At 42.3% G+C, this 144,179-nt stretch overlaps 1 protein-coding gene across 1 annotated transcript; it reads left to right on the top strand.

The window, feature by feature from the left end:
- Window positions 1-42,699: 42,699 nt before the first annotated feature.
- STAC (SH3 and cysteine rich domain) lies at window positions 42,700-143,372 on the top strand (the record flags this gene model as incomplete). Its single annotated transcript, XM_079712136.1, is given in 14 exon segments — window positions 42,700-42,810; window positions 71,223-71,285; window positions 71,287-71,331; window positions 71,333-71,380; window positions 78,555-78,831; window positions 103,392-103,492; window positions 105,017-105,098; window positions 106,182-106,297; window positions 109,480-109,558; window positions 117,717-117,781; window positions 119,124-119,212; window positions 135,089-135,140; window positions 135,235-135,372; window positions 143,274-143,372. Coding segments are annotated over 14 exon segments (1,365 nt in total).
- Between the last annotated feature and the right edge of the window lie 807 nt (window positions 143,373-144,179).

Here is a 144,179-nt window from a genome sequence, read left to right as displayed (position 1 = left end):
ATGTATCACTTGAAAATCACTTAAACTTTATAAGCCTCGGTTTTCATTACTAAACTAGTGAAACACCTACCTCAGCAAAGCATGTACATGAATTAAATAAGATGCCATATGGGGAAGCTTTTTTGTAAATAATGAAATATTACACAAATACAATGTGTTATTATCATTAATTCAGTTCTTTGGACATGAAATATGAGAAATGTTTCCCAACCACAGGCAACCCTTGTCACTCAGTCATTCATAAAACCCACTCCTTTTTTTCTCTTTTTTTTCTTTAATCATCAAGTCCACTCCAAAACACTATCCAAACAGCAAAATAATTGAATCCCGTTAAAGGCCTTTTTCTCTTATACTCATTTTACATGAGTCTCTATTCAGTCTTGACATTTTAAATGATTGCCCTAAAAATTAATTCTATAAAATCCACAAGTCTTATTTGAGACTGCTTTAAATTAAATATATACATAAGCCTGGTATTGTTCCAACAAATTGATAAACACATTACCTGTGCATAACCAACTGTGTTCTAGAAGTTTAGCGCATCTAATTTTTTATTCTTGTTGCTCATCACCTGTTTTTTTTCCTACTATTGCTATCATGTTCTATATCTCCTCTACCTATTCTAAAACACTGCTATTTCACTACTGTGTGTTGAATTAAGATTGAATATTCAGCATGAGAAAAATCCTTCTCTAGATTCAAGGAGTTTAATGATCAGAGTACTGTCAAGCACTGTGTGTGTGTGTGTGTCTGTGTGTGTGTGTGTGTGTGTATATACTATGGCCTGCAAACCAAACCAAATCCTATCTTCCTCCTGTTTTTGTACAGTCCAGGAGTTAAGAATAGTTTTTATATTTTTTAATGGTTGAGCGGGGGAAAACAGTCCAGGAGTTAAGAATAGTTTTTATATTTTTTAATGGTTGAGAGGGGGAAAAAGAAATATACTGTGAAAATTATATGAAATTCAGATTTCAGTGTCATTAAGTTTCACTGGAATACAGCCACACCTATTTGTTTACATATTGTCTGCAGTAAGCCTGCTTTCACACTATAAGAGCAGAGTTGAGTAGTTGGGACAAGAGACAGTAAGCTTCACAAAACCTAAAACGTTTACTCTTTGGTCCTTTATTTTAAAAAAGTGTGCTTGCTTCTGCCTTATGCTCCGTCTTTTCATACAGTGGGTTTTGCCTGAGAAAATATAGGTACTCTACTGAGCAGACACCTGGGGACAGATTTGGGGGAATAAGCTTGATTAGCTTTTTAACTTTACTTAACCTATAAAAGAAGGCAATATGGTTTAGTAGAAATCTCAGGGCTTTGGACCTGGGTGTGAACCTGGCCACTGGGTTTCTTAGCTGTCTGTCCTTGGATACACCATTTGAACATTCTCAATCTCAGTTTCCTTCTCTATAAAATCAGACTCATATGAATTTAGTCTGGTACCTACCACTAAGCAGTCTTCTGAAAAGCGTCTGTTTCCCTCTCAGAGTCCTAGCAAGGGCTATGAGGAATGCATTACAAATGCACTCCAACAATTTGTTTTGCAATCTAGACCACAAAACAACTGAAAAGTAAGGAGCAGAGCAGCCCCCAGCCTGCTTCCTGCAGCTTATTCACAGCACTTTTCAGGTCTACCTGACTGGAAAATAATGTATTTCAGAAAGATCATTTAGTTTAGTCTTTCCTTCTTATAAATGATTACCTGGCTACATGAGCTTCTCACTGGAAATGTGCTTCAGGGGGCACACTTCCAGTGGGCTGGGGGACTTCAGCCTCACCTTGCATTCTAGGATTCTCTCAGTGGTGTCATGTTCTTGAATAGTTGTTAGTTGTTCTTATTGTGAGGAGGAGTGAAGTTAGGAACAACCTATATCATTATGTTGGTGACATCAGTTCTGGGATTCTCGATTGACAGGTTTTTTCCTCTAGCACTTTGAATACATCATTCCACTGCCTTCTGGTATCCATTATTTCTGCTGAGAAGTCAGATGTTAATCTTACTGGGTTCCCTTGTTAATAACGAATCATTTTTCTCCTGATGCTTTTCCAGATTTTCTCGTCAATTTTGGCTTTTAGCATTTTTGCTGTGATGTGTCTATTTGCGTCTCTTTGAAAATTTATTCTACTCGAAGTTTACTGAGCTTCCTAGATGTGTAAGTTAGTGTTTTTCCATTCATTTAGGATGTTTTCATCCCCATTATTTCATCACTATTTTTTCTACTGTTTTCACTTCTCTGTTTCTGGTACTCTCATCATACACATATTGGCACATTTAATGCACCAGTGTTTCTCTGAGGCTCTGTTCATTTTTCTTTATGAATTTTTTCTCTTTCTTCTTCAGATTACATAATCTCCATCGGTCTATCTTCAAGGCTGCTAATTGTTTCTTCTGCCAGTTCAAATCTATTGTTAAGTCCCTCAAATGAATTTTTATTTCATTTATTCTACTTTTCAATTCAAGAAATTCCACTTTTCCCTTTAATATGATTTCTATCTCATTACTGATATTTCCTATTTGATGGAACATTATTGTCATACCTTCCTTTACTTCTTTAATCATTGTTTTCTTTAGTTCTTTAACATTTTTATAATGGCTCCTTTGAAGTCTTTTTATATTTTATCTGACGTCTGGTCTCTTTTAGAAGCAGTTTCCATTGCCTGCATATTATGGTGTATGGGTCATACTTCCCTATTTCTTTGCATTCCTCACAAATTTTTTGCTGGAAACTTGATATTTTAGATAAAATATTATAACAAGTGGCTGGATATAGGTACTCCCCTTCTTAGACTTATTATTTGATTTTTTATTTGTCTAGTGACTGGCTGGATTATTTTATTGAAGTCTGTCCCCTCATCTTGCAGTGTTAAGCCTCTGATATTGTCCTTAGTGGGATGCAGAATTGGGTATGCCCACAGTCACCCTGGAATAAGAGTGGTCTGGTGAGGGGTCTCTTTGACTGTCTCTTTCCCTGACATACTCATGAATTTCATGTATGCCAAACACATTCCCATCCAGGGCATTACACCTTTGCTTCTCCCTCTTCCTGAAAGATTCTTCCTCCACAAATTGCCATGGCTTACTTTCTCATTTCATTCAGGTCTTGGGTCAAATGTTATTTCCAAATAAAACCTTCCCTGGAACATCTGTATAGAATAGCAGTCCCTCTTTTGTTGCCTCCTTGTTTTATTTTTTCCCACAATACTTATACTGACTGGCATGATAACATGATTTTTTTTTATCTCGTACCCTAGAATGTAAGATTCACAAAACATGAGCTGAGCTTTGCCTCCTCCATTCACAGTTATATCAATTCTAGAGCCTAAAACAGTTCTTGGCACATTGTAGGCACTCACCAAATATTTGTTATTAAATTATTGAAAAAATATAAATGAATGCTATCTCCCTATACTAGACGTTAAAAGTAGGGGAAGTATACTCTAGGAAGAAGACCAAGACAAAGAAAATTTTGGATGCAGAGACACCAAAGGCTTCCCACTTCTTCTTTCTTGGACTTGCTCCTCTGTCTGTCTGAAGAAGTCACTCCTTATTCCTTTGCTTTAATATTTCACAAATTTCAAGCAGCAAGTCAAGTCAGTAGAGAGGAGGAACTGGTACAGGAGGAGAAAGTAATTTGACCATGTTTCATTTTCACAAGCACACTCATTCTCAGGGGAAATGTTACATGTATGTTTCTGAAAAATGCTTGCATATAGCTCTGTGCAACAGGTCACTTCTCTGGTTCAAATCCTTTGAAGATTCCCCTTTTTCCCCCAGAAGAAAACCCCAGATCCTTAATATGATTAAAATGTCCTATAGGATCTGGCCTCAGTCTTCCTCTCTAAGTGTGTTTCAGGCTACCTGATTCCCAACTTGACTGGACTCCCTTCCATTCCCTAGATGCTTTCTCAGCACCCTTATAGACTTGGTCCTGCACCCTGCTAACTTTCCCCTTCAGGCATGGCCTAACTAACCTTAATTCACATTTCAGGTCTCAACTCAAATGTTACTTCCACCAGGGCTCTTCTGACTTTAGACTAAATAGTCCCCTGTATTATTTAGGGTAAACCTAGCTGCTATAACAAATAGACATCAGCACAGAAATGGCTCAAACCCAGTAGAATTACATGTCTCACTCATGTAGCCATCCAAGGCAGGATAATTCAAGTACACAGGCTGATGTGGTTGTCAACTTCTTCAATGCATGGCTTCCAAGATCACTGTGATGATCTCCATCCCAGGCAGCTGGATCAGGGTAAGAGCACAGAGGAGCATATATGGGAGGCTTTATGAGCCAGACCCCAAATTGGCACACATCACATCTTCTCACATTCCGTTGTCAGTCCTAGGACCATGCCTAACTGCAAGGGAGATGGGGAAATATAGTCCAGCTGCATTCCCAGGAAGAAGAGGAGAATTTGGATTTTGGCAAGAGGTAGCAGATTCTGCCACAGGGCTCCCTTCTCCTCCCCCTCCATTATATATTCCTATAGCACCTGACTTTTCACTGTCACAAAGCTCAAGACATGCTATATGTGAGACTTACAAAGTCCATAAAGGCAGGGACTGGGTCTGCCTATTTCCCCTCTATATCCCTTACAAGCCTTGGCACTTAGTGGGCTCTCAGTAAATATTATATTGAACTATGTGAAATTGTTGCTTTGTTTGTCATAAAGTGGCTAATATCCACAATTTCGAAGAATCGCCTTTAAGGCACCCCTTTTTTTAAAAAAATTAATTTTTATTGGAGTATAGTTGCTTTACAATGTTGTGTTAGTTTCTACTGTACAGCAGAGTGAATCAGCTATACGTATACATATATCCCCTCTTTTTTGGATTTCCTTCCCATTTAGGTCACCACAGAGCACTGAGTAGAATTCTCTGAGCTATACAGTAGGTTCTCATTAGTTATCTATTTTATAGATATAAAACATATATAGGTATATGTGTCAATCCCAGTCTCCCAATTCATTCCACCCCATCTTTCCCCGCTTGGTGTCCATACATTTTTTCTCTATGTCTGTGTCTCTATTTCTGTTTTGCAAATAAGATCATCTATACCATTTTTCTAGATTACACATATGTGTTAATATACGATTATTTGTTTTTCTCTTTCTGACTTACTTCACTTTGTATGACAGTCTCTAGGTCCATCCATATGTCTACAAATGACCCAATTTCATTCCTTCTCTATGGCTGAGTAATATTCCATTTATATATGTACCACATCTTCTTTATCCAGTCCTCTGTTGATGGACATTTAGGTTGCTTCCATCCTGGCTATTGTAAATAGTGCTGCAATGATCATTGGGGTGCCTGTGTCTTTTATTTTTTATTTTTTATTTTTTTGCAGTACGCGGGCCTCTCACTGTTGTGGCCTCTCCCATTGTGGAGCACAGGCTCTGGATGCGCAGGCTCAGCGGCCATGGCTCACGGGCCTAGCTGCTCTGTGGCATGTGGGATCTTCCCGGACCAGGGCACGAACCTATGTCCCCTGCATCGGCAGGCGGACTCTCAATCACTGCGCCACCAGGGAAGCCCGCATGTGCCTTTTTGAATTATGGTTTTCTCTGGGTATATGCCCAGTAGTGATATTACTGGGTCATATGGTAGTTCTATTTTTAGTTTCTTAAGGAACCTCCATACTGTTCTCCATAGTGGCTGTATCAATTTACATTCCCACCAACAGTGCAAGAGAGTTCTCTTTTCTCCACACCCTCTCCAGCGTTTATTGTCTGTAGATTTTTTAATGATGGCCATTCTGACTGGTGTGAGATGACATCTCATTGTAGTTTTAATTTGCATTTCTCCAATAATTAGTGATGTTGAACATCTTTTCATGTGTTTGTTGGCCATCTGTATGTTTTCTTTGGAGTTAAGGCACACCTTTTACAGATGGGCTATTCAGCAGAGCATTTCCCATGGGTTAGTGGAATGCTATTACACAGGACTCGAAGGTTTTAAAGCTTGCTTCTTTCCACTTATGCCTTGTTAGGTAATTCCAATTTCTTGCCAGGGAAACACTTGCAGAACAATGTGTTTTACAGACTAACTGTGAGGTCATGCAGCCTTTGGAAATTTGGTGGAGGTGGGGAGACACGCAGAGACCTCCACTTGGGTTGAGGAGAAGACTTTGTCATGCATGCTAATGAATGACAGACCTTCAGTTCTTTCCTAATTAAGAAAATATTGGTTCAGCATCTACTGTGTACCAGGCACTGGGTCCAGAGCCAAGGACACAAAGATGATTACTTCCTTGAAAGAGCTTGTACACTTGCAAGGGGTTCACAGTCAGCTTGTTTTGGAAATATCCCTTAGGCACTTTTCAGAAGAATGAGCAGGACAAGAGAAGAAACCATCTGGGAGTTGATTTTAATAGTCCAGGCAAGAGATGGTGTCCTAAATTGTTTTCCTTCACAGATTTTTCTTTGTTTAACTTTTAGGGGGACAGAGGGTGGGAGTAGAGGTGGTCACAGGAAGGGTGAAGGGGCTGGAGAAGCACAACTATTCAAAGACAGCATTGTCCTTCACCTGCTAGCGAGGAAAGCTGCTGAGGTACAGAAAGGGGCAGCTGCCATGCCGATCACATCCCGGCATGGTATGCTGTGCTTAGACAGCGCTTCAGCTGAGAAGCTCCCCACCACTTTCCAATCCCTTAAAATAAAGACTTCTGCCCCTGAAATTGAGCAGAATCGGGATCACAACCATGTCAGAAACTGAGGCTGTGCAGCCTTTCCTGGCATCCTTAATCCTTAGGCTCTACCTTACTCCTTCCAAGTGTGGTGCGGAGAAAGGGGATGGAAAGCCCACTCCAGGGTGTGTGCGTTCCATCATTTGTCAAGCAGGAACAGTCTTCTTGCTGGTCTTTGTTGCTCTCAGGCTCTGAGCTAAAAATAGACTTTCCAAAGAAAGCTCCCTTTAGGTGGTCCTACCAAGGCAATTTACATTATCATCTCCCAGCTTCAAGACTAATTTGGAACAGTCCTGCACTTGATGTGCTCCATTTTTTTTTCAGGGGTGGCTGCTTTTTCACAACAGACTTCAAGGAAGTACTCACCCCAGTGATCTCAAATCTTGAGGCTGGAATTAGGATGGAGGTGAGGGTGGGGCTAGGACAGTTTAGATGTCATGTAAACTCCAGTTGGATTCCCTGCACCGGGCTCTCAGACTCTTCTGCCCACTTTTTGTCCTACGTTAAAGTTAAAAATATCTGCCCCCATGATCATGCCCCTCTGCCTTTCGACTAAACCCCGCAACTCTGGGGGGTCGCAATTCTCTTTTAATGTGCATGGGGTGATGAGTCAGCTGCAGATTGTTCTGCCATTGTCACTGTTGAGGAGGCTGAAAGAGCATCACGTCAGGGCACAAAGCTCCTCGAGGCCGTCCTCAAACTGAATGCATGTCCTACCCTGGTCATTCTAAGTGATGTCAAGGAACCTGAGCTTGAAACCTGTTTTCCTGGCTGCCTACATGGTTGTGGGGACAGGTGGCAGTATGTGTGAGTACCTGAGTCCTTGGAGGTAAAGAAAAAGATGTCAGTGTAGATCCCAGCAGAGTGACCCATTTCTGTGGCATGACTCTATTCACAGGTCTGACTTCTCTTACCAAAGGGTGTGTGTATAATCAGTCACATTATAAAAAGAGCTTTCAAAGACAATTTTATTATTTAGTCATTTTGACAACTACGGGGGATGACTTAAATTGTAAAGATGAGGAAATGAAAACTCAGGAGAGTTTATTGTGTTGTCCGAGTTCAAACTGGCCCACATTTCAAACATCAGAGTACGGAAAATAAAATTGATAATAATTTTGGTGACACTCAGCATCTATTTGGTAATATGTCTCCCCATTCAGAAACAAGATACCTCTCACCACTTATTAAAATCTCTAGTTTTGTACTCTATTTACTCCTTCAGCAGTTACAGACTAAGTGCCTAGTGTGTGCATCAGGCATGTAGTAGTTTTGTTGTTATTGTTGTGTTTTATTTCATTTACTATATGTAAGTTCTGCATAATTTTATGAACTCTGTTTCTTAATATTTTTTAAAAGTATTCTTACCATTTGAATGGGGCCTCATTTGCTTTATATTTCTCATTTATTACATGCAGAGAGAAAACCTGTTGCCATTTACACTTTAATTTTCTAACTAACCACTCAGTTGAACTCTCTAATAAGTTTTGGGAGGGGTTGTTTGGTTTTTTGGTTTGGTTTTGTTTTATTTTCAATATTTTTTATTGAAGTATAATTGATTTACAATGTTGTGTTAATTACTGCTATACAGCAAAGTGATTCAGGTATATATATATATACACACACATCTTTTTTTTATATTCTTTTCCATTATGGTTTATCACAGTATATTGAATATACTTCCTTATGCTATACAGTAGGACCTTGTTGTTTATCCATTCTATATATAAAAGCTTACATCTGCTAACCCCAACCTGCCATTCCATCCCTCCCCCAACCCCCTCCCACTTGGCAACCACCAGTCTGTTCTCTATGTCCATGATTCTGTTTCTGTTTCATAGATAGGTTCATTTGTGTCATATTTTAGATTCCACATATAAGTGATATCACATGGTATTTGTCTTTTTCTTTATGACTTACTTCACCTTAGTATGATAGTCTCTGGGTCCATCCATGTTGCTGCAAATGGCATTATTTTGTTCTTTTTTATGGCAGAGTAGTATTCCATTGTGTATATGTACCACATCTTCTTTATCCATTCGTCTGTCAATGGGCATTTAGGTTGCTTCCATGACTTGGCTATTGTAAATAGTGCTGCAGTGAACATTGGGGTGCATGTGTCTTTTTGAATTATGGTTTTCTCAGGTTATATACCCACTAGTGGGATTGCTGAGTCATATGGTAATTCTATTTTTAGTTTTTTAAGGAACCTCCATACTGTTCTCCATAGTGGTTGTATCAATTTACATTCCCACCAACAGTGCAAGAGGGTTCCCTTTTCTCCACACCCTCTCCAGCATTTGTTGTTCGTAGATTTTCTGATGATGCCCATTCTAACCAGTGTGAGGTGATACCTCATTGTAGTTTTGATTTGCATTTCTCTAATAATTAATGATGTTGAGCATCTTTTCATGTGCCTCTTGGACATTCTGTATGTCTGCTTTGGAGAAATGTCTATTTAGGTCTTCTGCGCATTTTTTGATTGGGTTGTTTCGTTGTTGTTGTTGTTGTCAGGTTGTATGAGTTCTTTGTATATTTTGGAAAGTAAGCTCTTGTCGGTCACATCATTTGCAAATATTTTCTCCCATTCTGTAGGTTGTCTTTTCATTTTGTTTATGGTTTCCTTTGCTGTGCAGAAGTTTGTAAGTTTGATTAGGTCCCATTTGTTTATTTTTTTTTCTTTCTATTGCCTTGGGAGACTGACTTAAGAAAACATTGGTATAATTTATGTCAGAGAATGTTTTGCCTATGATCTCTTCTAGGAGTTTTATGGTATCATGTCTTAGGTTTAAGCCTATAAGCTATTTTGAGTTTATTTTTGTGTATGGTGAAGGGTGTGTTCTAACTTCATTGATTTACACATGCTGTCCAACTTTCCCAACACCATTTTTTTATTGTAGTTGATTTACAATGTTGTGTTAGTTTCTGGTGTACAGCATAGTGATTCAGTTACACACACACACACACACATATATGTATTCTTTTTCATAGTCTTTTCCATTCTGGTTTATTAAAGGCTGTTGAATATAGGTCCCTGTGCTATACAGTAGGACCTTGTTTATCTTCTAATGAGTTTTAATAGTCTTTAAGTTAGTTCCTTGTGCTTTTTGGGTTGACAACTATGCTATCTGAATATAACAATACTAATAATTTAATTTTTTTCTACTTCTCTCCCTCTTACACCCTTCTCCTTTTCTCTGTCCTAATGACCTTCCTTAATTGGTCTGTCTCATATTGCTAGAAAGAAAATGCTCTATGTTGGAATGGAAGTTGTTGAGGTTCAGAGAAAAATTCAAAGTTCCCATAACTCAGTGGCTTTCAGGAGTTGAGGGGAGGCAGAAAACTCACTGTAGCCAGATTCTGAAGAGGGTGAGCTTAGAGGGCGGGAGAGCTGGAGGCAGTAGGTCATCTGTGCAAGGTGCTGAGGGACCAGAGGAAAATGAGGCCCTCAGCTGTTGCTGCTCCCTCGAACCAGAGAACATCCATCCCTTATGCAGACCAACTCCAGGAACAACCACATGCAGGATTGCCCAGCATCTCACTGCACAGAAGACAGACCCCTTGCCCAGCACCATGCAGACCACTTGTCCAGATGCCCACATCAGTTGCCTTATCTCACGTGTTTCTTGGGGTTGACCCACAAGATTAAGAACAGCTCTCATTTGGAGCAAGACATGACACTGAGGCATGATGGGTAGGCATGAGAGCTCTGGAGCCCATCTAAATGGGCACAAATCCTGGTCCTACCACTTGTTCTGCCTATGAAACCACTTGGGAAAATTACCTTTCTGTGCCTAACTTTTTAGCTGTAAAATGGTGTTAATATTTGTGCCTGCCTCACAGGGTTTTAGGGAGGACTATATTCGTAAATATATGTAAAGTGCTGAGAACAACGCCTGGCTTATATTATGGGCCCAGTAAATCTTGGCTAGAACAGTGCCTGGAAGGTGAGCCTCATGAGAACTAGGGTTCTGGCACGCTCTGGTGGTAAATCTTTGGAAAAGATGCTTAAAATTTCCTATTAACCTTTATAAGCCTCATTTCCCTAATCTGAAAAGCTACCTTCTTCATTGAACTGTTAGGAGAATGACTTAAGAAAATGCACATAAAACAGCTGAAGTGGTGATGAATCAAAGTTGGTTTCCCTCCCATTCAGTGTCTTTATTAGATTAGAAGTTCCATGAGGATGGAGACGCACCCTCTGGCTAAACACATCAGGGACTCCAATAGATCCAAAGTGAAAGCAAGGTATTGGACTAAATAAGAAATTGTAGGATTAAATTCCATTTATCTTTCACTCTGCAACAGAATCAATTTTTTGCAAGTACCTGGACTTTGGTCTTTTCGGTGCTCCTTCAGTAAGATAATTTAAGGAGGATTAATTTACAAAGAGACTATTTACAAACCAATAATGAGATCTGAGGTGATCTCAAGGATAGCACAGTAACACAGGGCTAGGAACACCAGTAGAGCTGTCTCTGTCCCTCTGCCTACAGAATCAAGGGGAAGAACTGGTACCTGGAGACTGGAAGGAGAGTCCCATAAAAAAGGTCTCTTTACAAGGAGCAGTGGGCTTCAGTCAAGGAACAAAGCCAGCCCAAGGTGACTCACACAAAGTGAGGCAGGAAAGTAAATATTCTGGACTCCCTCCCTACATCCCTTCGGTCCTACTGAAGTCCCCCAGTGGTGGAACTCAGCCAGAAACCAGAGGGGATGAAAGTAGGGTTGCCAGATTTAACAAATTAAAAGTGCAGGGCACACAGATAAATTCCAGTTTCAGATTAACAACAAATGACTTTTTAATATATCTCAAATACTTAACAGGACAGACTAAAATTTTATTTTGTTATTTATCTGAAATTCAAATGTTAACTCTGCATCCTATATTTATCTAGCAATCCTAGATCATTGATGAATTCCATATAGGGCAGCCTCCCTGAGCAGAGAGTAGGATGGAAAGTGCAAGAGACAGGGGGACAGTGGACTTTGAGAAGGAAATGCAAGATAGACTGACACACCCATTAACTCACCTCTTTTGCCCCAGTCCACCCAGGATTTTCTCTTGTGTAGAAAAGTTTGAAACTCTAACATAGGGAATACATGGGAGCACAAAAAACTGCCATATCATCATTGGGTAATGTCAATTAGGACATAGCCCTCTCTGAAACCAGACTCCAGAACTGTGAGATATAAATGTCTGTTGTTTCAAAGCTACCCAGCTGTGGTATTTTGTTACAACAGCACAAACAGACTAAGATACTCTCATTTTCCTTCTCCATTAACTGGTCTTAGGAAACTCCCCAGAAAGCCATAGCAGTAGGTTGAGGGAGAGACAGTGAAGGTGCTGACAGTGCTCTGTTTTTAAGCTGGATCATTTGTACATGAGTGTTTGTAATTAATATTTTTGTTTATAATTGCCATCTATGGCATATATCTTGTTTGCATTTAGTAAGGAAGGAAAGGAAGGAGGGAAGGGAAGGGAAGGAAGGAAGGAAGGAGGGAGGGAGGGAAGGAACAGAGGGAGGAAAGGAAGGAAGGAAAGGGAAGGAGGGAATGAAGGAAAAGTAAGGAAAGGGAAGGAAGGAAAGGGAAGGAAAAGTGAAGGAGGGGAGGACCTAAAAAATATACCCAAGAAAATAAAATATGACCAGTTAATTAAGCAGGTGGTTGTTTTCTGTATACTAGTTCATAAGGAAAAACTGAATTACTCTTTGATATCAATTCTTTTTTTATTTAATGAATTTATTTATTTATTTATTTATTTATTTTTGGCTGCACTGTGTCTTCGTTGCTGCGCATGGGCTTTCTCTAGTTGCGGCAAGCAGGGGCTACTCTTCGTTGCTGTGCACAAGCTTCGCTTTGCAGTGGCTTCTCGTAGTGGAGCAAGGGCTCTAGGCATGCAGGCTTCAGTAGTTATGGCGCACCAGCTTCAGTAGTTGTGGCCCGTGGGTTCAGTAGTTGTGGCTCGCGGGCTTAGTTGCTCTGCGGCATGTGGGATCTTCCCAAGCCAGGGCTCAAACCCGGGTCCCCTCCACTGTGCCACCAGGGAAGTCCTCTTGATATCAATTCTGAGATCAATGTTTTAGTCACTCACTAAATCTCAATTTCCTGAATTTTAAAACGGAATTCATGAAATTCATAGAACCTGGATTGCAGAACTCGGGGCAAGTTTGGAAACAAAGAATATAGAGAAACTAACACATGTTTGGAGCATAAAATAATTGCTAACTCTCTTAGCAATATTAAGAGAGTTCTTACCTAGCAATGTGTCATTTTAACATATTATATTCTATTGCTAGAACACAGTTGTACCACATGTATCTTTTTCAAATTAATAAGGTCAAAAAGTCTGATGAATTTAATAGGACAAGCTCTCTTGATCTCATGGTTCTTGCAAACAAAAAATAAATTCTAAAAGATAAATTTATGATCCCTAAGGATCATAAAGTAGGAATTACAAGACTAAATACTTGTCAGAATTTTAGTTTCAGTTTTAGAAGTTATGTCTCATTTTTGAATTTATGCTATTTTACGTATCTTCCTCTGTGCATTTGTCATTGTGTCTATAATTTTAGCAATGCTAATATTTCACACAGAAAGAGTCTAAAGAACTTCAGTAGCACTTTAATGTAGTTATATTAATAGGAAAATGGGCACACGGGATACTCCCATGGGAATGTATTTGTAATGACACTTATGGAATTTTTAAAAATTTCCACTAGACAGTTAACAAAGTAGGTAGTTGTGGGTGGGTGAATACCTCAAGAAACAAGAATAGACTCATAGTGCAGGAAGGATGCAAGTAAAATAGTAAAGAACATCTCACCAAATTTCCTGATTTGACCAAAAGGAAACTGGGATGCACGTCAGTGAATAGATTTGCCATGTATTTCCTCCATGCCATGGCAGTTATCTTTAGCTTTATGTTAATAGCTATCGCAACTCTTAAGTCTCTGTCTAGAACCTTTTAAACAAGAGTGAAAAATGCTGATTAGTGAGGTTTTAATAATGCCAAAGGAAAAGACTGTACGTGGGAAGAACTCTTGACCCGGTGATACTTGGACTTAGTGCGTCCCAGAAAAAAGAAATGTACTTATAGAAATGAATGACACCAATAGAAAGAGCATTCATCTTTAAAGTGAAAGGTAGGCCATTCCTGCTGACATGCTTGGTTTTCCTGCTCTTGGTTTAATCACTGGGTTCAGACTTGTCTGGAAGCTTTGGGACAATAAATGCTATCATAGGTGCCTACAGGTTACATCAACTGATCCTGCCAAGATAAGAGGCTGTCTCCAAGATGTGTGGCCAAGGCAAGCTTTAAAAGTATCCAAGTGAAAAAATGAAACAGAAAATTACATGGCAGCACGTGTGCACACAGGGAATGTATGCCGTGAAGGATCTAGATAGAACCCAGCAGTTGGGGTTTTCTGGAAGGGGGTGGTAAATTGGAAAGAAGACTGGAGTAGTAACTAGAGGATCTGGATTTTTAGACTCATTTCAATGTTTCACTGGATTTGTGAGATTCACTAAGACACTTGGGGGAGACAAAGGGAAGATGGCGGAGGAGTAAGACGCGGAGATCGCCTTTCTCCCCACAGATACATCGGAAATTCATCTACACGTGGAACAACTCCAACGGGGCACCTACTGAACGCTGACAGAAGACCTCAGACCCCCCAAAAGGCAAGAAACTCCCCACATACCTGGGTAGGTCAAAAGAAAAAAAAGAATAAACAGAGACAATAGGATATGGACGGGACCTGCACCAGTGGGAGGGAGCCGTGAAGGAGGGAAGGTTTCTACACACTACAAGCCCCTTCGCGGGCGGAGACTGCAGGTGGCGGAGGGGGAAAGCTTCGGAGTAGCGGAGGAGAGCACAGCAACAGGGGTGCGGAGGGCAAAGCGGAGAGATTCTGGCGCAGAGGATCGGTGCCCTCAGGCACACACCAGCCCGAGAGGCTTGTCTGCTCGGCCGCCGGGGCGGGCGGGGCTGGGAGCTGAGGCTCGGGTATCGGCTTTCGGTCGGAGCGCAGGGAGAGGACTGGGGCTGGCGGCAGGAAGAGAGCCTGAAGGAGTTGGTGCACCACGGCTAGCCCGGAGGGAGTCCGGGGAAAGGGTCTGGAGCTACCGGAGAGGCAAGAGACTTTTTTCCCTTTTGTTGCCTGGTGCGCGAGGAGAGGGCATTAAGAGCGCTGCTTGGGGAGGCGCCGGAGACAGGTGCGAGCCGCGGGTAGGGCGCGGACCTCGGAGACGGGCGTGGGACGCTGGGGCGGCTGCCGCCGCCGCCGCCACCGGCCGCCGCCGCCGGCCGCCGCCGCGGGGCCTGTGTGCGAGCGCTGGTCACTGTCCGCCCCGCCTTCCGGGGGGCCTGTGCACCCCGCCACTGCCGGGGTCCCGGGACCCGGGGACGGCTTTCCCGGGAGGGCGCACGGAGCGCCACGGGCTGCTGCAACGTCATGCCGGCCTCTGCCGCCACAGGCCCGCCCCACACTGTGCGCCCCTCCCTCCCCTCTGCCTGAGTGAGCCAGAGCTCCCGAATCAGCGGCTCCTTTAAACCCGTCCTGTCTGAGCGAAGAACGGACGCCCTCCGGCGACCTACGCGCAGAGGCGGGTCCAGGTCCAGGGCTGAGACCCGGGAGTTGTGAGAGCAGAGACAGGGAAATCTCTCTGTGCAGCCTCGGAGGCAGCGGATTAAAGCTCCACGGTCCATTTGATGTGCCCTGCGTCTGTGGAGTGCATGAATGGACAGCGAATCATCCCAAATTGAGGAAGTGGACTTTGAGGACAAGATTTAAGACTTTCCCCCCTTTTTCCTCTTTTTACAACGAATTATCCCAAATTAAGGAGGTGGACTTAGCAAGATTTCAGACTTCTCGCCCTTTTCCTCTTTTTACAACGAAGTATCCCAAATTGAGGAGGTGGACTTGGAGAGCAAGATTTTTGATTTTTCCCCCTGCTCTCTTTTTGTGAATGTGTATGTGTAATCTTCTGTGTAAGATTCTCTCTGTATACCTTTGCTTCCACCATATGTCCCAGGGTTCTATCGGTCCGTGTTTTTTTTCAATAATTACTTTTTAATTTTAATAACGCTACTATATTTCATACTTTATTCTATTTTACTTTACCTGCTCTTTCTTTTTTCCCTACCTTCCCTTCCTCCCTCCCTCCGCTCCTCCTTTCCTTCTTTCTTTTTCTTTCCTCCCTCCCTCCCTCCCACCCTTCTTCTTTCCACTTTCTTTTTCTTTCCTTCCTCCCTCCCTCCCTCCTGTCTTTCTTTCTTTCTTTCCTTCCTCCCTCCCTCCCTCCCTTCTTCCATTCACTCTTCCTTTTGCTTTCATTCCTCCCTCCCTTCCTCCTTTCTTTCCTTCTTTCTTTCCATCCTTCCTCCCTCCCTCCCTCCTTTCTTTCTTTCTTCCTTCCTTCCTTTCTTCCCTTCATCCTTTCTTTCCCTCTCTCTTTCTTCTACTAATTCTTTCTTTCTACTTTTTCTCACTGTTATTCTGAGCCGGGTGGATGAAAGGCTCTTGGTGCTGCAGCCAGGAGTCAGTGCTGTGCCTCTGAAGTGGGAGAGCCAACTTCAGGACACGGGTCCACAAGAGACCTCCCAGCTCCACATAATATCAAGCAGCGAAAATCTCCCAGGGATCTCCATCTCAACACCAGCACCCAGCTTCAGTCAACGACCAGCAAGCTACAGTGCTGGTCACCCTATGCCAAGCAACTAGCAAGGCAGGAACACAACCCCACCCATTAGCAGAGAGGCTACCTAAAAACATAATAAGGCCACAGGCACCCCAAAACACACCACCGGACATGGACCTGTCCACCAGAAAGGCAAGATCGAGCCTCGGCCACCAGAACACAGGCATTAGTCCCCCCCACCAGGAAGCCTACACAACCTACTGAAACAACCTTAGCCACGGGGGACAGACACCAAAAACAACGGGAACTACGAATCTGCAGCCTGCAAAAAGGAGACCCCAAACACAGTAACATAAGCAAAATGAGAAAGCAGAAAAACACACAGCAGGTGAAGGAGCAAGATAAAAACCTACCAGACCTAACAAATGAAGAGGTAATAGGCAGTCTACCTGAAAAAGAATTCAGAATAATGATAGTAAAGCTGATCCAAGATTCTATTTCCAAGATACAAAATCTTGGAAATAGAATAGACAATATGCAAGAAACAGTTAACAAGGACCTAGAAGAACTAAAGATGAATCAAGCATCGATTAAAAACACAATAAATGAAATGAAAAATGCTCTAGATGGGATCAATAGCAGAATAACTGAGGCAGAAGAACGGATAAGTGAGGTGGAAGATAAAATAGTGGAAATAACTAATGCAGAGCAAAATAAAGAAAAAAGAATGAAAAGAACAGAGGACAGTCTCAGAGACCTCTGGGACAACATTAAACGCACCAACATTCGAATTATAGGGGTTCCAGAAGAAGAAGAGAAAAAGAAAGGGACTGAGAAAATATTTGAAGAGATTATAGTTGAAAACTTCCCTAATATGGGAAAGGAAATAGTTAATCAAGTCCAGGAGGCACAGAGAGTCCCATACAGAATAAATCCAAGGAGAAATACGCCAAGACACATATTAATCAAACTGTCAAAAATTAAACACAAAGAAATCATATTAAAAGCAGCAAGGCAAAAACAACAAATAACACACAAGGGAATCCCCATCAGGTTAACAGCTGATCTCTCAGCAGAAACTCTACAAGCCAGAAGGGAGTGGCAGGACATAATTAAAGTGATGAAGGAGAGAAACCTGCAACCAAGATTACTCTACCCAGCAAGGATCTCATTCAGATTTGATGGAGAAATTAAAACGTTTACAGACAAGCAAAAGGTGAGAGAGTTCAGCACCACCAAACCAGCTTTACAACAAATGCTAAAGGAACTTCTCTAGGCAAGAAACACAACAGAAGGAATATACCTACAATAACGAACCCAAAGCAATTAAGGAAATGGGAATAGGAACATACATATCAATAATTACCTTAAATGTAAATGGACTAAATGCTCCCACCAAAAGACACAGAGTGGCTGAATGGATACAAAAACAAGACCCATATATATGCTGTCTACAAGAGACCCACTTCAGACCTAGAGACACATACAGATTGAAAGTAAGGGGATGGAAAAAGATATTCCATGCAAATGGAAATCAAAAGAAAGCTGGAGTAGCAATTCTTACATCAGACAAAATAGACTTTAAAATAAAGACTATTAGAAGAGACAAAGAAGGACACTACATAACGATAAAGGGATCGATCCAAGAAGAAGATATAACAATTGTAAATATTTATGCACCCAACATAGGAGCACCTCAATACATAAGGCAAATACTAACAGCCATAAAAGGGGAAATCGACAGTAACACAATCATAGTAGGGGACTTTAACACCCCACTTTCACCAATGGACAGATCATCCAAAATGAAAATAAATAAGGAAACACAAGTTTTAAATGATACATTAAACAAGATGGACTTAATTGATATTTATAGAAATTCCATCCAAAAACAACAGAATACACATTTTTCTCAAGTGCTCATGGAACATTCTCCAGGATAGATCATATCTTGGGTCACAAATCAAGCCTTGGTAAATTTAAGAAAACTGAAATTGTATCAAGTATCTTTTCCGACCACAATGCTATGAGACTAGACATCAATTACAGGAAAAGATCTGTAAAAAATACAAACACATGGAGGCTAAACAATACACTACTCAATAATGAAGTGATCACTGAAGAAATCAAAGAGGAAATTAAAAAATACCTAGAAACAAATGACAATGGAGACACGACGACCCAAAACCTATGGGACGCAGCAAAAGCAGTTCTAAGGGGGAAGTTTATAGCAATACAATCCCACCTTAAGAAACAGGAAACATTTCGAGTAAACAACCTGACCCTGCACCTAAAGCAATTAGAGAAAGAAGAACAAAAAACCCCCAAAGTTAGCAGAAGGAAAGAAATCATAAAGATCAGATCAGAAATAAATGAAAAAGAAATGAAGGAAACGATAGCAAAGATCAACCAAACTAAAAGCTGGTTCTTTGAGAAGATAAACAAAATTGACAAACCATTAGCCAGACTCATCAAGAAAAGAAGGGAGAAGACTCAAATCAATAGAATTAGAAATGAAAAAGGAGAAGTAACAACTGACACTGCAGAAATACAAAAGATCATGAGAGATTACTATAAGCAACTCTATGCCAGTAAAATGGACAACCTGGAAGAAATGGACAAATTCTTAGAAATGCACAACCTACCAAGACTGACTCAGGAAGAAATAGAAAATATGAATAGACCAATCACAAGCACTGAAATTGAAACTGTGATTAAAAATCTTCCAACAAACAAAAGCCCAGGGCCAGATGGCTTCACAGGCGAATTCTATCAAACATTTAGAGAAGAGCTAACACCCATCCTTCTCAAACTCTTCCAAACAATATCAGAGGAAGGAACACTCCCAAACTCATTCTACAAGGCCACCATCACCTTGATACCAAAACCAGGCAAGGATGTCACAAAGAAAGAAAACTACAGGCCAATATCACTGATGAACATAGATGCAAAAATCCTCAACAAAATACTAGCAAACAGAATCCAACAGCACATTAAAAGGATCATACACCATGATCAAGTGGGGTTTATCCCAGGAATGCAAGGATTCTTCAATATACGCAAATCAATCAATGTGATACACCATATTAACAAGTTGAAGGAGAAAAACCATATGATCATCTCAATAGATGCAGAGAAAGCTTTTGACAAAATTCAACACCCATTTATGATAAAAACTCTGCAGAAAGTAGGCATAGAGGGAACTTTCCTCAACATAATAAAGGCCATATATGACAAACCCACAGCCAACATTGTCCTCAATGGTTGAAAAACTGAAACCATTTCCACTAAGATCAGGAACAAGACAAGGCTGTCCACTCTCACCACTCTTATTCAACATAGTTTTGGAAGTTTTAGCCACAGCAATCAGAAAAGAAAAGGAAATAAAAGGAATCCAAATTGGAAAAGAAGAAGTAAAGCTGTCACTGTTTGCAGATGACATGATACTATACATAGAGAATCCTAAAGATGCTACCGAAAAACTACTAGAGCTAATCAATGAATTTGGTAAAGTAGCAGGATACAAAATTAATGTACAGAAATCTCTGGCATTCCTGTACACTAATGATGAAAAATCTGAAAATGAAATCAAGAAAACACTCCCATTTACCATTGCAACAAAAAGAATAAAATATCTAGGAATAAACCTACCTAAGGAGACAAAAGACCTGTATGCAGAAAATTATAAGACGCTGATGAAAGAAATTAAAGATGATACAAATAGATGGAGAGATATACCATGCTCCTGGATTGGAAGAATCAACATTGTGAAAATGACTCTACTACCCAAAGCAATCTACAGATTTAATGCAATCCCTATCAAACTACCACTGGCATTTTTCACAGAACTAGAACAAAAAATTTCAAAATTTGTTTGGAAAAACAAAAGACCCCGAATAGCCAAAGCAATCTTGAGAACGAAAAACGGAGCTGGAGGAATCAGGCTCCCAAACTTCAGACTATACTACAAAGCTACAGTAATTAAGACAGTATGGTACTGGCATAAAAACAGAAAGATAGATCAGTGGATCAGGATAGAAAGCCCAGAGATAAACCCACGCACATATGGCCAACTTATCTTTGATAAAGGAGGCAGGAATGTACAGTGGAGAAAGGACAGCCTCTTCAATAAGTGGTGCTGGGAAAACTGGACAGGGACATGTAAAAGTTTGAGACTAGATCATTCCCTAACACCATACACAAAAATAAGCTCAAAATGGATTAAAGACCTAAATGTAAGGCCAGAAACTATCAAACTCTTAGAGGAAAACATAGGTAGAACACCCTATGACATAAATCACAGCAAGATCCTTTTGGACCCACCTCCTAGAGAAATGGAACTAAAAACAAAGATAAACAAATGGGACCTAATGAAACTTCAAAGCTTTTGCACAGCAAAGGAAACCATAAACAAGACCAAAAGACAACCCTCAGAATGGGAGAAAATATTTGCAAATGAAGCAACTGACAAAGGATTAATCTCCAAAATTTATAAACAGCTCATGCAGCTCAATAGCAAAAAAACAAACAACCCAATCCAAAAATGGGCAGAAGACTTAAATAGGCATTTCTCCAAAGAAGATATACAGATTGCCAACAAACACATGAAAGAATGCTCAACATCATTAATCATTAGAGAAATGCAAATCAAAACTACAATGAGATATCATCTCACACCAGTCAGAATGGCCATCATCAAGAAATCTAGAAACAATAAATGCTGGAGAGGGTGTGGAGAAAAGGGAACACTCTTGCACTGCTGGTGGGAATGTGAATTGGTACAGCCACTATGGAGAACAGTATGGAGGTTCCTTAAAAAACTACAAATAGAACTACCATATGACCCAGCAATCCCACTACTAGGCATATACCCTGAGAAAACCATAATTCAAAAAGAGACATGTACCAAAATGTTCATTGCAGCTCTATTCACAATAGCCCGGAGCTGGAAACAACCTAAGTGTCCATCATCGGATGAATGGATAAAGAAGATGTGGCACATATATACAATGGAATATTACTCAGCCATAAAAAGAAACGAAACTGAGCTATTTGTAATGAGGTGGATAGACCTAGAGTCTGTCATACAGAGTGAAGTAAGTCAGAAAGAGAAAGACAAATACCGTATGCTAACACATATATATGGAATTAAAAAAAAAAATGTCATGAAGAACCTAGGGGTAAAACGGGAATAAAGACACAGACCTACTTGAGAATGGACTTGAGGATATGGGGAAGGGGAAGGGTAAGCTGTGACAAAGCGAAAGAGAGGCATGGACATATATACACTACCAAACGTAAGGTAGATAGATAGAGGGAAGCAGCCGCAGAACACAGGGAGATCAGCTCGGTGCTTTGTGACCGCCTGGAGGGGTGGGATGGGGAGGATGGGAGGGAGGGAGATGCATGAGGGAAGGGATGTGGGAACAGATATATATGTATGACTGATTCACTTTGTTATAAAGCAGAAACTAAAAAAAAAAAAAAAAAAAGACACTGGGCTTCCCTGAGAGTCAAATAGGGATAATAATGATTAGAATAGGGTTGGTACAGGGTAAGCACTTAAAAGTGTTATTTATAGTAATTCATTACATTATTATAATCTTCCAAGATTACTGTGTTAAATAAAAATTCATATATGAAAAATTGCAAAGCATTATCTAAACATAAAGAACTATGTAACTTACTGTGGATGACAGCACTGGTATTCTATCTAGCTATTGTTACTTGAACCTTTAAAATTCAGACCACTGAAGTGTATTTCAGGGTATAACACTAGTGAAAAAAAAATTAAATGCACCAAAGTACTTTCCTTCACAATGACTGAAACTAACAGAAAAACTACCTATATGTATGGATAAGGACTGAACAAGGACATGGAAAAATGAAAATAATTGGATTTGCTAATGGTAGTGGAAATTTGGGTTCTATTTTTTTTTTTTTTTTTTTTTTTTTGCGTTACGTGGGCCTCTCACTGTTGTGGCCTCTCCCGTTGCGGAGCACAGGCTCCAGACGCGCCGGCTCAGCGGCCATGGCTCACGGGCCCAGCCGCTCCGCGGCATGTGGGATCTTCCCAGACCGGGGCACGAACGCGTGTCCCCTGCATCGGCAGGCGGACTCCCAACCACTGCGCCACCAGGGAAGCCCTTGGGTTCTATTTTTTATTTTTATGTATTTTAATCTGTTCTTTTTTTTTTTTTTTTTTTTTTATTGACTTTGTGCCCTTGGCAGTTAAAGCGTAGAGTCCTAACCACTGGACCGCAAGGAATTCCTTTTAATCTGTTCTTTAAATTTAAATATCTTTAACTCAAAAATGATAAAATACAGAAAGTTAAGCTAAAAACTGAGATATACTCGGGAACTCCAGTGTACTGTATAATACTAATAATGGTAGTAACTACTAGTCCATTTTTTTAAACACTTTATTTTCTTTGTTGTACAAATCACAATGATGGAATTGTCTCTCTCTCTCTCTCTCTCTCTCTCTCTCTCTTTGGCTGCAAGGCGCAGCATGTGGGATCTTAGTTCCCTGACCCAGGGATCCAGTCCACGCCCCCTGCAGTGGAAGTGTGGAGTCTTAACCACTGCACTGCCAGGAAACTCCCCACTAGTAGTCCATTTTATTGAGTACTTCCCCTGGCTAGGCACAGGGCTGTGTGCTCTATATGCATAATCTGTCTCAACTTCCCATCAATACTATAAGCCACAGGATACACAGGAGAAAACTGAAGCTCACAGATTAGTAGTTTGCCAAGGTCTCCCAGCTGGCAAGTGTCAAGTACAGAAGTGCTGTGTAACAGTCAGAGTAAATATTGATTCATTTAATCTGGGGAACATGGATAAGTCAGCATTCTACCAGCTTTTTGGTGGTAGTGGAAACACTAAAGAAAAAGTTAAAGAATAAGCTGCCAATCTGAGTATTTTTCTCTTACACCTCTTTCACTCCTGCATCTAGTGTGAATTGCACCAACTTCCCATTCCTTTGTGCTTGCCTGTATGCCCCCCTCTGTGTGCATATAGAGTGTGCAAGGAACATTCAAACAGCAAAGTACAGATGAGGAGTAAGGCCCAGCGTGACGTGAAGTTCAAGGAGTTTGGGGGGAGAAAAGAAATGAAATGGCCACAGAGGCATCCTGGAGTTACATCAGCTACTGAAAAGAAGGAAATCACAAGAAAAGCAATGGTTCTAAATCTAGCCATGGGCCCTCCAGGTAGTATTTCACAATGGCACCGGTAAATTTCCAAGAAAGGAGGGGGCTTCTGAGCACCTGTTTCTCTTGGAGTGCTGAAAGTGGCCTTCTTAAAAAGCTCAGACAAGCTGGAGAACCTCACCTACACCTCATCCTTGACATTCCTAAACTGGATGTGAAATTGGTTCCAAATTCCTTTCTTGCTCTGTGCATCTAATTTTTTAAAAATTAATATTACTGATATTATAGGGGAAACCTAAAATAACAAAGCAGTGGAGAACTTTTTTTAAATTGGGGGATCAAAAATAAAAGGTTTATCATTGCTGTTTTTCTAAGGACTTGAGGATGTTTAACTGAAGATGATAGCAGTAAACATTGCTAACTATTTGATGACATTGTCAGCTGCGACTGAAGCAGATGATTAGAAACAGGTAAATTATCGTAACTTTCTTTGGCAAGTTGTTTTTGAGCACAAATTCTGTACCAAAGTCTGGGTCAAGCATCAGGGCTATAGATAATACTTAGACATGATCCCTGCCTAGTCTAGAGAGTAAACACCGTATTATGATAAATGCTTCATTATAATATGATAAATGCTCTAGTGGATGGATGCACAGAACAGTGGTACAGAGAGAGAACTAATGCTTGTCAGGGGTTGGAGGATAGCAGGGGCTTATAAAATAAGAGAAGGCACATTCCCTTCAAAAAGTGGGACAGTCTTCTTGAAAACTATGAAGGGATCCGTTTTTGAGAGGCACTTTAGGATCATTATTAGGGACATGGGTTTTGAAATCTGGACAAAGCCTGGCTCTGTCACTTACTGACTAATGGATTTCAAAGCAGCCAAAATCCTTCCACTCCCCTTCACAATGTGACTTTGCAGCTACTGCAGTCAAGAGAGAGTCTGTTTCTTTACTCCTTGCATTTGGCTCTGCCAGGTCATTTGCTTTGTGAAACAAGCAGAAGCTTGAGCATTGGGGCCGTCCTCTCTTTGGGTTCCTGGGACCACCATGTGCATGGCCCAATAGCCTATTGTTGGATCAGAGACTATGAGACGCGGTGGTGCCCTTGAACCTGCGTATGAGCCCAGCAAGACTAGCGGTAGGACCTCCCAGCTAAGCCCACCCCAGTTGCTTGCCCACAGACTTCTGAGATGAATAAATGATAGCTGTTGGTTACAGAATAAGTTTATTATAGAATAAAAACTAACTGGTACACTCAGTGGCTCTGGATAATTTATTTCACCTTTGAAACTTGGGTCTCCTCATCTATAATATGGAAATCGTAATAATAATTATCACCTAGGTTGCTGAGAGTATTAAATACGATAATGCATATAAAGCACTTATATAAATAGTAACTAGATAGTGACTAGTGGTATGATTATATGCTTATACCTAGAATTTAATTTTTCCAGAGGTCCAGAGGTCCAGAGTGGCCCTATGGGTGCTGCATGCTCAGTAACTACTAAAGCCATAAAATTTGGGACACATTTTAAAAATAAACAATGGTGATATTTTGTTTGTCTGATTTTTTGGTTTATTTGGGTGTTTCTTACATCCGTTAATAGATTCTTAAATGCTATTTGGTGAAAGGCTGTGGTTTTGTGGGGGGGGTTCCCCTTAAATTCAACTTTGTCTTCTTATTTTTAACCATTGCCTCTGCACAACAAAGTCTGAGCAGCTGAATTTTCTGTTTTCTGTGACTTCTGTGGTACATAACATCTTCCTGATTCATCTCCCATGGGGGGAAGCATGGGGAATATAATACTCAACTACATCACAGGAAGGATATGTGGGTTTGCTAATGGCCTCCTGAAAAAGTTAAGTGCAAAGTGGTTTGATTCTTTCCACTTCTCTGTCTTAAACATCAAGTTCAACAGAATTAATTTCCTAAAAATTAAAATTCTGTCCTAATGGAACACAATTAGGAAAATATGTGAACGTTTACTTTTCAATTATGTGTATTTAATTTCTTTTAAGTAACTTCAAATAACATCCAACAGCCATGAGCGTTCATATTCCAATGGAAGTCAGAAATTGATATCAATTTAAACTAGCTGTAATTATACTGTACAATACTTACATTTTGAAATTTTTACTTTTTTTGAATTAGTTATAAGCTAATATTTCACACCTTTGAACTGAGCTCCACCTGACTCGGTGCCCTCCTCAACTGCAATAATCCTGAAATGCAAAACTGTGTTCAAGGTAACAGGTTCCCCCTTTATGACAGAACTAGCAAAAGAATCTTCAGTAATGCCTTTCCAAATGGCTGTTTCCTGATAGACAACAGCATTATCGTATCTTCAGTCTGAGTTCCATCTGAACCTAAAAGATAATGTTTTTAAGAACATGCATTAGGGCTCCAAAACCCAAATTGAGGGAGCTTTTCAATAAGAGCAGTGTTTGTGGCATCAGTTCCTCCAATTTGTTTGAACTAATTGATACCATAGGCCCTAATTATAGGTGCCTATAAATGAAAGATAAGGTGCTTAAGTCACAAGAATATATCTGAATTTCCCACTTGTATTTTGAATCCTGGCAGGGTGCTCAATTTGAAGGCAGTATAACATACAAAAGCATGACTCTGTAACCAGAATGCCTTCACTTAATTGCTTTGTGCTCTTGGGCAAGATGTGTCACCTCTCTGAGCCACAGGGCCCTCATCTGCAAAGTGTAAATAATATTATTACCTCTCACACATAGGCGAGATAATGCACATAAAAGCACTTAAAACAGTGGTGGCCCATCAAAGCACTCAGTACATGCTTGTTGCTCTTGGATGGTTCAACATCCTTGCTGAATGTTTCTTGTGATTTAAATGCCATAGCTTAGGTTACTATTTATGGATAGGCCACAATAGTCAATGTAGTCGGACCCTCATCTAAGACAGAGGTTGGCAATACTGAGTGATCTCATGTCAGGTTGCCTGGGACCAAACACTATTATGTGATGCTTTATATAGTCTGGGACTGTGTGATGTGGAATCAATTGGAAGTAAGTCCAAGGAAGAAAGGAGGAGATGAGGCGAGATGCAGCCTGGATTTGAATACAATTGCCAGGGACATGTGTTAACTCAGGTGCCTCAACACATCTGCAAATGCAAAATGGCAAGGGTCTTCTGTCTATATCAATGTGTAGAACTGCTTCCTTTGCAGGGGTCAACCCCACATCTGATTAGCAGGAAGTGGAAGTGACTTACAATGGAAGAAACATTGAAAATGTGAAAATTAGAGTGTGATGGTGAAATGCAAATAAAGCCACAGTGATCAAATTTTAAAATAATGCAGTATCCATGTTAGGGAAAACAACTGGAACCCTTCATTCATGCTTACGCATTTGCATTCAAAGTCCTAGACAAGAATATTCAAAGCAGCACTATTTTCATGATAGGCAAAAAATGAAAACAATCTAACCATCAACAGATGATGAATTAAATCAATTATGGCAGATTCATACAATCGAATTCATACAATGAAAGAGAATACATTCAACAGCATTGGTCTTCATCCATTTAAACTGATTTTTACATATTTTACTTTTAATCTAGTTAAAAATCAAACTGTGTTTCCTGAAATAAGTTAGAAAGAGAAAATATGCTACAGTGCAAAGTTTTATGCAATTTAGAACACTCAAACACAAATTAACTGCACATATTTTTCTAGTATGCGTACGTATATAAGATATATACTTTAAAAACATTATAGTGGGTGTCACTGAAGGAAGGGAATTTTGAGTGAGAATTGGGTTATATTGGGACAGTGACTAAAACAAACTCAGTGAGAAAGGAGAATTGCAAAAATTGATGGTGACAATTACAGGTCCCTTCACTACCCCCAAAGTAATAATAATAAAATAAAGAGCCACAGAAAATATAAGCAGAGAAGTATACGCATCTTAACATGTCTAGAATGACCTTCTTCTTTTTTCTTTTTAGACATCTTTATTGAAGTATAATTGCTTTACAATGGCGTGTTAGTTTCTGTTGTATAACAAAGTGAATCAGCTATATGTATACATATATCCCCATATCCGATCCCTTTTGCATCTCCCTCCCACCATCCCTATCCCACCCCTCTAGTCTGGTCACAAAGTACCCAGCTGATCTCCCTGTGCTATGCGGCTGCTTCCCACTAGCTATCGGTTTGACATTTGGTAGTGTATATATGTGCATGCCACTCTCTCACTTCGTCCCAACTTACCCTTCCCCCTCCCCGTGACCTCAAGTCCATTCTGTACGTCTGCGAATTTATTCCTGTCCTGCCCCTAGGTTCCTCAGAACCACTATTTTTTTTTTTTTTTTAGATTCCATATATATGTGTTAGCATACAGTATTTGTTCTTCTCTTTCTGGTTTACTTCACTCTGTATGACAGACTCTAAGTCCATCCACCTCACTACAAATAACTAATTTCATTTTTTTTTATGGCTGAGTAATATTCCATTGTATATATGTGCCACATCTTCTTTATCCATTCATCTGTCAATGGACACTTAGGTTGCTTCCATGTCCTGGCTATTGTAGATAGAGCTGCAGTGAACATTGTGGTATGTGACTCTTTGAATTATGGTTTTCTCAAGGTATATGCTCAGTAGTGGGATTGCTGGGTCATATGTTAGTTCCATTTTTAGATTTTTAAGGAAGCTCCATACTGTTCTCCATAGTGGCTGTATCAATGTATATTCCCACCAGCAGTGCAAGAGGGTTCCATTTTCTCCACACCCTGTCCAGCATTTATTGTTTCTAGATTTTTTGATGATAGCCATTCTGACTTCTATGAGGTGATATCTCATTGTAGTTTTAATTTGCATTTCTCTAATGTTTAGTGATGTTGAGCATTCTTTCATTTGTTTGTTGGCAATCTGTATATCTTCTTTGGAGAAACGTCTGTTTATGTCTTCTGCCCATTTTTGGATTGGGTTGTTTGTTTTTTTGCTATTGAGCTGCATGAGCTGCTTGTAAATTTTGGAGATTAATCCTTTGTCATTAGCTTCATTTGCAAATATTTTCTCCCATTCTGAGGGTTGTCTTTTTGTCTTGTTTATGGTTTCCTTTGCTGTGCAAAAGCTTTTACATTTCATTAGGTCCCATTTGTTTATTTTTGTTTTTATTTCCATTTCTCTAGGAGGTGGGTCCCAAAGGATCTTGCTGTGATTTATGTCATAGAGTGTTCTGCCTATGTTTTCCTCTAAGAGTTTTATAGTGTATGAACTTACATTTAGGTCTTTAATCCATTTTGAGTGTATTTTTCTATATGGTTTTAGGGAATCTTCTAATTTCATTCTTTTACCTGTAGCTGTCCAGTTTTCCCAGCACCACTTATTGAAGAGGCTGTCTTTTCTCCATTGTATATTCTTGCCTCCTTTATCAAAAATAAGGTGACCATATGTGCGTGGGTTTATCTCTGGACTTTCTATCCTGTTCCATTGATCTGTATTTCTGTTTTTGTGCCAGTACCATACTGTCTTGATTACTATAGCTTTGTAGTATAGTCTGCAGTCTGGGAGCCTGATTCCTCCAGCTCCATTTTGCTTTCTCAACATTGCTTTGGCTATTCGGGGTCTTTTGTGTTTCCATACAAACTGTGAAATTTTTTGTTCTAGTTCTGTGAAGACCGCCATTGGTAGTTTGATAGGGATTGCATTGAATCTGTAGATTGCTGTGGTAGTATAGTCATTTTCACAATGTTGATTCTCACAATCAAAGAGCATGGTATATCTCTCCATCTGTTTGTATCATCTTTAATTTCTTTCATCAGTGTCTTATAATTTTCTGCATACAGGTCTTTTGTCACCTTAGGTAGGTTTATTCCTAGGTATTTTATTCTTTTTGTTGCAGTGGTAAATGGGAGTGTTTCCTTAATTTCTCTTTCACATTTTTCATCATTAGTGTGTAGGAATGCAAGAGATATTTTGTGCATTAAGTTTGTATCCTGCTACTTTACCAAATTCATTGATTAGCTCTAGTAGTTTTCTGGTAGAGTCTTTAGGATTCTCTGTGTATGGTATCATGTCATCTGCAAACAGTGACAGTTTTACTTCTTCTCTTCTGATGTGGATTCCTTTTATTTTTTTTTCTTCTCTGATTGCTGTGGCTAAAACTTCCAAAACTATGTTGAATAATAGTGGTGAGAGTGGACAACCTTGTCTTCTTCCTGATCTTAGTGGAAATGGTTTCAGTTTTTCACCATTGAGAACGATGTTGGCTGTGGGTTTGTATTATTATGTTGAAGTAAGTTCCCTCTCTGCCTACTTTCTGGAGGGTTTTTATCATGAATGGGTGTTGAATTTTGTCAAAAGCTTTTTATGCATCTATTGAGATGATCATATGGTTTTTCCCCTTCAATTTGTTAATATGGTGTATCACATTGATGGATTCGCATATATTGAAGAATCCTTGCATTTCTGGGATAAACCCCAGTTGATCATGGTGTATGATCCTTTTGATATGCTGTTGGATTCTGTTTGCTAGTATTTTGTTGAGGATTTTTGCATCTATGTTCATCAGTGATATTGGCCTGTAGTTTTCTTTCTTTGTGACATCTTTGCCTGGTTTTGGTATCAGGGTGATGGTGGCCTCGTAGAATGAATTTGGGAGTGTTCTTCCCTCTGCTTAATTTTGGAAGAGTTTGAGAAGGATAGGTGTTAGCTCTTCCCTAAATGTTTGATAGAATTTACCTGTGAAGCCATCTGGTCCTGGGCTTTTGTTTGTTGGAAGATTTTCCATCACAGTCTCAATTTCGGTGCTTGTGATTGATTGGTCTGTTTATATTTTCTATTTCTTCCTGGTTCAGTCTTGAATGGTTGTGCTTTTCTAAGAATTTTTCCATTTCTTCCAGGTTTTCCATTTCATTGGTATAGAATTGCTTGTAATCTCTCATGATCCTTTGTATTTCTGCAGTGTCACTTGTTACTTCTCCTTTTTCAATTCTAATTCTATTGATTTGAGTCTTCTCCCTTTTTTTCTTGGTGAATCTGGCTAATGGTTTATCAATTTTGTTTATCTTCTCAAAGAACCAGCTTTTAGTTTTGTTGATCCTTGCTATTGCTTCCTTCTTTTCTTTCTCATTTATTTCTGATCTGATCTTTATGATTTCTTTCCATGTGTTAACTCTGGGATTTTTTTGTTCTTCTTTCTGTAATTGTTTTAGGTGTAAGGTTAGGTTGTTTATTTGAGATGCTTCTTGTTTCTTGAGGTAGGATTGTATTGCTATAAAATTCCCTCTTAGAACTGCTTTTGCTGCATCCCATAGGTTTTGGGTCGTCATGTTTTCATTATCATTTGTTTCTAGGTATTTTTTGATTTCCTCTTTGATTTCTGCAGTGATCTCTTGGTTATTTAGTAGCATATTGTTTAGGCTCCATGTGTTTGTGTTTTTTACTTTTTTTTTTCCTGTAACTGATATCTAGTTTCATAGTGTTGTAGTTGGGAAAGATACGTCATATGAATTCAATTTTCTTAAACATACGAAGGCTTTATTTGTGACCCAAGATATGATCTATCCTGGAGAATGTTCCATGAGCACTTGAGAAGAAAGTGTATTCTGTTGTTTTTGGATGGAATGTCCTATAAATATCAATATAGTCCATCTTGTTTAATGTATCATTTAAAGCTTGTGTTTCCTTATTTATTTTCATTTTGGATGATCTGTCCATTGGTGAAAGTGGGATGTTAAAGTCCCCTACTGTGATTGTGTTACTGTCCATTTCCCCTTTTATGGCTGTTAGCATTTGCCTTATGTATTGTGGTGCTCCTATGTTGGGTGCATAAATATTTACAATTGTTATATCTTCTTGTTGGATTGATTCCTTGATCATTATGTAGTGTCCTTCTTTGTCTTTTGTAAAAGTCTTTATTTTAAAGTCTATTTTGTCTGATATGAGAATTGCTACTCCAGCTTTCTTTTGATTTCCATTTGTATGGAATATCTTTTTCCATCCCCTCACTTTCATTCTGTATGTGTCCCTAGGTCTGAAATGGGTCTCTTGCAGACAGCATATATACAGGTCTTGTTTTTGTATCCATTCAGCCAGTCTATGTCTTTTGGTTGCAGTATTTAATCCGTTTCCATTTAAGGTAATTATCAATATGTATGTTCCTGTTACCAGTTTCTTAATTGTTTTGGGTTTGTTATTGTAGTTCTTTTCCTTCTCTTGTGTTTCTTGCCTAGAGAATTTCCTTTAGCATTTGTTCTAAAGCTGATTTGGTGGTGCTGAATTCTCTTAGCTTTTGCTTGTCTGTAAAGGTTTTGAATTCTCTGTCGAATCTGAATGATATCCTTGCTGGGTAGAGTAATCTTGGTTGTAGGTTTTTCCCTTTCGTCACTTTAAATATGTCCTGCCACCCCCTTCTGGCTTGTAGAGTTTCTGCTGAAAGATCAGCTGTTACCCTTATGGGGATTCCCTTGTATGTTATTTGTTGTTCTTCCCTTGCTGCTTTCAATAATTTTTCTTTGTATTTAATTTTTGATAGTTTGATTAATATGTGTGTTGGCCTGTTTCTCCTTGGATTTATCCTGTATGGGACTCTCTGTGCTTCCTAGACTTGATTGACTACTTCCTTTCCCATATTAGGGAAGTTTTCAACTATAATCTCTTCAAATATTTTCTCAGTCCCTTTCTTTTCCTGTTCTTCTTCTGGGACCCCAAAATTCGAATGTTGGTGCATTTAATGTTGTCCCAGAGGTCTCTAAGACTTTCCTCGATTCTTTTCATTCCTTTTTCTTTATTCTGCTCTGCAGTAGTTATTTGCACTATTTTATCTTCCAGATCACTTATCTGTTCTTCTGCCTCCGTTATTCTGCTATTGATTCCTTCTAGAGAATTTTTAATTTCATGTATTGTGTTGTTCATGATTGTTTGTTTCCTCTTTAGTTCTTCTAGATCCTTGTTAAACATTTCTTTTATTTTCTCCATTCTATTTCCAAGATTTTGGATCATCTTTACTATCATTACTCTGAATTCTTTTTCAAGTAGACTGCCTATTTCCTCTTCATTTGTTAGGTCTGGTGGGTTTTTACCTTGCTCCTTCATCTGCTGTGTGTTTCTCTGTCTTCTCATATTGCTTACCTTACTGTGTTTGGGGTCTCCTTTTTGCAGGCTGCAGGTTCGTAGTTCCTGGGGTTTTTTTGATGTCTGCCCCCAGTGGGTAAGGTTGGTTCAGTGGGTTGTGTAGGCTTCCTGGTGGAGGGTACTAGTACCTATGTTCTGGAGGATGAGGCTGGATCTTGTCTTTCTGGTGGGCTGGACCGCATCCGGTGGTGTGTTTTGGGGGTCTGTGACCTTATTATGATTTTAGGCAGGTTCCCTGCTAATGGGTGAGGTTGTGTTCCTGTCTTGCTAATTGTTTGGCATAGGGTGTCCAGCACTGTAGCTTGCTGGTCGTTGAGTGGAACTGGGTCTTAGCATTGAGATGGAGATCTCTCGGAGAGCTTTCGCCATTTGATATTACATGGGGTTGGGAGGTATCTGGTGGACCGTTGTCCTGAACTCGGCTCTCCCACCTCAGAGGCACAGGCCTGACACCCGGCTGGAGCACCAAGACCCTGTCAGCCACATGGCTTTGGAGTATTTAGGTAGAATAGCAAGAAGTCTTCATCCTGGTGTATCAGGCAGTGGGTGTCCACGTCATCTCTAGAATGACCTTCTTCTGCTCCTTTTGGAAAACTGCCACTTTACCTTCCAATATTAATTTTTCTTTCCTTTGGTGAATCTTCCCCCTTGCTTCTCAGTGGAATTAGCTCTTTCTTCCCCTGGTTCCTATGGCCTGCTCTTCATACACAGGATTACTCTTTGTCCCAGTTCTGCCTTCTTTTTGAAGCTGGATTTTTCTTTGGGTCAGGGAATATGCTGGAACTAATAAAGTGCCTGGTACATAGCAGGTCTCAACAACTGTCGATAAATAAATCAGTGAATGAATTAAAGACTTCATTTATTTAGACATCTCTACTTATTTTGTAATGGTCTCAAATATCTTAAGCTGAATAATAACTCCTTACCCCCATGACCACGTAAGAGGTAGAAGCAAGAAGACATGGTGACTTACTAGATAAGGGGGTTAAAGAAAAGCAAGTGGTAAAATAGGGCAGATCTTATTTAAAATCTGGGTGTTTATCTCATTGCATACAGTAGCAGGTCTAACTGCATTCTAAGGAACTCAGTGATTCCACACAGTAGAGTTACTAGCCAGCCTGGGCTTCCTTAATGTCCTCAGCCATTACTTGGTAGACTTAGGTGTTTTAGCAGCTTGCATTTAGAGGAGGAAACGGGAGTAAGATGCAAACAACAACTACCTGCAAAGGTTTGTTGAATAACAGCTCCATTGATACCGTCTCTCACTGTACCCTGCACCAAATAAGTTATCATTATTAACTGAGGAGGCAAAATTCCCGTTTTTCTGGCCAACTCTGCAAGAATAAAGACAGATGAGGGACTTCCCTGGTGGCGCAGTGGTTAAGAATCCACCTGCCGATGCAGGGGACACGGGTTCGAGCCCTGGTCCGGGAAGATCCCACATGCCGTGGAGCAACTAAGCCCGAGTGCCACAACTACTGAGCCTGCGCTCTAGAGCCAGGGAGCCACAACTACTGAAGCCCGCATGCTCTAACTACTGAAGCCTGCATGCCTAGAGCCCGTGCTCCACAACAAGAGAAGCCCCAGCTCGCTGCAACTAGAGAAAGCTCACATACAGCAACGAAGACCCAAAGCAGCCAAGAACAAATAAATAAATAATTTGAAAAAAGAAAAAAAGACAGATGAAACATAGGTATGTTTCCTAAGTCCAGGCTCTATGGGTAAGTTTGCCTTGGCTATGGAGGGAAGAAAATGGTGTTTAAGTCTTAAGGCCTGAGTCATCTTTTCCAGGCCAATTGTCAAGTGCCTGATGGATGGCTCAGGGTTGCCAAGTGAGTTATCAGAGGAACACAGAGGGTTACAGAAGGCAGAAGGACAAAGCAGTAATATAACCCCTCCCTGGAAAACATTGTAAAGAGAATTTTTGAGATTCATTTGTCCCCAGCATGAGTCTACAAGCTTTTAGAACATTGTTCAAAATAAGTGCAAAGCTTTATGGATAAACAGCAGGAGCTATTAGGTGTTTATGCTGGCATTCCTGTTCTGTGTTTTGAACATCAGTCTTACTGCTTACTTCTAGGGGTGTCATTTAAGATACATCATGATTAATAGATGCTCAACATCACTAATCATTAGAGAAATGCAAATCAAAACCACAATGAGGTATCACCTCACACCGGTCAGAATGGCCATCGTCAAAAGACCTAGAAACAATAAATGCTGGAGAGGGTGTGGAGAAAAGGGAACCCTCGTGCACTGTTGGTGGGAATGTAAGTTGATAACAGCTTCTGTGGAGAACAGTATGGATGGTATGAACAGTATCCTTAAAAAACTAAAAATAGAATTACCATATGACCCAGAAATCTGACTACTGGGCATATACCCTGAGAAAACCATAATTCAAAAAGACACATGCACCCCAATGATCACTGCAGCACTCTTTAGAATAGCCAGGACATGGATGCAACCTACGTGTCCATCAACAGATGAATGGGTAAAGAAGATGTGGCACATATATACAATGGAGTATTACTCAGACATAAAAAGGAACAAAACTGAATTATTTGTAATGAGGTGGATGGACCTAGAGTCCGTCAAACAGAATGAAGTAAATCAGAAAGAGAAAAGCAAATACCTATGCTAACGCACATATATGGAATCTAAAAAAAAAGGTACAGATGAGCCTAGCGGCAGGGCAGGAATAAGGACGCAGACATAGAGAACGGACTGGAGGACACGGGGGAGAAGGGGAAGCTGGGATGAAGTGAGAGAGTGGCACCGATGTATATACACTACCAAATGTAAAATAGATAACTAGTGGGAAGCAGCTGCATGGCACAGGGAGATCAGCTCGATGCTTTGTGACCACGTAGAGGGGTGGGGTAGGGAGGGTGGGAGTGAGGCTCAAGAGGGAGGAGATATGGGGATATATGTATACATATAGCTGATTCACTATGTTATACAGCAGAAACTAACACGACATTTTAAAGCAATTATACTCTAATAAACATGGAAAAATATATATATATACCAATATATGCATGTGCTTCTAGAAGGAGGCTTACCAAAATGCTAATAGTTATTACCAGTAGGTGGTGGAAGGTTCTTACTTTCTTCACTGTTCTTTTTGAATACTGCCTGAATAATGATAAAGCTATTGTTTTGGAAATGAACAGAAAACCTAACTCAAAGCTAATATATTTGACCAAAATCATATGACTAATAATAATATCAAAACCAGGCATTTAATCCTCTAATACTTACAGAAATCCATTGAAATAGGGCTTATTATACCATTTTGGACTCAAGGAAGCCAAGGCTGAGAGAGATCAAACCAATTGTCTAAGATCTCATTGCTTGTGAGCAGAGGAGCTGGGATGTTTGGAATTCAAGTTCATGGCCCTTCCACTCAATGTAGAATAAAGATTAAAGTCGCTCTCTTCTCACTGAGATAATAACCAACTAGAAGCAGCCCACGCATGCTGTCTTTAGGGGAAAAGGCAGATCTTAACCAGAAAGCAGCTACGTGAGGCGTGGACCTTGTGCGCTTTTCTAGGCATCTCCAGTGGGAGACGATTCCAGTGCAGCCAAACAGTGCTCTCCAAATATTATCTACTATTCATGTTGCTGTTATTCTTGTTGATTGGTACTTAGAAAAAACAAGGTGAGGATGCTTCAGCTAATCTCATTCACCTTGACAATATGAGTCTCCAAATTTAATGATTCACTTTGTCGCTGAGGAGAGACCAGTCCAGAGTTGCCGTGAGGACTGCAGGCAGGCATTAACAGTTGCTCACAGTAGGGGTTGTTGTTGTGGTTGTTATTGTCTTGTTAGCTGTAAGACTTTGGACAAAGCCCTTGATTTCTCTGGGCTTGAAGGCAGGTCGGGTGCATCAAACAAGGTAGCCAGAGGGTAAGGATTAATGCTGGGATTCCTGGCCCTCCTTTACAGGCTGAATGCCTAGTTTGTCTTGACTTCTTGGCTCTTCCTTTCAAAGTGTAGATATGGTTATTATTTACTCTTAAGATAAAAGAATGGAGTGGGCAATGCTTCATTCTTTGAGGACTCTCCCCGTGCCTTTCATTATGCCTCTGGCTCTCAAATTGCATCATTCCTTCCCTTTAAGGCCTGTGGCCTCTTCATCAGATCTGGGTTCTGCCAATGTTTGGGGTTCAGCAGAGCAGAGCCAAAACTTGGCCCAGAAGCAGGATATATCTGAGTTCAAATCCCATGCTCACTGTGGAACCTAGGATAATTATTTTTATCTTGCTAAGGTTTTGTAGAGATTAAATGAAATAACATATAGAGAATGTCTATAACATAGTAGAAGCCCAATATATGTTAGCCATTGTTGTTATCAACAATCTAATTGCCAAACCCTATGCCCTTTTCATATGTCTCATTACCCATGATGACTCGGATGCATCAGACATGGAGAACCACTCCTTTATTGAGACCCTCTCTCCTTTACCCTTGTCAGTTCTCCACCCCCTGGACATTCTAATGATCCTCCCTTTTCCCTTTTCCTTGTTGTTCTTTTTTGTACCCTTCATAGTTATGGCTGTTTTAGTCAAGTAGTCTTGATAGTATGTTTTTATTAAATGGCTCTAGAAGAAGCCAAAGTCCATAGAATGAAAGTCCAGTCTTTTTATCCAGACTTGGAGAGAGCAATGGGAGAAGGCTGAAAGCATCATATACTCTTCTGCTCACCAGTGTTACTGCAAAAGGCAGTTCCATATAGTCAGGAGGAGGGTTTGGGTCTCTTTACAGACGAATGAATGAGTAAATAAACCAGGAGAGGGAGCATCAAGTTCAAGTTTGTGAAGATACATTTCTGCACACCTCACACTTCTGCTGGCTTGATATTTAACCAGTAACCAGAGTGAAATGGACCATGAAGGGAAGCTACAAAAATCACAGGGTCCTGCCCCAGTCCCGAGACTTAGGATAATTATTTGCAACTTGAATTTCCCAGCCTCCGATAGAAATGAAGTCATCTTGACACCCATGGCTGAAATGTCACCACAGCTTCTAATGCAAGACCTCCAGTCTTCTGTGAGGTCTCACCCCAGCATCACTGGGAGTCCTAAAGGGACATCTCACATGGAGCCATGAAAAAGTGCACTTCTGCTCAGGGATGTCAGCGCTTTATCAGGTGACCTCTGGGAATCACCATCCACTAACTCCAGTACACGGAGACCATCAGTCCTCTCCACTGTCCTCTGGGCATCACTGCCAATATATCAATGTCCCCTTAATACCAGATCAGGGCCGGCTTTCATGACAGCGTGGGATGACTCTCATCACTCCAGGACTTGGAATCAGGCATGGTCGCCTAGGTCCCAAGGTGTCAATGCCTGTGACCCAAGCCTCAAGGCATCCTACACAAATATAGTGCCATCCCCTTCTGCCAGCAGCCCTCTCCCCACAGACTGAGACAAAGCAGTGTTCTGTCCCCCTGCACTCCCATCCCCAGAGACAAGCTGTGGACCTAACATCCTTTGTGTAGACCCCTTACCTCCCCAAACCAATGAACTCCCCATTCACAGACAGCGTGACTCTCAGTTTAAGGTCCTCTCTTAAGCCAATAAAGACAAAATCCTCAATATCTAGGAGTTTGTTTGATTTTAAATCATACTGTTTTCTAGAAGCATCCAGGGTCTTTCTCCATTCAGAGTGTGCAGGGCACATGGAGTAACTAATGCCTAGGGCATGTCAGAGCTCGGAGGCTAAGAAAGCAGTCTCCTTTCATCAGCAGCTAGAGGCAGAGGAAACAAGATGAGCATGGAATGGTCCTGCCCTAGTGGAGCTCAGAGCCCATAGGAGAACAGGCCACTTCGTCATTTATTACTCAGGGAAGGATGGCATGAGAACACGGCATTGGTTTGGAAACCTAAATCAGACTAAAGGAGTCAAGGAAGGAGACTTCAAGAGTACTAAATGTTTGGAGATGTGTTTTTAAGAACAAAAGAAGTTAGCTAAATAACAAAACATGAGATGGAAAGGGATTTATGTGAAAGCAACACACGAGGAAAGGCTTGATTAGTTTTGGCAGCTACAGGTAATTCCACAATTTCCTAGGAAAGGTAGCTATTATTTATCAGACCAAGGATTTCTGTTACTAGGATGGGGGTGCAGTGAGGAGGAAGGATGTACTAGCTCCTTTAACATTTTCCTCAAGGGGACCATGTTTAAACTTACGTTATTGGAGAATGACTAGGGTTAATCAAAGCTAAGCATTTACTAAAATGAAAGATGACATCTTACAGCTGCTCTTCAATTCTTAAAAAAAAAAAATCCAGAGATGAAATATGTCTTGTTATAAGCCACAATGTGCTTGCCCACCAAGACTGTAATTTTCCATGGACCCTGGGGGCTTTACTTCCTCAGGAAACCCCTCTCCGGTCCCACACTAGTTCAGACCCTGCATCTGTACACACTCATTAGTCCTGTACTGTTCCTTATCACAGTTCATGAAAAATGCGTGTGTGTGCGCACACACACGTGTGTGTGATTTAATTAATCTATATCTTTCACCAGTTTCAAAGTTCCAGGAGAACAGTCTTTTTCTTTTAACTTTTTATTTTATATTGGAGTATAGCTAATTAACAATGTTATAGTTTCAAGTGCACAGCAAAGCCCCTCAGCTGTACATATACATGTATCCGTGCTCCCCCAGACTCCCCTCCCATCCAGGCTGCCACATAACTCCAGGAGAACAGTCTTAATCTCTGTTTTCTCTCTGCAGTATCATTAGTTTCTAGCACAATGTCTGGTACAAAATACATGCTTGATAAAGATGTGTTGATTCCGGGACTTGCCTGGTGGTGCAGTGGTTAAGAATCTGCCTGCCAGTGCAGGGGACACGGGTTCGAGCCCTGCTCCGGGAAGATCCCACATGCCGTGGAGCAGCTAAGCCCGAGTGCCACAACTACTGAGCCTGTGCTCTAGAGCCCTCAAGCCACAACTACAGAGCCCGCATGCCACAACTACTGAAGCCTGCAGCACCTAGAACCCGTGCTGCACAACAAAGAGAAACCACCTCAGTGAGAAGCCATGCACCGCAACGAAGAGTAGCCCCCGCTCGCCGCAACTAGAGAAAGCCCGCGCGCAGCAACGAAGACCCAATGCAGACAAAAGTAAAAAAATTAAAAAAAAAAAAAAGATGTGTTGATTCTGCTGCTCCTGCCATTGTGTGCTGTTACTGTTGTGACTTTGGCTGTTACAATTTCGTCTCTATTGAGCAAACAAGAATTGTGTTTTGAGGAGGAAAAAGCTGTAGTCATCAGGTTAGCCAGTATGGCCTGCTCGTATGAGAGGCTAAGGGTCACGGGGGTATTTAGAGCACTCAGAGCCAAGGGCCAAGTAAGAGGCTGTCACTTAGAACAGAAGCTTTCAACTGATGTCCAGGATGGAAAGAGTAATAGGTTTGTTTTTTCCAAAGGACATGAGCTAGGGCAAGCATGCAGGACCAAATACATAATTCACAGGGTACAGTGCAAAATGAAAATGCAGGGCCTCTTGCTCAAAAAGTATCAAGAATTTCAAGATGGTGACAGAAGAGCATTAACCCAAGTGCAGGGCCCTGTGTGACTGCACAGGCTGCATACGCATTGTAATAGAGAAGGAAAATCTGATTCCATATTACATCTGTTCCTTTTCACTTCAACCTTTGTGTTCTGTTGTCTGCACTTAGTCATGCTGGCTCTGCACCTTTTGTAAAAGAATGTTGTCTATAGCCTGAAATATACAGCATAGCCTATTCTCTGACCTTTAAGAGTCCTTCCACATAGCGATAAAAAGTTGCAAAACAGAATAACAGTTGCCTTGTTAGAGGTTTACAGGAACATCCTGACCTATGTGGATAGCTGGAAGAACAAAGAATTCTTAACCAAGAAGTTCACAACAACTAACCACGCCCTTCCTTCATCTTGCCTTTAAAAGTGTTTTGCTGGGCTTCCCTGGTGGCGCAGTGGTTGAGAGGCCGCCTGCCGATGTAGGGGACACGGGTTTGTGCCCCAGTCCAGGAAGATCCCACATGCCGCAGAGCGGCTGGGCCCGTGAGCCATGGCCGCTGAGCCTGCACGTCCGGAGCCTGTGCTCCACAACGGGAGAGGCCACAGCAGTGAGAGGCCCACGTACCGCAAAAAAAATAATAATAATAATAAATAAATAAAAGCGCTTTGCTGAAACCCTTGGAGGAGTTTGGAGGTTTGGGGCACGAACCACCTGTTTCCTTGCATGGCCCTTTAATAAACCTTTCTCTGCTCCAAACTCCGATTTTTCAGTTTGTTTGGCTTTACTGTGCATTGGGCACAAGAACTAGCATTTGCTAACACCGTGAAGCTGACCTTGCAAACATTTATAGCTATTAAATAAAATCTGAACATAAGTCTGTAGTTTCCTGTTGGAAAATTAAGGAGTTTTGTATTGGGGGGGGAGCCTTTTAAATATCCAGATGTAGGACTTCCCTGGTGGCCCGGTGGTTAAGAATCAGCCTGCCAATGCAGGGGATATGGGTTCGAGCCGTGGTCCGGGAAGATCCCACATGCCATGGAGCAACTAAGCCCGTGCGCCACAACTACTGAGCCTGCACTCTAGAGCCTGCAAGCCACAACAGCTGAGCCCGCATGCCACAACTACGGAAGCCCGTGCGCCTAGAGCCCGTGCTTCGCAGCAAGAGAAGCCCCCTCTCACCACAACTAGAGAAAGCCCATGCACAGCAACGAAGACCCAATGCAGCCAAAAATAAATAAAATAAATTTATTTTTTAAAAATCCAGGGCTTCCCTGGTGGCGCAGTGGTTGAGAGTCTGCCTGCGGATGCAGGGGACACGGGTTCGTGCCCCGGTCTGGGAAGATCCCACATGCCGCGGAGTGGCTGGGCCCGTGAGCCATGGCCGCTGGGCCTGCGCGTCCGGAGCCTGTGCTCCGCAACGGGAGAGGCCACAACAGCGAGAGGCCCGCATACCGCAAAAAAAAAAAAAAAAAAAAAAAAAATCCAGATGTATTTCCGTTCCCTGCACACTGAAGTTTTTCTTCAAAAGATACTGGATTCTTCTGCCCCTTTATCCCATGGGGCCATCTCTCTGTTTCCGAAAGACCTACTAAGGCGTAGGTACTGGTTTGCCCCTCTGTAAACAGCCCTGACATCCTTGCTATACTGCAACACCCATTTGCTCCTCAGCTATGAAGATTTGGCCTAGATTTAAGGCTCCACAGTCCAAAAAGCATGGATTTTGACGCCAAAATGGGTTCAGATCCCAACTCCACCATTTACAGTTTAGCGACTTGGAGCAAATTACTGAGCCTCCTGGTTTTCTCATCTGTAAGTGCGACTGATAATACCTAGCCTAATAAGGTGGCTCTGAGGATTAAATACGGTAAAAAGTGTGACGGCTTAGCACATAAATGCACAACAAAACTAGGACACATCCACATTTTGCAGTATCCCCCTGCTTTAGTCCAAAACTGAACCGAGGAAAAGAGGAGCGCCCTCAGGCCAGGGAACTCCAGGTCTGCTTCCTCCGTCACTGAACCCTATAAATAACTTGGCTAAGTCACCGGCTCCCTGAGAGTCGATGTTTCTCAGGGTGCAGGAGGGAGTTGCTGCAGGTGGTCTCTCCGGCTGGATCATTCATTCGGGCGTTTGGTGTGAATTTTCCGTCTACTTCCTAAAACATCTCCCCGACCGTGCTGCGCGCGCCCAGCCTCCCCGGAGGGCCTCCCGAGGGCGCTGCCCACTTCTGCCCCGCTGCTCCCCGAGGGGGCCCGCGCAGCCCCGCCCCGAAGCCACCTCCCGCCCCTCTTCTCCGGGGGACAGGCCAGCCCGAGACCAGTCACGACTGTGCGGCCCCCCGCGAGGTGGCCGCGGGCGCGGTGGGGCGGCGCGCTTTCCCCCTGCCCGTGGGGGTGCCGGGGAGGTGGGCAGGGCCGGGGCGGGGGCGGGGGCGAGGCCGGAGGAGGGCGCGTCGGCGCCTCGGCGAGGATGGGAGTCCCCGGCCTCCGGAGCTGAGCAAGCCGGCCCGCGGCGGGGAGGGCGCGCCGCAGGGAGGCTAGCCTCGCTCTTCCTCCGGGAGCCCAACACCTTTCCCGCGCCGCCAAGATGATCCCCCCGAGCGGCGCCCGCGAGGACGGCGTGGATGGGTTGCCCAAGGAGACGGCGAACGCCGAACAACCTCCCTCTCCTGCATCCACCGGCAGCCAGGAATCCAAGGTACCGCGCACGCTTGCCCCGAGAGGATACAAACTCACTCTCCTTCTCTCCTCTGTCCACCTTTGTTTCCTCCCTACTGGCGCTGGCGCCAGAGTCTGAGACGCGTCCCCAGTTCCTTTCAAGGACTGTACCTCCCTTGAGAGTTGAATGTACGGCAGGACTCGCTGATAGCGATGCTGGACACATGCCTAGAGACCCAGCTTTCTTGCCCACACAACCCGGGGGCTTTGCGCAGGGCTTCCACCCTGCGAGCACCCGCAGTTCAGTTGACTCCGGGTTCAGATAGCTCTCGGGTGGTGGTGGCGTGGTGGTTCTGTGCTTTGAACCTGCATGTACCCAAAGCGCGTGTAACTATTAGGTGGCTTCTGAAGGCTGAGGGACAAACAGCCCAGGGATACTCCTCCAGATAAGCTGGGGCACTTGCGGACCAGCAGAGGTTTGCCTGTATCCCAAAGGTCTGAGACCCTTTGCTTAACAGGGCTTATCCTTAACCTCAGATACAGCTCATTTCAGAAAAGCTAGGGAAATGACGCGTTCTCGGGAAAGTTGATGTTCCTCTTGTGGAAGTTAATCCTCGGACTTAGACACTTGCTTTCATGAGAGTTACACTGACATACACAAAACCAACCCCGCAGCACTTCTGTCGCTGGTACACTTCCTCTGAAACTCTCGTGGGTGCCAGGCACATGTTTGGAAATCTTGGAAGAGGATAAAGTAAAATGCGGCTGCTAGCTGTGCGATGCCAAATGGCATCTCAACCGGGAGTGAAAACCATAAGATGGAGTTTGTAGTTATATGGATCTTTTAAGGGCAGGACTCCTGGCTCTTTATCCAGATCTCCCTTTGTGTTCCCTGGATGTCTTTGGAATGTGGGGCAGTTCCTGTGTAGGAATGAAGGGAAGGGGGATGCCAGTCTGGAGGGCAGGTCAGATGGGGCAAAGAAGAGTCCCATCCTTATCTCCCTTCACACACATCCCTGGAAGCCATTGACAAATCAGCAGGATCAAAAGCACAGCTAAGTGGCTCTCAGTTTAAGTGATGCTGCCCACTGTGGGTACCCCAGCCTTCAAAAGTTAACCATCAGAGATGCTAATCCAAGACAAAGAGCTTTGCATTATCTTTATTTTATTTTTTTGATAAATATCTGACCTGAAATATGTGTGTCAACTTTTCTAAAACGCAGTTGGAAATGCGGGGAAAACCCCACCTTCCAGAATCATTGTGAGGCATAGTAAGTACAGTGTAAGGACTGTACATCCCAGTACAGTGTAAGGACTCGATCCATGTTTACCCTTTTCCTTCCTGAGATAAGAGATGGGATCCATCTCACCATAAATGATTCACTCCAAATCCATCTCACAGCCCATACACATGGACCGTTACCCCTTCGACCAGAAGTTTCTGGCTGTCTCATCATTGTCCATCATTCACCTAAGTGATATGGGGTAGTGGCCACTTCAAAGGTGATCTAGAATACTGTAAATGAATGCAGCTAAACTCAAGAGTGAAACTAGTATTCAACTTTTTGAATTGGGCCTGTTGCTCTGCAGTAGGTATGTTCTGGAAAGCGCTTCGGATTTGCTTATACAGAAGCACAGTTCAAACACACTGTATGGGCTTGCTATTTATAGATACCCTAATGTAAATTCTTTGGCAAAGCAAAACCTACGTATGTAATACCCGTCATTATCCACCAACTTATCTGGTTTATGGTTTTGGATCTGCACACGTCAATTTTTCTCAAAGTGTATTTATACATTCCTAAATTTGCTGTCATGGCTTAGGTGTTCTTAATCAGTGGAGATGGACTGTGGGGGGCCCATGAACCCCAAGAAATTGAATGCAAAATGTTGTGCCTGAAGGTGAAACTGGGGGGGGCATAGTGTTTTTGATACTCTCCAAGGGACCCATGCTTCTCAGAAAGGCTAAACTGCTGATGTGGAGGGGGTATGGTAAGGGAACATTAGGATGGCATGAAACAGGAGTAGAGGTAGGCTCTATTTATTCTGCACCAGCAGTGCCACACTTGAAAGCTTATTGGTGTTAACAAGGATCCTCCACCCTGAGGATGAGCGTTTGGTAGGAGAATGTGGACATGTAGTCATACCATCTTACTCTCCTCTGAAGTGGTTTGTTTGTCAAAATACCGTGTGGGACAGAATGGTTCAGCCCCTCTGGACAGTAAACTTTCTCAAGAAAGACTTTTAAAATCAGTTTTTTCTTTTATTGTATTAAAGCCTAGTTTACTTATAGTACTGTATGAGTTTCAGGTGTACAGCCTAGCGATTCAATGTCTTTGTAGATTAGTCATCATGCAAAGTTATTATAATATTATTAACTACATTCCCTGTGCTGTACATTGCATCCCTGTGACTTACTTATTTTATAGCTAGTAGTTTGTACCTCTGAATCCCCTTCACCTCATTCACTCATTCCCCCCACCTCCCTCCCCTCTGGCAATCACTAGTTTATTCTCTGTATCTGTGAGTCCGTTTCTGTTTGGTTATATATGTTGATTTGTTTTGATTGTTAGGTTTCACTACACATTTTTAAAATAACTTTTTTCTCTCATGATAAGAGTAACAAATACTCTGTGGAAATTTGAAAAGTCCTGAAAAAAAGTTTTAAAAATTCCCCACTGATCCAGTCCAGAAACAACTACTGATATCTTGATTGTGTATTTGCCTCTTTTCATTTATTTTTATATTTACACAGTTGAGAGAATAATGGTGAGCATCTACTGAGTGCTTGGTCTGTCAGGCACAACTTGACCCTTCATAATAACCCTGTGAGGGAGATTCTGCTATTATTTCTGTTTTATGGATAGGGAAGCGGAAACTCAGAAAGGTTAGGTGACTCCCCCACGATTGTATAGTTAGTTGAGTGACACAGCAAGGACAGGGACCCAGGCAGCATGGCTCTGGAGGGCAAGTTATCAACCACCTGCAGCCGTCTCTCATGCCTGTGTACTGTTTTACATCCTATACTGTTTCACCTAACATCCTAACCAAGTATTTTATATGCTACTAAAAGCCATTTGCAACCATATTTTGGTCTTCTCATCTTAAGAAATCTTTGAAAATAAATTGAGCCACATTATCATGTGAAATGATTAAAGCCCAGTTCTTATACAGCTTCTTTGCATTTGATTTTGCTACTCTTTCCCTAAAAGTATATTTACGGAAGTGATTAAATGGAATATCACAGAACCATCTGGAAAACCGGGCCACAGCAAACCCTTTGGTCTAGAGGGTCCGTTAGAGAAGAATGATAATGATTCAATGCCCTGAGCACGTAAAATGTTTCCGGAAGTCCATTTCTGCAGATTCTTTGGAATGCTAAATCATAGAATATTACAATTGGAAACACTGGAGATGATCTATTCGGGGTATTTGTAAAATTATGGATAATTTTTATTGTGTAAATTTATTTTATTATGGAAAATTTCAACACAGAGAAAATACTATAAAGAACCATCATGTACCTAATCACCTGGCTTCACCAATTATCAATTCATGGACGATCTTGCTTCATCTGTTACCCCCAGCACTACCCCCACCCCTCCCCATGCACACTGGATCATTTTAAAGCAAGTTCCAGGCATCAAAGCATTTCATTCGTAAATATTTCCAGATGCATCTCTAAAGAATAAGGGCTCTTTTTGTAAACATGACTACAATCCCATTATCACATACTCCAGGTGTTTTAAATCAAGGGTCAGTGTATTCTTTGGAGGTCCACAAATTGTCTTTGGAATATCTGTGAACAACCAGAACTTTCAAAATTGCTCGTGTACATGTATATGTGCGTTGTCTGGGGAAAGGATCCATAGTTTATACCAGCTCAATAAAGTGTTTATAGCCTTCAAAGCTTATTTAAATATCCCCTCCCTTTTTTTTCTCTGTTGAGTAAATCAAGGCCCAGAGAGAGGTAGTGACTGGCCTAAGATCACACAGGTAGTTACTGCCAATAGTCTAAGAAGGTCCCCGTCTTGGACCTTGGATACCCCAGCACAATTTCCTCAGAGTAAATTCCGGTAAGCACAAGTCATAATCTAGTTTATGTGGTTTTGTTTTTCATAAAATTAGTCAAGTTGAAAGAGTTTGAAAGCCAGTAATGAACCTCACCCCTGTATCTTTCCACTAACTATCCCAGAAAGACAACAATCTAATTTTTTTTCTAAGTGCTTGACAGAGACCATTGAATACTAAGAAAAATTTCATGTTTCAGCATCCCTTATTGCAATGAATGTCTTTTCTCCTACTATTGACAACATAGAAATCTTACTAAGGTGTCACATGAAGTTTTGTATGGATGCCCTTTGCCATCACTTATATGACACAAAGTCACATTTTGATGATATGAAGGGATTGTAGGTTTTGAGGTCAAATAAACCAGAGGTCAAATCTCTTCTTATCAGTTGCCATCTTTGTGTCCATGGACAAGCTGCCTAACCTCTCTGAGCCTCGGCTTCCTAAAATCTAGAATGGGGATGCTATTCCCCAAATGGCATGGCTTTTTGTAAAGCCTGAGAATAGGTAAAACACCCAATGTGTTGAAAGCATTTGTAAGCATAAAGCGTTGTTTACTTTCTCTTCCTGCTTCAAATTAGATCATTCTGTCACTGACCAATCACAAATGTCATCATTGGAAGAATTTCAATAATCAAAAATGACGTTCCAATAGTATAACTGAGTTTTCCTCCCTTTGCACTTTCAGTTATACTGTTGACTGCAGTGAGATTTCATCTTAGCTATGTTGCATCCCCAAGAAGATTAGCCATAGACTCACCAGCATGTGACTTTGATTTTGAAAGGTTGATGTAAGCCACCTAGGGCACCACTGGAGCCATGGACCAAGGTGTCCCCTCATTCGTGGATGGTTCTCTCTGAATCTGGACCACCTTCTAAGCTATCGAGAAGCAATTCATAACCATGAAGATGTGCCCTGCATCTCCCGGAAAGGTTTCAGTGTCCATCAATCAGCAACTATTTATTGACTGCGTACTTTGTGGCCAGCTCACCCATTACATATATATGAAGCTATTATTGATAAGGAATTTAACTTCTACTCAGGGGAGAAGAAAGAAAATGGAACCTTGGCCTTGCATTCAAATCCCCTGGAGAGTCCAGACCATAGGCTAGACCTATTAAATTGAAATCTGTGAGTGAAGGTCCCATCAATCAGCATTTTTATAAAGCTTCCTTAGTGATTTCATTGTACAGCCAAGTTTGAGAAACACTGGTCTAGACTAAAAGAATTACAGAATGTCAAAGAAAGCAAGATATTTTCCCTTCCAGCCAAGATACTTGGAATCATTTGTATTTACTTTCTCTTCTTCTTCACTTCCCATTTATACTTCAGTCCAAAGAAATGGTTCTGGCAAAAGTAACCTGCTGTTGCCTCCACATTGCCAAAGACTCTAAGCATTGCTCAGATACAGCTGGATTTATAAGGTTGACTATGTCCTTATTATTTTCATGATTATAAAAGTAATAAGCACTAAATGTAGAAAACTGGAAAGCACAGAATATGTAAAAATTCATTTATCACACAATGACCTAGACATAAGGATTGCTAGGTTTTTTTGCTGTATTTCTTTCAGGTTTCCTTTAACACACACACACACACACACACACACACGCTTGAAACAAAATTGAAATAATGTATACATAAATGCACATTGTGTTTTTTCTTCTACCTAATGTTGTACAGAAACAGTTTTCTTGTATTCTTAGATAAATATTAAATAAAGATGGTATATGTCATTGTACCGTATCTATTTCGTCAGTCTCTTCTGATGGTACATTTAGATTCTTTCTCAGCTTTCAAGCTTTAAAAAAATATCAATATTTAAACGGGCTTTCTGATACATCAACATTTGAACATTTTTCTGATTCGTTTCATGGGAATTAAAATTGCTAGGTCTGGATATAAACACTTCGAAGGTCTTTTATTCTCACTGACACCGTGCTCTCTAGAAAGATCTATCATAGCTTTTTTTTTTAGAATTTTTATTTTTATTATTTATTTTATTTTTATTTATTGACTGTGTTGGGTCTTCATTGCTGCACATGGGCTTTCTCTAGCTGTGGCAAGTGGGGGGCTACTCTTCATTGCAGTGTGTGGGCTTCTCATTGTGGTGGCTTCTCTTGTTGCGGAGCATGGGCTCTAGGCATGCGGGCTTCAGTAGTTGTGGCTCACGGTCTCTAGAGCGCAGGCTCAGTAGTTGTGGTGCACGGGCTTAGTTGCTCCACGGCATGTGGGATCTTCCCGGACCAGGGCTCGAACCCACATCCCCTGCATTGGAAGGCGGATTCTTAACCACTGCGCCACCAGGGAAGCCCTATCATAGCTTTTTTTCTTGTAAACTTTGAAGTATAACATCATACCAAAAAGTGCACACAAGATTACAGATCAATGAATTTTCAAAAAATAAATTATTAATCAGTATGTAACCAAAACAAAAATCAAGAAATAGAATGTTATCAGCACCCCAGAATCTCCCTCATACCCTTTTCTGTCACTGCCTTCCCAAAGGTAAATAATATTTTGACTTCTAACAACATAAATTAACCTTCCTTTATATAAATGGAATCATACAGTGTGTACTCTTTTATGCTTGGCTTCTTTCACTTAGCATTATGTTTTGAGATTCATTTATACCATTGCATGTAGCAATACTTTTCATTTTCATTGCTATATAGAATTCCACTGTGTGAATGGACCACTATTTAACCACTCTATTGATGGTGGACATTTGGATTGTTTCTTGGTTTTGGCTGCTAGAATTTATACGCCTTTGATCATCCTTATACATATTCCTTGTGGCACCTCTGTTGGGTGTATACCTAGGAGCAACATTGCTGGGCTGTAGGGTATACATAAGTTCAGTGTTAGTAGATATTGTCAACTTTCCAAAGCATCTGTACCAATTCATAATCCCACCAACAATGTATAAGAGTTCCATCTGATCCTCATCCCACCAACATTTGGTATTGTCTATATTTCTCAGTTCAGCCATTCTCACAGGTGATTACTGGTATTGTGCCATGGTTTTAACTTGTATGTCCCCAGTGACTAATGAATTAAGCAGTTTTTTTTGTTTTGTTTTGTTTTAGCCATGCCTCATGTGGGATCTTAGTTCCCTGACCAGGGATCAAACCCTTCTCCCCTGCATTGGGAGGGCAGAGTCTTAACTACTGGACTGCCAGGGAAGTCCCGAATTAAGCAGTTTTTATGCTTTGGGGCATTTCAATGTCTTCTTGTGAAGTAGTTATTCAAATCTTTTGTCTATTTTCCTATTAGCTTTTATGTCATTTTTTAAAATTTATATGAATTCTTTACATATTCTAGATCCAAGTACTTTTAAAGATAAATGTGTTGCAGATATCTTCTTCTATCCTGTGGCTTTTCTTTTCTTAACAGAAATTCTTATTGAATGTAGTCAAATTATTAATTTTCTCACTTATGGTTGTTAGTGCTTTTTGTGTTCTCCTTATGAAGAAATCTTTGCCTACCCCAAAGGCATGAAAGTATTCTCCTAGAATATCTCCTAGTATTTCTTAGAAATGTTATTGCTTAGCCTTTCACACATAAGTCTATAATCCATTTGAAATTGCTGTGGGTGTGAGGTAGGGGTCAAGATTCATTATGGCACTGCACTGCCACCTTTGCCATAAATTGGATGGCTATATTTTTGATTTATGTAGAGGTTGATGCTCTGCCCCATTGGTCTGTTTGTCTGTCCTTGTACCAGCACAGCACTGTCTTAAATATAATGGCTTTATTAAAAAGTTTTGATATCTGGCAGAATAAGACTTGTGGCTTTGCCTTGCTTTTTCAAAACTGTTTTGGTTATTTTGGGCCCTTGACATTTCCATTATGCATTTTAGAATCAGCTAATCAGTTTCCACAAAAACACCTGCTAGGATTTTGACTGGGGTTGCATTAAATCTACAAAGCCATTTGGAGAGAATGGACATCCTCATACTATTAGTTCTTCCAGTAATAGAGTCCACTGTACAGAGATTGCTTCCACCAAGTGCCCAAGGCATCGTTACCTGAGAACCTAATTCTTTGTTACTTTTTTTCAGTTTGGGGATTCTCAGACCAAGTTGTGTTGTATAAATTTAAGCCCCAAATCTATGTGAAGGCAGATCTGTGACTATGAATTCCCAAGGAAATATTTGTTTGTTTATTGTCCACCTTATGTCTATACTAAGATTTTCTTTCTCATCAACCTGAATTGGTGAGAAATTTGTTTCTTGTTCATTCTTTCTTTTCAGATCTCCACTATATGTAGGCAGTAAAATTCAATCTCCCTAGGATTTTTTTTTGAGTTAAAATACACATAACATAAAATTTACCTTCTTACTAATTTTTAAATGGTTACATTTTAAATGTAGTTTTCTGTAGCATTAAATATATTCATATTGTTGTATAACCATCACCATCTTTAGAACTTTTTCATCTTCCCAAACTGAAGTTCTGTACCCATTAAACAGTTATTCCCCATCTCCTACTTTTTCCAGCTCCTGGCAACCACTGCTATTCTACTTTCTGATTCTATGAATTTGACTAACTCTAGGTACCTCATATATGATGAATCATTTAATGTTTGTCCCTTTGTAAGTGGCTTATCTCACTTAACATAAATCTTCCAGGTCCATCCATGTTGTGGTATAAGTCAGACTTTCCTTCTTTTTTTAAGGCTGGACAATATTCCATTGTATGTATATACCACATTTCTTTATCGATTCATCCATAAATGGACTATTGTGAATAATGCTGCTATGAACTTGGGTGTACAAATATCTGTTCAAGTCCCTGCTTTCATTTCTTTTAGGTATATAGCCAGAAGTGAGGTTGCTGGATTATATGGTAATTCTATCTTTAATCTTTTGAGGATTCACCACACTGTTTTTCACAATGGCTGTACCATTTTAGATTCCCACCACGAATGAACAGGATTCCAATTTCTCTACATCCTCACCAACACTAGTTATTTTCTGGTTTGTTTTTTTTTTATCCTAATGGGAGTGAGATGCTATCTCATTGTGGCTTTTGCTTGCATTTCCCTGCTGATTAGAGTTGTTGAGCATCATTTCATGTGCTTATTGGTCATTTGTATATCTTCTTTGGAGAAATGTCCATTCAAGGCCTTTGCCTGTTTTTTCTTTCTTGTTAGTTATTGTTATTTTTAGATTTATAGCCTTTTATCAGCAAATTTTTTTTTTTTTTTTTTTTTTTGCGGTACATGGGCCTCTCACTGTTGTGGCCTCTCCCGTTGTGAAGCACAGGCTCCGGACGCGCAGGTTCAGCGGCCATGGCTCAAGGGCCTAGCCGCTCCGCAGCATGTGGGATCTTCCTGGAGTGGGGCATGAACCCGTGTCCCCTGCATCGGCAGGCAGACTCTCAACCACTGCGCCACCAAGGAAGCCCTATCAGCAAATTTGAAGGGCAAAGATGTATTGAAATTTTTTATTGTTTTATTACATTTATTCACTAGAAAGTGTTATTTTTATTTTAAATTTTTTTTTCTTTTTTCTTTTGTGAATTATATATTCATCTATTTTAATAGAGCATTTATTTCCTATTGATTTTTTTAAAATTCTTTATAAATATTAAAGCCACAATCTTTCATATATGTTGCTAATGTTTTCCCAGATTCAAATTTGTTTTTCAATTTTATTACATTTTCAACATGGAAGATTATTTTTTTATGTTGTTAAATGTCTCAAATTTATTTAGCTATGGCTTCTTTTTCCCTTTATATTTAGAAAGGTCTTCCCCACCCTGGGAGCAAATAAATATTAATCTGTGTGTTTCTCTAGCTCCTTATTATATACTTTTTACTTTTATCACTTTAATCCATCTGGAATTTATGTCGTTATGTGGTAAGGAAGAACTTTAATTTTTTCTGAATGAAAAAACCACTTGTTGAACAATTCATTTTTACGCTGATTTGAAATGTTGGATCTATGATGTAATAAATGGTAATATGTACTAGGTTGTCTTTTACAGTCATCTGTTATATTCTAATGATTTTGCATTTATTACTGTACACTACTTTGACATTACAGTTATAATGTTTTAATTACTGTAGCTTTATAATAGACTGATAACTGATAATACAGGTACCTTCCTGGGAATTTATTTATTTAACTGCACTCACCGTTTTGATTTCACATCAAGTTATAAATATAATATTTTGAGAAGAATTGCATGAAACTTTTAAGATCATTTCAGCAAAATCTTTACATATAGTGGGATTTCTCATCCAGCAACATAGTATATATCTTTAGTTATTGAAACGTCTTTTATGCCACTCATAAACGCTTAGTAATTTTCTTCAAATACTTTTTGCCCAATCCTCTGTTAGCTATTTCCTGAATATTTTATACTAGTTTTATATTAATTTTGTAATCTAAGGTCTTTTAGATTCCATTTCTTATTCATTAATAAAGAAGTACAGTGTTGCTTACTGATTCATTGTGGGCTCTGGAGTCAAAAGCAGCTGTGTTCAAATCCCAATGTATGTCTTTGGGATGCCACTTAATGAGTTTCCCTGTCCTTCACTTTCCTGAGCCTCACTGTTCTTTCTGTAAAATGAGCATACTAATGGTCTTTTGCAGCACTGTCATTAGGGTTAGGTTAATGAGTGTATCCTAAGTGCCTAACACAGTGCGTGGCACATAGTGAGTCAATGTTAGCTATTATTAGTAGATTATCATAGTATCTACAAAAATAATTTTGCCTCTCTAACTATAATTAACTCTTTTGGGGGTTAGGGGAGTGGGGTAGGTAGGGACGGAATATTATTGCCGTAGATATCCCAAAATACAGTAAGTATCAGTGGAGGTATTGGGCTAGTACCTAACTTTAAGTGCTACCTAAGTTTTGCTGTAAGTGTACATTGAGTATAGGTGTATATTGTACAGTGTTGGTACTAAGGGGTACTGTTAGATCTCTTGTATCTCAAGTTACTCTGCAAGCCACTTAAAATTTACACATTCAGCCTGAGAAACATCAGGTGGTACTTTGCAAATTTAAGACAAATCCATTTCCAACTAAATCATTTCCTAAGTCCTCCTTCTACACAAATTCCAGACTTCCCACTCTGTTTGCAATTAAACTGAGACAGTGTTTCTTATGAAATTTGGGTAATGTTCTTAGCTTACTAAGAATTTCCACCAGGAATGGATGTGGAATTGTTTCAAATGACTTTTTGGCAAGTATCAAAGTGATCATGTGATTTTTTTTTTTTTTTTGTCCTTTGGCCTCTTTATGTGATGGATTATATTAATAGATAGCCTAAATTAAACTCTTCTTACATTCCTGGAAAAGGTCCCACTTGACCATGGGGATTTTCTTTTAATAAACTGCTAGGTTTTCATTGCCAGTACTTTATTATTTTTACATCTATATACATAAGAAAGATTGTTCTCTGTCATTTTGTGTCCTTGGTCAGATATTATTTTTAAGGATATGCCAAGTTTAAAAAAATTATTTGGGAAGATATACATGGATGTTTTTGTTTGTTTCTTTTTGGTTTTTGTTCTGTGAACAGTTTGTAGAACCCAGATCTCCACTTTGAATGTTTGAAAAAATGGGACAATATCTAAAACTGGCACCTATTTTAAAATAAAATTTGAAAACATTTTTGTATTTTTTATTCTATTCTCTTTTCCTAAACTGACATGAATCAGGTTTGTTAACTTGTATTTTGCCTGAAAATTATTCCTTTCATTTAAATCTTCATAATATCTCTGGATGAGTTATTATAGGACAGCCCTGGGACCTTCCTTCAATCTTATCTCATCCTCACTCTTTCTAGCAGGCTTCCTGTGTGTTCTTATCTTGTGAAATCCCTTTTTTTGTACTCCTCTGTGTTTATATACCAGTGGTCCCTTAGATCTGGATTTGGAATCAGGAAAGTTAAATACCAGTGCTCACGTTTCCACCTTTATCTAGAGAGGTGCTGTGCTCCCTCTTTACTCCCTCCTTAAATCTCATTTTCTCCTTTGATTCCCTTTCTACTGCTGTAACAGTTCCTCTCCAGTCCTATTGGCTGTCACATTCTCCTCCACCCATCATTCAAGGGTTGGTCTTCCCCAGCATTCTATTCTCAGCCCTCAGCCCTTCTCACTCTTCATAATCTCTCTGGGTCTTTCTGGGACATCTTACCTATTCTTTTTATTTCATCCACCAGCTGATAACACCCAAATCTGAAGCCAACCCAGCCATCACTCTTCTGAGCTCCAGACCAATATATCCCACTGCCTTTTGGGCAACCTGTCTTGATGCCCTCCATATATTTTAAATTCAACCTACCCTCAACTAAACTCATCATTCTCAACTCGGATGCAAGCTCAGTTCTTGTGTGTTCTTCTTCTTGTGTTCTCATCCAGAGATGAGCATCATCCAAGGAGTCAGCCAAGCCAGAAAACCAGAACTCATCCTCAGTGACCCCCAGGGGGCCTGAATAGAGAGGTTTTTGGAAGCAGGTGGACAGGAGACAAAATGGCTGTCAGCCTTCAGAGGGTGCTTCATTTATCTGAAAATGAAACTTGGACCTGTTATCTGTTCCTAATGACCCCCATAGCTGAAGTGTCAGTCAGCATGTTCTCCTCAAGTCTGGGAGCAAGTGTGACCCCAGCATGAAGGACTGAGGTCAGGCACAAGAGAAAGAGTAAACAGGGGGGATCCAGAACACCCTGGGCTCCCAGGAATGCCACTGCTACCTTGCCCTCCAAACTGACATGAGAGAGAGAGAAGTGAAAAGAGGTCCTAGAGTGCTCTGTGCCCCGGGAAGACCCCCACATTCCCTCTCTTCATCTCCAGCACTCTCAGTTTTATCAGAACAAGGTAACTTGCAAACCTTGGAAAAGATTCCCATGATACCCCTTTCCCTGGCATGTCAATCACCAGAAGAGCACAAGGCTGCAGAGCTCCCTTCCTTTCTCACAGTTTAATCTCCATACAGGTCTGCGTATCTACTCGTCAACTCTGTCTGCCACCCCTCCCCAGTGGTCGGTACTCTCTACTCTACCCTCTGGAATTTACTCTTCAGTAAATCCTCTCTCTCCTCAACGTCTCTGATGTGTCCTTCACTTCTGACTCTGATGCCCAGCCATTCCCCTGCAGCCTCTCAAACGGTGGCTCTTTTCTCCCTCATCAGGCTCGGTAGTGGAGGAGGCTGCCTCACTACTGCTTCCAGACTCTGATCTCTCCTCCTCTAAAACGTATAGCTTTAAAATCCACACACTCAGTCTCTTCTACCCACTGCTAAAATCAGCAGTCACCTGCCAACCCGAGTAGGTCTCTCCGTTCTCCAGGCTCACTCTCACTCATTTCAACCCTACCCCTGTCATAAACATCAGTGATTTTTCATATACTGCAGAGGACTCTTCCAAATATCCTGACTTCATAAGTCCTTAAACTTTTCTCCTAAGATCTTGTCTCCACTCTCTCCCACATTGCCACCCACTTCTGTGACCATTCCCAAGACTTTGCACAATGATTGCACCATCTTTCCAATTGTAAAAAAGTACAGAGAAAACTTTTCAGGCAAGGATGCTCAGGAAAGGAGTCATTCTGGAGGGTCAACCCTTCCAGATAAAAGAGAACATGTCCTTTTATGTTCCAGGCATTTCCCTATTGAGAATTTTGCTTGCAAGGTTCACATCTCCGTACTTTCAAAAGCAGAATATGCCCCATGGAATTTCATTCACATATAATAGAGCTGCAAATGCTTTGTAAATTTCAAAGCAATTATATTGCTTTTGTAACTTCCTTTTCCTAATTATTCAGGATCACCATTTTAAACGCTAGTTATTGAACTTTTCGCGTGCAGTTTTCCTCTTGCACTAATGAACTCCATACTGCTGTGCCTTCCTGCTTCTTGTGTCTGACTCTAACATTTTTCATACTCTTCCTACACAAAGACCATCCTCTCTCTGCAGGCTACTTTGAGTCGTCTAACATGCTTCTTTTCGTTTGCTTTTGTATTGGAAAATAAATCATCACACTAGTTGGAATTTCATGTTCCTTAAGAGGAAACAGAAACTGAACTCAGTGGACTATCAGGGAAGTAAATAGAGGATTTTTGGGTTTCAGTGTTTTGACTTTACTTAGTGACTTTACATAGCAATTGGTTCATCAGAACTTTTTGCTTACATTTTCTGGTTCTTAGCTGCATTTTCCATAATCCGTTGCTGAGTTCCTGATAGGTTTGATATTTCTTAATTCTTGTTTAAAGGACAAGTTGATTAAGCTCAAGTTTCTGGTATCCATTTTTTTTCATTAATCCATTTGTACTGGATCCTCCATGTGTTGATCAGTTTGCTGGTGATCATCCCCAATGGATCTGACCTTCCAGTTAACATTTGAAAAGATAAATTCCAAAATAGAAGTTTTCATTATTGTCAATTTCTATGGAGTGATTTTTTTCTAATTGCTATACCAGACTCTATCTCTTCTCCTCAGGTATATAGCCTGGAAGTACAGTAACATTATCAAAATAAATGTTCCATGAATATGTTGCGTGAGAGAAAAAAAAAGAGCAAAAGGAAAAAAATCCAACTTACAAAATTAAAGCATGTGGTTTATGGTTCTTCAGATGAATGAAAGAGAGAACACGATGTACAATCAGGAGGCTTCATGTCAGACCACAACTCAGACCACAACTCAGCCCACTGAAGCGTCTCAAATGTGCAGATTCTTAATCACTGAATGGTCTCTTTTCCAGAAGGAGTAACTTCAGTCTGGTTCTGATAACCCAAGGGCTCTAGAATTTCATGAATTTTATGAACTTGTCTGAGAAAGCAGTGGTTTTATAGGTGATTTGTTTGTTAGTCCTTGTGGTTAGAATTATTTTGGCAAAGTTCCATTTATAGGCTGCCTATAGGGTGACTTTGGCAGACAGCAGGAAGTAAAAAACTTGATACTCTAATTTGTAATAAATCATGGGGTTGAAGATGGGAGATATTTTAAGCTTGTATATCAGGAGCCAAGAGCAATATGCCAAGCCATCTAGCTTCATGGCAGGACCCTTTCTGGTTCTTAATTGGACCTTCCCTTGTAAGTTTGTCCACAACCTGGTTGGACAGCTGCACAGAGAGCCTGAATCTCATTCTTAGAGCCCATGCCCTTGGTTCCCAGGCTCTGGACAGCAGCTGTGGGGTAGACAGAGGCCCAAGGGGAGAGCAACAGCTTTGACCTCATTCTCAGTGGTCAGAATCATCAAATCATATAGGTCCAACTTTGAGGAAGCCTATTTCCAACATGTAAAGTTGCTGTAGCTGCAGAAGGTACTGAGGTATTTTTTTTTTCCCCTTCTCCTCACCTTAAGTTGATATATCTAAAAGAAAAGCATGAGGTTCAGAAGCATGTAATTTATGGAGGGTGTACTCTCAGGAGAAACCTACAAGGAGGAAGGAAAGCAGGAAAGGACAGGAGATGGGGCTGATCAAGAATGTAGTCTCAGGTGGTCTTGGCCCAATCCACAGCGGGGCTCTGGGGCACAGACAGCCCCACAGGGTTGTGTCGGCCTTAAGGCAGTAGGGCAGGACTGCTTTACTCTGTATCAATCAGTCTTTGACCCCAGGGGTCGGCGGAGGGGAAGGGAGACATTGCACAGTCTCCCAGGGGAGACAGTTTCCATTAGCTGAGGGCAATTCTGGGAAGAAAGAATGATCTGCAAACCTAGACATCTGGGAGGTGGGTGCAAGGGCCCCAGTGGAGAGGATCTGGGCAGGACACCAACAGCACCCACTACCTCGGGGTTCTACCTGCACTGCTTCAGCCAGAGCAGTCATTCCCCTTTTCCATGCTCTACAGTTAGGAATTTTGCTAATTTTTTAGTCAGAAAAAGAGCGCTACATTTGAAAAAAGTTTGATAGACACCCACCGTATGAAAGCATGTTAAGAGCTGTAGGCTATGGGAACTGGCTGCTTACCCCCTAACGCGCCACTGCATCATACCTGCATCATACAGCAGAAGGAGGGTGAACGGGGGGTCTGGGGGGAGAGGTGGTGGCCACGGCTGTTACCCAGTCTAAGCTTCTACTGCTCACCCCATGACAGGCCAATAAACCGAGAGACAAGGCGGGTGTGCTTGGTGGGTACCCTCATCCTTGTGGAACCCATCCTCTTAATTTATTGCTGTGGCTGTAATTACATACAGATGTTCTCTTGACTCAAGACAGTCTGCGTGTATGTAAGGGCTCAGGCCATAGCCTCTGTCACCCCACAAATGGCCAGAGTGAACTCAGCTGGCGAGGAGGGAAGCGCCAGGACCACGCTGGGTTGGCCCAGCCTCTCTCCTCCTCCCATAGCCCCTGCCTCCTTCCCCAGCTGTGGACTTGGATAAAGAAGGCAAAGGAGGTCTTCATATGGTTAAGAATAACTTTGCTCAAACCTACAAACAACTTTTGGGGTTCATTTTGAAACAACCGGGAAATCAAACCTCTAAAAAGGTTGCTGTCCCTCCATTTGGAAGTCATGTTGGCTTGTGAAAAGCAGTCTCTATCCCCTCTGGAAATAAAGGAACAGATGGCCAACCGAAGGTTCAGGAAGGAGGCAGGGACACCTCCCAGCTGTGCGTCTCCTTGGCAGGGGTTTCACGTTCGAGGACATACTCTAGTCCGTGCACAGCATGAGCCTGCCTTTTCCAGCCTATTCCTAGAAGTTTTATTATCCTCCAAACATGCTCATTCCTTTAAAAGTCATTAACAGAAAGGCAGGAAGTTGCTTCACTTCCAAAACCTTGCAGAGAACTACCTTAAAGACCTGGATAGAAAATAGTAAGTGTGTCAAATCAGAGCTATAGTTACAAGTGCTGCAGGTAACCCAAGGAGCCCTGTGCCAGCTGCTTTGGGAACTTGGATAGAAATGACTCTGGGAGAGCTGAAGCCACAGACAGCTGGCCGTAAGATTCCGTAGCTGCTGCCTTCACGCATGTGGGAATCTGCTTCGTCCCTGTCTACTGGGAAGACAAATACAGATTCTTCTGTGTATTGTGTCACAGCAAGCAAAGCCAGCTGCATAATTTACAGATCTAGTGCAAAATGACAATAAGAGCTCCCTGATCAAACATTATTAAGAATTTCGACAGCAACAGCAGAGAATTAAACCAAACCCAGGGCTCTTCTCAGTGCAGGGCTTTGAGTGACCGTACACAGGTGGTGACCCCATGAAGCTGGCCCTGCAGTGCGATCCCCACTACAGGGTTTGGCAGAGCCAGGGAAGGGGAAGGGAGAGGGGACGGACATTTCCCTAGGCCTTGCTGTGCAAAGTGATCCGTGTACATCATTCCATTTCTTCCTCATTTTACTGATGAGGAAACCACAAAGGTCAAGGCTAAGGAAAGCAAAGTGACTTCCCCTGGGGCATGTGACTGATACGAGTCTACACTGAAATTTGTACCCAGTTCTGGCTCTAAGTTCCCGTTGGTTGTTTGCTGGCTGGTTTGCTGCTTCTTTGGTTTACCTTTTCCACATCTACATTCCAAAAGCAGTAACGGCTTGTAGGGAAAGCACTATATCCGTTTTCAAATTTTATTCCCTTATGAGGCTAAAGAAAGGGTAAATATTCAAAAACTATTTTTAGTGAATAAAAGGATTAATACGTTCTCCGGGTCCTGGTTCAGTAGCAACAACAACAACAACAATAATAGTGGAAACACAGGAAGAGAGGATGAAGGAAAGGAGATGGATGGAGGGGGAGGGGAAGAGTGAATATGAAAAGAGGAGAAAGAGGGCAGAGGAAGGACTGATCACTACATACCACTCTCCAGGCCTTATTTTATTTAACCTGCACAGAGCCTTCCCAAACAGCTCTTGTTTTTATGCCCACTTTACAGATGAGAAGCCAGAAGCTTACAACCATTGGTTAACTCTCCTGAGCCTCCCCACTCTGTGCGTAGCTGAGGCTGGGTGCCGAAGGCTGCTCGCTCTCGCTCTTCTGTAAGGAAAGCTATGCAGGTTGTGTCCCGTGTCGGGCTGAGTCGCACCGTCCATCCAGTGGTAGGTATAGTGTTCCCCTCCAGTGAGGCACAGCGAAATCACTGTAGTGCAGATAGTAAGAGCAGGTGCCATGTACTGAGTCCCTGTCACCCAGGTACTTTGAATCCAGTTTCTAATCCTTACAACAGTCCATTTGTGGTAGGTTAATATTTGATCCAAACAACGGGTGAGCAAACTGAGGCTGAGGTGGTAACTCGTCCAGGTGAATGGTCAGCCTTACTTTAAAGGTCGTTAAAGACTCGTCATTCAAATCTAGACCAGGGGTAGGTATTTAATTGCCTTTCCTCACAAAATCCCATTGGTATAACAGATAAAGTAGGTTAAAAGATTATGTCAATGATGATGGTAAAACAAGAAATGATACCATCAGCAGGCCAGAATTTGTGAGGAAATTGTGGAAGATATGAAGTAGAGAGCATTGAAGTAATGGAGAAAGCAGATGAGAGAAAACTTGTCCAAAGCAGATTCTGGAGTTATTAGTTATAGCCATGAGAGCAGATGTTCCCAGCAGAGCTCAGGAGATCCCCCCACCAAGCTGAGACTTAGCACATGCAAAGAGCAAGGGTGGTCTCGGCAGTTACCCACCCAGAGGCTCTGTCATTCCTCCTCATTCCCCAAGGATGCAAAGAGCTAGAAGTATAGGCTCCTGCTGGAGGCTAACACCTCTGGACTTCTGTCTAAACAACCTAAAGCATTAGCCTAGGAAGTCACCCAGAATGGATTCAGGGGCCAGACAGAGGAGAAGAGCCCAAGATAACTCCTGACTTCAAAAACCGTAACTCCAAGACAGAAGGCAGCTCTACCCAGGAATAAAATATATGAAAGCATTCAAATCTCAAAGTGAAACCCTCCATACGTTGGGATTTGTGGGAGCCTCCATCCTGCCTTTTTGATCCCCACCCAGATATCCTAAAGCAGAGGCTGCCTGTCAGCCTTCCCAACTCAGATGGATCCAGGGAGTGATGTACTCAGAGCCTTATCTGCAGAGGAAGTTGATCCCAGCTACCTGTGTGATGAAGCTAGTTTTTCACCCATAAATAAGAACAGACAACAAAAGCATAGGTAAGAAGGACCAGAGCGCACAACTAAATAAACTAACCGAGAGAAATGAGAGATAACACAAGGATTATGACTAAAGTAACTTTTTTTATTGAAGTATAGTTGATTTATAATGTTTTAATTTCTTCTGCATAGCAAGATGATTCAGTTACACATATATATACATTTTTTATATATTCTTTACCATTATGATTTGTCACAGGATATTGAATATAGTTCCCTGTGCTATACAATGGAACCTTGTTGTTTATCCACTCTCTATATAATAGTTTGCATCTGCTAACCCCAAACTCCCAACCCATCCCTCCCCCACCCCCCCCCTCCCCCTTGGCAACCACAAGTCTGTTCTCTATGTCTGTGAGTCTGTTTCTGTTTTGTAAATAGGTTTGTGTCGTATTTTAGATGCCACATATGAGTGATATCATATGGTATTTATCTTTCTGTTTCTGACTTACTTCACTTAGTACGACCATCTCTAGGTCCATCCATGTTGCTGCAAATGGCATTATTACAGCTGAGCAATATTCCATTGTATATATGTACCGTATCTTCTTTATCCATTCATCTGTCGATGGACATTTAGGTTGTTTCCATGTCTTGGCTCTTGTGAATAGTGCTGCTGTGAACATAGGGGTGCATGTATCTTTTGGAATTAGAATTTTGTCTGGATATATGCCCAGGAGTGGGGTTGCTGGATCATATGGCAACTCTATAAAATTACTTTCTAATTGGTATCTTCAGAGAGATTCAAGAAGTATTGTGACGATATCAAAAGAATTGGTTTCTATTTTTTTTTTAAAAAGGGACAACCAATGTTAAGAATGAATTTTTGGAAAAAAATAAGATTTCCAAAATCTAAAAAAAAATTAATGCAAGGCCTGAAAAATACAACGAACAAATCTGAAGACTGCATCAGTAAAATGGAAGGTAAAGTAGGGTAATTTCCCAAAAGAGATAGAAAAGGCAAGATAATTTATAAGCGAAAGGTCTGGAGATACTGAAAGTGGAAACAGGAAGCCAACGGGTCATCTCCACTAGGACAGAACAGCTGAAATGGAGGTCAGAAGATAATTAAAAAAACAAGTAGAAAAAATTTAAGGATTTTTTAAATATGAAAAATAAATAAAGAAAATTAATAAAAAGTTAAATAAAAAAAATTGGATTCAGAAGTGTTCAAAATGAAAGCAATTTGTGAGCAATAAAAGTCAAATATAAGTAAGTGTCAAGCAGTAAAAGCAAAAATATAAGAATGATATGAAAAGTAAAATTGAAAGAACTATACATACACAATTAGCAGAGTCATAATGACCTTTCTAAACTTCAAGAATAGAGAAAAATCCCTAAATGTCTCCAGAAATTAAAAAACAGGTGACCTTCTCATAATGAGAATGAGTCACATCACGCTGAGTGTAAAAGTCAAAGGCACCATGGTTTCAGATTCTAAGGGAAGAGTACATTCAACTTGGAATCCAAAATCAAGACATTGGGATGACTCCGGAAAAGAAAGTCATCATCTCTCTCGAAAGAGCATAGATACAAATTAAATACTGCATAAAACATTCACAAAGCCATCAGTATATTAAAAAATGAATTTCTTATAACCAAGGAGAATGGACCCCCAAAAAGCATGGGCAGCAAAGCATTTAAAATGTATGTAATTCCCTACTTTGATTTAAAAAAAACAAAGGAGAAAATTGCTTTTACTCCACTGATGCAGAATCAATTGGAATTCCCGATTATCAGAAAGATTCCTGGTACACTAGGATGTATTTACTTGCTAAAGACTCTCCACCAGAAAATTGAAGCAAACACCCCATGTAGCAGTGAATCATGAGTCCCCTTAAAATGAGGAACAAGACAAGCTCACCCTTGCCTGTGTTACTCAACAATGCTCCAGAAATGCCAGGATGGAAAAATAAGCAAGAAGAATAAATAGTGAAATGAAGAGACAAAATTGCCATGACAAGCAGTTCATATGAAAGTCTGTTTAAAATAATCAAATGAAACTCTCATGACTAATATAAGCCAATCCTGTATATGACAAGCTCAAAATACAAAATCCATTAATTTTCTTTACACCGGCAAAAACTATGACATACTGAAGAATATCTTTCACAAGAAGTATGTATGTGCAATGTGAAGAAACATGCCAACATTATGGAAAGCAAATAAGGAGATCTAAATTAGTGTAAAGGCATGACATTTTTTAGATGAGAAGAACTAATACTGTAAAGATGTCAATCCACTCTAAATAAATACATAAACTCAAGTGAATTCCAATCATATAACAACAGCATGTTTTGTTTTGTTTTGTTTTGTTTTTTTGCGGTACGCGGGCCTCTCACTGTTGTGGCCTCTCCCGTTGCGGAGCACAGGCTCCGGACGCGCAGGCTCAGTGGCTGTGGCTCACGGGCCTAGCCGCTCCGCGGCATGTGGGATCTTCCTGGACCGGGGCACGAACCCGTGTCCCCTGCATCAGCAGGCGGACTCTCAACCACTGCGCCACCAGGGAAGCCCCCAACAGCATGTTTTTTAAAAATGAAAACCAGCAAGTCCATTCCGCCATCCTTCTTGGGGAATTAGTGGCAGTTCTCTAAGCCACAGCCCTTCATTTGTAGTATTGGGATCATAATGAAACCTACTTCAAAGGGTAATTGTGACAATTAAATGCATAACACATGCAAAGCACTTAGCACAATACCCAGCCCATAAGTTGCACCCACCAATATTAGTTTTTATTATATTACTCTTATTAAATGTACCTGTGCATGCAGATATACGTATGATAATATTCATTCAAGCAGTGCTTGCAATAGCTAAAATTGGGCAGCCTCAAGTTTCCATCACTATTATAATGATTAAGTACAATGCACTATATCCACAGCATGGAGAAATATTAATAAAATTAGTTATTTCTGTCTATAATCTGACATGGAAAAAGCATATCACAGGACAAAATGTGTAGGATAATTCATGTATGTAAAAAGTATCAAAATAAATAGATGATGGAAATTTTTTACTTCTTTTAATTGAAGTGTTTATTGAAATAATTATAGATTCATATGCCATTATAAGAAATAATACAGAGAGCTCCCTTGTACATTACACCCAGTTTACTCCAGTGATAACATTTTACTAAATTATAGCATAATATCATAAGCAAGACATTGACATTAATAAAATCCACCTATTTTATTCAGATTTCCCAAGTGTTACTTGTACTCATTTTTTAAAATAAATTTATTTTTTTTTATCTATTTATTTATTTTTGGCTGCGTTGGGTCTTTGTTGCTGTGTGCAGGCTTTCTCTAGTTGCAGCGAGCAGGGGCTACTCTTTGTTGCAGTGCGTGGGCTTCTCATTGCGGTGGCTTCTCTTGTTGTGGAGCACAGGCTCTAGCCTCACGGGCTTAGTAGTTGTGGCTCGCAGGCTCTAGAGCACAGGCCCAGTAGTTGTGGCGCACGGGCTTAGTTGGTCCATGGCATGTAGGATCTTCCCGGACCAGGGATCGAACCCGTGTCCCCTGCATTGGCAGGCGGATTCTTAACCACTGCGCCACCAGGGAAGTCCCTACTTGTACTCATTTTTAAAAAAATTTTACTGGAGTATAGTTGATTTACAATGTTGTGTTAGTTTCAGGTAGACAGCAAAGTGAATCAGTTATACATATACATTTATCCACTCTTTTTCTTTTTAGATTCTTTTCCCATATAGGCCATTACAGAGTACTGAGTAGAGTTCCCTGTGGTATACAGCAGGTTCTTATTAGTTATCTATTTTATATATAGTAGTGTGTATAGGTCAATCCCAATCTCCCGGTTTATCCCTCCCCTCCTCATCCCCTGGTAATCGTAAGTTTGTTTTCTACATCTGTGACTCTACTTCTGTTTTGTAACTAAGTTCATTTGTACCCTTTTTTTTAGATTCCACATATAAGCAATATCATATGATATTTGTCATATATTCATTTGATGGAAATTTTTCAGTAAAACTATATGTGAGTAAATTCATAGAAATTCACTGGTGCCTGGAAATGGAATTTTGGATGAATGACAAATGAATTCATATGTAGATAAATGAATCACACGGACTTGGGTTTGATTCTTGGCTCTGCCATTCAAAAGCTGTGATCTTAGGTACATCGTTTAACCTCTCTAAGCCTCAAGTTCCTCATCAATACAATGGGATTTATATTACTTCTTTTTCAGGGTTGAGACAAACATTACATGAGGAAGCATGTATAGATTTCTATCACAGTACCTGGTATATACTATATGTTCACTTAAATGAGAGCCATTAGGTCTATTCAAAAAGTTGTATGACATTTTACAGCTAAAACAGGCTGGAATCCTATTTCCCTATTTGGGTAGACTATTGCTTGTTTTATTAAAAAACAGCAACACCTTAGTACCTGCCAGAAATGCAAGGCCTTTCCTGCTGCATAAATGTAACAGACAGTCCCAGTGGTTCTCAAAGGTATCATGCTTTAATTTCTGGCACAGATTCTAATTAATTGGGACAAGCCAGATCCCATAAACGAAAAGTGCTGTAACCTGGGGGTGACAACTAATAACTCATAGCTGTTCAGAATTCCATTTCAAGAGCGGGTACAGCCCCAGGAGACCGCCTCCATGACCAGATTTCCAGAGGAGACAGTCCCTGCGCATTTCCTGGGGCTTTTACTGCCTTTATATGAACAGCCTCATTAATGCCATTGTATTTATTTAGTTAAGGTAACACACCGCTATGAACCACCGAAGTTCAACGGCTTAACACAAAGAATACGTTTATTTCTCTCATCTGACAGTCCAAAGTGGGTGTATGACTTTCTGTTGCTGCATAACAAAATACCACAAATTTAGCACCTTAACACATCTATTTAACCTCACAGTTTCTGTGGGTCAGGAATCTAGGTACAGGTTAGTCGGCTCCTTTGCTTAGCATCTTCCTAGGATGAGGTTAAGGTGTCAGCCAGCTCTAGCATCTCACCTGAGGCTCGGGGTCCTCTTCCAAGCTCACTGGTTGTGGGAAGAATTCAGTTGCTTGCAGCTTCATGGCTAAGGTCCCCATTTCCTTGCCAGCTGGAGGCCAGGGATGCTCTCAGTAACTAGAAGCCACCTTGGTCCCAACTGGAAGCTTACTTCTTCAAGCTTACTTCAACAGGACGGTCTCACTCCAGCCTGCTAGGATGGCGTTTTATACAACACCGCACAGTAATAACCCTGGAGTGATGATCCCATCACTCTTCTCATACAATGTAATCTAACCAAGGAAGTGACTATCCCATCATATTCACAGGTCCCTCCCATACTGTAGGGGAGGGCATAATGTGCTCTTGGCTCCCCTAAGACCTTGTTATCTTCTTCTCCTGCCCCCTCCTTCCCCCTTCATTTCCTCCTCCTTCATCTACCGCTAGTTCAGTCGGTCTCCACCAGGGAGCGCCATACGTTTCCGACACTCTGTTAGTTGCCTACTCCAGAGCCATTTACTCCTTTCTCCTTCCTGATAAAATGCTAATACTGCTCTGGTGCCCACCCTTCTCTCTACCGCCCTGTTCTTCAGGAAACAGTGTTCTCAGCCCATGCACCAAGAAGGTAAATCCTGACTGGTCTAAGTGGATCATTCTCCTTGCCAGTGATTGGTTTAGGAAGGACATGTGGTTACAGTTCTGGCCAATAAGAAGGGAAATCTGATGGTGAGCTTGAGGGAAAGGTTTTCCAGGCAGGCTGGTAAGAACAGACATAAGGGGAGATGCCATCACCCTCCTGCTACTGAATATTTGCAAACTGGCAGCCATTTTTTTGACCATGAGGGAAGCCAGCTTTAAGGCTGGGATGAAAAAGGCAGAGTAATCTGATAGAACCTGAGTCCTCTGTGATGTCATTCTGCTGCTGAATTAGCCATCCCTAGTGACTCCTGCATTACGACCTCATGTTATGTGAAGCAGTATCATTATGCTTAAGCCAGTTTGAATCTAGGTTTCCTACCACTTGCAGTCATAGGTACCTAAATGATTGTATGTGGCTGGGGGGATATCAATCTTAAGTTGTGGCACCCACCCCAGAGCAGAGTGAATCAGTGTGAAATATTGTGGTTCCCTTGCTTTACATACTGTAGTTGGAAATATTAATGATGCTGATGAAGATAATGATAATAACAGCAGTTACACAGAGAGGAGTTACCTCTGTCCAGGGAATGATGTCAAAGTTACCAGCATGAAATTTGCAAAATCCATTGCCCCTGATTTTACTGAATGGCATCTAGAAGGATATAAGTATAGATTTGACATGTTCCCTATAGTCTTCCAGATTCAGTGCTCCCTGGTTTGAAAATCCAGAGTAAATGTGCCAAGACAGACTTCAGAGGAGATGGTAATGATTTGGCGTTAAGATCTTGACTGAGTGCCTCTCTCCAATTCAAATCAAGGGAGCAGGGTGGTCCAAATCAGAATTTAGCTGGTTTATGCATATTGGGCCAACAGTATTGATTTTCCCCATATAAAATGCACTCTAAATGTTCTTTTTAATTTTGTTTGTTTGTTTGTTTTGCCATAAACATGCATCCCAACAGTATGGATGATATAAACCGTGCGGGCGGTCCTTGACCCAGAAAACCAAGTGAACTCTTGGGGAATTATGTCCATCGGAAGTTTAGTTGGCTAATAATGCCGAAACAATTCATCTGCTTCTACACAGTGACTATAACTTGAAAGGTATCTTGGAGCCACTCAATCCATTCACACACATCTGGAGGAAGAAATAGAGAAGGCAAGTCACGCATTAAGTTATCAAGGTAAAATACTCTAGGTAAACGGTTCCATAAAGCCAAACAGAATGAACATTCAACAGGCAGAATATGGAGAAATCTGTCAGCCTTCCATTTATATTTTACATAAATCCAATAAACAGATGAGGCAAAACTAGGGCATTTTGCAAAACTTGAGAGATTCGTTCAAGTCACATTGCTTGGGATAGATTAGCAGTTAGTCTCTAACAAGAATGGAATTTTTTCTTTTCAAGGTATATGGAAATGAGAATGGAAGCCAAACATCATCTGGGGTGGTCTATTTTTAGAGAAAGTGATTTGCTGAGGGTATTTGTCATTCATTCAGGAGGACAGCAAGCCCTGAGCCATGGCAGGCATCAGTAGTAATAGCCAGCTCTTGCAAGGAAAAGAAAATAATCCTTCCATTCTTGAAAATCATTAAAAAGGAATGTTATCAAGTCAAAGGCAAGCAAGACAGGCAGCAAGGGAATGAGAAAATTTAAAGCATTTTCTGTATCTATGCACGTATGGACCGTAAATGTAGATTTTCTAGTGTGTGTGTTCAGTGGGTTACGTGTGTCTGTATTACATGTTTCTGTGAATGTAAGTGATAATAGCTAATATTTAGTGGGTTTATTCTATGTCTCAAACTCTGTGCTAAAAGCTTTATGGAGATTATCTCTTTGCAATATCTCTACAGCCTATGTTTTCCATTCATGAAGAGGTTAATAGAGCTATTAGAAATCAAAACCAGGCCTCAGACCCAGACAGCTTGACCATTTCAGGCAGTCAGCTCCCCAGAGCCCTCTGCCACTGATTACATTACCATGCTGCAGAACAACCATATTTATATGTGTCTTTGTGTATTTTTCGTTTGTTTTGGAGACAGTCTTAAAGGGGAGCAGTTCTCTCTATTATCTGCACTGCATTAAAATAGTATCAGTAAGTATATTTCTCACAAACACACCTATCTTCTTGGTAACATATTACTGGGTTCAGCAGCAAAATGAGTTTGAAAAGCTAAAATCTCAGAGTGTTTGTTTGGATTCCTGGTTGTTGTTTGTCTTCATCTTCAGGCAGAGCCCACACAGTTCATTCTGGTGCCTTGCATCTGGCCTCTGGATGGTGAAAATCGGTGTGATGTTTGGGACTGGAAATTTAGGGGATTTGAACTCTCTTTAACCACATCTTTACATGGATCTCTAGTAGTCATCTCAAAATTAGCCCATCAAAAACAAATGCCCAGTATTCATCTCCTCTCCCCATCAGACATGCTTCTTCCCACTGTCCATCATCCCAGTAAATGGCCATTTCTCCAATGGCAGCTGCTCAGGACAAAAATCCTTGGATTCATCTCTGGCTTCTCTCTTTTCCTCACACACCACATCCAACTCACTAAGAAACCCTACTTCAGAATATGCCCAGAACACACCACTTCTTACTATTTCCACTGCCATAGCCCTTGCTTAAGCCATCATCTGTCTATGAAAATGTTAGTCCTTTCTCCATGCATAAACCAGTGCAATCCTTTACAGATACAGATCACTCAAAGTCAGGCAGTGACTTTCCATCACACTGAGAATAAATGCAAAGTCCTCCCCCAAGGCCTCTGAGGTCCTGCAGGACCAGCCTCTGCATGTGTAACCTTATCTTTATCCTCTGCCTCCTCAACTCCCTCTCGGTCTGTCCTAGTCACCGGTGCTCAAACTCCTTGGCATTCCTCAAACACACAGAACTTATTTCCAGCTTGGGCTGGGAGGATGACCAGGATGAAAGGGTGCTGGTGGGGATGTTCTAAAGTGGCCCTTAAAAGAAGTATCCAGGACAGCCAGGCAATATTTGGCCAACAAAGTTGCACCCTCATCATAGGAATTGAAACCATGGCAGCTACACCCAGGAGAGTGTTCCTCCAGGGTGAGGTCTTTGAAAGGCAGTGATCAGAGTCCCCATATCTCCATTAAGCCAAGGGATATGGCTTTGCAGGTGGCACACATATACCTTGTGATGAGGTGACAAGGGCAGGGCACAAGCATGGATTTGGCAGTCTTGAGAAACCTGAATTTGATTCCGACTCCGCTGCTTACTGTCAGCATAACTGTGGGCAGACACTTAACCTTTTGGAGTCTCATTCTCCTCATAGTTCAGAATTTTGCAGTGATTTACTCTCCTGCAATAATAGTTTGGGTTTGTCAAAAATCTGCATATACCCATGGGAGGGTAGCATGTAAGTGCTGTACCAGTTAAGAATATCAGCTGGACAAGTTAAAGAAAAATTTGGTTAAAGGGACCAAAAAATCCAACTTATAGTAATTTAAACAAGTATGGGTTCGTTTTTCTCACATAGTAAGAAGCTTAGAGTTAAGAAATTGCTGGCCTTAGCTTAGCTACTCAGCAAAGCCATCACGATCTTCCTTTTCTCTGGCACCTTGGCCTGTTGGCTTATGGCCCCATTGTCATGGGACAGCAAGAGGGCTGCTGCAGCTCTAGACATCATGTCTGTGTTCAAGACAAGAAGGAAAGAGAGAAAGGTAGGAGCAACCAAGTCTTCCCTCTTTTATCAGGAAAGCAAAACTCTGGAGAAATCTACATTGGATGTACATTGCCTTGGCCAGAACTGTGTCATAAGCCATTTCCAACTGTCAGGAAAGCTGGACACACTGCTGTTCCAAGAAAAAATGGAGGTTTTGTGAGGAAAAGAGAAGTAGGGACCGGAAGTTGGGTACACAGCTAACAGAGTCTGCCTTGGGGGGGGGGGCAGTGCAAAAAAAAAAGTAGAGTCCTACAAAAATAAAAAAAGGTTGAGAGCTGCTTTGAGAGTGATATAAAGTTGATTGAGACCTAATCCAATCTACAAGGACTTTACAAATTTAGGGTGGGAGACACACAAAAAGGGAGTGAATACGATACAAATTGAAATAAGAACTGGACCTGTGTTGCAAGCATTATGTTATGGTAGACCCAAGGAGCAATTACTTCTGATTGGAATGATGGAGGCGTCTTCATTGATCTATTTGAGTACTTCCTATGTACCAGGCATTTCAACACTAATTGCAAAGGTCTCCCCAGTGAACAAGACAGAAATCGTGCCTGCCTTCATGGAGTTCACATTTTAAGGACAGAGACAAGAAACAATTAAACAAATAAAATGAACTCCAATTGTGACAATCCTGACATAGCAGGTGGCTTTCTCCAAGGGTGAGAGGGTGTTCCCAGACAGAGAAACAGCATGAACAGAGGCTCAGAGGCAGGAAAGTATATCCTCCTTGGTCACTTATGGCTGAAATTCCGAGTGAGGATGGAGGAACATGGTCAGCTTGGGTTGGCTGCAAATGCCTGGCTTGGTCAGAGTAAAAGCAGGACTGATTCTTGGCTTTATCACTTACAGTATGTCCTTTACCACTCTGACTCCCAGGACATCATCTACAAATTGGAATAATAGTCCCTCATAGAGCTGTAGGGTGGGTTTAATGGAACAGTGCCACACAGTAACTGCCTGATGAGATGGATTGGAGGATTAAAGGAGATGATACACGTGAAGTTTTAGGAATAGTATGTGACACATCCGAAGGACTCAAATGTCAGCTGTAACTAATACCATGCTTGTCATCTTGTTACTTCTCCTCCACAGAAATGAGGAAGTTAGTACAAGCTGGCTTCCTCCTCCATCCTCCACCCCCTCACTACTTGTGTTTTGTTACTACAACTCGTGGTATTTTTATTACTGTTAAAACTAAATTACGTGTCATCTGTTCTAAATTACGTGTCATCTGTTTCATTAAGTATTTATAACAGGTGAATTGTCTTTGTGAACCGTTTATACCAGTCATTTTAACTTAACCATGTTTAAATTATTTCAAGTGCAAGTTCTTTTATGCCTCGAGTTTTCCATATTTTCCAATGCTTTTGTTTTCTCTGCTCCTGAGTGGTCATTTGTCTGGGTTGAGAATACTTGGGTCATGACTTTGTCTTACATTGTTTCACATTGGAGAAGAGAAACTTGAAGTGAGTCTAAGGTTTCTTTCTTCATGGGTGACCCACTTTCCTGCCTGTGTGTTTGGATGTCCTCCTTTTCTTTTGACACCTTGACGTTCTGACAGGACACTTGAACCTGCTGGCAGGAAACGAGATATCTCTTTTCACCAGGCTGACCCGACACATGGTGGTTCCCTCATTGATGGGTTTGTCTTCTTCCCTCATTTAGCCCAGGAATTCTCTTTTATCTTTGAATAATGCTGCCGTTCTAGTCATTCTGAAGTCTTCTTCAGGATCCAATTATTTCTTTATGTCTTCTCTAATGATTTTCATCTTCTTGTATCTTTGTAATAAGTCCTGTGTTTTATGTGAGCTTCTCAAACATAACCCCACATTGTAGGATCACCTTTCTGCAGAGTGAGTCCTTTTTGCTATTACCTTTCCTGTTTTAAATTTTACTGTGGTATTTACTGCTTGCTACAAATTCTTTTCTTGACTCTAGCGAATCCCTTCCTTGCTAACTGAGTTTGATCATCTCAGCTTTCGTATCTTATTTTTCAGAGATTATATGTTTCCAAATGTATTGAAAGCACAGAGTGTATATAAAATTTACTTTTTATTCCAATAGTAAGCGTTTTCACAACTATGTTCTTCCCTTACCACCTGAGTGGTATAATATTTACTTATGTTTTAGAGGTTTTCACACACACCATATTATTGGTTTATGTTTTATGTTCTTTCATTTCTAAATGAAATGAGTTTTTCAAGATCTGGAATTTCTGCCTAAATATAGTGAGAAAAGTCGCCTTTGATCACTTTAGGAGTCAGGTAGATGTTGTTAGAGTCCTTGTGTTATGTCTTGAGCTAGAAGGGAGGTCAATGTTAAGTACCTATCATTAGTTGACTGAGACAGCAGCCTCAGGAATCACATAGAATAAGCAAATAGTACATCTTCAGTAAATGTCGGCCGTTAACAGCAGCAGCAGCATTGATCAATTTTGACTCCATAAAATTTTAAGTTCATCCTCCATAAATGCGTTGAGTAAATAAAGTCAAAGATGAATGACAAACTGAGGGGAAAAGGAGAGGAAAGTTTTCATCTCACTTGGGGAGATACATGGGCAGATATTCATTTTACAGCACTAAACTCAGGCTTGTGAGTGAAAAAAAAAGCATGGGAGATGTAACTCACTCTTTAATTGTGGTCTAATATTCCATCAAATGGGGTACTGGATTAATTAACTGTTTCTCTATGGATGGACATTTGATTGCTTCTAGTATTTTCTTGAGGCAGAGACCTGCATTTGTTCACCAAAATCCATTTTCATTTCTTCCTGGCTATACAAATGGCTGATGAAGTTTTTATAAATCTATAAAATATGTACATAACAATAAAAAGACCTATAAACTACTAGATAATGATTAAATTTTGAGCAGTTATTTTCTGCCCAGATAGCAGTTCATAGGTACCATTCCCTAACAAAACTAACCAGGGCTCCTTGGAGAAATGCTGGCTGCAAGACTGGAACAGGGAAAATATAAGATAAGCCTGGAGAACCCTGTAGTGTTAGCAAGTAAGGAAGTCTTCAAAGATAGTCAGGGCATGTGGAAAAGGACACAGATTCAAACCTAAAGGAGCTTCCAGTGACCAAACCTGGGACAATTAGAGTAACAAAATGATGGTAGTAGGAAATTGTAACTCAGAATAAAGCAAAGATCCATCAGTCCATACTAACAGAAACAAATAATAAATAGGTGAAGAGGAGGAGAATACTAATTAATTAATATAGAAGGATAATGGAAATAAACTATCACCATTAGGCAAACACCAGGTAATAAGTTTTGCAGGCAAGAATCATTGATGGATGTTGAAATTAGAGGACAAATGCATGATGAGAAACAGGATATTTACATCATCTCAAAGTAGTTTCCCTACATGAAACTCATTCATTACAAAGAGAGAAAGAGTAACTTTACAGTGGAGCTGCCTGGCTAATATCACCTCAGCCCACTGACCAAAGTTAATATCACCAGTAACAGGACATACTGATGTCAGGTACCTCCTAATATGCTGCATTGAGAAGAACACATCACTTTTGTCCTATTCTTACTGAAAATATATAACCTCAATCTAATAATGAGAAAACATCAGACAAATCCAAATTGAAGGACATTCTACAAAATACTGTTTTGTAGACCTCAAAAAGGTAGAGGTTATGAAAGACAAGAAAGACTGAGGACCTAACATAGATCGAAGAGACTAAGGAAATGAAATTAAATGCAATATGGAATCCTGGATTGGATCCTGGACCAGAAAAAAAGGCATTATGGGACAACTGGAAAAATCTAATAAGATCTGTAGATTAGTTAACAGTTTTATATCAGTGTTAGTTTCCTGGTTACAATCTATTTACTATATTGTACTATGTAAGACATTAACATTAGGGGAAAGTGAAAGTTACACGGGGATTCTACTATTTTGCAATCTTTGTATTACTAAAATTATTTTTAAATAACAAGTTAAAAAAAAAATAGGTCATGCAGTTTTCACTATGTTGCCCTTTCATAGGTGAGCAATCCAGAGCCCTGCTGAACTGAAGAATTCAGAATAATTTTCTAACACCTAATAGCTAATGTTTAAAATCAGTAGGTTTTTTTTTCCTCATTTGGTGTAATCTAAATCTGGGGATTTTTCTTAATTATCTGAAAGAAGCAGATCTGTTGTTCATTTGAGGAAAGAAACTGCCCTTAGCCCTTATCTTTAGCTAAATAGATTGTTAAAACCAGAGAAAGCGTCAGATGGGGCTTTAAACAGAATTGGGATTCTATTTGCTGCTCTGATTCTCCAAGCTGCTATTAAAGCAAAAACCGTTTACTAGGTTCCTATAAATCTATTGTGCAGCTTTAGAGGGGTTCTGCAGTGCTTTCAAAATGAAAAGTCAAGGATCAGAAACAGTGTATGAAATACACAAAGGATTCAGCCTGTAAATTGACAATCCATTAGCCACTTTTTTCAACAACTAAGTTTTTCTTGAGTTAACAGAATACAAAATAGCAGAGCCAAGGTATGGAAAAGTCTCCAGATGTAGACTCAGATACTTATGTTCAAGTTCTTTTTTCTTTAATTGAAGTATAGTTGACTTACAATATTATATTAGTTTCAGGTGTACAACATAGTGGTTCAAAGTTTTTATAGATTATATTCCATATAAAGTTATAAAATATTGGCTATGTTCCCTGTGCTGTACGTTACATCTATGCAACTTATTTACTTTATACCTAGTAGTTTGAACCTCTTACTATCCTACTATATATGTATATGTATGTGTGTGTGTGTGTGTATCTGAATCACTCGCCTCCTAAGTCTCCCTTCCTCCAGCGTCAGTCCAATTTATAGCCAGAAGGACTTGACGTGCAGAAGGTGTGTTCTGCTCCTTTGCTGGTTCCAGGCCCTCACCTCTGTAGGGCTCAGTCTCACAGAGCGATTGCTCCATAGCCCCCTCGCAGTTAGCTTTGCTGGAGATGGAGGGTCCTCTTCAAAATAAGTGCTGTGCTCCCAAGGGCTCGTGACTCCCTTCCCCTGTATCAGTGAGGATGCGCTAGGTTACAGTTCAGTAACAAACACTCCAAGATAACCCAGGAGCTCCTCCTTCCCGCTCCTTTGGCAGTTCCAGCCCCTCTGCTGGGTCTGGGCTGTAGGGTGGAGGGAAAGGGACAAGAGTCCTGGCGGCCCATAGTTTCTGACCTTTTATGTAGGTTACTGCTGCTTCTCAGGCTAGCCCTTTCGGGCTGATGATGCCCCATTGCTGGTCTTAGTGGGGCTTCTCTAGAGGGCCCTGCAGGGTGTTCCCACCCGACGCTATACAGTTCCCTGAAGTAGAACACTGGCTTCACATGGTCCCGGCCAACTTCAAATGGGCAACAAGGCACAATCCCACCACATGTTTGGAAGGTGCGGAGAACAGCACTGTATTGCTGTGTACACACGATAGATACTCAACTTAATGGTTCAAAACACCAGCCATCTCTTTAGTTGATGATTCTATGGGTTGACAGTTTGAGCAGGACTCAGCTGGGCAGTTCTACTGGTCTCATCTACGCTCCTTGATTCCCTGCAGGGAGCAGGGTGGCTCTGGTTTGGGGGTGTCACTCGAGTGACGGGGGCTTCTGGACTGTGTGTCTCTCATCGTCCTTCAGGCTATATCAGGTTTGTGCATATGGCAGTTTGGCAGGTTTCCAAGAGGGCAGACAGAAGCATACAGGGCATCTTGAGATCTGGGCTTGGAAGTGGCTCAAAGTTGCTCTGCTGCCTGCTGTTGGTCAAATTCCCCAAACCAACAAGATTCGAGGAACTCCAGCTTTGATGGGAGGAGCTGTGAGGTCACCTTGAAGAGGGGCATGGGAAGGGGAAGGGTAGAGAACTGTGGCATCCACCCCAAGCACTAAGACCACCACATCTTCCTGATCTTCTGTGGGAGAAGTTGGGGGGCTGATGGCTAGATTAGGTGGCTAGACTCGGCAAGGCCAGATCAAGACATCTTGTGTGTCCAGTAGGGGTGTCTGACCACACTTGATGGAGGCCTTTATTAGAATAGTGTGATGAGCACTTTTTTGTCTACAGCTTTGGGGCTTAGACATTAATTCCAGGCAACAGGCATGGATATTCAATCACAAAAGGAAAACTACCTTAAAGGTGAAGTGACCTACTACAGGTCATGCAGCTGCTAAGTGGTTCATTTCTTTTATCTGGGGAGAGGGGAAACTATGCACTAAGGGCTGGTGATTAAAAAGCATAATGGGGCTTCCCTGGTGGCGCAGTGGTTGGGAGTCCGCCTGCCGAAGCAGGGGACATGGGTTCACGCCCTGGTCCCAGAAGATCCCACATGCCGCGGAGCGGCTGGGCCCATGAGCCATGGCCGCTGAGCCTGCGCATCTGGAGCCTGTGCTCCGCAACGGGAGAGGCTGCAACAGTGAGAGGCCCGCGTACCGCAGGAAAAAAAAAAAAAAAGCATAATAAATGCCAGAGACTTAAAAGGCCACTGTGGCTGGGATGGGCAGAGCAAAATACGGTGGTGTGAGCTGTCATTGGGATCCAGAATCTACCAGTCCCTGGAGCCCATGGCAAGGAGCTTTTCTTTAAATTTATAAAGAACAAAGGGAACTCTGTGAAGGATTTTAAACAACAGGCTCACATCTTATTTCCAAAAGACCCTTCCGGCTGCCATGTGAAAATTAGATTGGAGGTGCAGACTGGACCAAACCGAGTTAGGATTCCTCCAGCCCTGTGTGCTTCCACTCCATGGGTACCAAAGGCAAAGGAGAAGTGGTCTAGTTTGCCATGACCAAAACCGAGAGGCAGGGCCCAGGGAGGAGCAGAGAAAGTCAAATGGATAATTTCACACCGTGCCCTCCTCAAACACACGCACACGCACACGCACACGCACACACACCGCTTTGGACCCAAGCAGGCTTGAGAAGTTCCAGCTTGTGTTCTGTGATACTTTAGCCAGATTAATTCCGAGTCAAACAGTGGCCTCCTCTGCTTTGCTGTGTGAACAGACAGATGGCTGCCAAGGGACCACAGCAGAGAAAGACCAGCAGAGACCCCAGCATGAGGGACCCAGCCTTTGAGCCCAGGAGTTCATACAATTAATATTTCCAGTGATTCCAATTCAAAAGGCAAATGGTGTCCAAAGCAGTGGGATATTTTGACAACACGTGGGTGGGAGGGCAGGGAGGCAGAGAAGAGGGGCAGGCGGTGGAATAGGGGCTGCTGACATCACCCCCCCCCAGGGACATCTGTGAGCCTCCCCAGGGGCTGAGGAAGTCCGTAGGAACAGAGCAGTCCATGGAGCAGGCCTCAGCCCCACAGCAGGAGTCTGCACGATTGATCGTAAGTCTGTTCTGTCATTGCATTGCAGCTCCAGAAACTAAAACGATCACTTTCTTTCAAGACCAAGAGTTTACGGAGCAAAAGTGCTGACAACTTCTTCCAGCGAACCAACAGCGATGTGAAACTGCAGGCAGACATGCTTTCGGAGGTCAGCCCCAGCTCCAGCCTGCTCCCTGGCCCCGGATGCCTGACATCCACAGTCACCAGGGCCGGCCTGTACCCAGGTGGCGGCAAGGCCCACGCCTTTCAGGAGCACATCTTCAAGAAGCCCACTTTCTGTGATGTCTGCAACCACATGATCGTGGGTAAGCCGTCCCTCTGCCTCTGAGTCCAGGTCCCTGCATCCCTGCAAAGCCAGGTGAGAGGGGTGTACCTGAGTCCGGGTCCCCGTGGACAGACTCTGAGCCTGTCTGATATGCAGGAGGGTTGTTTGGGAGCGTTTGGGGTAACAGTATGTGTCAACAGGTAAGGGAAGCAGGGCTGGGCAGAGGGAGACGCTGGGTTGTGGTACAGATGGAAGAAAGCTCCCAGCCGATCCCCGGGGAGCTCTCAAGCCCCGTACAGTCATCTCGCGTTGAGGCCAGAGGTCTGGGACTTTGTACCCCTGCATCACCTCTCACTGGGTACGGGCAGCCCCTGGGGAGGGGGCAAAATCTTGAACAGAGCAATTCTTTTTAGCTAAGGGCAGTGAAGGGAGAGGGAATCCGTGGGAGGCAATCAAGGTGCCGGGCAGTTGGGGTTCGAATGCCTCTGTTCTGCAGGGAGATCTGAGTGACGTGTTGCAGGGTCCTCTCCAGTATGCGTGGCCGTGTCTATCTGGGATCGCCTGGGCAGGGGGTCTGTGGCTTGGTGACCTACAGGTGAGTGACAGAGACAGGCAGCTGTGGAAGGCAGGAGACCTCAGGGAGGCACTGACCCAAGCAGGAGAGGGGATTCGGTTGGACTGGTGATTACAACTCTGGACCCGGAAAGGACTCACTCCTGGTACCTCAGAGAAGTGGTGATAGCCTGAGCGTCTTGGGGGTTGTGCCCAGATGAAGAGAATGACCTATAAAACGTCCCAGCTAGAAGGAAGACCTGAGCCATTGAGAGCCAGGCGCACAGAAATTCTGCAGTTAACACTCTTCTGTCTGTCCCATGGTGGAAACCCAGTGACCAAACAGATGGAGGAAACCATAAAGGTACTTCGGGTGGAACTTAGAGTGAATTGAAACCCGTTGTTTCAAGAACAGCAGTGTGTCCTGGTGATTGACGGGTCACTGCAGAACAAGAGAGAAGGGGGAAGGAGACGCCCATGTGTGCTCTCAAGGGGCAGTTAGGATGTACCCACCCTAGGAGAAGTTGAAGGGCAGGAGGCTGGAATTAAGAGAGGAAATGAGGCTGGAAATCAAACGATGCAAGGCTGACCGAGATGGGGACTGTCTTCTTGAGATGGTGCTGATCCTGCAGATATGAAGCCAAGCAAAGCCTAGAGTGCCTGGACAGCCACTGAGAGGGTAACAGGTGTGAGAGACAGGCCTTCCCCACGTGGGGTCCCAATGCCAGGCCCACGCCTTACCTCCTGCTCACTTACGGCCTGGATGCTGCAGCGCTGGGCTTGGCCGTGAAGGCTTCAGGGAAGAACACTTTAAGATCAAGAGCCTGTTTCCCAAGCTGGGATCCAGGGCCCAGTGTGGGCCTGATATGTCGTTCATCTCACCTTCCAGCTCCTCAACCCTGAAACCCACCCTTCCCAGCCCCCCGTTTCCCCTTCAGTACCCATTTCCCATGGCCCAGCACCTCTTCTGAGTATGACAGTTGTCTCAGGTCGGATTCCCCAGAAGCAGAGCCTGACATGGGGACTCAAGTGCACGTAATTTATTGAGAGGGTGCTCTCAGGACGAGGGAGAGAGGGAAGCGGATGGAGAAGGGGAGGAACTAAACTAGGAAGTGGTGTTAGGTGGATCCTGCGGGAGTCTGGAGCATGAGTTTCACCAGTTGGTCCTTCCTTGAGGCCAGCCTTTGGTATCAGTGGGCTTCCCTCCTCCTCCCATGATGGAGGTCATTTCAAACCCCTGAGTAAAGTGGCTCATGTTCTGCCGATGGCAATTTTCTGAAGAAAGGGGCAGCTGTGGGCCATGAGCAGCCAGCACACATACCACCAGTGTTATTAGTAAGGTTTTGCTGCTATAACGAATTACCACAAACTTGGTAGCTTAAAACCACACATATTTATTATCTTATAGTTCTGGAGATCAGAAGTCCACAATGAGTCTCACTGGGCTAAAATCAACGTGTCCACAGAGCTGCATTCCTTTCTGGAGGCTCTAGGGGAGAATCCACGTTCTTGTCTTTTCCAGCTTCTAGAGGCTGCCCACACCTTGGCTTGTGACCCCTTTTTATCTTCAGTGCAATGAAGCATGGCAGTGGCAGGTCACGTCTTTCTCACACCACCATCCCTTTGGTCCTGACTCTCCCCCTTTCCTAAGGATTCTTGTGATTACACTGGACCTACCTGGGTAAACCAGGATAACCTTCCCATCTCAAGGTCACCTGATTAGCAGCCTTACTTCCATTTGCACCCTTGAGTTCCCCTTGCCACGTAACATAACTACTCACCAGTTGTGGGGATTAGGACATGGACATCTTTGGGAGGCCATTGTTCTGCCTATACCTACCCAGTACAGGGTATCTGGGCAGGGCATCAGCAGTGTCCACCATGGCAATAGAAGAAAACCTGAGTTGAAGATCACAAGACTGGCCTCTGTTGATTCCTTTCCATCCTGTCTCTGATGCCAGTCATGTGATGCTTGTTTTCCAGCCAAAGGCTTTGTGATGTCACAGGGTGAGAGGCCATCTTACTTTGAAGTGGGCAGAGAGGTACCTTTCCATATGGTACACAGAATGGGGAGAGCGCTGATCCATGTTTTGCTCCTGGCTATTCCCATGAAACAATTAGCCCCTTCCCTTCCCAGATGAAATGAGATGAGGGAGTGAGGATGGTAGAAAGACCATGCGTGTAGAACCAGACAGCCTGGATTAGAGCCCCGTGCAGCTGTGTGACCTCGTGCCAGTGACTTGCCTTCTTTGAACCTGTGTCCTCATTTTATGTGGAGATGATAATACCACCCTCAGGGTTTTGTGTGGATTAATGAACTGGCAGAAGGGAAGTACCAGGCATCTAATAGACCTCAGTAGAGGAAGGTGATTGGAACTGATATCATTATCATTATTATTAAACAAGGAAATAGTCATTTTCCTAAGGAAGAGAAAGCTATTTAGAGGGTAAACCAAATTAGTGTAACAAAAAAATTTTTTTGACACTTTATAGGCATAAATAATTAAAAACATAATGTCATGGTAACAAAATAATTAGTCCCTCATCTACACAGCAGTGTTTTACATACACCTTAAAGATTGCCTCTGATTCTGCATTTCCCATTCTGTGAGGGATAGGAACAAGCAAGCAGGTGTCTAGAAGAGAGTGATCAGAATGGTGAGTGGTGTGCCAAAATAAGATTGTGAGGAAACCCTGGGAGTTTGGTGTGGAAAAGACTTTGGATGTGCAACTGTGTTTTAAAATACCATATTGGAAAAGTCAAGAGACTTACTCTCTGTGCCTTTAGAGGGAAGGGTTGGGAGCAAGGGGTAAAGTTAAAAGACAAATTTCAGGGAGAATATAACCATTTAACTGAGGCACTTGACCGGTAATTGAAGGGCCTGCCTTATGAGTAGCAAGTAGTTTAACTTCCCCCAGGTGTAGGTCGTCTTGAAGATCTTCCCCTACTTAATTATCCGATGTTCTTTGAAATGAGACTCTGCTGCTTCCCAAAGAGACCAATGTCTGTCATCGTTGAACGTGGAAATATCAGTGGTTTCCAGTGTAGCCGGGAAGGCAGGGTTCCGCGGTGTCCTTCACCTTTGGCCAAGACCCAGTTGGTGGGGGGAGGGTGTGTCTGGGGGGGTGTTTATTCAAAATGGGGAGCAACATCAGCCACTTTTGCAACCATACACAGAGGCCTGTCCTCATCCTCAGAAAACCATTATCTATTCACACTCTCATTTTCTAGTCACTATTGTTATTCATGTTCTTCCTTCCAACAGGCCACATTTAGGAAGAGTGCTTTGTGTCAGTCAAGGATTTCCGAAAAATTGCCGTATCACAGCTACTCTAAAACTCCAGTGTGCTCAAAACAGCTTTCTTTTACTCTTACTCAGCATCTTCAGATCACCTAGGGTTTGGCTGATCCAAACTCAGCTCAATTATTGCGTCCTCTCTCTCTTCCTTATCTCTTACCCTTTCCTTGGACCCGTGGGCTGCCCATGCCATGTCCTTCTAATGGCAAGGACAAGTGGAAGCATACAGAGGTTCCTAGGGCCTTGGGTTGGAGGAACCCAACTGTCACTTCTGTGGGTACTCCACCAGGATGTGGGTCAAACCCATGTCCAGGGATGGAGAAGTGCACTCTGCCCCCAGTAGCAGGGATAGCAAAGCCACCTGCAAAGGACAGAGTGAAGAATGTTAATAATCCAGCCTACCACTGGGCTTAGGATGGCCTCTGCACTATGGAGCCTTTTTTGTTGGGAGACACTACTAAGTCTTAGTGCTAAACTACCTTCCACGTCCCTTCTGCATCTGGAAGTGATGCCTGGCATCTGACCATTACCGTGGCAGGGAGGGGTCTCATGTCTTGTGCTCAGAACTCTGAGGCAATTTGGCCTCCAACTTCATTTTTGTGTCTACCTACCTAACTTCGGAATTGGATGCATCATTTTCAATTTCCACACAGATTTCCACCGGTCCTTTTCAAGGCAGTGCTATTCATAACCCTTAAATAGGTGATGATGAGTCTCTATTTTCAGTCTCATGACTGAGTGTGAAAAGACCGACAGCCTGTGTCTTTTTAAAACAACTAATGGAAATGAGTTCACCTCTGAGGAATGTCACAGTCGTTACGCTAAAGAGGGTTCCAGGTACACCTCAAGTACAGTGACAATTTTGAAAGATTCTGTTTTGAAAATCACACCAAAAAAATGCTTTGTGTTAAAGAGAATTTCACTATACTTTTCTCTTCTCAGAATTCAATGTATAATGTAACTGCCTCTTTAACATAAAAAGAAAGAGAAGAAAGAAAAAACAGTCAACAAGGTACACTGCTCTTTTCAAAGATGAAAACCAAGTAAACCAAATAGTAGGCTCCTTCAAGGAAAGGAGGAAGGGTATTAGAGAGGTGATGTGAGACCGGAGGGAACGGGGAGAGGGAAAAGGCAGAGGAGGGAGGTGAGGAGAGGAAGAGGAGTGAGGTAAAGCAGAGGCTGATGGACGTCATCCCTCCCGAAACACTGCCCAGGGCTTGTCATCTGTGATACAGCACAGCGGATCTGCCCCTTTTCTTTACTCCGCAAACCTAACCTCCTGTCTCTACATAATCACCTGAAGATTTGTATTTTTTTTTTTTTTTTTTTTTGCGGTACGCGGGCCTCTCACCGCTGTGGCCTCTCCCGTTGCGGAGCACAGCTCCGGACGCGCAGGCTCAGCGGCCATGGCTCATGGGCCCAGCCGCTCCGTGGCATGTGGGATCTTCCCGGACCGGGGCATGAACCCGTGTCCCCTGCATCGGCAGGCGGACTCTCAACCACTGCGCCACCAGGGAAGCCCAAGAGTTGTATTCTTTAAGCCTCAACTCATCTTCATTTTCTAAATTCTGGGGAAAGACCAGCTGCTACTATCCCCTTAGAATGACATTCCAGAGAACACATTAAAGCAGGTTTTTTCCTCTCAACTGAGAACCAAAGGTTATGTAATGATGGCCAAGAAAAATCAAATCTCATTTGTGCAGTTTCTAGCTGATGGGTATTTGTATAAAAATAAACGGAATCTGGCATCCTCGCTGTCTAGGATTTCTAAGTTGGAACGGACACTCAGAGTTGGGTTTACAGGGTCTCACGTGTGCCTCTCCTGGCTGCCTAAGCCTTAAAGCTGGAAAGCCTAAACATTTGCCACCAGAAAGTGGCAGTAAAAGTAGACCAGGACCCCAGCCTCATTCCCTGCCCATCTCTTTCTAATTTCCTTGGCTCCTTCACTCATTCCCTCATTCCCTAGTGCCAGCATTGCCCTTGACCTTAGACTTGACACCTGAGATTGCTCCCCCGCTGCTGACCCTGCCCTTAGGCCCCTTGGGTTAAGCAGGCACTGTGGCATGCCCCCCGCCTCCAGGACAAGGCTACCCTTTATGATCACCTCCTTTCCAGAAATGTGGTCACCTATGCAAGCCAAAGATGATCAAGCCAGTCTTTCATGGAGACATGAGAGAAATAAGCAGTTAGGTGTGTTCACCAGCCCCAATGCTGGATGCCCAAGCCTTTGGGTCAGCAGGATTCAAGAGCCAGTCTTAGACTAGGAGAATCCTCTTGTACTTGCTTAGAAGAAAAATACTTCCTCCACCAAAACAATCCACTCTTGCCATCTTTAGGCCTTGGCAGTGGGAGTTAGGGTGGGGGACACGTCTTCACTGGGCACCCAGTACATGTATTCCATCTAGGGCACTCTGTCTTTACAACGATCTGTCTACAGTGACTCGTTTCAGGAGAGCATTGAATTTCCTTGCAGTAATCTGCATCTCATTGGAATTGCAAAGACTCCAACAAGTCAATATGTACTATTAGCATAACTAACTCAGTGCATGAGTCCACTCCATCAATTAAGGAGGTTTTTCTGAGGGATTCCATTCTGACACCTTGTTTCCAAAACTTTATTTTTTTTAATTTATTTTTTTACTGTGTTGCGTCTTCGTTTCTGTGCGAGGGCTTTCTCTAGTTGTGGCAAGCGGGGGCCACTCTTCATCGCGGTGCGCGGGCCTCTCACTGTCGCGGCCTCTCTTGTTGCAGAGCACAGGCTCCAGACACGCAGGCTCAGTAGTTGTGGCTCACGGGCCTAGTTGCTCCGCGGCATGTGGGATCCTCCCAGACCAGGGCTCGAACCCGTGTCGCCTGCATTAGCAGGCAGATTCTCAACCACCAGGGAAGCCCCCAAAACTATTTTTAAATTAGCTAAATGTTTTTAGTCGGCAGCCACTTAGAAGACACAGCATATTAAATGGGCACATATTTTCTAAACAAATATTTAGCAAAAAGGCTGGATTTCATTGCCTAAAATGTCAAGTTTCCTCATACAGTCACTGCAGTCAAAGGATCATTTACTTTCTAACTGTCCGAGTAGCAACCACTGGGGAAAACAATAATGGCTATGTCCTGGGTAAAAATCCCTAAAACAGGACAGAGTTAGAGATCCTAGTGAAAGTGGTTTATTATGGGGAGAGCCCTCAGGAGAAGGGGAATCAGAGAAACAGGACCAGGCAGGGGAAGGAGTCAAGCAAGGATGTGGTCTCAGCTGGAGTTGACGTCACATGACCCCACCCAGGGGGAGCTCTGGAACACAGATGTTATCATATCGCCAAGTAGCCCCACCTTGAGACCAGGGTGTTGGCCTTTGTATACTCCTGTCACTCAGTCATTGGCCATGGTTGCCCCCCAGGGGGCAGTGGGAGTGTGACATCCCAGACAAAGAGGATCCCATTTGGCTGAGAACAGTTCTCTGAAAAAGGGCCCCTGTGAGCCATTTGGAGCCAATACTCACAGTGTCAGTACGATAAATAAAATCTAGGCGAGGCACTAACAGCATCAGTATCTCTGTAAACACACTTTAATGCTACAAGACACAATATAAAAACATCCTCCACTAGGAATGAATTTGAAATGCAGATGGACCTTGGCATTGTTGTACCTATAACACTGTGTTATCATTATAATGAATAGTATAGAGAGGAAATATTACATTACACTGAGTCACGGAACTTTCTGCTATGCTTTTGTATGACCAGTAATTTAGTTGTTTCCTGACCTATTCGAACCTCATCCGATTGCTTGAAAAAGCCATAAACGTTGAAACATTAACCACACCTTGAATGGAAATATTCACTCACCATTGAAGTTGTTTCTTGGTGGGAAATGCCAAACAGAAATCAAGGGGAATATTAAAAAGCAAATGTAAAATCTATGTATTCTCAGGATGGAATTAAAACTCTTGAAATGCCATCAGTCATTTAGCTGGACAGTTGTTTTAGGAGCTGTCCAGCTTATAAATAAGAAAATACAAGTGCTCTCTAGAATCTTTTTCTTAAATTTCAGAGGTATATTTCCCTTTGGGCTGTGGTATGTGTCCATCATAAAATGTGGTACCCTATGGGATTTGCCCTATGGGATTGTTACTCTCTGGAGTCTTAATTGCTTACAAGTAGCAGTAAGTTAACTGCTACTTTTCTACTAGGGGACAAAAAGGCAACCAAGGTAATGCCTGGTCCAACAGAAGTAATTTCTTTGTATTCTTTGCTTATCTGGCCCCCTTGAGAGAATTGCGTTGCTTCTGGGGACAGGGTTTTAAGTGAAAGTAAATAAAACTGGAGCACACCTAGTGTAGGGAGATAGTGACCCTGCCGGCTGAGGAATGTTTGCAGGAGGTGGCAATGCTTGGCTGGGAGAAGACTTTGGGGAACACAGTCATTGTCTTCAAATAGCTGAAGTGATCTCATCTGGAAGAGGGTTTAAACTTGCTCGGGGTCCCAGGTGCACAATGATGGATGATACAGTGAGGCAGAGTTCAAGATGCTAAAAGGAAGAGCTTCTAAAAGTAATCCCAGAAGTAGGCTTCGTAGATTTGGGGAGGGAGGATTTTCTATAGTAAAATAGTAGTAAAATATGTGGAAAATGCTGTACACTACGCTCCCTTTGTATAATCACAGCACACGTTAGCATTTTGAAGTCCTGCTGTCCTGAAGACAACCAAGTGTTACCAGTGGAGAACAGAGGCAGTGGAGCAAATGGTAATAACGGAGTTCTCCCTCCTGAAGATTTTCTTTTCCCTAATTCCACTCGGCCGTCATTGAACACTACTTGGCATGTCTCTCTTTAATGGACACAATTTGGAAAGCCTTTACAGTGCCTGCAAAAGCAAGTTCATTAAAGAGTTATTAAGACTTCGATTCAGATCCCATGTTCTCAGAGAACATTGTACTCGGCACCTTTTAACTAAAGGGGCACAAAATACTTTTCAGCTAGCGTCTTCCATTAGTTTCCTGAAATTTTACGCCTGCTGCCATGTTTTTTGTTTGTTTGTTTGTTTGTTTTTTGCGGTACGCGGGCCTCTCACTGTTGTGGCCTCTCCCGTTGAGGAGCACAGGCTCCGGACGCGCAGGCTCAGCGGCCGTGGCTCACGGGCCCAGCCGCTCCGCGGCATGTGGGATCTTCCCGGACTGAGGCACGAACCCATGTCCCCTGCATCGGCAGGCGGACTCTCAACCACTGCGCCACCAGGGAAGCCCTGCCATGAATTTTAAGAAATACATTCTGTCTCATTTAAAATGACTTAAATGAAAAAGTAAACCACATTCCTTCCAGCAAAGATTGAGCAGAAATGGATGTTGGTAGGCTCCAAGGAAGGAGGTATGTTAGAGCCTCACACAGAGGTGGAAGCAGCTTCTGTCAGGGGCTAGTGTTATGCTCTGGGACCTCACGTGGGACTGCATGGTATCACTTGACCTGCTGCCAAAACAGAAGACAGGACCATAGGAGTTGGAGAGGACTGCCCGTGTTACCAGATTGCTCACCATGCTACCCTGCAACGGTCCTAATGTGTTTTGAGCTCATTGTCAGTGCCCCAGCGTTTTTGCTCTTCCTTCTGGAAGATCTGGGACACCCTTCCTTCCTGCCCCATTTCTCTATCCATGCCAGCACCAGTTCCTGTGGTGACCACTTTCTCTGAACTTTCGTGTCATTTCTCAAACAGCCTACCCCTTGAAGGCATGACCTTGTCTGATACAGGTGCCTATTCCCACAGCAGCCAGCAGAACACCCACCGGCATGTAGTGGGTATTTTAAAAAGAGCAGTGAGTGAGTGGGAGAAAAATCGCCTGCCTTAAATACCAAGCAACAGAAATAGAAGAACATGGAAAACTCCCTAATCCCTTTGCAAGCCATTCCCCTGGTGTGTCAAGTCTCCAGCCTGCCCAGAAGGAAGCTTGACACAGAAGGCCAATTTTCTCATCTGTCATCTTTCTCTGTATTTCTCATTTGTGTTGCATATTTTCATGTAAAGTTACTCAGTGCACAAAGGGTCATAACATGGATTCCTTCATTGTGAATTATGTCCATAGCCAAATAAAACAGCTTCCTATCCTGTTTAATACTTCTGTCATGAATCCCACTGTTATAATAATGCTTCCACCTTAGTTTTTTAATACTTGCCTGATATGCCTTTATCTACCTGTAACTTTAAACCTTTTTTGTCATGTCATCTAAGTGCTTCTTTTGAAAATAAGCATAATTGGATTTTAGATTTCTTTTTTTTCCCAACTTAAATTTTTCTTCTTAAATGGAAGACATTTATGCATTAGTATTCATTGTTATGAGTGAAATATTTGGCTTCCTTTTGGCTGGTACTATATGATTTCTATTCTATGTTTCCTGTTTCCTTCCAGTTCGTGTGTGTGTGTGTGTATGTGTGTGTGTTTGTGTGATGTGTGATTTATATGTTGTTTCCTTTTATAACCTCCAGAGTTTGAAAGATATATAATATATTCTTCTCCTAACAATTACCTCTGAGGTTTTCAAAAAGCACTTTTTATTCCACATTTTTCAAGTTATTAAAAAGTAAAATAAATATGGTATTTTTATTCCTCTATTATTGCAGATAAGCTTGTCCAACTTTTAATCCCAACTCCCATCGTGCCAGCAATAGTATTTTCACTTCTTGTTTTTGCAAATTAAGTACGGCACTCTTGCCAATCCATATTTTTATTGCTCTTCCAATGTTTTGCAATTCAGACATTTGAGAATAAATCTTAAGGTATACATACCTTTTATAACAAGATTTATACATTGATTTAGACATTTCCAGTTTTAACTGATTTTAGTATTTACCACCAGCTCTATTCTTACGTAACATCTCCATTCTTCAGCTCTTATTTTTGTTTCTCAGTTGCTCAGTATATTTCCAGTAATATATTTCAAGAGGATATGATACCAAAGGCACAAGGAAGGACATTGCCATGGGCCCCCTTGCTTGGCTAATGCATCTCTTGCAGATTGGGGCAGAATGGTGAGCAGAGTCCAATCCGGGAATTCCTGCGGTTTCCACTTAATGTCCCTCAGCCTGTTCTGCGGCTTGGTCCCCTGTTCATTCTGCTCTCACTGAAGCTAGTTGCACACTCTCACCTTCTACTTTTTTTTTTTTTTTTTTTGTTACGCGGGCCTCTCACTGTTGTGGCCTCTCCCATTGCGGAGCACAGGCTCCGGACGCACAGGCTCAGCGGCCATGGCTCATGGGCCCAGCCACTCCGCGACGTGTGGGATCTTCCCGGACCGGGGCACGAACTCGTGTCCCCTGCATCGGCAGGCGGACTCTCAACCACTGCACCACCAGGGAAGCCCTCTCACCTTCTACTTTAGTCCATGAAATCCAAAGATCTGAGAACTGCTGCTTTATGATAGTAATTAAATCATCTGTACTATCAGTTCTAACCTTCACTTCTTCTAATAAGGATTTTGATTGTGAAATTTTATTTTTTTTTGCTGTCCTGTATTCCCCATGCATTCTTCCAGGTTTTTTATTCCTTCTTTTTTTTTGGCCCCCTGAACCACTCGGCATGTGGGAACTTAGTTCCCCAACGAGGGATCAAACCCTCACCCCCTGCAATGGAAGCGTGGAGTCTTAACCACTGGACCACCAGGGAAGTCCCTATTCCTTCTTTTGACTCCTTTATGGTAGTATCTGATTGTCTTGGATTTTATTGTCAACCAAAAGCAGATGCTGTCTATAATTGTCTTCTGTTTAGTATAATATAATTCTTTAAAATGCATGTTCCCTTACAACACTGTGAAAGGAGCAAAGGAGACAGGTGATTATTGCAGTCACGTAGACGAGGTGAATGGCAAATCTGATGGTGTAAACGCCTGAGGGCAGAGGCTGTGGTGTGTTGTGTTCACTGTAGCATCCTCAGCGCTAAGTCTGGCACCCATCCTGTAACAGGTGTTCAGTATGAATCTGTTGAATGAATAGATAAATGATTGCTCAACCATTGATAACTATTATGAGAATTATGGTTATGATTATTTTTATTATACACAGAAAAATATTCACAATTAAGAAGGTAGAACTGGGGCTTCCCTGGTGGCGCAGTGGTTGAGAGTCCGCCTGCCGATGCAGGGGACACGGGTTCGTGCCCCAGTCCAGGAAGATCCCATGTGCCGCGGAGCGGCTGGGCCCTTGAGCCATGGCCACTGAGCCTGCGTGTCCAGAGCCTGTGCTCCGCAACAGGAGAGGCCACAACAGTGAGAGGCCTGCGTACCATAAAAAAAAAAAAGCAACAAAAAAGAAGGTAGAACTGCAGGCAATCTCAACAGCCATGGATCCATCAAACATTGAACACCAACTGTGTACCGGCCCGGTGCTGATGTCTAATACCTTCATAAATTCAAGTGAGGAGACTGAGAGGTACCAAAGGAGAAGAGACCAGAATTATCTAGAAACTGGGAGAAGTGAGGAGGAGCCCCTGACTCTTTCAAATGAAGACCTGCTGGGCCTCCTTCCATGCAGATGCTGCGGTGTCCACTGGGGAGGGTGGGTTTAACAGGCCTCGTGATGTTCTCACTGGCCTTCCAAGGCCATCCCATCCCACACCCCCATCCAGAGCATCAGACTGGGATGTCCCAAAGCCACATCACTGATGGGAGAATATCTGAGTCCTGTTTGGGGGACTAGTTGGGGAAGTCGGGCACCCAAAGGAATTGTTAGAGGCTGGTTCATCTCAGTGATAGCCATACTTCCACATCTGTGTCTAAAGTTGTTCTTCTTAAGGTACACATCTGCTGACATTAGGAAGACATGGGCACTGCATCCTACCCTGTCCTTAAACATCTCATGATTATTGAGAATAAGAAAGGACCAGGTGGTGACGAGAGAATCTTTATATGCATAAAAATTTCCCAGCTTGTCAAACACTGCTGCTATCCTATCAGTGTACGAAAGAAAATGAGGGACTTCATTCCTGTGAACTGTTTATTTTACTAGTAACTGACCAAAGTCTTAAATGGCCAAATTTGAGGGGAAAATTTTGAAAAAAAATGGTAGCCAAAGGAAAGAGACTGTCCCTCTTAAATTATTATCCATCATGATGTTTGCAGATGTTTTGGTGATTTCTTGAATCACAGCATAGACATGATTTCCAGAGAAATGATGTTATTTGTGCCCCAAAGAAGAGATCTGTATTTCAGGAGCCTTTTTTTTTTTTTTTTTTTTTTTTTTTTGCGGTATGCGGGCCTCTCACTGTTGTGGCCTCTCCCGCTGCGGAGCGCTGGCTCCGGACGCGCAGGCCTAGCGGCCATGGCTCACGGGCCCAGCCACCCCGCGGCACGCGGGATCCTCCCGGACCGGGGCACGAACCCGCGCCCCCTGCATCGGCAGGCAGACTCTCAATCACTGCGCCACCAGGGAAGCCCTTCAGGAGCCTTTTAAAATCATACCTTAGTGGAAAGAAATGACAATACAGGAGAGTACCTCCACTGCATAAATAACTGGCCAGACAGGGGAGAATGATAATTCAAGGCAGTCTTTTGTTACATTTTTAGTCATTCTCTGAAGGTCTAGGTCTCCAGCTAGATGCTATTTAGTAATATCATAGCCAATAGATTCTGAATATATATATTTCCATGTTCTTCTGAGACCCTCTGTGCTTCATATATTTCCTCCTTGTCCCACCTACCAAGAAATTAAAACGCTGCCTAGGACACAAGGAAAGGAGGAGAAATCTGTCAAGGTGGAATTGGGTGGACAGAAAGTAGGCAGTGAATTCTGGGTACACTTTAAGCCTTTTCTAAACTTGTGGCTGAAAAACATTTTCCTGACTGTGATGTTGCTGATTTATGCCTTCCTGCTTGAGGTTAAGACCAAGCCATGGCAGACAAATGTAGAAAGGACCCATGATTAATTCCATGTTTGGAAGCTAGGGATCTCCTGGAATAGGCCATCTCCTGTTAAAAACAGGGGAGGCAGAGACCTGTTGGAAGATGCATATCCTGTGCCTGCATTCAACTGCCAGGGCAGAGAACGCTCCACTGACCTACTTTAGAAAGGTCCCTTTGCTTGTGCAGCCCCAGGGATATCACGTAAATGACTGAACTGGGCCAGTAGTAAAAAAAAAAAATAGGACAGCCCTTTGTGTGTGTGGCTTAAAGCATCCGGCAGGTGTGTGTGTGTGTGTATACGTGTGTGTGTGTGTGTAAGGGAGACACGTATACACTGTGACCCAGCTATTAAGGACAGAAGATAAGGGGGAGAGAAATACTAAAGCATTTTCTTTGTAGTTGATCAAGCATTGCCTGGTTGCTGAACCAGAAAAACACAGCATAGACTATTCTATCACGTGCTAAGCTTACCTGGAAAGATCCATAAGCCTTTAGCTACCCCACACTCCTCGTCCTAATAACATGACAACAAGCAAGCACAGGAGTGCACACCTAGATACCTGCCGGCACGTGTGCTCACCACACACACACTTTACCTCCAATCAAGGAAATGTGTGTTTCCATTGACACGGCAAGAACATGGCTTCAAGAGTTTACATCTGCTTCATTCTGATCCCTTACAGTCTAAGATCCAAGCACTGTAATACCATAAAGAGAAGTCACAAGAATGACTTATTATAACCGAGGCGGGACAGTGAAGCAGCTTGACTCTGACCCAGAAGGACTGTATCACTTCACGTGAGATCAGCCTGATAGCCCTCTTTGAGAAGGAGATTTCAAGGAACATTTTCTGAGCATCCATTTTCTCATTTTAAAAATAGAAATAAAAATATCTCTCTGATAGGTGTGGCATAAAGATTCAATGAGACAGTGCCCAAAAGCAGTGGTGCCCACTTAGCAGTAAGGTTCAGGGCTCTTTGCTTGTCCCTGTCTTCCTGTCCTGCTGTCCCAGGGGGCATGTACTGGTGCTGGCCGGCCTCTTTCCCAAGCTCTGGTCTCTCACTTTAGCTACCGGAACTCTGCTGCTCAGATGCCTTGTGGATGCTGAAATGCCTACATCTTCCCACAGTGAAGCAGATCATCTCCTTCCCCCATAAAACCTGCCACTTTACTGCTGGCCTCTCCTACTGGGGCACATGGCACCTGCGTGCTCCCATCTACCTGGCCAGAACCTCAAGGCTATCTTTGACTTCTCCCAGCCCCTCTCTCTAGAAACCCCACCCATGAGCAGCACACTCTGTCAATTCTACTTCTGTGGCTTCTCCATGGCCAACTCCCTCCCCTCTTCCCACTGCTCCTGCCTCAGGCCAGGCTTCAGCACATCTCATGTGAACTGTTTCAAGAACTTCCTAAACTATGTTCTTTTATCCATCTCTACCGCCTCATCCCCTTGACACTGCTGCCAACCCTCTTCTGAAAGCAAACTGACATCGAATTACTGCTTTTCTCAGGGATGCTTGCTCGACCTGATTGCCCAAAGAATTATACTCAAGCTCCTTAGCTTGATGCTTATTCTAAAACCTCCAGTAGCTGACAAAGGCAAAGAAGTAAGGGCTTTGTCCCATCAGATTTATGGAAGTGAAACTTCGTTCACTGCCCTGACAGTCATCATCAGTGGCACTAGTGAGCATCTACAAGTGGATCATTGCAAACAAATTCAAAATACAGAACTGCAAGAGAGAGCCAGGAGAGAGGCAGAATGGGGCAGAGAGGTTGGGGTGGGTATTTGCATTCTGGCTCTGCACTTAGTAGATGGAGTGACCTTGGACAATTGATTTACCTTCTCTCAATCCCAATTTCTTTTTTTTTTAATTTTTATTAAAATACAGTTTGCTTACAGTGTTGTGTTTCAGGTGTACAACAAAGTGATTCAGTTACACATATATATAAATATATATTCTTTTTTACATCCTTTTCCATTATAGGTTATTACACGTAATTGAGTATAGTTCTCTGTGCTATACAGTAGGTCCTTGTTGGTTGTCTAGTTTATATATAGTGATGTGTATATTTTAATCCCAAATTCCTAATTTATTCCTCCACTGGCTCCCCTTTGTAACCGCAAATTTGCTTTCTATGTCTGTGAGTCTACTTCTGTTTTGTAAATAAGTTCATTTGTATCATTTTTTTAGATTCCACATATATGTGATAATCATATTATATTTGTCTTTCTCTGTCTGGCTTCCTTCACTGAGTCTGATCATCTCTAGGTCCATCCATGTTACTGCAAATGGCATTATTTCATTCTTTTTTATGGCTGAATAATATTCCATTGTATGTGTGTGTGTGTGTGTGTGTGTGTGTGTGTGTGTATAGCACATCTTCTTTATCCATTCATCTGTTGATGGACACTTAGGTTTTACTTCCATGTCTTGGCTATTGTAAATAGTGCTGCTATGAACGTAGGGGTACATGTGTCTTTTCCAATTATGTTTTTCTCTGTATATGTGCCCAGGAGTGGGATTGCAGGATCATATGGTAGCTCAATTTTTAGTTTTTAAGGAACCTTCATACTGTTCTCCATAGCGGCTGTTACCAATTTACATTCTCACCAACAGTGTGGGAAGGTTCCTTTTTCTCCACATCCTCTCCAGCATTTATTATTTGTAGAGTTTTTCATGATAGCCATTCTGATCAGTGTGAGCTGATACCTCATTGTAGTTTTGATTTGCATTTCTCTAATAATTAGCAATGTTGAGCATCATTTAATCCCAGTGTCTTTCAAATGAGATTGAAAATAACAATACCTACTTCATGGAATTTACTGATAATTAAATACATTGATACAAGTGAATGTTCTTTGTGTATTAAAAAACTCAAAAATTGTTCAGTGTGATTAAAGCTATCTGTATGTATGAAAGGTTGAGATTAATAGCATGCCAAATTCCTCGGAAAGCACTTTGGAGATGGAGAGACTGGGTATAGCATAGATTGGCCAATCCATGCTTAGGAGAGCTGAGGATAAACACAAATTCTTGAGCCCTAAGCTACAAGAACAATTCTGAAGAAAGCAAATGAGACTGTGAAAGCTGCAGACCTCAGAGAAGAGGAGAAGACAGAGAGCAGCAGAGATTATTACTGAGGTCAGGGGTATTCCAGATGGTCATGAGAAAGTGATCATTCAGGAACACATGTCTCAAAACTTCAAGCCACACACATGTAACAGAAGGAAAGCTTGCTGTCCATGGTGTTAGGATGTGAAATGGTGACCCAGAGGGCAAAGGCTATGGACTCCAAACACAAAGCCCTGAGCCAACCCAACTCCTGTTGCTATTTTTGAAGCTCAGTGTCGGTGAGGGGCGGGAGAAGTAGGGAGAGTTTTTCCACTAGGAGTCAGAAACCGAAATAGGAAAGATCAACAGAAGCATTTATAAACAATGAATGCCATTAATTTTTTTAAACTAGGAAGGAGTTGGAAAAGATGTAATGTGGCAGGGAGTGGGGAATATAGTCAGGGAAAGATGGCCCAGGGGTCTTCAAACCATCTTGTTCAATTGAACTCATAGTAGGGGACAGATAGCATGGGTTATTTTTAATCGAGTTCTCATGAGTAGAGTTCAACTGTGATGGGAAAAATGTTCCCATTTTTTCCCCCCTATCAGAAAACTTTCTAACTATTGAGTGTTTCCGAAGTTTGGGGGCAGTTTAAGCTGTATTGCTCGAATTCTGAAGCTCAAATTCTTTCTAGTACACCACACTATGAGGACAGGTCCAGACAGTTATCAGCATCTGCTTTGAGGAGGGTTTGAGGAATCAGTAGCAGAGATGGAAGGAGTGATTCCCAGAATCGGCTTTCAGCCCCTTCCTAGGTCAGGCAGTCATCAGATGGAACAGTATTCTGCCCTGGATTGTAGGGTCAACCGGGAGCTTGGAGAGTTCTGGGTCCCGACAAACCAGGATGCAGTCACATTGAAACATTGGCATGAAAAGCAAGACTGACCAGCTGGGAGCCCAGGCAGTAAAGATCTGCAGGTGACTAGAACCCCCTAGTCACACACGCCTCCAGGAGCCAGGGGCCACAAGAAGGAGCCTCACTCCTTCCGCAGCATGAGTGGGGCCGAACCCCAGCATTCTCTCAGCCTGGGCACTTCTCTAGCCCAGGCCTGAGTAGGCTGATCATTCCTCACTGACAGTAATGTTCTTTGTGCCAAGCCCTTTCCTGGCCACAGGGGTTATAGAGGTGAATAAGCCATCACGCCAAGTCAAGGGCCTTTTGTGAAAGGTACCTGGGAACAGTAAGGGAACAGAGGAGAGTGTGGGGCCTGAGGTGGTGGAAGCAGGGAGAGTGTGTGTGCAGGAGGCTTTGGAAAATCCTTAAAAGGGCTTCAAGAAAATGGTAAGCTGTGGGCTTCCCTGGAGGCGCAGTGGTTGAGAGTCCGCCTGCCGATGCAGGGGACACGGGTTCGTGCCCCGGTCCGGGAAGGTCCCACATGCCGCGGAGCAGCTAGGCCCGTGACCCATGGCCGCTGAGCCTGCGCATCCGGAGCCTGTGCTCCGCAACGGGAGAGGCCACAACAAACAGTGAGAGGCCCGCGTACCGCAAAAAAAAAAAAAAAGCAAATGGGAAGCTGTTTAGCACCTGAGCAAGAAAGGCAGAGGAGGCAATGTGAGCAGCGCTCAAGTGGCATGAGCCGGCCACCCTTGCCAGGAGCCACAAATGATCTGGCAAAACCAAGGAGTAGCTCAAGGTGGAGCATTTTGAAAATGAAGCAAGGAAAATCCGCAGAGGTCCCATCAGGGAGGGAATGCTACGGAATTCTGTTTCATTCCTTGTGTTAGTGTTTATTGAAAGGCAAATGGTCCATGAATAATGCTATCTGCATTATAATGCCGGCTTTTATCACCCAGGAGGTTTTGTTATGGCCTTTAGTTTAAAAATACTAACTCTGTCATCTTTACTACTGTTTGCATAGTCCCTAGCCTTTAAATGCCTCTGGTCTGCCCAGGCACTGAAAACACACCCTCCACTTTTGCTCTCATCTGTGGCTCTGAGGCCCTTCTGTGAGCCTGGCTTCTGGCCCTCCGAGGCTTTGCAGACTCTTGATGCAAGCGATCTCCTGATCCCTTGCAGTCTCCTCTCCCAGCCACAGCCTGTACTGCCAGAGGCTGAGGGGAGTCCAGTAGCTAAACCGGTAAGAACAGGGGCCTGGAACATCTTTGAACTATCTCATCTATATTTACCTTTGAATCATTTATATATATTTTATGTAATCCAAGAAATATTTATGAATCTATTTCTAGATATTCATATATATAACATATATATTATTTATTTCTAGATTTTTTAAAAGTTTTTTTCCCCAAATCATAGTAAAGTATCTTTCTTGTCTAATTTACATTAATTTTATCAAATAAATTGTAAGAGTGATACCATGGTTGTACAATCTGGAAGCAAACTAATTATCAGTAACAATGTTAACTATTGTTCACCGCTGATTAAGTACTGTACTATGATTACATTTCTTTTCTTACACATTTCTTTTTCTTATTTTTACCCATTCTCCATATTGTTCCCCTAGGTAAGTGATCTCAAGGGCAACAATTGTTTTATCTTTAACTCTGATCCTATATGAAATTCAACCAAGGGGTAAGCAATGCCTCGATGACAAAATCTTATCAAAATTAGTCTGGCCAATTGTTTTATAGATATCTGTAATCGATATCATTTCTTTTAAAAAGCCTGTCATCCAATGTAGTTGATTCATCCATTTGCACTGAGAAAACCCCTTCAATATTTTCTCCTAACGCCTATATATAAACTTCTTCATTCACTGGAGCTTCAACACTTGCTTTTCTATGGACAGCTCACTTATCCATAGTGGCAAATGATACCAGGTTCATAAAATGGCTCAGTCCCCACCAGTTAATCAGTGTTGTATTGGTTTGCACTGATCCATTCCAAAATCCATCTCAATATCATAACTCACATTCTTAACAATTTTCAACTGTAACTCGTAGAACTATCTTAGATTTATCCTAGAAGTTCATATCCCAGGGAAGAACTGATGGTTTCTGGGAAGATCTGGCCCCATGTCTTCCCTATATCTCCATATTCCAAGGACCACATCATTCCAAGGGGCTGACTTGACCTAGTTTCCTGCAAGTTCAACTTTGCTTTTTGTCACAGTAGTACATGAGACTAGTTTAAAGGTGGTACCGATGGTACTGAAAATACTACAGTGGGAACTGTCTCATCCTATAACCCAGACTCGCTTCTGAAAGTCAACAACTTTCATCCTTTTTAATTGTTGCTTCTGGCATTCATTTCAATATTTCTAAATCCTGTGCTTCTACTACGATTTATTGATGAATCAAACATGTCTTGGCTTCCTGCTATAGAGGATGAGGATTCAGCTCTAACCCCTCCAGCAACCCCTGCTTGTTCACTTCTTCCTCACTCTCCGTTTCCCACAAGAGTCACATCACAGTCTGCTGCTCCCTTGCTCTCTCGTCTTCCCAAGTAGTTTTATCACAATTTTGTGTTAACTAGTCACTTTATACACTATTATGACCATTGCTCACTTCTGATTCTAGTATTGTACCATGATTACATTTCTTTCCTTACACAGGTTTTATGTTGCTTCATACTGGAAATTGCCTTTTTCATTACCTTAACTTTTCATGCACCTATAATTGTTTTTTTTAATATATTCTCATATATCTGTCTAATGCCATATCTATTATGATATCCAAATCTAAAAAAGCTCTATAAATGTTTAAGTTCCATTTTTTCCCAAGTCTACTGCCTCACTTCATCTGTGGCTCCTGTCTAGGGCTATTACTGTGTTGTCATATGGGCATATCATTTACCTCTCCTCTATATTCTTGTGTTGCACACTGAGTCTGATATTTTTTTCTTCCTTGATTTATTTCTTCATCTTTCTAAGGCACATTCTTCAGTAGTTTTCTAAGAAAGCGTGTGTGGAAAGTTAAATATTTTTAATTCCTGAGGATCTGAATATGTGTTTATTCTGCCTTCATACTTGTTGGTAATTTGGCTGGGTATAAAATTCTAGGGTGGAAATTTTCTTCTTGCAGAATTTTGAAATTCCACAGTTTTTGAAGCTCCATGACCTTCTAGTTTCCAAGTTGCTATTGGGAAATCCAATCTTCCTCTCATCTGCTAAATTGCTTACCACACCTTCAGTTGCTATCTTCCAAATGTATGTTGAACTTTCTTCTACTCTTGCCACTCCTCCCAGTAACTCTGTTAATTGGGCGTTTATACCTTTTTTTTATTCTTGCTAATTTTAGTGGGGTTTTGGTATGAATAAGTGGGAAACTCATGTTGCCAGTCCACCATATTTACTCAAAATCCAGTGATATCTTTATTTTTCCAAGTGTGTAAACCCATGCCATCCCCTTTGCATATATTATGATGCTATTACTATTAGCAACCCTGAGAGTAGTTAGTACTATTCCCATTTGATGATGAGACAGCTGAAGCTCCAAAAATGTTAGTAGTTTTCTTAAGTTTAAAGAGCCCACATGAGACAGGTTCAAATTTAAAATCATGTTTTTCCCACCCTACTGAGGCATAACGGTCACATTCAGTGATGCCTTTGTGATGGAGATCAGTGGTGATAAAACAAGTTAGATTATAGCTTCTCCATATCTTGCTACAGTAAACTAATGCCACTGCTGGGATGTAAATTATTCCTTTGAACTAGTCTCTGAGCCACAGAATCCAAGCTTTCCTCTTCAGTCACTTTTGTTATTCCATGGTAGAAATTGGAACACCTAAAGCCAAATAATTGCTGGTGGTCTGACTCATACAGTGGAGTGTTTTAGAACAAGCAAGGAAAACTGAAATTATGGTGTTCAGGTCTGAAGGAAAATATACCTTAATATATAATGGCTCTATTTCAGAGTCCAGCACACAATGAAATAACTTTCCTCTTGGAAGCTTTTACTTACATTCTCACATAAGGCACAAATAGCATTCTCTATTTGAAAACAAAAATTAAGTTACTGCCTTCAAAGTCCAGTCTTTTGAAGACATTGCAATCTTTCAGCTAAGTGGTTATTCTCAAAATGGAAAAGAGATTTTCCAACTAGTATTTATGAACAAGCACACATACCCAGTAATTTATGGTGTGTTTATATGTCACTTTAACTTTCTGTATTTATAACAGCAGACACACTTTGTGTTAAATGATGCCTTCGTGAAGGGAGTTTTCAGGTAATACCTCCTGAAGGGTTTCTAGGGCTTTGTCCAGTCAAGAGTTTTCCTGTTGCTTTTCTCAGCTGACTATCAGGTTCTCATAGTCCCTATTTTATCATCTCGTTATCCTCAGCTGCATCCTCCTGTAGGTTAAACAAGCCAAATAAAAGGAGGAAATGTTTGGGTCAAGCAGGGAAAGAGTGAAACTAAGCAGGACCTTCTCTGACCTGAGGCAAGTCATTCTACTGCTTGGATCCTCAGGCTTCTCGTCTGTGAAATAAAATCATACACATACACCATTGTAAAGCAATTATACTCCAATAAAGATGTTAAAAAAATAAAATAAAATAAAATCATACACATAGATGATCTCCAAGTCCTCTTTCAGCTCTTGAATGCCATTCCTACACCATCGATGAAATCAACTTCAATTAATTATCTAAATCAGTCACCACTGATTTCAGTATGTGTGTGACTGACTACAAAGGAATTCGTTCATTAATTTCTTTAATACGTATTTATTGGGCATCATACCCAGAGCTGGGTATACAGTGGCAAATGGACAGACTCAGTCCTTAGCCTCATTGAGTTCATAGTCCAGAGGAAAAGACAAAAACGAACTCTCAAATAAATAACAACTGTGATAAATCCTGTGAAAGATAACAACAGAGCGCTGTGAAAAGACTAACAGGAGAAAAAGATAACTTAGAGGCGGGGAGGGGGAATCTTCCCAAGAAGGCCTCATTGAAGAAATGACAAGCGGCCCTAAGGATGAGGACAGTGAAACAAGTGAGGAGCTACAGACAAGCATTGCAGGCACACAGGGCAGCATGTGTAAAGACCCTGAGGGATTCAAGAGCTTGTGCATTTAAGGAACTTGAAGAAGGTCATGTGGCTAGACCCTGGTGAACAAGAGGGGTTGGCCTGAGACAAAGTTAGAAATGGGCACCCACCAAATTATACAAAGTCTCGCCACCATGGTGAGCATTTTGTATAACATCAGAAAGGCAGGGAGAACCTACCGAGAGACCATTAAGTAGGAGGTTCTACACACAGTGGAGGAAGGCAAAAATGGATAAGGCAATTCAGTCAGGAATTGGTCTGGATAAGGCGTGGTGATGGTTTGGAGGAGGCAGTGGTGGAGAAGAGGGTGGATTTTATGTGTTGGGCTGTCCTCCCTTTGTGTCTGTGGTCAGCTATGATATATAGGGGAGACCTGTGACCTCATGTGTCACGGCATATGGACATATTAATTCCTACTGAGGGAAGCTCGTTGCCTTTCTAGCTGGTCTTCTTGGGCAGCATTGCATGTGATCCATGGAAAATATTCACACATCCTTTTGCTGACAAGCTTTTAAGGTGCAGGCCTTGCCTATATGGCTGTTTCTCCTTGGTAGGCTGGCAGGACCACTGGTCACCCGTATCCTTCACCTACATGCTCCCATGGGTGTGGCCACAGCCATGTGTCCAAATCTCCTCAAAATCCCTCTCAGTAGGAGGAGACTGAGAAGAGAAGAAAGCACCTCCTTCTTCTCATTATGTAGAGAAGCATAGTTTTAGGGATAAAACTAATAGTGCCTCAAAAACTCTACAAAGAAATGCTCCCTCCAGCCTCCCACCTCCCTTCCACTTTTCCAATAGGCTTGATTTGCTTGGTCACCTAAGGGCTGTGAAATCCATTTTGGCACCTCATTTTTAAGACCTGCTTGGAAGCCTGCCACCTCCTTTTCATAAGTCAGAGCAGATGGCACCTCTTGTCCTGTATCCTCTGTCCTGGACCCAGTGGAGACAGAAGACATCCCATTTTAACATCCTCTCTTCGCCTCCATCCAGCCACTTTCTAAAACAACAAATGAGGTGCCCAGCACCACTCCTGTCTTCCTGAAGCTCCCACATCCCACCCTCTGGTCTGTCCTTCCGATGCCTCTCCAGTGCTGCTGCCTTGGGCCTTGGTGCAGGCCAAGATTTTGGACACGGTGGCCAGGATGACTCTCTGCCTCTCCTCCCTCCTCTGCTTTCTTTCTTCTCACCTGTTATGGCACTCTGTCCCAGGACACTAAGTGACTCACTGCAGGGGTAGTTTCACTGCCCCCCACCTCCTCTTCCTTTTCCCCCAGGCAAGGGCTGGTATCTGATCGAGCCCTCTATCCCCCACTTTAGACCATCATCAGCCCCACTTCCACACAGACCACGCTGTTTCCCCTTTATTGGTCATTTTCTAGAGAGTTTGCCCAATAGTTCAGACTGTGTGATGGGAATTCAGGTAAAAATGGGTAGAATTTCAGCACTTGGACTACTCAGCAAGATACACAGAAGAGCAGAAATGTTATCCATATGAAGAGCAAAGAAAGTGGGATTTGCAAGCTTGAATTGAGTGAGCAATGGAAGCAGAGGAGGTTGAGGTTGTCTGGAGGAATAAACAGGAAAGGGGTGGAAGGAAACCAGAGCTGATACTTTGGGTAGAAAATATGGAAGAAGGTAAAAGGATCTACCATAATATTTTGTCCATTTTTAAATCCTCATATAAACATCACAGGAAGATGAATTAGCTGGGTTATGGGAATGACCACTTTTTCAGTGATTTCATACAAGTCGCCAGGGAAGAGTAGGTTGTATCCTAACCAAAGCTCACCATATATCTGACAGGAACAAATGCTAAGCATGGACTGCGCTGCAAGGCCTGTAAGATGAGTGTCCACCACAAGTGCATGGACGGCCTGGCACCCCAGCGGTGCATGGGCAAGCTGGTAAGGGCTTGTGCCCAGAGTGTGCCCCAGAACTGCTGCTCAGGGCACCTACCTGCCCAATGAGATCACTCCATTCAAAATATTTCACAGCAGCACCCTGAGAACCGGACACCGAGAAGGTACCCCCCACGTCTCTGGCTGGACAACGTGGCTTCCTAGTTGGCATAATGATTGAGGAAGGAGGAGCTTTGTCAACTTAGGAGATGCATGTTGCACATGTGGAAAGGGCTCAGTGTCCTTCATAGAGTGGACAACTTGTCCTGGGTCAGCACTTTCCCGATTTTAGCATTGGGACTGTCCAGGTTTTGCAAGTAAAAAGCAGGCATCCCGGGAACCCCCTCAGCCCCAGCTTAATTGTCTGACAGCTCAGTGCGTATCAAGAATGGGATAGAGATGAGCTGCCCCACAGAAGTAGAGAGAGTAGTAAACATCTATACCACTGTAACAGATCATGGTGGCCAAACCAAGGGCTGGGGGCTCAGCCTGGCCCATTCTGGGCTGATTGTCGCATCTCAGGGGTGGACTTCAGTACTGGTGCCACACAATGATAAAAAAGCCACCCAGAACACTTTTGAGAATAGTTGAAACTAAGATGGCCAAAGAATTATAGAAGGGACCAAGAATGTCTACCCTAGACATACTTGGGGCATGACAGCTGTCTTCAGAAAAATTTAAGATCTGTCACACAGAATTCTGTCATCCTCTGTGGCTTCAAGGAAAAGGCCTAGGATCAGTAGGTTCCAAGTCTTAACCATCAGAGATCATGTCACCAAAGACCTGCCTCCAGGATTAGTGAGAGTTCCTGCTGTCCACATCCCCAGCAGTGTTCACAGGAGGGTACCACTTGCTAGGAACATTGGAAGGGATCCTGGAATTCTAGTAGGGGTGGGACCCTTCAGTTCCCTTCTAACACTGGGGTACAGGAAGTCGGGATTCTTAGAGAGTTCATCTCCGTACTCTGATTGGCAGTGTCCTCTTCTCCCAAACCCCTGCCTCACGTGCTCCCCTCCTCTCCTCCCATGGTGATTGCCACAAGCCAAGGCAGAAACCATGGATGAGGGGTCAGAAAAACAGAACGGAATCTAGAACACAAAGCTCTGCGTAGAGCTCATCAGACATACAAGGGACTTCAGGTCTACCTGTGAGGTCTGCTTGCCCATGCCCAGACCTTTTAATGATGTTCATGAACCACGTGGTGAAATAACACACGATGGTCCATTTGTGTCCTGGGAAATAATGAGGAGCCCAACATAAAGGAGGCTGCCATGTGCACCTGCAGAGGAGAAGCGGGACGGGGGAGGGCAGGGCTGGGGGCTTGCTTTCTGGAGGGAGTGGAGCTTGCTTGTTGACACCTGTACCTCCCAACCTGACCCTAGGGATAAATTACAGGACATGTCAGCATCTTAAAGGGAGACAGGGAGGCACCCCTGGAGGAACCAACTGGTTTCATTTTTAGAGTTCTCGTGGGGTTTTCTCCATCGCATCAATAACATTGAGCCCTTCTCTTTCTCATTCTGTCTCCAGCCAAAGGGGTTTCGGCGTTACTACAGCTCCCCCTTGCTCATTCATGAACAGTTCGGATGCATTAAAGAAGTTATGCCCATTGGTGAGTTGGGACCTGGTGGGCTGAGCTGGGTTTGGAGCAGCGACGTCAGAGCTGACGGCTGCTCTTCTCCCAGGTCCTGGTGCTGCCGTACCAGTGGGGGGTGGGGGGGTGGCATTCGTTTGGTGGCTAATTGGGTTATGGTTGTTTGTTTTGCTGGAGGGGAAACTTAAGCTGAACCCAATTCTCCAGAAATGTTTGTCCTCTCCCTGATGAAGCTTCAAAGAACCCAGGTCCCAAAGGCCATCAGCAGCATGACAGAGTGGAAGGAGCATGGAGCCTGGCATCCCGTAGACCTGGGTCACAGCCCAGCTCCTCCATTGACCAACTGTGTGTCTAAACAAGCTGCACAACCTGCTGGCCCCTATACAATGAAAACAGCAATGGCTGCTTTTCATAATTTTTTGTAGAAAATAGATACACATTATAGACCAATGCTTGGAAGGAGCTTACTGAATATTGTTTATTCTTTAATGAGGAAAAAGTGTCTTATATTTTTAGGTATTTCTGGCTTGAATATATTCCTCAACAATATCCTTCAGTTCCATTTCTTCTCCCTTTCTGAAAATCTCTACATTTATGTTTGCCTTTTGGTGGTGGCAGGGGGAGCAACTTTTAAACTAGAAATTTACAAACTAGAAAGCTTTTAATTAGAAATCCCAGGAAGCCTGGTAACGTCCAAGTCTTTCAAAAAGGTTGCCTCCTACTGCAAACTTTGTGTCACGAGACTTCGTACCTTGGTGAGCAGGGCCTTTCCCTAGAGGAAATAAAGCTGGTCTCTGGGAAGAACCTTGGCACTGCAGTCCTGCGGGTGGATAACAAAGAGGAAAACCAGTCAATCAGCAAAGGTTTGGGAGCAGAGAGGGCTGAGTGCAGTGGAGGGACCTGGGAAATGGGCACAGGTCGTGGGGGGAGCGTGCGAGGAAACTTGACCACAAAAGCCCCATTTTCCCAGGGGTAAGAGGGTCTGTTGTGCAGGACCTACTTTTCAATACCATTAACCCAAGAGGTATGAGAGGTGGTTGTCTATCCCGACCGAGATATGAGGAAACCCTTCTCTCAGATGAGCTTTCTCTTCTGCTGCAGCCTGCGGCAATAAGGTGGACCCTGTCTATGAGACCCTCCGCTTCGGCACCTCCCTGGCCCAGAGAACAAAGAAGGGCAGCTCTGGCAGCGGCTCCAGTTCACCTCACGGAACCTCGGTAATTGTCCTCTTCCTCCCCCGGGCACCGTGGAGTGCGGGTCCCACCTAAATGCATCAGGCGGGGGGAGTCCCTTGGGGGTCAGGCAGCCTTTAAAGGGAGCTCCAAGTGCCTTTGGGCCACTAAAGGTTAACCTTCTGGGGCCAACCCCCAGAGATCCTTTTACTTTCCTCCTAAAGACCACGCTCCTGGCCTCAGGCTCATTGACTCTCTCTCCCTCCCCCTCCCACCACTACTAGCTTATCTGCTGACGCATAGAAAGGTTCGACCCAAACAAGGGGCAGAAGCAGAGAAGTCCCAGCTGCGTCCAGTTCTCCTTCCAGCTACATCCCAGTTCAAGAATACAGCCATTTCTCACATTTTCTCAGTCCTCTCTCTCTAAGGCAAGATGCACCCTTTGATTTCTTTCACACAAACACTGCCCTCCCCGGGAGAGGAGGGTGGCGTGGAAGCAGGGCGCTTCCCTCCATGGGACACACACCCTCCCGAGCACCTCTCTCCTATGTTTTACCTGATCTAAAATGAGTGTTGTGTGCACCTCTGTGACCTGGTATCATCATCCTCTCTCTGACTGTCCCAACCAAAATGTCTATGAATGCCCCAAGATGCCACACAACTCTGTAGCAGAGAGAAGGCTCCCCAGAGATGGGCCTGACCTGCCCGCATGAGCAGCAATGTCTGCTGCTGCGGTTCTGAGCTCTTGCTCATCACAGCAAGAAGACATCCTGAGAAACACTCTGCGGGAGACAGTGAACGTTTTTGCCTCCACATTTGTGACTGATGCTACGAGCAGAAAGACCATCACAGGCATAATTGAGGGATGTCCAGTCTGCTTTCGTGTCTAAAACAGCTTTATTTCTAGCAATATCTCGACCCTACAGACTGGTTTTAGGGGCAAAAAGCATAGTTTGTTCAATGTCAATAACATGTTTGTTCATCATAGTCCACTTATACTTCCTGGCACTGGTTCCATCAGTAAATATTTCTTGGAATTTTGCTCTGTGAAGGCTTTGTTCTGAGAGCTGCAGGGAGACAAAGACAAATCAAATTGTACTTAAACATCTGTCGCTTCACTCTTTCCCCAGAGTCCAAATCGCCTCAGTGGAAGCAAACAGAAACAATTGATTGCTACTTTAACATGACTTTTCTTCCTTCCTGCAGGGTCGGTAGTAATGAACTTCAGCCTCTTGCCATCCTGGCAGTATTGTTATATCCTAAAGCGAACATGTTACCACATAGCAAAGGTTTATTTTCTTCCAGGGCTGTAGAGGCATTTGCTTTACATTGTTGGGAAGTTGCTGCCTGGCTGTTTCTAAATCATTAGGTTTCTTCTCATGTGCTTTCAAATGTTCTAGAATATAGAAGGCTTGATGGCTTTGGGAAGATCAGCAGAAACCAAATTCGAAAACTTTCTAGGAGTTGGTTAGCTAGTTTAGGAATAATCTTCAGTTTTGTAAGATTAAATCAACATAATAATAGCAACTTCTATTCAGAAATAGTGAGCTTCAGAGGAACAGGGTACAAGTGACTTAGAGACCCTGTGACTTTTTTTTTTCTTCTTTCTGATGTGTCATGAAAGGAAGAATGGCTGAAATAAATCTTAAAGCTAAATTGTAAGAAGAAATCAGTCCCAGGAAGATGGTACTAAAGTACTCTAGAGCTGACGAGGAGAGTTAGGAAGGCAAACTTGTTCCTCTCTAGTAAGATATAAATAAATTGTTTTACAAATATGACTCTCCTCTAAGGCCCCCTAAATTCCTCTTTTAAAGAGGCGAGAGACGCACAGATAGAAGTAAGGCATCTGACCCTTTGAAAGAGGCGATCTGTGGTGTAAATGTTTATTGACCAACGAGGGCTGGACCCCGACTTGTAGCATTTTCCAATTTCCATGGTGTAAATACTCCCACTGTGGCCAGTTTCAAGCTACTAGTGTGAGGACCCTAAAGGCTCTCACCAGCCCATGTGAGCTAGTCCAGCTATACTGCTGGGTGAAGCACAGTGCTTAAGAGACGAACCTAGAGAATGTTATGCTCAGTGAAATAAGTCAGACAGAGAAAGACAAGTACTGTCTGATATCACTTATATGTGGAATCTAAAAAATAATACAAATGATGGATATGCAAAACAGAAACAGACTCACGGATATAGAAAACAAATTTATGGTTCCAAAAGGGGAAAGGGAAGGGGAGAGGGACAGATTAGGCGTATGGGATCAACAGATACAAACTACTGTACATAAAATAGATAAGCTGTAAGGATTTACTATATAGCACAGGGAATTACAGCCATTATCTTGAAATAACTTTAACGGAGTATAATCTGCAAAGTACTGAATCATTATCCTGTACATCTGAAACTAACATAATATTGTAAATCAACTATACTTTAAAAAAAAAAAAAAGAGCATGGGCTCTGGAGACAACACCAGGGGTTCAAACCCCAGCTCCACCACCACTTACGAGCTCTGAGACCTCAAGTTGAGTTCTTGATTGTCTCTGGGCTTCAGATTCCTATCTGAAAAATAGGCCTATCAGAGGATTATTGTGAAGCATAAATGAGATGATTCATATAAAGTATGTAAAAACAGCACGTGCTAGATGATTGGTAACAATTAGCTATTTAGAGTGCTGCTTTATTATTGTTGTTGTTATTTCTGTAACCTAAATTCTAACTATGACTTCTCTTATACACAAGAAAGGGCAGAATTTGTTATTACAAAAGCAATTCCTTTTCGCAGCAATGGAAACAACATTTAACTCATACCTAAGTTATGCATCCGTCAGTAGTGCATCTGGTTCTCTATAATTAATATTTAACACTCACCTAGAAAGAGCTGTAGTTCTACTGACCATTTGAAGTGACAGGATGTGGGCAGGAATTCTGATTTCTCTCTGTCGTCTCTTCCTGGGAAGTAGCCTAACTATGGCCTGTGCATATAGGCACTCATTCACTTGTCATGTGCCAACCCCAGAGCCTGCTCTGGATGCTGGGAGGGAGGGACAGTGCCCGTAAGAGAGCACACAGCCTCTCTGAAGTTAACCAAACAGACAGAAGAGCAATGATGCGATTCTTAAGACAGTGTCATGTAAATTCCACCTTAGCTCTTCGACTGGTTTCACAGTCTCTGCTCAGTCGGCCTCTGAAATGACATTGCTCATTCCACGCTGTTCCCTCTTTTCAAGATTTCAGATCTTGTGGAGGTTCCTGAAGAGGCTGACGGGCCAGCAGGCGTGTATGGCCTACGGAAACGCAGCAACAGCGGTAAGTGGGGGGCATGGGGATCTAGCACCACCCAGCACAAACGGGAATCACATCCATCATCCAGGTCAGCAGGCAGGCACACCTGACTTCCAGGCCTCTCTCTCTGCCAGCTCTGGAATTCAATCCGGGCAAGTGTTTGATATTCTGGAGGGAAACCGGGCATAATCACTGGTGGATTTCAGTGATTTGACTATAACATTCCCTAAGTTCTGTCTTCTGAGTTCTCATGCCTTAAGGACATAGAGGTCCTTCCAGGCCTTTCTGTTAACACATCACTTCCCCCACTGACCTACACTGGATAACAGAGCATCCCAGAGAGAACCACTCCATGCTACAATGGAAGTACTCCAGGTGAGGGGTGGTGCCAGGGAGTGTGGACCTCACCTGGGCTCCTGCCCAGCAGAGAAAACTAAGACCCAAAAACTGATCTGCACAGTCTAGCCAGACATTTTTATTAATATCGTTTAGTTTGCTAATAGCGTAAGCCCTTCTTATAATAATTTCTAGAATACTTACTAGATGCTAACTACATGCTATTGCTTGCTAACATTGAGAAAGAACCTCCTCTTAAACCAGAACTTAAAGAAACATAACCAGCACCTTTTGCCTGAATCTTGATGAGCCTCTTGATGTCAACAACTACTTAATTTCCACTCATTTATCCAAAAACTATTTATGAAGTATTTACTACCGGCAGCAAAACTACATAGGTCACAAAGCTGTCCTTGGGTCACTCATAACCCAGCACGGTTGCAGGTCCTGACCTGCGTTGTTACCTTGGGCTGAATGCATTCTCCTGGCAGAAGTTATCCCTCGAAGCTCTAATACCCGCAGGTGAAGCACAGGGATGCACCACCTTGGACAGATTTTCCACTTGACTAAATGTCCCTGCCATTTCCAGACTGGAAGCAGGACTTCTACATCAAATACCCCATAGCTGCTTTGTCAGCTGCTGTCTTACAGGGTATCACTTCACTTCCTTAGCTCTAGGAATCCATTCATTCTCTTCTCTAGTTAGGATGGGGCCTCGGCGATTCCCTCAGGCAGCGCCCCATGACCCTCCTTTCTAAATAAGCATCAGCGTCCATTAGGACCCCCTTTGCCAAGCCCACCCACAGCTGCTAAAGCACACTGCTAGGGTAAGAAGTCTTTGGCATCAAATGGGGAAAACACTACTTTCAGATCAGTGCAGACATCCGTCAAGCACTTAGCAGTGCCATTAGAAAGACAAATCAGAGAGTGCCAGCTGCCAGAGGACCTCGTGGCAGAGCAGTAACCCTGCAGGACCTCCCAGCCCACTTCTGTCCAGCATTGCAGATCCAGTAACTGAATTTGGTGAGCAGCCCTGGAGTTTGTCAGTGTCTTAGGACCAAACTCACCAGAGGCTGGAATGTAAGCCAGAGCTGCATTTCAGTGCTGCAAGTCTGTCAGCTGTTCTGTCCCCTGAGTCTGAGTTCTGCCTGCCTTCTTCCCCCGATGCTTCTCACCAAATCGCAGGGGGCATCCTCATCATTAATTGCACTGGACATATTTGGTCCTTGGCCCCTCCTTGCTGTGGAGGTAGATGCTGGACTTCACTTAGTGATCATGTGGTCTTCAAGAGACCTAGCCTCTCTCTGCTTCAGTCACCTCACCTCTAAAATGAGGATAATAATAACACAAATCCATAGGGTGTTGTGATCTTTAAATGAGATAACAAAGGTAAATACTATCTGTACACTGATGACTCTAAAACTTCATTCCTAGCATTAGGCCTCTTTGCTGCCTCTGGATGCCTGTAGCCTACTGGAAACAGCCATCTGAATGGAGAACAGGCATCTTCAAGTTAACACACCCAAATGGACTCTTGATTCCCTCACTCACCACCCACCCCCACCTACCGAAACCAGCTCTTCCTCAGTTGCTCCTGCTGTGTTGTAGGAATGCCATTTTACTAGATGATCAGGCCAAGACTTTTGGCATCAGCCTTGACACCCTTCTTCTCACACCTCTTATCCAATCTGTTGGCAGATCTTATCTGCTGCTATTCAAGATCACACCCAGCATGGGCCCACATCTTCCTTCTCTGCCTCCACCATCCTGGTCCAGCTTTACAGATGCTGTCACCCATTCCTCAGTAGCTGAGGTCTCTTTTTGCCCTGGGGATTTCTTCACTCAAAAATGGTCTTCTGGGCTTCCCTGGTGGCACAGTGGTTGAGAGTCCACCTGCCGATGCAGGGGACACGGGTTTGTGCCCCAGTCCGGGAAGATCCCACATGCCACGGAGCGGCTGGGCCCATGAGCCATGGCCGCTGAGCCCGCGCGTCCGGAGCCTGTGCTCCGCAACAGGAGAGGCTACAACAGTGAGAGGCCCGCATACCGCAAAAAAAAAAAAAAAAAAAAAAAAGGTCTTCTTAGGGTTTTATAATGTGAACAGCTGTATTTAGGGATCATCAATATGAAGCACCGTTGCTATTAATGAAGTCATCGTCAGGTCACGAAGTGTCAGAGATGCAGCCTAGAGCCTCACTAATCCACACGTGGCCCATGGACCAGCGGTCTGGGCAGAACTTGAGAGCCCATTAGAAATGCAGAATCTCAGGCTGCCCCAGACCTGAAAAATCAGAATTTCCATATGGACCTGTGATTCATATGCTTGTTAACGTTTGAGAAGCCGGATTGGAGGCCATTTAGTCTAACCCCTCTCCTCCAATATACACACACAAACAGGGACACACAGACATATACACGCAACAAATACTGGATAGATAAGGAAATTGAGACGTGGAGTAATACACTCAAGGACACAAAGTTGATGATTTTCTGTCTCTTTCATGTTAAGGGGCATTTTCATAGTCTTATTCAAAGAAATCTGTTGAAAGAACTTAGCAAGTGATAAAACTCTAAAAAGCTTTGGATATCTATTAACTATTCCTTTGATCAGCAGTAGCTTTCTTCATGTGCACTCTTAGAAACAAGAGGGATTAATTATGCATCAGTTTGCTTCAAAACATGTTCCTTTGATTTGGATTTAATGCTTTGTCCATGTAGTTTGAGAAACAACAGAGAGAAAACACCCTGCTTATATATAGTCCAAGTTCCCACTCGTCTTCTCACATTCTTGGCAAGGAGAGCTTCCGGTTCTGCTTTACCTGTTTCATGTATGTTCTAAAATGTACATAGGGCACACAGGTATTATTTCTGCCAACCAGATGTTATGTCAAAATCCTTGAGAAATATTTCCAAGGCCACCTCAGAAGAAGGTACAATTCATACTCATGTCTTTAGTGCTAAGAGTGCAGCTCTCTGCTTTCTCTCTTATATTATAAAAGCTCTTGGGCAGGTCTGAGTGTTTCTGGTTGTTGTTTTCAACACTATTCCTGGGTGCATCAGAAATATACATGGGCAAATTTGTTGGTCTTCACCTTTGGCTTAAGTGCCAGAAACTCCACTGGAAGCAAGGTCATGAGCAGAGAGAGAAGCATCCATCTAATACATAGCCTCAAAATCACAAAAACTCAAGGAGAAATTGACAGAACTATTAGGAAATTGGCATCGCGCTTCATAATGAGAGATTTTAACACTCCTCTCAGTCACTGGCAAATCAGATAAACAAAAAGATTTAGTACAGACATGGAGGATCTGAGGACGCACTGGACAATCCAAATCTAATTGACTTTAATAGGATGCTCCAAAAGAATATATAACTGAATCACTTGGCTGTACACCTGAAACTAACACAATATTGTAAACCAACTATACTTCAATTAAAAAATAAGATAATAAAAAATTAAAAGGACACTCCATCTAACAAATGGGAAATTCACATTCTTCTTAAGAATGTATGGAACTATTATAAAAATTGCTGACACTTCCCTGACAGTCCAGTGGTTAAGATTCCGCACTTCCACTGCAGGGGGCATGGGTTCAATCCCTGGTCAGGGAACTGTATGCCACACAATGCAGCAAAAAAATAAATAAAATTGCTCACCTACTGGACCATACTGCAAGCTTCACACATTTCACAGAATTAATATGATACAGAACACATCTTTCTGACTACAATGCAAACAAGATAGAAATCAATATTCAAAATATAACTAGTAAAACCCATACTTTAAGAAATTAAAAACATATTTTTAAAAAGCTCATATGTCAAAAAAGAGAAGTCATAATGAAAATTGAAATATATTTAAAACTAAATAATAATGAAAACTCTAGCTATCACAACTTGTGGGATGCAGCTAAAATTGTGCCTAGAGTATTTAGCGCTAAAATTATTCCACTAAAAAATAAAAGCTGAAAAGTAATAATCTAAGCATCATATTCAAGAAGTCAGAAAAAGAAATAGAACAAACCCAAAGAATGCAGAAGGGGGCTTCCCTGGTGGCACAGTGGTTGAGAGTCCGCCTACCAATGCAGGGGACACGGGTTCGTGCCCCGGTCCAGGAAGATCCCACATGCCACGGAGTGGCTGGGCCCATGAGCCATGGCCGCTGAGCCTGCGCGTCCAGAGCCTGTGCTCCACGACAGGAGAGGCCACAACAGTGAGAGGCCCACGTACCGCAAAAAAAAAAAAAAAAAAAAAAGAATGCAGAAGGAAGGCATTAATAAAGACAATAGAAGAAATTATTAAATGACACAGGTAGGTCAATAAATTCTAAGAACAGTTCTTTAAAAAAAATAAAATTTACAATCACTAATACTTTTTTTAAGAATAAGAGAGAGAGAGATGAAACAAAAAGTAATTAAAAAGGAGGAATGTAACAGAGGTTGACCAGAAAGAAACTTATGACCAACTTCACACCAATACATTTAAAACTTTTTAAATGGACAGATGCCAAGAAACTTATCAATGACCGAAGTCTGACTCAAGAGGAAACAGAAATACGTAGAGAACTTGACTTTGCTTCCAGTTATGGTGGATACACTCAATATTTTAAGATTTTGCACAACAAAAATACCAGGCCCAGACAACTTTATCCCAGACAACTTTATAAATAAATTCTACCAAATATTTTTTTTAATAAATTTATTTATTTATTTATATTTGGCTGCTTTGGATCCTCGTTGCTGCACGCAGGCTTTCTCTAGTTTCAGCGAGCGGGCGCTACTCTTCGTTGCGGTGCACGGGCTTCTCATTGTGGTGACTTCTCTTGTTGCAGAGCACAGGCTCTAGGCACGCGGGCATCAGTAGTTGTGGCATGTGGGCTGAGTACTTGTGGCTCACTGGCTCTAGAGCGCAGGCTCAGTAGGTGTGGTGCATGGGCTTAGTTGCTCTGCAGCATGTGGGATCTTCCCAGACAAGGGCTCAAACCCGTGTCCCCTGCATTGGCAGACGGATCCCTAACCACTGCACCACCAGGGAAATCCCTCCTTAAATGTTGGGTAGAGGGACTTCCCTGCACAACTACTGAGCTGGAGCTCTAGAGCCAGTGAGCCACAGCTACTGAAGACCGCTCGCCTAGAGCCAGTGCTCGGCAACAAAGAGAAGCCACCGCAATGAGAAGCCTGCACATGGCGACGAAGAGTAGCCCCCGCTAGCCGCAACTAGAGAAAGCCCACACGCAGCAATGAAGACCCAACGCAGCCAAAAATAAACAAATAAGTAAATAAATTTATTTAAAAAAAAACATTTGAGGAAGGTAAAATTTTCAGATTACATAAGCTCTTTCAGGACAACAGGAGGTGCACAGGAGGACGGGCAGCAGCATTCTGTAACTTAATTTATGGGACTGGTATAATACCTCAAAATCAAAGGAAGACAGCATGAGACAGAATCGCTGGCTAGTCCCCCTCATGAGTATGGATGCAGAAATCTGAAACAAAATCATCCTAGTGCACTGAACCCAATAATGCATTTTAGAAAAGCAGTGCATAATTACCAAGTTGAACTTATTCTGGGAATGCAAATGTGAGTCAATGTCAAATAAGCTGATAATGTAACTTGTACATGACCAGGTTAAAGAAGAAAAACCAAATCATCATCTTGAGGCAGACATGGGCCTCCCAGGACTGCAAAGTAAAAAATAAAGACAGAATATAGAAGAGGAAAAGAGGAAAGCTCTTTGGGGACTAGCAAAAACTAAAGATTCATTTTGCATCTGTAACATTAGAAAATATGCCTGGGTAATGGACATAGATTTTGAGTGTGTCCATGGGTGAAATCAACGGCCAAATTATTTTTAATGAAATGAATTAAAAGTACCAAACATAAAAGGTGTCTGATACATTTTTTTGGTAAAATAGTTACCTTTCTTTATGCCTTTCCCCTCAAATCAGTCTTAGAAATAGCCAGAAGGAATGGTTTGTTTGTTTTTTTAAAACTCATTTTTTTTTTTTGGCAGTGTTCCAGTTCTGTTTGCAACCATATAGCTGAAAACACATTGGGAGTCACTTCAAATAATTTTCAGCATAGTTCACAAAATGATACACATTTTTGTGATGACTAATGGATAGTCAATGAAAAGCTAAAATAATGTGAAATTACAAAATTATAAAATCAGTCAAACTGAATATTGCATATGTACCTTATGTAGTCCCCCTTTTAGATCAATCAAGAATTTTCTAAGATGCTCTTCCCATGTTTCCATTCAAACATTCAGTATTCTCTAAATGTATCCAGTTTTATACTTATGGAATCAAATTATGCCAAGATTTCAGGTAATCACTTAAAACCAGAGAAAAGTGTGCTCGTCTCTACTCTTTAAACCGGGAAGTTGTGTAGCCAAATATTGAGGCAGACAAGGCCCTTCATTTTCCATTTTCCTACAAAGCAGAGCGCCTCCAGTGACTGCATATTGGCTTCCTAGGGATAATGGAATTGTACCCACAGGCTCTGGAACTATAAACCATGGGCAACAGATGTTTGCTAAGCATCAGTACATTTATAGGGGCTCTTGTTCTGAAGTGTGTTTTCTACATCACAGTTATTGAGTCCATTTTAAGGACAGTGGAGGTTGTCGATGCATTAAATGAAAGAGGGTACAGAGTTTTCCGTGGTGTGTTTCTCTTCCTCTGCTGGTATCCTTGATCCTCTGAGGGAGGGCCAAAGGGAAGACTAATGTGTTTTTTTTTGTTTGTTTGTTTTTTTGCGGTACGCGGGCCTCTCACTGTTGTGGCGTCTCCCGTTGCGGAGCACAGGCTCCGGACGTGCAGGCTCAGCGGCCGTGGCTCACGGGCCTAGCCGCTCCACGGCATGTGGGACCTTCCCGGACCGGGGCACAAACCCGTGCCCCCTGCATTGGCAGGCGGACTCTCAACCACTGCGCCACCAGGGAAGCCCTAATGTGTTATTTTTTAATGTCAAGTCATCTAAAAGGTAGATTAATTTCAACACTACAACCCTATTGTATAGACTCGGAAACACTTGCTACCTTTTATTTTTATTTAAGGAAGATACATGATGTTGGTCTCTGAGATAATTGTGACTGATTGAACTAGCTAAGGCAGTGCCCCCCATACCCATCAGGGACCTCCCACAGCTGTGTGTGTGGACGGTGAAAACTCCTGCCCATTGTAAGGAGCCTTTTTCTTCAACGAAGGCCACAGAGTGGCTGCTTAACTGCAAAAGGCAGATAATTATGTATTCTAAGAATAAACTAAATGAGAAACCACTATTTAATTTTCTTTCTCAACAGCAGCCCCAGTGCATTGACAGTAAGAGATTGAGAAAGTATTTTGAAGTTTAAAACTAAAGCTTTACTCTGCAAATAGAATGTAGAAATCATTAAGAAACTAGAGTCAAGATGTTGAATAGAGATCAAAGAATCTGATATTTGAAAAACTGAGTTCAAATACAATTAAATCGGGCCATACCTCACCTACCATCCCCTTAACAAATGATTTGATACATTTAACAAAGATTAATGACATGGTTTCTGCTCCTGAGAAGAACTCTGCCAAATGAGACCAAGCAATACAGGAGGATGCATGCTGGCCTGGAGGCCTGTACGAAGGTGTGGGCATACAGAGAGGGTGATGCAGGATGCTCAAGGGAGACGAGGAGCATCACGTGGAAGATGACAGGAGAGCTGGGTCACTGAGGATGAGGAAAAGGCGGGGAGAGGTCAAGTCGAAGATATGGTGCTGGGAATAAATAAAGCTACATCTTTCAAGCATGTTTCCAAAACCTGATGACTGGATTCATAAAGCTCCTGCTTTTTCTTGTCTCTTTCAGTGTTCACGTATCCAGAAAATGGCACTGACGATTTCAGAGACCAAGCAAAGAACATAAACCACCAGGTATTCATGGATGTCTTGGAAAACAGACCAGACAGGGTCCTTAGATCATTCTGTAGGTCACCACCCAAGTGGGTCATGAAATTGATTTAGGGAGTCCCAGACCAGCATTTTTAGAGAATAATGTAGCATAAGGTACATAGCATAGACATCATTGAGCAAAACAAATACTACAGTGCATCCAGGGTACAAAGGATAAGCCTTATACTGTATGCTTTTGTTTCTGTTATGTATGTCACATACAAGTTGATATATGCTCTACAGTGTGTTAATTATATAATTATGTAATATATTATGACTATTTTAAAGTACATAAGTATATATTTATTACATTTTATGTTAATTTACATATGCAATTAGAATAATATTTCATAAAATACTTGAGCTTTGGATAGCAGAGTGAATCACAGATAAAAAGAATGTAGTTGTGTACAACTTTTGTTTATATTTTCTATATATGGCATATATTTATTATATTATGCATTTAAATATATTATACAATTATATATTACATATATAGTGTATACATATGTAATGATACAACATACAATATCTGTTACATATTATATACTTTTAAATTATGTATGTTATAAAGCATAAACATTTATATAGGATTAACATTTACGTAGTTAATAATAATAGCTAATGTTTACACAATACCTGTAAGACTCTTGTATAGTGTACAAATCGGGGACACAGTGGAATCGACCTCACAGGGCTGTTGTGAGTTTTGAGCATGCTAATCCATGTACCATAATACCTGGCACACAGTAAGCCATCAAAAATGGTAGCTTTTATCATCATTACTACAAAGTTTCATAGCCAGTAGATGGTGATACCATAACATAAATTAAATCAGTCTAATGCCCAAATCTGTAATTTTCCACAACATGAGTGAACGAATTTCTGGATGAATATACCCAGATTCCTTTGATATGCTAGATACAAAATTGTAGACTAACTGAAAAAAAGTCCATTTTAGGAAATGGAAGTTGTTTACTACTATTCACATGTCTCCTGTCTATAGAGAGAATAGTCTCTCGCCTGGGCCCACCTTTCATGAACAACTATATCAAAGAAAAAAAATTGATTCAAAGAAAATTGCAGTATTTCTGACAAAGAGTTCTACATAAATGTTTTCAAATAGTTTGTGGTGAAATCAAACTCAGCCAGGAAATTAAAAATAAATCTGTGTTTGGAGCAAAGTATTTAATAACAGTTAGGTATTTTAGCACTTAAGATCCATACACTGGAATTACATTTAACTTCTCCATTTCTTATTTTCTTTCTTCTCTCCATTTCTTCCTCCTTCCTTCTCTCACTTCTCTTTTATTTTCTCCTTCAGGGACCTCTTTCCAAAGACCAATTACAGATGAACACCTATGTTGCCTTGTACAAATTTATACCACAAGAGAACGAAGATCTGGAAATGAGGTAAAAATATTTTTAAAGGAAAAAAAGAATGAAAGAAAAATTTTAAGTCAGTATCGTTCCATGTGAAAAAATATAATTCGATCTGCACTACCTCCAAATGTCTTAGAGCAACTACTGTCAAATGTTAGTGTGCAGGGCTGGTTTACACAGATCGCTGGACCTTATCCCGGGAGTTTGTGACTCAGCACATCTGGGGTGGGGCTTGAGAATCTGCATTTCTAACTGGTCTGCAAGTGGTGCTGATGCTGCTGGTCCAGGGACCACACTTTAAAAAGCGCAGTTAGGGCTTCCCTGGTGGTGCAGTGGTTAAGAATCCGCCTGCCAATGCAGGGGACACGGGTTCAAGCTCTGGTCCAGGAAGATCCCACATGCCGCGGAGCAACTAAGCCCGTGCGCCACAACTACCGAGCCTGCGCTCTAGAGCCCACGAGCGACAGCTACTGAAGCCCGTGTGCCTATAGCCATGCTCCGCAACAAGAGAAGCCACTGCAATGAGAAGCCCGTGCACCACAACAGAGAGTAGCCCCCACTCGCTGCAACTAGAGAAAGCCCGCGCGCAGCAACAAAGACCCAACGCAGCCAAAAATAAATAAATAAAATTAATTAATTAATTAATTAATTAATTAATTAATTTTAAAAGCGGTTAGCACATCGTCACCAGAGCTGCTGCTGGGAGTTTTCATTCAAGTTGAGCAACAGATGCACTTGGCATCCTGTGGGGTCTAACGGAACCAAAAATGTACTTACTGCCCAAATTAACACTGATTGACCAATCAAATTAAAACTCTTTGTTCACCCTGCTGGAGACTGGCAGCTCCCCCTGGCTCCTACCCGGAGCTACTTCTGTTTCAGGAGTCATCCCACTTCAGGGTAACTGAAACGGGAGGACAGGTGAGCCTCGGGGCCCTCGTGAGGTCCTTCTCTGGACCACAGTCTCTTCGTGTTTCAGGGGTAGTGTGACTGGAGTCAGTCCTGTGTTCACACCCTACTTGCTGTGTGACCTTAAGCGGTGTCTGAACATCTCATTACTCTGGTTTCCTTACTTATAAATGAATAATAATAACCTTTTCCCCTTAAGGCACTTGTGAGGGTAAAATGAATAAGGTTCCCAAAATATACAGCACCGTCCTGGTAAACACTCAGGAACTGGTAGTCAGTAAGATGTTTGCAATGTCGTGTTCACTGGCTTATCTCAAAGAAAAGAACTCACTTCTTCCCTCCATTTATGACCCAAAACACAAGTAATCTCAGGAGAAGGCTTTGGTGTTTTCCAGTCCTAGAGCAGGATACAAGGGGCTGCTTTTGTAGCCAAATGGGCCCTTAGAGATGGGTTCTTTGCTCTTCTGAAGAGCATGGAGAGAGAAATCAGCACAGAAGACCACTTAAATGTCAGAATATTAGGGAAATAGCCTCCATTTTTATGGTGGACTCCACTTGTCCAAATGCCGTGTAGGTCAAGTTATCAGTTACTGATCATCCCTGAAGATGGCCCTGGAACACCTTGTTTCCACCCTGGAGCTCTTTGAACGTTTCCGCATCTCAGGTCTGTGCCATTTCCCCAGCATGGTCCCTCTGGCTTTTGCCTGAATATAGTTCCTCCTCAGTGAAATCAGCCTTCTCTTCCACTTTCCCCAAATCCCCTTAAAAGGAGAGAGCTACCAAAAACCTCCATTTAGACCCTGTTTCCTGGGGCCCATATGCCACCGGGATCAACGCTGGCAGCTCAGCTGCCCCTCCTGGTGCAACACCCAGCGGGACTCCGTAGCAGATGTGGGTGTCCTGCAGGAGTCTGGGAACGCCCCCGCTCACACCCAAGGTCAGTTTTCATTATTCGTCTGTGGTCTGCTTCCAGTTGATTCTTGGACCTTTCCAGGGCAGAGTTCAGGCCTGGTTCCTAGCTCCTTAGATTCCTTCAGACAATTAGGTTATTGTACATCTGAATGTTCTCCATCCTTGAGGAAGAATCACCATGCTGAACTCACTGGCTGGAGTTGTAAACATTACCTAAACAGCCTGGCTTAGGTGCAGCAGGATGAGATGGCATTTGTCAGGTGAAGCCCTGTTCCATCAAAGATACAGCAAACTCTGCTAGGCAGAGGCTGCCTAGAATTCATCGCTGAGGTGGTGCCTTGCCCTCAACTGGCAGTCCACGTTAACTATCTGCTGATGAAACAAGGGTGACTTGTATTTACTTTGCAATAAATAGTATACTGGGTCCTTCTTGAGATTATCATTTGGGTGTCTAGAATTTAAAATTTAACAACTCCCCTTTATGCAGATCCCACAGTTTTGTATTAGAAGATTGTTCTGAAGTCGTCAGATGGAAAAAATAACTCCAGAGAAATCTAGACTATTACTGGGGTACTGAGGAGTAAAGTCTAGCTGCCTGGCGGTGGTCGTAAGTTTTTGTGCTTAGGTTAGTCGGTTACAGGCCTTTAAAAGTCAAGTTGTCTGGTCACGAATCAAATGTTTACAGTCTGCTTCGAGGCAAACCAGGACTGTTCACTCCCAGAAGTGAAATATCTGCGTTACATAGACTGCAAGATTCGAGTGATAAATCATACTCATTTTTTTTTGCAAAGAGATTGTAGGTTCCCATTTTAAAAGCCAAGCTCTTGATTTAGAATGTGTAAGGCAATGCTTCGGGGATTTAGTATCATTCTTTGAATGAACTGGGGCTTTGTGAATTATCTTTTTCTCCTTAAACCATGTGGTAGAAAAAATCCTTTTAACAAAATACCATTCTCATCTCTATTTTCTGACAATAGGGCCTCTTACCTAACTTTCTGAACCTCTGTTTTCTCATCTTGAAAATAGTGATAATAAGCCCTGCCCTCGTAGGATGGCTGTGATTAAATAAGATAACATAGTAGGAGCTTAATAATATTGGTTCCAGTCAGTTCTGTTCATACTCCAGAGGTAGATGCTTCCTTTTCAGACTTAAGAAGTGAGAGAGAAAGAATGACATACGCCATGGATTCACCGAATGTTTAGGAATAAAGAGTGTGGGCATCACCTCACCTGGATTCAAGCCCTCGCCAAGCCACTCACTTAGCTGTGTGACCCCCATGAAGCCTGAGAAAGTTCCACAAGCCATCTGAGCCTCTGCTTCTACACTTGTGAAAGGAGATAATCATTGTGCCTGCCTTAGATCTGCTCATGACACTCAAATCTTTGTTTAAAACTCTCTAATGTCCTCCCACTTCCTTGAGTCAAGATCAGAATACTTACAGGGACCTCCGGGACCCACACGGTCTCATCCCTGGTGACTTCTCTGCTTTGTCTTGCACCATTGTTCCCCTCACCTCTCTGCTCCATCTTCTGTTCCCCAGAAGGACCACACTCTCACCTGCCAAGGAATTTTTCTTCCTGCAGTCTGCTCCTCCTCTCCCCTCAGCCTCCTAGCCACGCACCACCACCACCATCTCACACACACACACACACACACACACACACCCCTTCTTCCAGTTGACTGTTATGCACCCACTAGATCTCAGCTCAGATTTCTCTTCCTTGGTGCAGCCTTTCTTGATACGCACAACCTGGGTGATGAGATCCTCTGTCACATACTTTCGTGACACCATATTGCTTTTCTTCAAAGTACTTATCTCATCTTGTATCTATATATTTCTTGAGTTACTTGGTTAACTTCTATCTCCCTTGTAAAGCCCATGAGAACGAGTCTGTATTTGCAAACCCTGGAGTGTAGTACAGTTCTTGAGATATAGTAGATGCTTAATGAATATTTCATGAATGAATGAATGAGTATTGTGGAGATTAAATGAATGAACCAATGTCGTGCCTGGCATATACAATTAGTGGGCAAAGAAAGTCCATGATAACATAATGGAAACTATAAAAGAGGAAGCAAACCCAGCTCAGAGGGTTTAACCAGGACCTGTTTCCTGGAGGAGATGGGTTTTGAGCCCAGGATGAATATGATTTGTCCAGAAGAAACTGTAGAAAAAGAGACCAAAAGTAGCCCATAGGTGTATTCACAAAAAATGAGAGTTTAAGACAATCTGGCAGAAGCCCCGCTAAGCCAAACACAGTTTGGGCATGGAGGAGTGAGCCTTAGGGAGGAGGAACCCAGAGTGCTACCTCCTTATTCTTAGGGCAGTGGTACTCCTCTGAGAATTTCTGTGGTCCCATCACTGGTCTCCAAACGCTGTCTAAAGGCAGAGGCTTCACACAGTCAGCTTTGCTACAGTTTCAGGGCAAACTTCCTTCATAAATTCATCTGCTATTACCTCCCCAAATCTCTGGAGCTTTCAGATCATGATAATCTTCCCACCGTCATGGGCAGAGAGCAGGAGAGAACAAGGGCATAGGGCAGAAAGGAGCAGTGTCTAAGAGTCACACCTGGGGCTGCCTTTCACTTCTGACACCTGCTTAGCTACATCAGTTTGAGCAAACTGTTCAATCTCTCGCAGCCTCCGTTTTCTCCTTCCTAGGGAGACAGAGTATTTAATGAGATAATGTCAAAAAAAACTATGAGATTTCATGCCCAGGACAGAGTGAGGTGCACTATATATATATATATATATATATATATATATATATATATATTTTTTTTTTTTTTATGGCTACGTTGGGTCTTCGTTGCTGCGCACGGGCTTTCTCTAGTTGCAGCGAGCGGGGGCTGCTCTTCATTGCGGTGCACGGGCTTCTCATTGTGGTGGCTTCTCTTGTTGCAGAGCACGGGCTCTAGGCACGCGGGCTTCAGTAGTTGTGGCACGTGGGCTTCAGTAGTTGTGGCTCACAGGCTTTAGAGCACAGGCTCAGTAGTTGTGGCGCACGGGCTTAGTTGCTCCGTGGCATGAGGGATCCTCCCGGGCCAGGGCTCGAACCTGTGTCCCCTGCACTGGCAGGCGGCTACTTAACCAATGCACCACCAGGGAAGCACCACACAATATATTTTAGATACCTTCTCTTCATAATTTCATCTTTTCACAATATGTTTTATTTCCTGGTCTTCTGATCAATTACCCTAAAGATATATAGTAGAGAAAACACAGTTTAAGTCTCTGTCTCGCCTTTGAGCACATCCAAGGAAACTTTATCTAATTGGTCTGGTGATAAGGATGCTGTGACACCCTGTCCCTCATCTTCTGAGTAGGTTTTGTGGTTGCTGACATGACATGCTCTAGGTATGGAATTTCACCACTGATACACAAGTTGTGATGCCATCATGCAGGGCTCTCCAGACCGTTGCTGATGATTTGAGGTCTCATAACATTAAAGAGGCACCCGGGTTCCTCTGTCTGAGTGTAATGAGCGTTTATAGTAGATAACTTTCTGTCATTAAGGGTCTTAGACAATTTCCACCAAAAACCCTTACTATCAAGTTTTTGAGGAGTCCTGAAAATTACACTTTATGGAATGCCAGCTTAATTCATGAGCAAAGCTTTTTAAAATGCTAGTTGAAATACAAACTGGAGAACCCCATTATAATCACGACTGGCTTCATTATCATGCTACACTGCCTCATGAATTCACAAAGGTCATGTGTCAATCATTCTGGCCAAGTGTGTATGTGTGTGACACATCACATATGCACATACACTCCCACACAGTCAGATACACACAAACTCACACACAGTCACACACTCACACACATACATACGCACACTCAAATACACCTGCATTTTTACACACACATATTAGCAAAAGCTTGATAACCTATGCTTAGCCTTTTGATGAAAGTAAATCCTGCCCTCCACATTTACACTGTAACCAGCCTCATTACCCTCACTGCTTCTGGGTTCAGAAGTCTGCAAAACATTCACGGAGATATCAGTTATTATTCACACCAATGCATCTTTTTAAAATCAATAAGAATAACTTCAGTGGCTTTGCCAAGTTGACATACCATTTAAATAATCAGCAGATGTAAAAAACTTTGAATAAGCACAAACCCCTAAAACACAGTAGCGACTCTGAAATAAAAGATCAAGAATAAATAAAAGACTCTAAGGTTCAAATACATATTTTAGTGACCATACCCATTCCAAAGAATCCATTTTGGTTTTCCACATCTAAATCATTTTCATTTTTATTATTTGTCCCCAGAAAGATTTATATGATAATGGCCGTGTTTCATAAGGGGGAAAAATAGAGAGGAAAAGAATTCTTATAGGCCAAGAGAGGGAATGAGGAGACTGCTGTTCGAATATTATTAAATTTTAAGGGAGATACAAATTAATTGCCACTCCATGTGTGTGTGTGTCAGAACACCTAAATTTGGGGGCCTTAAAAGAAAAACATATCTTCTTTTGTAACTCCAAGTTAGATTCCTGATTTAGCATCTTGAATTGCCAGATTCTTTCTTGGAAGCAGTGAGTCCTGGATTTTTCCATGGGTGAGTCTGAACAAAGCCAAGCAACCCGTTGTCTCATTAACTAATATTCACAAGAACCTCTGGAGATGGGATGGCCTGAATTCACCTCTTCCTGATTTATTGAAAGCACCACTTACAATCAGGTTAAAAGGGATTTTAACCCTTGTATGGCTGTTTCCAGGATTTGTCTCATCTACCCACCACTCATCACGTGGTGAATGAGCATATACTCTCTGCAGGGGGAACAGTTCGCAGGCCCTGTTCTCAGAGAGCTCCAGTGGCCATAAGGCTGAGAGCCCTAGACAAGAAAGTACCTCCAATGTGAGGTCTTGTGGGCGGGGATGCAGTCCAGGCTGCTGCTACTGCACCTCAGGAAGGCATTGAAGCGTCACCAAGGAAGAATCAGTGCTTCCGACCACATCATCCCACTGCAGAATAGGATTGTGACCTAAAACTTAAAAGGAAGAGAGGAAGGAAACTAATATTTAGGGAGCATCTACTATGTATCAAGTTCTTTACAATACATCATTTCATTTAATCTTAAAAAAAGAAGAAGAAGAAGAAGGCATTGAAGCAGCCTTGGGAAGCCAGGGAAGGCTTTTCAAGGAGGCGGCATCACAGCCTAGCCAAGGCTTCCAGATAGAGGGGACATGGGTGCCTGTGCGGCTTAGATAGTGAGCAATCATTCTATTCTCTCTTTCCAGGATAACAGTAGAATAAGTTAAACTATAGAACAAGAGAATTATTTTAAGAGGTGCCAAATGCGAGCCAGTTGCAAACCCCATTACAAAAGAAGTGGAAATTCATCGCAGAAACATATTTAGATTCTTACCTTCCTCCCAGTCTAGCGAATGGACTAGGTGTCCAAGCATGGCAAATGGACACCTAGCTGTTTAGTTCATATTCCAATGAGACAGTTTATGGTCCTTTACCCTTTTGAGGGGAGGGAGGGAGAACCAAGTCCAAGAACTCAGAAGTAGAAAGTGGAGGCTCAGAGCAGTTACACAGGGAGGCTGACTCTCAGTCCACTTGTCTTTCTCCCACCCTAAACTTTCCATCCTACATTGACTGTGGTAGGTTTTCTCTCTGATAAGGTTGACAATTTATATTAATCAGCAGATTCAGATAATGCATTAATTTCTCCCATTTTGGCCACGCACATCACTCCTTATAAATCTATTTGGATTATTAAGTCTGGTTCAAAAGAACAGGAAGCTTGTGATCTATAGAGTGGGTTCATGAAAAGTCACTCCTGGTCAAGGATAATTTTTAAAAATTAAGATAAAATCACAGCTGTTATACAATTATAAAATGAGCACATGTCAGAAATTTAATTTGAATCATTAATGAATGAGAGAACCAGTACAAAGGAGAATTCACACAGCACCCATATATAGGCAATTAGGAGTGCTGATGTGAATTTACAAATAGATGCAAAACGGGTCAATATTCACAGGGTAGTAATTGACTACATTCTGCCAGACACAATTCACTTGCATTTCTATAGATAAGGATCATTTGCATTATTGCAGAGATGTACAATAGCTCAAAGACATTGAAAGGGGGAGGTGACCCAGAAAGGCATACCACACAGGACACCAGATCAGTCATCGGTTTTGCCCATTTCAAAGTCTTCCAAATTGTCCCTGACAGCCCCTTGCATTCTTTTCACAAATCTGTGGGGTTATTCAAACAAGTAGTATCTTACAGAGAAAATTATGGTTAGGATGGTTAAACCACATGTTCCAATCCTTAAGAATCTCCTGGAGAATGTTATTAAAATAGGGACTCCTGGGCTGCACCCAGATCTAGAGAGTCACATCCCACTTGGAAATCTGTATGGTTAAGTATTTCTCTGGATTCTGATTACCTGCCAGATTTGAGAGCAACTGTGACCTATCAGACTTCTCCAAAGATGCGTAGTGTGCCAGTGACCAACCCAAAATGCAGGTTTCCTGACCCTCAGCCGATGCTCAGTACACTGGTCTGCATTGGGGCTTTTTATTTGGTAATGTGCTTCACTCTGTAAGGTTTTATAAACCCTCCATAAGATAAGAAAAGGAGAGCCCTTGAGACAGGGTAAGACAAAATAAGACTCTCTTGGTGTCTCGTTTCCATTCTCTAAGTACATTACTGCTTGGCAAATGCATCAACTTAATTAAAACTAAACGTAATTCTTATGTACCAATTTGATTTAAAAATAATCTTCACAGTCACCAGGACATCAAAATGCAATTAAGGCTATTTGAGGAAAGTCTCTGATGCATATTATGCTCTGATGCTGCACTATGTCAAGAAACCCAGGTCTTCCTGAATGTCACTAATGTGTTTAGGAGCCTCCCTCTCACTCAAATGCCTTTTTCAATTAGGTTCTGGAGAGCATGATCCATGACAGTTCAGGAACATTTACCAAATCCCATCCAAATGGCCCTTTAGCTGAATGCTTTTTCTCTGAGCTGGTCTCTGGACTTGAGAAGGTGCAGGCAGTCTTATGGACGCCAGGCTTAAGACAAAATCAAACTACAGAGTTCAGGAGTTCCTTGTTACCAATCCATGTGCTGAGACTATAAAAGGCTCCGGACCAGGATTATAGAAATTGAGAAATGGGTCTAGTGAAAAATTAAGCAGTAGATCTAAAATTAATGGAGCAGTTTGGTGGGCCCCTTTTTTATTCCCCTTGTCTTGGTTTCTCCAGGAGATCTGTTTGGGCCCAGTGACCATGGTTGATGTAAGCTTGATTTAGGGTTCTTTTTGCCTAATGAATGGGAAAGTGTTAAGAAATTTTTTAAATCCTCCAATAGTTGCAGAGTAAAATGGGCAATTCCAAGGAGTTTTCACAAAGTTTGGGTGGTACAAGAGGCAGCTGGATCTAGTGGAGTTAGTGGTGGAATCAAACCCTGCCTATAAGTGGTAAAGTCTCTCTTGACCTTCTTACTTGTGTGAAAATGCTACTGGTCACGCCCACTTCATTCAGTGAACATTACAGTCCCCTCCAGGCTGTGTGGGAGCCCCTCAACCCTTCCATCATCTCCCCTGCAATCAGCCACCTGCGTGGTAGAATCCTCACTCCACCCCGGGCCCTGCCACACCTTTGTGGTCACTACCTGGAGTCAAGATGCAAAAGAGATGAGGGCTGGGGGCATAAAGAGAGGGAAACACTTTTCCAAAACTCTGAATCACATCAAACTTCAGTGTCAGAAGCCACTTAAGAGGTCAAAGGCTATCACATTAAGGAACTGTCCCTGCCAGAACCTAAGGAGACACTCATTTAAAAGTACTGATTACTAAATCTCATTTCCCAGTGAAAAATTGCATTTTTAGGAGGAAATTAGAATTTTTAAGCCTTTATTGTATGTCAGCCACAGTGCTGAAGACTTCCGCATATGCATTCTCATTTAATTCACATAGCAATTTTGCCAAGTAAATATAGTTCACTGTATAGAGATGGATATACAGATATAGATATAATGCATAGTTTGTAATTATGTAAATATAATTGAGGTAGCTGAGTCTCAAAGAGGCATGTATGTTTGCAGTTTTTGTTTGGGGTCAATTCCACACATGTTTGTGCCCCTCGAGCATATTTCTTCTCAGTTAGCAGTGGCACTATAAGTTACCAGTTTACATGTCTTTCCCTTTGAGATCACCAACATCTTGATGGCAATAACTATGTCTTAACAACCATAATAGCCACCATCTCTTGTGGGCTTATCTAAACGTGCTTCACAAGTATTAATTCATTTAATCCTCAAAAAAATTGAGGTAGGTACAATTATTATCTTCACCTGACAGGTAAGAAAACTGATGCATAGAATAATCCTTTCATCTTTGTACCCTGAGTGCGCACCCAAGACCTAACGTGTCCTAAGCATTCAAAAAATACTTGAATGCCATATAATTTCCTTCGGCTCAATAGACAAAGATGGAGGGATAAAGAAAGACAAATTTCCTTTGTTGTCCAAAATATTCAGTACATCCAAAACATTATGAAAGCAAAGAAGGCCCAGAGCATCCTGTCTTGTCCATGGGCTTCCCATAGGAGGGCTGAGCTGAGGTCTCAGACAGTGGAGGTCTCAGAAGCAGTGACCATTGGAAGGGTGTCAGTTATCTCCACCCCTAGGAATCTGTGCTCTATGTGGGGACTGGAGAGAGGCTGGATGGGGGGCCTCAGGACAGCTCACAATCCACCCTCCAGGAGCTCCCACCCATGAAAGACTCAACCATCTTCATAACACCTTGCAGAAGAGTTCCCTGTAGATGGCCAGGCTCGCTTGCATCATTCATACGCTCCATGTACACTGTGCCCTCTGAGTCCCTGAAACCAGTTTACTTGGTTGAGGGCGAGATGGGTTCTGTGTCCAAGTGGAAAATCGAGAAATGAGGGAGGCAGGGGACTGCTGGAAGTGACCCCAGATAGCAACCATCAGGCTCACATGCACATACACATAAACACACACACATACACACACACACACACACACACACACACACACACACACACAACTCTGTCCTCCTCACCACGAAGCCATGATTTTGTAGTTAGCTTTGTTATTTTATTCCTACTCCTATTGATAACCCACAGTTCCCTCATCATTTCAAGATGTTCCATGAATCATGACATAACCAACCTGAAAATTTTCCTCTGGGTTTAAGACCAATTTTACTGAACAAACAAAAAGAAAAGGCCAGCTGCGGTGTTCTGATCTATCTGCTCCAAGTAGGAGACTCATGCTTGTGTTGTGTCTGAAGAGCCTTGTACTTTTTATCAATGTATAAAATTCTGGGTTACAATACAGCAGAATTTTTACCTGAACTTAGGATGCTCTGATTGATTGAATTAAGCAAAAGTAAGCTTTTTTCAGTATTTGGGAACCTGATGAGTTCATCTCCAAGATTTGGAAATATAAAGTTAAATTATAAAATCGATATACAATGGATCAGGAACATAAAGTCACCTGGAAGAAAGAAAATAGCTGTTAGACCAGAGCAGGACTTTCTTCTAACATGCCTGGAGTGTGATAATGTGAAATAAGAAAGAACTGTTTCATGGAAAGGGGCCTGGTCAGCCACAGAGGCATGAAACAGCTAGGGGCAGAGAGTCATGCACTGGCAGTGTCCATCCTAAGACCAACCAAGGGAAGGAGAATTTTAAGCATTAGGCCTCCATTTCTCCAGGATCAATGGCAAGGCTCTTCCTGTGTACAGCAGGTAGGCAGAGTGTTGACTTAGTTCTTTGATGGCAGGACATGTCACTCTGACACCACAGGTAGGAGAAGAGAACTAAGTTGAGAACAGGTTAGAAGAGAACTCACAGTTGAGAGTAAAGGGCTGCCACACAGGGCCACACTGGCCGACCAGGGAGTCAGGGTAACAGCAGCTGGAGCTGTAGGGGCAGCTTATGTATGGTCAGCACTGGGATTAGTGAGGTTTCCCAGGCTTCCTGTGGGTTAGCTAATTTGAATAATTTCACAGGCTCCAGGGTGCAGAGTCTGTCTCTAGCTGTCTGGTACCTGGCCCCAGGGCATTTAGGGATGGGGCTGGTACATAGTGCCCCGGAGCATCCGAGCCTCATAAGGGAAGTGGTGTGGGTGTTGATTTAATCAGATGTTTAAGGGGGAACTGACCAATCTCTTGCCAGAGTTTCAAAACCGGTCAAGACATATTTTAAAAAATAAATTTAAAATCTTATATTACACAGAGTGATTTTACCTTGCATGCCTACTCAGATCAACTGCCTGGAGCCCAGTGTGGGAAAGGATCTAAAGCAGCCTCAGTGGGGAAGAATGCTGGGAAGAGAAGAGAAGAATGCCAGGCAGAGGCAAGAGGGCAGTAGACATCCCACAAGCCACATGTGTGCTTGCCCAGATGTTAGAGAGTTGTTGTCTTGGATTCAAGTGCCGCCCTAGAGTAAGATCCTCCCCAAAGTGAAAAAGAGACATTAGCTGTCTCTGCCTGATGATTAGAGTATTTAAATAATATCATTAGGGGTCCACTCTTATTCTTTATGACTGCATCCTGTTTATTTCCTTCATATATATTTATTAGTTATATATATATACACATTCTATATTTATTAAAAGTTTAATTATGCATTTGCTTGTTATCTATCATTCTCACTAGAATATTAGCTCCAGTGAGGACTTTACTCACCAAAGTATACCCAGTGCCTAGTAAAATCACTCTTTCAGAGTCAGCGTTCTGTAATATTTGTTGAATGAGTGGGTAAACAAAACAACAAAGGATAAAGGGATGAATGTAATTCTCCTCACTCACCAAGGAATTTTAGATGCTGGCAGTGCTCTTTTATAGGAAAAGACAGAAACCCTGTCACACTGTCAGGATGTCAGGATGTCTGGTCTTTCTCATAAAATTATACCTTGTATTCCAATGAGTGCCTTATCCTAATGTGTGGTTTAGTTAATATTGGTCATGGGCTCAGGGACTGTCCACATCTGGGCATGGTGAAGACTGACTCTCTAGACCATAAAAATAGAAGCTGGATTCAGGCAGCACTGTTTTACACCCTTAGGAAAAGTCGCCTCTTCCAACATTGATTCCCTACTTATAATTTCTACCGAACCATCAGCAAAGTCACTGTAGTTTAACACATGGTTTCTTAGGTTACTAGGCTAAATAACATCTGCTGGAGCTAGAAGGACTTTTCTACATTGACTTTTATCCTTGCTGCTTAATTAAATCCCTCACCTGAGAAAAGAGTGATTTTCAACCTTCTCACTTTCTGTGGCATCAGCATGATACTGTGACTGTTGAAATACCAAAATGCCAGTTGTGTTTAATGCTTCAGGTGCAACAAGCCTGTTATATTTGGAATCCCCTAAGAAGATAGATATTAACTGAAAATTGAAAATGACAGCAGAGGAGATTGAACCAGAATAACAAAAGGAGCACACAAATCTACTTCCCTTCTTGCTCCAATCCCTTAAAATGTCAGAAAATATATTTTTTAAAGAATACATCCATCATAGTACTAGAAAATAAGAAATAACACTATCAGAGACCAAAAAATCTTAGGAGTTTCCTGGGAGACTACAGCAAATAGAGAACAAGGCAGATGACCAGAGACCAAAGGATGCTCAGGAAAGAAACAAGTTTAAATGTAAGAGCACAAAAGAGATACTGAATTCACAACAAGTTCATTAAAGAGCATGATGGTGTCTTGGTGACTGAATTGTATTAATGGCCCCAATTCTTCACCAACCCTGTATCCATACCCTTTGCCATGAGACTTTACAGTTCCTCTCACTGCAGAGTTGCTTTGCCCAATAAAATGAGGCAGAAATGAAAATGTGTCAGTTCTGAGCCTAGGCCATAGAGGTCTTATGTGTTTTTCACATTTCCATTTGCTGCCCTGGCAATGCCATGAAAGTCCAAACTGACCTTCTGGGGTATGAGAAACATGGAATAAGGCAAAATCACCCCAGTCATCCCAGCCAGCAGCCAACACCCAAGAATGTGAGTGAGTCTTTGAGGTTTGGGGGCTGTTTGTTACACAGCATTATCATAGCAATATATAACTGATACAGAGTCCCAACAGTGTTCATAACATGGTGTTACTACTTAGAATGAGAAATAGGCAGCAATGGTGTTTGACTCTAGAATTAAACGATTACCTGTACTCTAAAGAAAGGGAACCCCTGCCCAAGGAGGGCTCCTGTGTGGGCACGAAAGACTGAGAAAGAAAAAGAATTGTGTTGAGATAATTCTGGACCTCCAGAGCTCCTAGACAGCAGGAGGGAAGGAAAAGATAGCTCTACCTGGAGGAAAATAATCTAACCTTCTCCCTCCCCGGGGTTAAGAAAGCCGCCCTTGTTTTAGCCATTGATGTGGTGGTAGGAGGCTCTAGACTGCTTGTCTGCTATACTCTCAAGCATCCAAAGATGAGATGTGTCAACTGACACACCCTCGTCTCTTAAGCAGAGCCTGAAATTGACCCTCATACATTGCAGCTACAGATGTATGTGATAGCAGAGAAACTTGCCCAGCGATTCACAGCCTCTGATTTCAGTCATGAATATAAAGAGACAGCCGAGAAACAGGTGTTGGAGAAAATCCCTTGATATGAAGGAGAAGTAAAGTAATATGATAAAGAACAGGCTAACTAATCCTAGTGGAAACAAATCATTCAATAATGGGGAGAAATATTGTTCTAAATATATACTAATATCCTCAGAAAGATCCATCATACTATTCCATCCATAACATAAAGTGACAAATGTTAAAAGGAAACTTTCAGAAAATAATACAGAATGCTTGGAAATTCAATTTTTTTTAAAATTCTCAGTATTATAATAAATATTAGAAGAGACAAGCCCATTAAGCAATTAGGAAGATTAAATTGAGAAAAATTTTAGAGCAGAGTTGTTCTTTTGGGGCGGGTAGGGGTTGTTATTGTTGTGTTTTTTGGCTGCATCGGGTCTTAGTTGTGGCATCCGGGATCTTTCCTTACGGCGCACGAGCTCTTCATTGCAGCGTGTGGGCTTCTCTCTAGTTGGGGCAGATTCTTTACCACTGGACCACCAGGGAAGTCCCAAACAGAGTTTTTTTTTAAGACAGAAAATGTGTAACAAAGACAAAAGATATAGATGATTGATCCAGCAGGTCCAACATGTGTTGCATAGAAATTCCAGGAAGAAAGAAGAGAGAAAAATGAATGGGAGAAAACAGTGAAAAAAATAGACAAGATTTTCCCAAGTTGAAAGAGAGTACAATCTTCAGATTGTAAAAGTGTCATTAGGTGCAGAGAAGGAATGAAAAGACACACACACACACACACACACACACACACGTGGATGTGAAAATCAAATAAGAAGTGGCAAATAATCACCATATCTACAACAATACCAAGAGCAAAAACATTATGTAATTCTTCAGTTAAACCAAGTAATTCTTGATGAAGGATATAACAGACACACACACAAGTCTAAAACAAAATTCCAGATTATACCAACATGAAAGGTGGCAGACAAGGGAAGTGGAACTAAGTAAAAGTGGTTTCAAGACGGTACTGAGAAGACGTAGCTGATAATAAAGATAATGTCTCATTCCAGATGTCATTAGTAAACAAAAGAAACAGCCAAATACATCTATATCTCTACATAAATGTCCGTGCATGAAAAAGGGTCCAGAAGGAGGCACAGGAAACCACTCACAGTGGTCACCTCTGGACAATGGGAGGAGGATTATGGGGCAGAATATGAAAAAACTCCAGTTTTCATATTTTAGACTTCCAAATTTTAGAGTTTTTTTCAATGCAAAGATGATCATCTATGTATAATATAGAAATAAAGCTGAAGATTATTTTTAAAATACAGCACAGAAGTTACACTTGCTTTCAGTATCTAACAAAGCTATTTTCATGGGTGGGAAGAACAGGTAAAAGTCATGTTTATTTTAGTCCTATTTATTTTAGGATTATTTGTGTAAGTGAAAAGCTACCACTTCTGACTTTAAAGGACCATCTTTTTCTCTTTCACCCCCTCTACTTCCCCACCCAACTCATTCATTCTTCATTTTAGGCCAGGAGACATGATTACTCTCCTAGAGGACTCCAATGAAGACTGGTGGAAAGTAAGTATTGCTTTTTCTTTAAGAAAAGTCATTTGGTGAATATAATCACAATGAATGCTACAATTGTGGATGCATGCCTCCTTTTTCCTTTCAGGGGAAAATTCAAGACAGGATTGGCTTCTTTCCAGCCAACTTTGTTCAGAGAGTACAACAAAATGAGAAGATTTTTAAATGTGTTAGAACCTTCATTGGGTGTAAGGAACAGGGGCAGATAACACTGAAAGAGAATCAGGTGAGTAAAGCACACAAACACATACCAAGTGTGACCAAAACAAAGTAACTCATTTTGACAAATAGCAGGACATGTAAGTCTGAATGAGTGGAGTCACAAGCGAAGTATTCACTTTGAGAAAAGATATTCTTAGTCCAATGATATTAGTGTAGGAGGATCTAAACATGCAAAACCAAAATGTTAGGAAGCTCACTTGCCTTCCCTGGGAACCAAACATATAGATTATATATTATTTATAGAGCTTATATACGTACATTTTTTTGAAGTTCTATACATGCCCTATAAATGAGGAAACAAAGGTTCATAGAGGTGATGTGCCTTGCTCAAGGGGCAAAAACTTGGTAAGTGGCCTGGCTGGAACTTAAAGATAGGTCTGCAAGCTTCAAGTCAGTGCCTTCCACTGAGCCATGTGCCCTGGACAATGTGGAACAAACTGAGAATGTAAAGTGCCTTTTGCATAGTTTGGTTCCCAGGGAAGCAAGTGCCCTCAGGGCAAGTGTCCTAGGACCAGAAGGGCCCTTGGAAACAAATTCTTGCTCATACAGAAGCCCTACTGAGTCATTCTTGATTCCAGGCAATGGAATCACCCTCATCAGACTTGAGACTCCATCTCTAATGCCATAAACATCCCACAAAGCAAACGGGACATTTCCCAGCTGGATTCCACACCAGTGTTTCAAACTTCTCCAAGATTTCCCACTGTATCCTTCCTGTCACAAAATCTGGAAAGTCTTTTGAATGAAATACATTCGGGAAGGATGTTCATCTTTATTGGCAAAGCATTATTACATAATTTTGCTAGCTTGTTTCATTTTTTTTCTCAGAATAATTTTTTGCTTCCCCATTTGAGATTAAACATTGTTTTAAGTTATTAAAATACAAATCAGTGAAAACAGAAGGCAAGTTAAAATTTGCTTAAGTTGATCAATTTCCAGAAGCAGAACAGCTGCTCAAAGACTTCTACCAATCCCTTGGCCATATTCCCCCCGAAAAAAAATTTTTCTGGGAATGAGCTCACATTCTCCACTCTCATGGTTGAACTGACAACTTGCCGGGGTGGGGGTGAGACAAACAACCCAGCATCTTTAATTAGACACGCTCGAGACACAACACAGCATTTTGGCCTGAACCTGGAACCACATGAATTTACCCATAATTATTTAGGAAAAGTCTATAACCCTGATACTTGTCTAGCCTGGTATTTCTAAGGTGTGGTCTTTGCACCACATGAATCAGAATCACCTGGGAGCTTGCTGAAAATGCAGATTTCTTTTTTTTTTTTGATGCATTTTATTTTTGGTTGTGTTGGGTCTTCATTGCTGCGCACAGGCTTTCTTTAGTTGCGGCGAGCAGGGGCTACTCTTCGTTGCGGTGTGCGGACTTCTCATTGCGGTGGCTTCTCTTGTTGTGGACCACGGGCTCTAGGCGCACAGGCTTCAGTAGTTGCAGCCCGCGGGCTCAGTAGTTGTGGCTTGCAGGCCCTAAAGCGCAGGCTCAGAAGTAGTGGTGCACGGGCTTAGTTGCTCCACGGCACGTGGGACCCTCCCGGTTCAGGGCTTGAACCCATGTCCCCTGCATTGGCAGGCGGGTTCTTAACCACTGTGCCACCAGGGAAGTCCCTGAAAATGCAGATTTCTAACTCCATCCTACACCTGCTGAAGCAGAAACTTGCAGGGCAAAGGCAGGGAATCAGCCTTTTTTACAGACGTCCCAGGTGCTCCGATCAAAGCTAAAATTTGAGAATGACCTTCATTTCCATTTCTCACTTTTAAGTCCTATAGCAGTTCTTTGGCAACTGAAGGCTTTTTTTTTTTTTTTTTTGTGGTACGCGGGCCTCTTACTGTTGTGGCCTCTCCCGTTGCGGAGCACAGGCTCCGGACGCGCAGGCTCAGCGGCCATGGCTCACGGGCCTAGCCGCTCTGTGGCATGTGGGATCTTCCCGGACCGGGGCACGAACCCGTGTCCCCTGCATCGGCAGGTGGACTCTCAACCACTGCGCCACCAGGGAAGCCCTGAAGGCATTTTTATTTCCAATTACATGTGGGTCAACAAAAGGCATTGAGATCTCTTTACTCCTATACAAATCTCTATTTTCAATCTTTGTCATCAATGTGGGTACCAATTTTTGGAAAATATCAGCCCCCTGAAAGAAAATTCCATTTTAAAAATCTATTATTGAGAAAAAATTTTAAATTTGTCTCCACTTCAGTGTCTTAAATTATTTTAGGTGTAAAAGTTCAAAACATGCTTGTTGATTGAGGGGAGTCTAATGTAGTAGAAAAACACAGATTCCAGTATCATACAGAAATGGATCTATATCCTGTGCGATTTTGACAAAGTCATCTCTGAAAGTCAATGTTCTCATCTGTAAAATTGTCATAGTAGCATCTATCTCTTGACATGGAGGTGAGAGTTACATGTATCACCCGTGTAAAGCGCCAGCACAGTGCCTGACCACCATAGGTGCTGAATGGGGTCATGCTGCCATCATCATTCAGAGAAAAGCCTAAATGGGAAATCCATCTACAGTGGCCAGTGCCACCTAAAATTACCTAGTAAACATCAGAAAATAGCATGATATTTAAACTCTAAAAATGTAAAGAGACAAATGGTCATTAGCAGGGAAGTAGAAGAAATTAGATCCTGAAAACAAATGTAATGCATCTCTTTGATTAAATTTCTGCCTCTGGGGTTAATTTGTCTCACAATTATTACATTTTTTTTTCACAGAACTTTTGCTGCAAATAGAATTAAATTATCTTTTTGTTGTGAACACCCCTAGAGTTTGCATTGACACAAGTATGTTTTCTTCATTTTTGAAACTTAAAAACTATCCTTATTAAATCAACTTAAACACCATAAAACTATGTTTTAATTCATCCATAGTTCTGTCATCCCTAGAGAACTATTTTAATTGATTTGTGTGTTCTGTAAAAGCTTTAAAGAAAAATGGATACATCATTTTTAGATTAATAAAACTAAAATGCTTTTATTGTGGAGAAAATTTGGAAAATACCCTCAAAAATTACAAAGAAGAAAATAAAGATCACAGGTAATTCAGCCATCAAGCGACTATCGACATAAATACTTTCATGTTATTTCCCACCAGACTTTTCTTCTAATTCTTATTTTGATATCATATTATATTTAGTTTCCCAACTTTTTTTTAAACTTAGTTACTAAATGTTTATCAAAACACATGGTTTGGGCTTCCCTGGTGGCGCAGTGGTTGAGAGTCCACCTGCCGATGCAGGGGACACGGGTTCGTGCCCCGGTCCGGGAAGATCCCACATGCCGCGGAGCCGCTAGGCCCGTGAGCCAGGGCTGCTAAGCCTGCGCGTCCGGAGCCTGTGCTCCGCAACGGGAGAGGCCACAACAGTGAGAGGCCTGTGTACCGCAAAAAACGAAAAAAAAACATGGTTTAGCAGTTGTATAACGTATCATCATGTAGATAGAGGTTGGGAAACTATAACCAATGGATCAATCTGGCCCTGTTTTTATTTTTTATTTTTTATTTATTTTTTATTTATTTTTTTGCAGTATGCGGGCCTCTCACTGATGTGGCCTCTCCCGTTGCGGAGCACAGGCTCCGGACGCGCAGGCTCAGCGGCCATGGCTCACGGGCCTATCCGCTTCTTGGCATGTGGGATCTTCCCAGACCGGGGCACGAACCCGTATCCCCTGCATCGGCAGGCGGACTCTCAACCACTGCGCCACCAGGGAAGCCCTGGCCCTGTTTTTAAAATAAAGTTTATAAGAACACTGCTGCACTCATTCATCTATGTATTGTCTGCATTGCCTGCGGCTGCTTTCACACCGCAACAGCTAGGTTGAGTCATTGCAGTGGAGACCACGTGGCCTGCAAATGTTTCCTATTTAGTCCTTTACAGAAAAATTTTGCCAACCCCTAGTGTAGGTGTACAAGAATGTATTACGTTTTCCTCTATGATTGCATGTTCAGAGTTTTTTAAAAACTATTATGGATAACTGCAATGAACACCTCTAAACCTAAATTGTTTTTTATAACTCTGATTACTTCTTTAGGATATGCTTTAGAATATCCAGGAAAACAGATAAACAATTTTTACAGTTCTTGATACATACTGCCAAATTGCCTCCCAAACATTTGTACCAATTTACACCCACATCAGCTGTTTATGAGAATATTCAGGTTACCACATCCTTGCCAGAACCGAACATTACTATTTTTTACATATTTGTATATCATACAAAATGATATCTGTTGTTTTGATACGTGAATAATATTTCATGTTAATCCTCATTTCCTGGATGGTTAGAGAGGTTGAAATTCTAACACATTTGTATTGGGCATTTATATTTCTTTTATGAATAATCTGTTTATGTACTTTCTTGTTTTCTTACACTACTGAAAAAGTTTTCTATCCTTTGAAAATATTTACACTTGATCTATCGTGTGGCCAACGTTTCCCCCAGTTGGTCCTTTGCTTTTTTATCTTAATGCTTCTTCCTTCAGGAACTTAATAATGCTTCAGTTGAATCATCTCTGTTTTATCATATTTCCCTTATGGTTTTAATCTCTTTATTGCTTCCCACTTTATCACTTCACTTCTTCCTAGGAGAATGTTTCAAGATAGTCCCACACTTCACTTTAATTTTCTGAAGTTTGATTCAGGCTTTCATCACTTCTAACATTGATCTTAATTTAGTGTTTATTTCCTTGTATTTTCTTCTCAATCAGCCCGCTTTCCTCTACAGCAGGTTTTCTTTAAGTTAAGTAGGTTCCCACGTAAACCTAATGTAATCACAGGGGTCCTTATAAGAGGCAGACAGGAGGGTCCGAGTCAGAGGAGATGTGACAGTAGAAGTAGAGAGGAAGAAAAAGAGGGATTTGAAGATGCTGTGCTGCTGGCTTTGAAGATGCAGGAAGGGACCATGAGCCAAGGAATGCAGGTGCCCTCTAGAAGCTGAAGGTAAGGAAACAGATTCTCTCTTAGAGCCTCTGGAAGGAACACAGACCTAATGACACCCTGATTTGGGGACTCTGATCTCCAAGACTGCAAGATAATAAATTTGTGTTGTTTTAATCTACAAAATTTATGGTAATTTGTTATAGCCACCATAGGAAACAAATCCAGATTTGTTCGGATTTGTTTCCTATGTAAAAGCAAATTTGCAGATGTGATTATATTGCAGGTTATGGACCACATGATAGGGAGATAGCCTGGATTGTCTACATTGGCCAAATCTAATCATTTGTGCCCTTAAAAGCAGTGAAATGTAGCTGGCTGGAGAAAGAGAGATGCAGCAAAAGAGGGCAGAAGAGGGATGAGGCAGAAGGGCAGGTCAGAAAGAGATTAAGTGTGAGAAGGACTCAACCCACCCTTGTTGGATTTGAAGCTGTAGGAAGGGGCCACAAGTCAGGGAATTCAGGTGGCTTCTAGAAGCTGAGAATGACCCTTGGCTGACAGCCAGCAAGGAAACAGGGACCTCAGTCCTACAACTACAAGTAACTGAATTCGGCAACAACCTAAATGAGCCTGGAATTGGATTCTCTCCTAGAGAAATAGAAGAGAAAGAAAGGAATAGGACCCTACTGACTCCCTGGTATTGGCCTTGTGAAACCCAGAGCAGAGGAAACTGGCCAAGCCCACCAGACATAGGATTTAGAGAACTGTGATATAATAGATTGTGTTGTTGAAAGCCACTAATTTCTGGTAATTTATGACAGCAGAAGTGAACTAATACAGATCTCAAGTCACAAAACTCCAATTGAGTCAACCGCAAAAGGTATATTTTACTCATATAATAAGATGTCTGGATACAGGGCAGTTCTTACATTCGTAATTCCGCAGCTTGATCCCATGATCAGGGAAGGATCTAGATTCCTCCACCCCTCTGTTCTGCTATGCTTGAAATGTTAGCCACCTCCCCTAGTGGTCACAGATGGCTGCAGCCACTCCAGGAATCCTTGCGAGAAAAAGAAACAGATTTTCTTCCTAGTGCATCTCTTTTAAGAGGAAAGCAACCCTTCCCAGAAGTTTCCAAGCAGATATTCCATCCTGTTTCATTGGCTGGAACTGAGCCCCATGGGAACTACTAAGAATCATTAGCAAGGATAGAAACAGGCTCGGACCAATTAGGATTTACCTGAGGTAAGGCAGGGTTAAGGATAGACAACAGAACAAAAGTCCGGACTCTGCTGCATGGCAAGGGGGCAGTAATGACTGTTGATATCAACCAACAAGGTCTGCGTCATCTTTTAGGCTGGTAGATTTATCCTTGGTCCAGCAGCACAACTTGCTTCTGTCATCAGTTGAGCTCAGCTCCAAAGGTCTTATGGAAATTTCAGCTTCTGGAATGGCTGTCAGTCTGGGCGTTCAGTATTTTGACATTTCTTCCCCACCTCCAACTCCCTATCTTTTCACAGGTATTTTGAGGGGAAGACTGAGTCTAAGAATGCTAGGCAAGAAATCTTTTTAAATAAAATGACTGTTCTTCTGCTATAAGTGGCAGCATATTTAAATGTTAATGAGCTTGGAGGCAATGCAGGGGGAAACCTTAGACATTATTAGCATATGCGCTCCCAGAAGTGGGTTAGACTGAAGGACTTTAGCCAGATGGGACTAAAATGGAACTGAGCCAAGAGGGGCACTTAACTGGCAGGTGGTAGATTTCTGAAACATGAATCAGATACCAGTCCATTGTGTGCCCCAAGCCTCAGGAGTCACAAATCAAGCTCTTTAAGTATCCTAATACTTAATCATACAGCTCCTTATTCTGTGTAAAAGAAGAACCCGCTCTGTTGGTTCCTGTTGGTGCCCTGCCTACATCCCCTTCACTAGGTGTGTGCACCCATCTTCCAGTTGCTATGTCAGCGACTAATAACTCATAGCTGCCCCTTCTTCAGTAAATACCCCTTGGTGGAACAAGAGCTGCCTCACCAGAGTTACGCCTCTCACTCCGCAGGTCAGCAGCCAGTGACCGAGGACCAATGTGGGGTCCAAAATGCCAGACCCCTTGCTGGAAAGTGGGTCAATCCTATGACACAGTTAACGCTCCGGCGCCCGCTGTGGGATCAGGCTGAGGTTCACCCTCCAGCTGAGACCACACCCTTGCCTAGCTCCTTCTCCTGCCCCATCCTGCTTCCCTCACGTCCCACCTCCCGAGAGCACTCCCACAGCAAGTCACTTGCACAGGAATTCCTGTCTCAGGCTCTGTTTCTAGGCAGTCCAACCAAAGACAAAACTCACCACCCTTGGAAGCAGGTTCCGCAGGAGAAACTCCCAGCACACTGACAGCCCTTCAGAACCGCTTCTCATTTACAGCTGGCCACGGCCACCCTTACACACCCTTCAATGGCCTGTTAGTGGTGAATGACAAAATACCCAAATGGATTTTAACCACCTCCTTTTGTAAGTCCAGCATAGGTGGTCTTACTCTGCAATATGCAAGATGATAGCATCTATTTTCTTGTGACCAAGAATGAAATAGCTTCCTTTGACTTCCTGACATTATACATATAAACTTCCAGGCATATGACAGGAGCCTGCTCAATGGTAGCCATTATTTTGGATTTTAAAATACTATATTGCGTGCCACGTGCTAGGCTCTGTGATAAGCATTATCTCATTCTGTCCTCATAGGGACTCTTCAGGGGGACACAGAATCATCAGTCCTGCTTTACTGATACTCATTCATAAAGCTGAAGCTCAGAAAACATTCAACGCCTGGACCTAGTTCCAAACCCAGGGTGCTGCTTAATTTCTTACTGAATATTTTTCTCACCGAGCCACGACTTCCCTAAACCAGTCTCCCTTTTCCAATTTGCTGTTCCACTAACTTCAACCAGTGGTGATTCAAGCCGCAGGTTCTAGCTTCTTTCCCATTGACACGTTTCTTTTTTTCTTCCTTTTTTGCAGATCTGTGTGACTTCTGAAGAAGAACAAGACGGCTTTATCAGAGTCCTCAGTGGAAAGAAGAGAGGTCTGGTCCCCTTCGACGTTCTAGAAAACATCTGATCACTGGCCCCTCCTCCTTTTGCAGTCGGCAAACTGCGGTGATGCCTCACCTCACACTGTGTTAACCCAGAGGGGCTGCCGCGCTGACCCGCCACCCAGGAAACAGTGAGACAAGACTCAAGAATCTGAGACTGGGGGGGAACAGCCACGAGGCAGGAGGCGCATCCCACAGCACATCCAGGCTGCCCAGAGATGGGGGTGAGGCTGAGAGAGTCGGCCAGCAGAGCCAAGTGCAGTACCCAGCAGGCGGTAACCACCACCGTCCCCCAGGACTCAGCTCCCTCCCTGTCCATGTGGTGTCCATTAACCCTCTGGAGGATGCTCCAGTCTGTGGAGGGGCCCCAGATGAGGCTCAGATCTACGTAGCCAAGTGTGATTCTGGTTCCAGACCTTTGTCCCCAGTACCAACCAATCAGCATCATCACATCTGAGCCCCCAGCAGTCTCTCTGCAGAGCATCAGGAAGCCCTACTTCCTAGCCCCCCCAGTACTCCCCACAAGCCCCCCTCACTGTGGTCGAGCGGTCTCTCTGGCCTCCGAATAAGTCCTGGTGGCGTGCGTTAGACGTGAGGGGTAAGTTGATGTGGCACCAACTGCGAAGACCTGATCTGCCCCCAAATTGCTGTCAGGCAGCCCCTCCTGCTGCTCTAGTAACTGACAAAGGTGACGGAGGCAGGATACGAGGCATGGAAGGAAACAGTGGGCCCAGTGGGGTAAGGTGGGGCAAAGAGCGCTTTGTTATTGATGATTATACAGCCCTTTCAATTATGAAGTCCTCTCCCCAAGGAGATGGAGCTGGGGAAGTGAA

This window comes from Hyperoodon ampullatus, assembly GCF_949752795.1.
Source record: "Hyperoodon ampullatus genome assembly, chromosome: 10".
Classification (NCBI taxonomy): domain Eukaryota; kingdom Metazoa; phylum Chordata; class Mammalia; order Artiodactyla; family Ziphiidae; genus Hyperoodon; species Hyperoodon ampullatus.
Note: the sequence above shows the minus strand (reverse complement) of the source record. Positions and strands in the feature narration are given on the sequence as shown.